The 144,179-nt window shown below is 37.9% G+C and overlaps 1 protein-coding gene across 1 annotated transcript; it reads right to left on the bottom strand.

Annotated features, from left to right (window-relative positions):
- Positions 1 to 92,505: 92,505 nt before the first annotated feature.
- LOC145011244 (uncharacterized) lies at positions 92,506 to 95,972 on the bottom strand. The gene is made up of 4 exons (XM_078969918.1): positions 93,520 to 95,972; positions 93,351 to 93,397; positions 93,026 to 93,236; positions 92,506 to 92,953 (listed from the first exon to the last, which is right to left on the bottom strand). Exons 1-4 carry the CDS (start codon positions 95,970 to 95,972, stop codon positions 92,506 to 92,508), a joined length of 3,159 nt encoding a protein of 1,052 aa, XP_078826044.1.
- Between the last annotated feature and the right edge of the window lie 48,207 nt (positions 95,973 to 144,179).

Below are 144,179 nucleotides of genomic sequence, written 5' to 3'. Positions count from 1 at the left end.
TTTAGTAGGGTCAGTTGTCTTGTTTGATAAGATCATTAATAAAGGTATGTGGTATTATAGGGAACCTGCAGATTAGCGGATCGAGTGCGAGTAGCTCGAAGGGTTTATAGCTTGCATACTACGAGGTGAGTCTTCTCAGTATACTTCACCCGTAAGGGTTTGACTGTGTGACCGGAAGGTTGTATGTGTTATATTTATGCTATGTCTAGGGAGGTAGATGCTTGGTATGTGATGTATGCTTATATGTGATGTATGCTTATACGGGCCGGAAGGCGTGAATTATGTGATAGAAAGAATGGTATGATGTATGACTTATGTGTTATGTGTGATATGCTATATGTGTTATGTTTATACTGTTATGGGCCGGAAGGCAAAATACTATGGGCTGGAAGGCAATGTAATACGGGCCGGAAGGCGATATGTTATGAGCCGGAAGGCGATTATGTTACGGGCCGGAAGGCAATGTTATGTGGACCGAAAGGTCCGGGCCGGAAGGCGTATGTGGGTAAGTCGTATACTGGGGAACTCACTAAGCATTTATGCTTACTAGTTGTGTTTATGTTTTTCAGGTACTAGCGATGACCGTGGGAAGGCGCCGGCGTGACACGTACACACTGCCATCGATGAAGATCTTGAGGATTTATTATTTATACGTTTGCAATAAACTTGGAATAAACTCTTTTGTCGAATAGTGATGTTTTATTTTAAATGAAAAATTATTGGAAAATTTGAGTTGTTACAATTGGTATCAGAGCCTTGGTTTGAGGGATTCGGGTGTACTTTCGGGTGCAACTGAACTCAGACCGGGGATTTGAGGAAAAACCTTTTTAAAATAATAAGGACACAACGTTTTATAAATGGTAAGGCGGTAAAACAAGGATGGAGCAGTGTGTACGATCAGCCAGCGCCCGAACGGTAAAGATCCCCAGAATACCTTACAATGTTATATTATGCACTGAATTATGAATTGTTATGCATGCTAGAAGACTAGGTATACATGATAGGACTAGAATGGCCTGTTTTGTGATGCCTTGTCTAGGGAGATTGCTTATATGGGATGTTTGGCAGCATACAAGTACATAGTGCATACTAGAGGTAGAGTACTCATTATTCGGGATTTGGGGAGGAAGACTTGGGATGAATACTGATACGGTGTGGTCGGTAGTATTGGGCCCGTACTACCGAAGACACCGGATCAGTGGAAGACCCAAGTAAGAATCCCTGGAAATTGGAGACTGAGTAGGGCGCGTATCGAGTACCATTGTACTTGGTGGAGTCTCTGATGATTTTATGTTGTATTTCAGAGACATCATGGTCATCACACGCAATGGGGCGAGTTCGAGCGGTGCGAGTGACGAGGAGATTCGTCAGATTATTCAGGAAGAGGTAGCTGCGGCGGTCCGGGCTGAGATCCCGGAGATGTTTGGGTCTATTAAGACCACGCTGATGGAGGAGTTTGAGGAGCGGTACGCCGCACTTACTGAAGCTGCAGTTGCTGCCGCTACCGCAGCTGTGGCTGCTGCTAGGCCGCAAGGGGGTGATTCATTACTATTCAGGGAATTCAGCAACACGAAACCCCCTGAGTTTGATGGGACGCAGGATCCGATTGCAGCTATGAGGTGGATCGCCGACGTCGAGGGGTGCTTCTATACTTGCTCATGCCCGGAGCACTTGAGGGTACGGTTCGCCTTGAACCAGCTCCGTCTGGGAGCGAAGGATTGGTGGAAGTTCGTGACGGCGAACTTCACTCAGGCAGAGATTTCAGCGGTGACATGGGAGAGGTTTACGGAGATGTTCAGGGACGAGTACGTTCCCCCGGTGGAGAGGGAGCGATTGATTCAGGAGTTCTTGACCCTTAAGCAGGGTACCGATTCCGTGGCAGTGATCACACGGAAGTTTCATGAGAGGGCAATGTTCTGCCCCGAGCTGGTATCTACGGAACAGTCGCGGATGAGCCGGTATTTGGGTGTTTTGAAGAGGGAGATCCGGGAGTTTGTGTCAAACTCCACCTATCGTACTTTCACTGAGCTTCAGGCGAACGCCAGGAAGCGCGAGATCGAGTTGGAGACTCAAGCGAGGGAGGAGGCTGAGTCTCGACAGGTGGATCGACGGCCGGCTCAGTCTCAGCTGGCAGCCAAGCGGACTAAGTTCGCTGATTCGAGGATGGGAGGTCCGAACGGTCGCACTTACGCGAAGTGCGGCAAGAGTCACGAGGGGGTGTGTCGAGCTGGTGGTTGCTACAAGTGTGGCAAGGAGGGACATATTGCCAGGGATTGCCCTAAGGGGTTTATGGTTTGCTTTCACTGCAACCAGACAGGCCATCGGAAGGCCGAGTGTTCGCAGCTTCGTCAGGGAGCTACACCTACTACCCGGACTACTGAGACCCGACCGGCGAAGGTCGAGGCCCCGAGGGCTCGCGGGAGAGCCTTTCAGCTGACTGCGGAGGAGGTCCGCGCTGCGCCCGATGTTGTGGCAGGTATGTTATCATTCACGTATTTACTTAAAGGTCGAAATGCTATGCTTATGTTAATGTATGTGTAGGTACTTTCCTTGTGAACTCTATGCCTGCTCTAGTGTTATTTGATTCGGGTGCGAGTAGATCGTTTGTATCGTTAGCTTTTAGTCAGCACATCAGCATTAGTCGTGAGCCGTTAAGTCGGCCTTTGAGCATTTCTATTGCGGCTGAGAGGGTGATTTGTGCTACGGAGGTTCTTCGGGGATGTGTGCTAGAGATTTTCGGAGTCGCGTTTCCGATTGACCTCATTCCTATTGCGATGGGGGATGTCTGTGTCATTGTAGGCATGGACTGGTTGAGCCGATTCAGCGCTGTTATCGACTGCGAGCGTCAGCTGGTGACTATACGAGACCCTAGTGGGGGAGTTCTTACGGTATACGGCGAGGGTACCCGTTCGGGATCAGCTTTTTGTTCGGCCGCTAGGGCGAGGCAATGCCTACAGCGGGGATGTAACGGTTTTGTGGCGTATGTGATGGATACGCGGGAGAATTCCGAGAGACCAAAGACACTGAAGGAGGTTCTAGTGGTGCGCGAGTTTCCAGATGTTTTTCCTGAGGATTTGCCGGGAGTACCTCCTGCGAGGCAAGTGGAGTTTGGTATCGATCTAGTTCCAGGGGCTGCGCCTATTGCGAAGGTGCCTTATCGTCTTGCACCTCCAGAGATGCAAGAATTGTCCTCTCAACTTCAAGAGTTGTTGGGGAAGGGATTTATTCGGCCGAGTAGCTCGCCGTGGGGAGCACCGATTCTGTTCGTCAAGAAGAAGGATGGTTCACACCGGATGTGTATCGATTACCGGGAGCTGAACAAGGTGACAGTCAAGAACCGCTATCCGTTACCGAGGATCGATGATCTATTCGATCAGTTGCAAGGGGCATCTTGGTTTTCCAAGATTGATTTGAGATCAGGGTACCATCAGGTAAGAGTGCGGGATGAGGACGTCCAGAAGACAGCCTTTAGGACGCGGTATGGGCATTACGAGTTCGTGGTGATGCCTTTTGGGCTCACCAATGCCCCAGCAGTGTTCATGGATCTCATGAACAGGGTATGCAGGCTGATGCTGGATCGGTCTGTGATTGTATTCATCGACGACATTCTGGTGTATTCGCGGTCTAGGGAGCAGCATGAGGGACATTTGAGGGAGGTCCTTGAGGTACTGAGGTCGGAGAAGCTATATGCAAAATTCTCCAAATGTGACTTTTGGTTACGGGAAGTTCAATTTCTGGGGCACGTTGTAAATCAGGCAGGGATATTGGTCGATCCGGCCAAGGTGGAAGCGGTGATGAGTTGGGAGGCACCGAAGTCACCTTCGGAGATCAGGAGTTTCCTGGGGTTGGCGGGGTATTATCGAAGGTTCATTAGGGACTTCTCCAAGATCGCGGTGCCGCTTACCAAATTGACCCGAAAGGGTGTTACATTTTCATGGGGACCCGAGCAGCAGACTTCCTTCGAGACACTTCGTCAGAGACTGTGCGAAGCACCAGTATTAGCTCTCCCGGAGGGGATGGAGGACTTTGTCGTATATTGCGACGCATCGATTTCAGGACTGGGTGTAGTGTTGATGCAGAGGGGCCATGTGATAGCCTATGCATCGAGGCAGCTGAAGCCTCACGAAGCGAGATATCCCACACATGACTTAGAGTTGGGGGCAGTAGTGTTCGCCCTCAAAATTTGGCGTCACTACCTGTACGGGGTTCGTTGTACCATATACACGGACCATAAGAGTTTGAAGTATTTGATGGATCAACCCAACCTAAACATGCGTCAGAGGAGATGGTTAGACGTGGTTAAGGATTATGACTGTGAGATCCTATATCACCCAGGCAAGGCTAATGTGGTAGCCGATGCATTGAGTCGTAGGGCGGAGAGCACTCCATTGCGGGACGTATGTTTGAGATTGACGGTGATGACTCCGGTATTAGATGCTATTCGTGGGGCACAGGCCGAGGTTGTGAAGTCTGGGATGCAGAAACAGGAGCAGGTCGTCGGATTGATTTCAGAGTTCGTTATGGATGGACGGAGACTTCTGACATTTCAGGGTCGGATCTGGGTACCATTCGTGGGCGGTACGCGTGTTACTTTGATGGAGGAGGCACACAGATCGAAATTCTCGATCCATCCCGGTGCTACGAAAATGTATTTGGATTTGAGAAAGGAGTACTGGTGGCCTTGCATGAAGAGAGACGTTGCCTGGTTCGTTGAGAGGTGTTTGACCTGCCGTAGGGTTAAGGCCGAGCATCAGAGACCGCACGGTAAGTTGCAACCCTTGGAGATTCCTGAGTGGAAGTGGGAACAGATCACGATGGATTTCATCACCAAATTGCTGAAAACTGCCAGGGGAGTCGATGCGATTTGGGTGATAGTGGATAGGCTAACAAAGAGTGCACACTTCCTTGCCATTAGCGAAAGTTCATCAGCAGAGAAGTTGGCAGAGTTATACGTGAGAGAGATAGTATCTCGGCATGGAGTGCCGACCTCGATTGTTTCGGACCGCGATGTACGTTTCACTTCCAGGTTCTGGAAGAAATTCCATGAGGAGTTGGGTACTAAACTGCATTTTAGTACCGCATACCATCCCCAGACCGACGGTCAGAGCGAGCGGACGATTCAGACATTGGAAGACATGCTTAGAGCGTGTGTGTTAGACTTCGGGGGTAGCTGGGATGCGCATCTGCCGTTGGCTAAATTTTCCTACAACAACAGCCATCATTCGAGCATTGGTATGCCACCTTTTGAGTTGTTGTATGGTAGGAGGTGTCGGACTCCCATTTGCTGGGGAGAAGTGGGACAGAGAGTGATGGGCAGTACAGAGATCGTACTTCAGACGACCGAACAGATTCAACGAGTGAGGCAGAGGTTATTGGCCGCCCAGAGTCGACAGAAGAGTTATGCGGACAGACGCCGGTCCGAGCTCGAATTCCAGGTCGGCGACTTCGTTTTCCTAAAGGTTTCTCCTTGGAAAGGGGTGATTCGGTTCAGGAAGAGGGGCAAATTGGGGCCCCGGTTCATAGGCCCATTCCGGGTAATTGCAAGGGTAGGTCGGGTAGCTTATCGGTTGGAGTTGCCAGCGGAGCTGAGTCAGATTCACAATACCTTTCACGTATCACAGTTGAGGAAGTGTATAGCCGATGAAGCGGCAGTGGTTCCGTTAGAAGATATTCAGGTGGATGCGAGCCTGAATTACGCCGAGAGACCAGTAGCTATCAGGGATCGGAAGATCAAGGTTCTACGGAACAAGGAGATACCTCTGGTGTTGGTTCAGTGGCAACATCGGAAGGGATCGGAGATGACTTGGGAGCCGGAAAGAGAAATTCGGGAGCAACATCCGGAGTTATTCGCAGAATGAGACTTCGAGGGCGAAGTCTAGTTCTAGTGGGGGAGAGTTGTAACAGCCCGGAGTTTCAGGTATTTCTTTAAATTATTTTTGGGGCACATTTAGGAGGGGACTCGGCGAGTTGGTGCATGACTCGCCGAGTAGGACCATGGTCTTGGTCATAGATACGCGACTGGACTCGACGAGTCCAATAGGGACTCGGCGAGTCGACGCTGTTCAGCTGAAACCCTAGCCGTTTTGATTCTGAATTGTATATAATGCCTTTAGGGCCGTCATGTCTCGTCTTTTGGCCGATTGAAGATACCTTAGGAGTCTGTGGGTATCTGGAGCAAAGGGTGAGGGCTAGTGGAAGCTTGAAGAGGTTGTAGACAAGGAGAGGCAAGGTGGTGATCAAAGGAGGTTCAAGGGGTCGAGTCCTGAAGGTTGGGGACACAGGGTACACGTTTCCAGGTAATCTTCGGATCATATTTGTAGTTTTTACGTTGTATGCGAATTTAGGGTTTAGGAAACCCATTTAAGGAATTGATAGATTATAGTGTTGTTACAAGTGTTTAAACCCCTGTAATAGTATATGTGAAAGTCCAAGAAGCCCCATATCTATATACTACGGAATCATGCGAGATACAGGAGGCAGCGAATTGACTGCATGGCGAGGACTCGCCGAGTCTAATGATCAGACTCGGCGAGTAGCTTGAAGATTTACTAGGACTCGCCGAGTTGTTCTTCAGACTCGGCGAGTAGCTTGAAGACCTACTGGAACCCGTCGAGTCGTTCTTTAGACTCGGCGAGTGGAGTCGGGGTGTCTAGACTCGCCGAGTTGCCCTTTGCACTCGACGAGTCCGGTCAAGTTGACCATTGACCTGTATGTAATTTAGTAGGGTCAGTTGTCTTGTTTGATAAGATCATTAATAAAGGTATGTGGTATTATAGGGAACCTGCAGATTAGCGGATCGAGTGCGAGTAGCTCGAAGGGTTTATAGCTTGCATACTACGAGGTGAGTCTTCTCAGTATACTTCACCCGTAAGGGTTTGACTGTGTGACCGGAAGGTTGTATGTGTTATATTTATGCTATGTCTAGGGAGGTAGATGCTTGGTATGTGATGTATGCTTATATGTGATGTATGCTTATACGGGCCGGAAGGCGTGAATTATGTGATAGAAAGAATGGTATGATGTATGACTTATGTGTTATGTGTGATATGCTATATGTGTTATGTTTATACTGTTATGGGCCGGAAGGCAAAATACTATGGGCCGGAAGGCAATGTAATACAGGTCGGAAGGCGATATGTTATGAGCCGGAAGGCGATTATGTTACGGGCCGGAAGGCAATGTTATGTGGACCGAAAGGTCCGGGCCGGAAGGCGTATGTGGGTAAGTCGTATACTGGGGAACTCACTAAGCATTTATGCTTACTAGTTGTGTTTATGTTTTTCAGGTACTAGCGATGACCGTGGGAAGGCGCCGGAGCGACACGTACACACTGCCATCGATGAAGATCTTGAGGATTTATTATTTATACATTTGCAATAAACTTGGAATAAACTCTTTTGTCGAATAGTGATGTTTTATTTTAAATGAAAAATTATTGGAAAATTTGAGTTGTTACAGTTACGCTGGTTGTACTCATAGGTTACGCAGGGCGTAACCTCACTGCTCAACAACATCACATAACGTCTTAATGGCTTAAGCTCTTGTGCCCAAAATTCAGATCCTTAGGCCAAATATGCCTAAGATCCATAAAGTCTTGCACTTTATCACCTGGGACATCCATAAAGCTCTTAATACAAAGTCTTAATCCATTAAGACCTACTTATCTCACACATGGAACAACCACAGCCCTTGGGACTTCGTTTTTTCTCACTCAAGACCTCTCCTAAGGTCTGAAAGGACAAATAATCTTGCATAACTCCAAACATGCAACAAGATGAGGACTTTTTGGACAAGAATAGTGTCAAAGCTTCACAATACATAGATCTACACAATATGAAAGTCAAGCAAGACTCTTTATACCTCAAATAGGATCCAAAGGATGATGTCTTTCCAGATCTATAAGCTCCAATCGTTCTTGTCCTTCTTTGACAACTTCTCCTTTCTTCTTCTAGCTTTTCTTTTGCTAAAATAAGCTTTCCAAGGCCAAACACACCCAACAATGGAGGAAATACAAATATCTAGGGTTTCTGGGGGTAAGAGAATGTCTATGGAGGCTGAGGAGGGAATCATTATGTTCCTTATATAGTGGTTGCCCTTAAAATTAGGGTTTAGGGATTATGAGAGTATGTTGGGCGTACTTCGACCATCACCCACGTTTCTTTCCCTCATTACGCTGGGCGTACGTCCAGCTTACGCTGGGCGTACCCAGCCAACTCAAGCACGCATGCATGGCATGCATGGGACCTTTTTCTCTAATTTTCCCCTAAGGAGCTATAACTGATATCACCTTCGAAACACCGCAACTCCTCAACTCTAAACCCGCTCTCGATAAACTTTACATTCACACGAGGGTGGAGAGAAGCCCTATGCTTCTATCAATATACACCAGTCTAAAACCTTCTCGGCTAAAACCCATTTCCCATAAAAGGAACAAAATTACTCTTCCTCTTAAATCTCAGGGACTCATAATTAAATATTTTAAGAACAGGGCGTTACAATTCTCCCCTACTTAAATTAGGCTTCATCCTCGAAGCCTGCGGCTACTCAACTCCCGAACTGCCCCCACAATGCACCACCTGGCATTCACCAGACCAGGTTCCTCAAGACATGACCATCGAAACCCGAAACCCAACTTTCCCTTCCTTGCTGACAGGATGACTCATGCTTCAGCTTTAGAGTAACTCTCACGAATTCTCCACCGCAATCTCATAACCACACTAAAATGGCCCTAGCATCCTCGGGTTAGGGAAACCCTATACACTAATGACACCTCCAAGCATCCTCCAGGAGGAATTTCCTGTTGGATAAGGTGTCTAAGTCCATAACTTATTTGGTATATACTTGACCCGACCGGCATAGTCCATTTGGGTTGCATTTCATCCAAACTATTTATGGATAATTTTATGAGATTTATACACATATTATTATTAATATATTATAAGTTATAATATATTAATGTGAAGTCATGTTGTTTAATTAGTCTTAGTCTTAAATTAATTATGAATTAATTTAGAGATTAAAAGGAAGACTAATTAGATTGTGGGCTATTGATTTTATATGTTGTGGGCTAACACCCATTTGTTAATGGGCTAGGCTTATATGGAAGTCCATGGATGATCCATGGAGCTTTTAACCCATGGATCCTTGGAAAAGGAAAGGTCATGGGTTATTAGGGTTTCACCCTAATCATGTACACTATATAAGCATGCTTATGTTGCATGAAATAGCCACTAGTGTGTGGCCGAAAATTGTAGTGTGTATACACTCTCTCAAAGTTTTCCAAGAGTTTGTGGTGATTTGTGATTCCATTTGAGGAATTCACACTATTGGTGCTTGGCTCTCAAAATCCTTAAGAATCAAACTCATCAAAAAGGTATGTAATCTCTTCTAACTCTTTTATGTTTAAAAGTACCCCATGCCATGTTAGATAGGTTATGAACCTTGGAAAATTATTATTTTGCATGTATTTAGACAAACATAAATCCAAGGTTTATTAGGGTTGCATGCACACTTAGGAAGTGTTAGATTGCTCAAAACCCAACAGTGGTATCAGAGCCTAGGCTTGCTTGTTTGATACTTGATGCGAAATAGTGAAAAAAGTCGAAATCTTTGTTGTCTGCATGATGGACTCGCCGAGTCCATGGGGGGACTCGACAAGTCCAAGGCAAAGTTCAACCTATTCGGCGAGTAGATTCGTGCACTCGGCGAGTAGAAGGTTCAGAATGCAGATTTTCGACTTTTGCTGCTGGAAATGGACTAGAAACATTACCCCAAACTGTTTTGATGTTTTAAAACTTATTTTGGTTGGTGTATTGGTTGTTCTAATCCATTTACGATAGCATATATCAAAATTTCATGCTTTGTATGTGTTCATATAATTTTGAAACATTGATAATCATGTTCATGTTCTTATGAATTTGGAAGATGATAGGAATTATTTGCTGAATTGTTTAAGATTAATTCTTGATCATTTATGTGTTTTAATGGAGTCCATAATTTGTCCTCAAGTTATGGATATCCAAAGGTCACATTTCTTTAACACACATTAAAAACACATAAGTTACATAAAATGAAGAGTCTTCATTTTATGAACCTTTAATTCATAAGTTATGAAATGAAAAGTTTTGAAGAGTTACAAAACTTGTCCTCAAGTTTTGGAATTTGGAAAAGTTTCACACACTTTAAAAAACTTTAATTCCAACACTTTGAATTTTAAAAGTTAAAATTCAACACTTATACTATTTATAACATTAATGGTTAATTATATATATATATGTATGTATAAGAACAAGTCGTTTACCGTTAGTAGGCCTCATTCACGAAGTCGGTCTGTAAGGTGGGTATAAGGTTGTTGCCTATAAAATGGCGACTTAATGGGTGTATACTCTCACCCACCGCTTGCTTGACTGGTGGAGGGTCGTTAGCCGAACGGGTAAGACAAAGACTTATAAATTCTCATTAAGTATGATGAATATTATAAAGTAACTAAACCTTTTATTTAACTCCCAATTTTAGTTACTTTAGGAAAAATGTGAACATGGTGCTAATCCATGGAATTCACACTTTGTACCTTACCAAGTCGTTGGTGGAGCGTGTGTGGTTAACAGACATACTAACTTGGACTAGTAAGGATCACGAAGGGTGACTTAATGTTTGTCATAGATCAATGGAGCGTGTGTGGTTAACCGGCATATTGATTAGGTGATAATATTAAGGGTACCAAGTGAATTTGCATGGTTATTCACACCTTGTTTTGTGATCCTCGGCATCCCATTCACAAAACTTGAAGGGCACAATCGAGATTGAAACATACCATTGAAAAGTTCAATGAATCTCAAAAGAATCTAGGAATTTCAAATCCAATTAAAACCTAATAAATCATATCGTTTTCGTGGTGGAAATTGGTGAATCGTCATTTACCTACCTTTCAAATATATTATTACTTAGATTACGGCATCCCTCTTCTAAGTATAATATATTGTGATTGGATCCTAGCCTTACTTTCTTCTTTCAGATGTCTTCCAACACTAATGCTTCGGGCTCTAACCCAACTGGTTCTTTCTCTCTCAAGAATCTTTGTGGGAGAGTCATCTTTGATGGTTCCAATGGACTGGATAAGGAACATCAGGATGGTAACTCGTTATGAGGACAAGGAATATGTCCTCGATAAGGAGTTAAAAGAGCTTGATGAGTCTACTGCTATTCCTGAGGAGATCACTGAATTCAGGACACATGAGAGAGATGCTACTAAGGTGGCATGTATCATGATGGCCACGATGACAGCCGAGCTCCAAAAGTCCTATGAGGAATTCTACCCTTTTCAGATGCACCAAGACCTGATGGAAAGGTACCATCAGTGTGCTCGTCAAGAGCGGTATGAAATAATCTCCTCAATAATAACAACCCGCATGAAGGACAGTGAATCCGTCACGGCCCACATGCAAAAGATGCAAAGGTATGTGGACTGTTTGCTGAAGCTGAATGTAAACTTCCCTGAGGAGTTGGCAATTAACATCATTTTGCACTCCTTACCTTCTTGTTATGACCATTTTCGTATGACATATCATATGAACAAGGAGGAAGTTACCCTTAGCAAGCTTCAAGGACTCTTGAAGACCGCTGAAACCGGTCTTAAGGGCAAGTCGGTTGTTACCTCTACTACTCCTACTCCTACATCTACCCTTGTTTTGGCTATCGGGCAAGGCAAAGAGAAAAAGAGGAAGCACCCTTCGAAGGGTACCAAGGGAAAGTCTCTTGAAGGCTCCTCATCAAGGACCAAGAGCGGTTCTGCCACTCCTTCTGCCATTCCCAAGGATGCTGATTGCTACTATTGCCAGGACAAGGGGCACTGGAAGCGAAACTGCTCTAAATACTTGCAGGATCTGAAGGATGGGAAAGTGAAACCCACCCACGCAGGTATTTACACAATATTGTCTAATAACTCACCATATTCTAACTCTTGGGTGCTTGATACAGGATGTGGTATTCACATATGTTCTGATTTGCAGGGCCTAAGAAAAAGTGAGGATGTGGAGCGCGGGAAGATAAACTTGATCATGGGGAATAGGAAGGCTTCACCTGTTTCCAAGATTGGAGTTTATACTTTGTTGCTGAATAATGGGTTAAAATTAGATTTGAATAAATGTGTGTACTCGTCTGAAATGGCGAGGAATATTATTTCCTTTCATGCTTTGTACAAACAAGGTTTTACCTTTTCGTTTGATAATGAATGTGGTGGTATTAATGCTTTCTTTAAAAATGTGTTTTATTTTAAAGCATTACCTTGTGATGGTGTGTATGAAACTTTGTCGATTGTAGACAACTTAGGAAATAATGTGTTGTATATTGATTCTTCTACCAGCCTAGATAAGGCATCATTGTGGCATTGTCGTCTTGGACATGTAAACAAGAAACGCATAGGCCAACTCCAAAAGAGTGGAGTCTTGGAATCATTCGACCTTAAATCGGATGATAGTTGTGAATCTTGTCTACTTGGAAAGATGACAAAATCACCCTTCTCTGGAACTTGTGAAAGGGGTGAGGGTTTGGTGGACCTAATACATACTGATGTATGTGGACCATTCAAAACCGCCACAAGGGATGCTAATCGGTATTATGTGACTTTTATTGATGATTTTAGTAGATATTGATATGTCTTCTTAATCAAACATAAGTCAGAAACCTTTGAAAGGTTTAAGGAATTCAAAAAGGAAGTAGAAAATCAATTGGGCAGGAACATTAAGATGCTTCGATCCGATCGAGGTGGTGAGTATCTTAGTACCGGGTTCCTTGACTATTTTATGGAGTGTGGGATTGTCTCACAATTGACTCCTCCCAGGACACCACAGCTAAATGGGGTAGCTGAGAGGCGTAATCGAACCTTGTTAGACATGGTTTGCTCCATGATCAGTCAAGTTTTCATATTACTACAGAAGGTGATACGTTCATCAGTGATAGTACATTGGTAAATTTGGATGAACCTAGCAGTGTTAAGGAAGCCATGGCAGGCCCGGAGTCTGCTAAATGGAAGGAGGCTATGGACAGCGAGATACAGTCCATGTATGACAATCAATTTTGGAACTTGGTTGACCATGTACCAGGCCGTAAAACAGTCGGGTGCAAATGGATCTTCAAGAAGAAGACCGACATGGAAGGAAAAGTGCATACTTATAAGGCTCGACTGGTTGCGAAGGGTTTTACTCAGACTCAGGGTATTGATTATGATGAAACCTTCTCGCCGGTAGCAAAGATTATGTCTATTAGGGCTATGCTAGCCATTGCTGCATTTCATGATTATGAAATATGGCAAATGGATGTCAAAACTGCCTTTCTTAATGGAAAGTTGGCTGAGGATGTGTACATGAATCAGCCAGAGGGCTTTGTCAGTGCAGAGTACCCTAATAGAGTGTGCAAGCTTGAGAAATCCATTTATGGATTAAAACAATCATCTCGTAGCTGGAATCTTTTCTTCGATGAGAAGGTCAAAGAGTTTGGCTTCTCGAGAAGTGAATATGAGTCTTGCGTGTATGTCAGAGCTAGTGGTAGTATAGTTAGGAAACGACATCCCAACCTTGCAGGAGGTTAAGTCCTCGCTTGGGAAGTGCTTTGCTATGAAGGACCTAGGGGAAGCTGCCTATATCCTAGGGATAAGGATATTAAGAGAAAGGAGTAAAAGACTAATTGAACTTAGTCAAAGTACCTACTTGGATAAGGTGTTGAAAAGGTTCGACATGCAGAATTCCAAGAAAGGAGATTTACCGATCCAAAGTAACACCAAGCTGAGTAAGACTCAGAGTCCGAGTACAGAGGCTGAGATAGCTGAGATGAGCCAATTACCGTATGCTTCCACTGTTGGCTCGATCATGTATGTTATGACTTGTACCCGCCCTGATATGGCCTTTGCTTTGAGCATGGTCAGTAGGTATCAGGGGAACCCTGGTAAAGCTCATTGGACTGCGGTAAAGAACATTCTCAAGTACCTGCGGAGGACTAAGGATTGGATCCTTACCCTTGGTGGGAGTGATGACTTGAGAGTATTAGGGTATAGTGATGCTAGTTTTCAGACTGATAGGGATAATTTTCACTCTCGGTCGGGCTGGGTCTTTACCTTAAATGGAGGGGCAATCTCTTGGAAGAGTTCCAAGCAGGAGACGGTGGTTGATTTGACTTGTGAATCAGAGTATATAGCAGTGAGTGAAGCAGCGAAGGAGGCGATATGGCTGAAGAACTTCATCGGAGACCTTGGAGTTGTGCCAGCTATTAAGGAGCCTATGGAAATTTTCTGTGACAACAATAGTGCGGTTGCTTTAGCTAAAGAACCGAGAGATCATGGGAGATCCCGACACATTGACAAAAAATATCACTTCATAAGACACAAGATAGAAGAAGGACTCCTCGTGGCAAAGAGGATATCGTCAGATGAGAACCCTGCGGATCCCCTTACAAAGGGACTGACAAGGGCTAAGCATTTTCAGCATGCGAGGCGCATCGGGCTGAGGGACGATATTAGCTTTACAGATTAGATAGATTCTCTGAAACTTGTAAAATGTAATCGACATTTGATGATAAATAAAATTGTGATTTATTTATGAGTAAGGAGTTGCTATCATTGTCAATTATTTACAATTGTTTCAACTTTGCATGTTTTGACTTCCAGAATAATTAATTTATTCAAACCTCCACAATCGGTCATACGTTGGAAGTAGGTATGAATCAAGATTGTCATGAATTGGGTTTGTAGATGGCTAAAGGTGTTTAGACATGGAAATGGTTGCTACAACGTTCATGAGTACTCATAAGTTATGAGTATTGGAATAAACCCACGCTCACTTGTATCACTTCATGGAATTTATCTCGAGTGATCGTGAGACGGTAACATCATATAAATCTTCAAACCTAGAGATATGACTTGTTACTTATGAGTTGGTTGTGCATTGATTGCACGTAAACGCATTGGTAACTTGATGTTATAAAACGTGCCTTTGTGTACAATTCAACAAGTAGTAGAACAAGCATATGAGTCGAAGTTTATCTGTTCCTTCTAGAGATAGAAGCAATATTTGGGCCCCTCGATGATTTTGTGTTGACCCATGTACCGGGCCCGGTCAGAACTAAATTGATGTGTTCAGTTGAGTTCTTTGTCAAACAAATCGAAAATCGAGAAACAACTGCCAGACAATAAGCAAGACATAGTTCCATGTGTTTGTCCGACTGATATCATGAGAACAGAGGATTGTATGATCACTTATCTTAAAATGGCGCTTCATAGTTCAACAGAGTTTTCGAGAGCTACGATTGTTGGTTGGTTCCTGAAGTAAATCGGAAAATACAGTTATTAGACTTATCCAAGTGGGAGTCTATTGGATAAGGTGTCTAAGTCCATAACTTATTTGGTATATACTTGACCCGACCGGCATGGTCCTTTTGGGTTGCATTTCATCGAAACTATTTATGCATAATTTTATGAGAGTTATACACATATTATTATTAATATATTATAAGTTATAATATATTAATGTGAAGTCATATTGTTTAATTAGTCTTAGTCTTAAATTAATTATAAATTAATTTAGAGATTAAAAGGAAGACTAATTAGATTGTGGGCTATTGATTTTATATGGTGTGGGCTAACACCCATTTGTTAATGGGCTAGGCTTATATGGAAGTCCATGGATGATCCATGGAGCTTTTAACCCATGGATCCTTGGAAAAGGAAAGGTCATGGGTTACTAGGGTTTCACCCTAATCATGTACACTATATAAGCATGCTTATGTTGCATGAAATAGCCACTAGTGTGTGTGTTTGTGTGTGGCCGAAAATTGTAGTGTGTATACACTCTCTCAAAGTTTTCCAAGAGTTTGTGGTGATTTGTGATTCCATTTGAGGCATTCACACTATTGGTGCTTGGCTCTCAAACTCCTTAAGAATCAAACTCATCAAAAAGGTATGTAATCTCTTCTAACTCTTTTATGTTTAAAAGTACCCCATGCCATGTTAGATAGGTTATGAACCTTGGAAAATTATTATTTTGCATGTATTTAGACAAACATAGATCCAAGGTTTATTAGGGTTGCATGCACACTTAGGAAGTGTTAGATTGCTCAAAACCCAACATTTCCAACACATAAATAAAAATCAAACTGGAAATACGAGATTCCATCCCTGCATTCCTTCCGAGCCTCAGCAACCATCCAACCCAGATGTGTTCCTAATCATAACTCTGCACTACTTCTTTCACTCCCGTGAACTTACCCTACCTCTCGGGGCTACATTCCCTTCCTTTCCCTTACCAAGGAAACCCACTTGGCTGCCTTGACACTTCCATAAGTGCCACGGTGCTCACTTAAACTACACCGTGCTATTATAGCGTAGCCGCTATCCTATGCACCAAACATATTGTGGATTCTCTCACGAAGACTCTCAAGTCCATGATCGACCTCCCATTACGATCAATACCCGGGGCCAGACCTTCCAACGCTAACATATCGCGACATACTCAATCCATTTCCTCGCATCGATCTAACGACACATGCAGAGTCTTCAGAATGACTGGACCGCCTTACCAGGCCTTCAGCCAAACTGGACCACTCTCAAAACCTTCAACAGACCTCAACCGCCCTCTAGGGCCTTCAGCCTGGCTGGACCGTTCTCCGAGCCTTCGGCCTGACTGGTACACCTTCCGGCCTTCAGTCTATCCAGACCGCTCAACTTGAAATCAACATTCTGAGTTACACCTTCGGGAAACTCCTCCCATGCTTACTGTTCTAGCCCTCTAGGGGTTCCGAACTCTACCTCCATCCTACATACTCAGTCCCGACCGATCCCAGGCTTTCCACAATCAATCACCCTTGGTCTGTATCCCGCCCCGCACACCTGCCACTTACTCATACCAACCTACGCTTTTGGCTGACCGAAACACTGCTGAGTCCCATGCAGCTAAACGACCTCTCATACTTATCAATATTCCGGGGGATTTTCCAATTCTCCCCCACTTAGAACACTGACTATCAACCACCGGTCGCCATCACCGACCTCCCTCAACAACCCTTCACGACACAAACACTTACACGCGAACTGATTTCCACTGACACAAGCCACCTTCACAATCACATATCAACGCTCATCATCCCAGGATCGAAAGAAAATCGATCAACTAACCACTCCTCAGACTGTAGATGCTACCCGATATTCAGACCAAACACCCGATTCCCACTATTAACCCTCATGAATGATAACCAACGAAATTCCCAACACTAAACCCATAACCATACCCTAACCTTCAAAAATCAAAGAATACAATACCGAAAACCACACAACGAGACTAGCAGATAAACAATACTCCACAATAATAATAAAATAATAAGACATCAAGAAGAAACATACCCACAGCTCCAGCCGACACTGCCCTGACCTCCTCCGCTGTAAGCTGGAAAGCACAAACCTGAGCCCTTGGGGGCTCCAATCCACCCTGACCTCCACTCGTGATCCTCAATGTGGCCGGTGCTGGAGCCTGCACCGGTCCCGCAACAAGCTGTGGACAGTTGACCCTCAAGTGCCCAACCTGATGATAATGATAAAAGATCCTCAAATCCCGACCTGGGACTGCCTGCCGACAATCCCTCGCATAGTGCCCCTCCTTTCCGCACTTGCAGCATGCACCACCGGACCTACAAACTCTGGTGTGACCCTTCCCTCACTTCCCACATGTGTGGTTGCTCTAATCTCCCAATCTAGAGTCGACGGTCTTAGACCGTTTCGGCGCCGGCTGCGACTACACCGGAGCTTGCCTCTGCTCTCGTAACTGCAACTCAATCTCCAACTCACGCCGCCTGGCGGCCTCCTGTAACTCTAACAAGGTCTCACACCTCAGCGTAGACACGAACTGTCTGATATCCCTCTTGAGCATACTCAGATATCGGGACATCTGAGCCTGCTCCGAAGCAAACTTGGGGCAAAACATCGCCCTCTCAGTGAACATCTTGGTGATCTCTGTCACCGACTCTGAATCGTGCTTCAGCTCAAGGAACTCCTGAGCCAATCTCTCCCTCTCAACCCACAGAACATAACGAGTGCTAAACATCTCTCGGAACTGAACCCATGAAACCGCAGCCCTCTGAGCATCCGAATATGACCCCGTGGTCAATTTCCACTAATCATTCGCCCCAAGCCTCAACAGGGTTAGAGCACACCTCACCCTCTGATCAATAGGGGATGAATATGTGAAGAAACACCCTTCCACATCTGACAACCATCTCATAGCAACAATCAGGTCCTGAACTCCATCAAAGGTAGGGGGCTTCATATTATCAAAGTCTCGATACTGGAAACCTCTACCAGCTCCTCCTCCTGCCGTTGCTACAGCCGCTTTAGCCGCCGCTTTATCCGTTTCTGTGAGAGCTGCATAGCGCTCATCAAAATACTCAAGCATGGCGGTCTTGATCGACCAAAACAGTTCTGGCAGCTCGGCCCGAAACAACGCAGCAACCTCATCATGCAGGATTTCACGAATCCTAGCATCCAACTCACCTGTGCTCATCTGACCAATAACCTCGGTGTTACTGACCCGCCCTGACCTCCCTCTCCTGCTCCCTCTCCTGACCCGGATCCGCTCCCAACATGCCTCGTGACCACCATACTAAAAAACACCACAAAATCTCAGATATTTCCCACTAACCCGAGAACCGACTCCCAACTCAACCCTAGAGGTCATGGTTTCCCTGATACGCGTATGGGTCCTGTGCTTTCAGTAGTACGAGCCCATACTACCTTCCACACCTACCCATATTTGTATGAAGTACTACCATAACACCCTAGTGACAAATATACACAACAAGCGCTCAATCCTCACTCCTAGAGGAACACTGGAAATCTCATACAAAGGGAAAACCTAGGCTAGCAGGCATCATAAAACATGCAACATTATCATGAAATCCTGAAGATCCCTAGCCTAGTACTAGCATGTTGTTCTATCAAAGCTCGAAAACAAATATCATGTATGGTATTTTGGGGTTACTTACTAGATCCGGTTGATCGTACCTCCGCATCCTCCTTTTACTTATTTTGAAAACCATTTTAAATTCTCTTTTAAAAACTCTCCTTGATTTGAGACTGGATTCACACAAATGTTCCTCCAATTCACTCAAACCAAGGCTCTAATACCAACTTGTAACGACCATAAATTTTCAATAAATTTTAACTTTTCAAAAACGACCCATTTTCATAATGTTATTACAAAAAGGTTCTCAATACAATTATTATCAGAGTCTTCGTAGAACCATAACATAAAACATAAACACGAGGAGCGGTACGATCACGCCTTTGCCTTGCCACGGTCTCCTGAAGAACCTGAAAAACATTAAACCACAACTGTAAGCCTGAAAGCTTAGTGAGATACCCCCAAAATGCCAACCACATATGCCATACACACATATCATGCAATATCATAACAAATCACAGAACAATGATGCATATCGGGTCTACTGTGTGACTAGTTTGCCGTATCGGGCCTTCAGTCCACCGGGTCCACCCTTCGAGTCTAGTCATGTCCCTTGAGTCTGCAGTGTGGTTGGTCCGCCCGCACTGGGCCTTCAACCCACCTAGTCCACTCTCTGAGTCTACAGTATGACTGGTCCGCCCGCATCGGGCCTTCAGTCGGCCTGGTCAACTCTCCAAGCCTCGGCACGTCTGGTCCGCCCTCGTGGGGCGTACAGCCAATCCGGATTGCTCGCTGGGCCTTCAGAATAAGCGGCCCGCCCTGGGTATGTTGGCCTACAGCATAAAGCAGGTCCCGCCTCAACCCAATCCCAGTCAAACAACCATGTGCACATAATCATACAATCATATAACAATTCACATTCAATCAAACCGATCTAGCAGATCACGTATCATGACATACTCTAAACAGGATACCGACCTAACAGGTCACTAGCATATACCATCCGAATAACCGGATGCAAACATAACAAGGCAACAACATAACAATGATACCTGGATTACAATCCGATAAAGGGTCGGCCTTGGTGCCTTAGACCCTGTTGATATAGTGAGGATTACTTACCTCACGATTGCCGAAACTCTGAACTAAAGAAGCAGATTCCCGAATCAACGACTCACCGAAAAATCCCAAACTAGCAATTATAATAAAATAATCATTAGTCCAAACATACATCCACTTATTGGCCCAAGGCCAGAGTCCAAATCTCTTACAAAGCCTAATATTGGCCCAATTTACTAAATTGGGCCCTCCTCACCAAATGGGCCTAGATCCAAGGTCCATAATAATAATTGGGCCCAAAATACTCTATCCATAATTTCAAGTTATGATCCATAAATCCAACAGCCCAATAACAGCCCAAACTATAAGGCCCAAATTGAAAATGCCACAGATGGGGTATGCTGGGCGTACCTTTGTTGGTACAGTGGGCGTACAACAATGCTCGCACATGTGATCGGGACACTGGCCCGTTATGTCACACCCTGCTAAAGCGGAAACACGAGGCGTGGCACTATAAAGGGTTTCATAGCAAAAGTTAAAAGACAACACCAACCATAGTATTAAAAATCATTACAAATTTACAATGGGTTTGAACAACTTTTACAAGAAATTACAATGAAAATAGAAATGCAACACATGCTAATGCTCCTAAAAGTGAAGTGTCCCTAAGTGCCACTTACTCGATAATTCCTGAAAAAGCATGTAAAACGAGCGTCAACTATAAAAATAGTTGGTGAGTACTCACAAATAAACAAAATAATCTTGGTTCCATGGGTTGAAATCGAAGTTTTGATAAAAGTTTCCAATAATACAAGTATATTGTTAAAATGAGTAAATAAGTTTGTAAAAGAAAAGTTCTTTGTCATCATGAGAGATAAAGTATATTTCCCGAATAAGATGCAACATTCTTATTCTCATGGAAGATAAAGTTCGTTACTCAAATGAGTAAACAAGTTTCATTGCTAAAATGAGCTGTCAATTTCGTTGCTACAAGGAGTAAACAATTTCATTGCTAAAACATGTATATAAGTTTCCACTAGTAAAAGTTCGTTGTTGTAATGAGAAATAGAGTTCATTGCTATAATGAGAAACAAAGTTAATTGCTATATTTGATAAATGAGTTTATTTCCATAATAAATAACAAGTTTATTGCTATAATGAGTAACGAGTTTGTATGTGTATGAGCAAACAATGAGTCTCAACCAAACCTATGACTGAAGCCCTATCAAGATCTATGCGTATCTTTCCATAGATGAATATGGTATCATGCACTCCAACAATAAGGAGAGTGATGAGTTGTCAATTCCTAATAGCGCTATCCATAATGACCATTGGCTCAAAGAGTTAATGGTTAGAGATAAGGGAAGGGCCTTAGTATGATAAGTTCTCATGTTCCGTGTTGCATAGACACACATAGAGAGACATAGCAATACAATAGCAATCATGTTTGATACAAATCAATTGAAAATACAACATGAAAATAATAGTTTTTCTGGACATGCTTTTCCACCCCAAAACATAAAACTGCAAATAAGGGAGTGCGTGAATACTCACACTATGCTATCTATAGCAACCAAGTTTATATGAGTTAAATAAATACAACGGATATAAATCTTTCATTAACATATTTGAAAGCTTTTTAACAACAACTTTGTTTATCAAGAATCTAAGCTTGAAGATCATGACATGCATGTTGTTTTGAAGATCATTCATGAGTTTGAAATGTTCAAAAATCGTTTTTGATAGAAAACTTTGGATGCATGTGGTGATTTTTACCCAAACCTTGTATAAAAGGCAATATGTTGATTTTGACTTAGGTTTTGGTCCTTGGATTTCACCATTAACAACATGCATGTTGTTTTTGGGTGAAATCCTACCACCATCATCATCAAAACCGTGATTTTGTGTGTGTGTATGTTTATGTGTTCATGATCTTTCATTAGAATGGTGTAGAAGAACAAAGAAATGCAAGAAAATCCATGAAAACTTGAAGGAAAATGAAAGGAAATCGTGTTCTACCTTAATGAACACCATTAGATGATGAAGATTTTGAGTATCTTGAGTGTTCTTGGACATGTTGGCTGTAAAATTTCGTGGTTCATAGTGGGAGGAAGAGAGAAAATGTGTGTAAGAGTGTGAGAGAGAAATGACAGAAAATGAGGGAAGATGGAGTGTGAGAGAGAAGAAGAATCATTTTGTGTTGAGAAGAGGAAAGGCATCTTAGGAGGAGGGAGTCCGACTTTGGAGTGGAGATTGGGTTTCCCTCTCCTAAATTTTATAAAAGTATAACTTTATTTTATAAAATGTCAAGTTTTTATAAAATATGCACCTTATTTTAATTTTCATTCACAAAACCTTGATTTTTTTTATTTTATTTATTTATTTATTTATTTTTTTGCATAGAAATAAGGTTAAATACTAATGACTTCAATTTTATTTTTCTTAAATGCATTCTCATAATTTTTATTATTAGAAGACCATATTATAAGTTTCATAATTATTTTTATAGAAATTTTTAAGGTTAAAGTTTTTAAATATGAGTTTTTAGGGCATTTAGGGTTTTTGAGAGTTCGTAAGTCTTTGGATATCAAAATTAATTAAATTTTGAGACTTCAAACTATTTTAGAGTTTCATAACTCTTATTTAAGTTAGAAATAATGTTTGTAATATTTTTTATCAGTTTATTGGCATTCTACGTAGTGATTCCGAGATTCAAGGGAAATTGAAGAATCAAGTATACTAGTCCTACTTTTCAACTTTTACTTAAGTTTCTATGAGACTCTGACCTAACTTTTACTTCTAGGTCAAGTACATGATGTGTGTATATGATTCATGAAATGGTGTTCAAGTCAAAGAGTGACCCCAATGTAGATATTCACTAAAGTTAAGTAGTAGTAAAATTCACATATCAATGTGAAATTTAAGTACACTATCCATTGATTCTAATTGTTTCCAAGTTTCTAGTAGGTTATAACTTAGCTTCTAGTTACTAAGTCTAGTACGTGTAGTGCCTACATGTGCAACTAAGTCTAGTCAAATCTAGAACCGACTCGAATTTTGACGGTTGTCACAGTCTCCCCCGGTTGAAAGAATTTCGTCCCGAAATTTAATTCGTGATGCATTCTATTAGAACTTAGCCGAATACAATTGTATAATTGGAGAGGTGGTGACTTGAAGATCTCTTTGATTATTTTGGGTTAATTCCTCAAGGGATGAGCCCAACATTTTAGCTATAATTAAATTAATGTTTCCCTAATTCGAGTTCTACAGTCTAGATTGCGAGAAATTAGGATCATGGAAATCATGATCCAACCATGGTGACCTAGTTGAAAAAGATCATCTAGTTAGATATTATCTTAATTAAGAGAGCGGTATAAGTTTTGCTGAATCACCAACGGCACTGAGCGTTAAATCCGCATTGATGCTTAAGTCGCATTCTAAATTAGCACTAAGTGTAAATTCGCCACCTAATAAAGAAGAGATTAGGAACAGTTTGTTCACTTCTGGGTTAGATATTACCTCTGTAAAAGATATATTTCAAAATAAGAAGGGGTAGCACGAATGAAAGGGAAGCGATCGAGGGTAAGTTCCTAAAAATACGTAGTAAGGGTAGGCAACGAAGCTTTGGTACATCTCAAATGTAAAGGCTATTTAAGTGTCGTCTACAAAATAAATTACGAAATGATTGAGGATCTCCGAGGCTATAATTACTACTACGATTACTCTTACAATAATAGAACTATATTCGAAGAGTATATATAGTTAGAGAGTCATTGTTTCTAATGAAGGCGGTGAAAGTTTATGATAAATTAAATCACATTGTGTAGATAGCATTTTAAGTGGTTAGAAGTGATAAAAATCTCACTGTTATCAAAATGTATGTTTAGAAATGATAATTAATCTCACTATTATCAAAATGTGTAGTAATTCCAAGACAATGAAGATACATGTGTGGCGATCAAATAAAGTAGTAAAATAATATAAAGATTAATTAAGGTTAAACGTTTAAGTCGTCATTAAAGGAATTTGTATGGAAATATTTGTATTAAACTTTTGAGAAATTGTCCAATTGTCTAAGTCAGGACAAATTCAAGTTTATGAGGAGTCAGATGACTTATGAAAACAAGTTTGAGAGTTTAGGAACTCACTGAAAATTGCATAGTAGAATACAATTTTAACAAAGGTGTAAAAATGTTAATCTTTGAAAATAGTACATTCATAGTTTAGTGTTTCTACAAAAACAATGATGTAGAGAATAGATAATCGTAAAATTCAAAAAAAGTTGATGTATTTAAAGAAAAGAAGAAACATAAGGAAATATATCCTTCACATATATTTTCCGGATATAGAAAAATTATAAGCATAAGAGTATTCATCTTGTGTATTACTTATAACGAAAAATACAATGAAACTTTCATTTTAAATCAAGTTTCCAAATTTATAATGAAAGAGAAAATGTAAATAAGGATTACTTGTTTATTGTAGATTTCAAAATAAAAACAAGATGTATATGGAAAAAAGCATAATTGAATATTACATAGTTAACTAAATCGAAATTATGACTCACAACTATACACGTATTAATCGCTCAAAACGAAATGGTAGACTTCTAGCCTATATGTGTACGAACATGGTACCAAGAGAAGCAAAATAGATAGTAACAAAGTTAGACAATGTATTATGTTAATATTATGGCGTGCGAGATCTAAAATCAGAAGGAGAGCGAGAAATAAAGTTTGGGGGAACGAAAAGGAAGGTAGCAGCGACAATGACTGTTATTGTTAAAATTATAAGAACAATAACTATAGGTAGATTTAAAACCAAGTTGAGATATATTTCAAACTTCAATATTTGATGTATATTGATGATTAAATAAACATATGGGAGTTTGAAAGTGTTTGCTACGGATTTCTAAAAATTCACGAGTTATCTATTAAGTTAAACTCCATTTGTGAAAAAGAATAAACACTAAAACTTGTAATTCAAAATCTGACAATGTTGACCTTTTTGATTGGAGTCCAATAATGATTAAAACAGATAAAGTAAAGACTTAACATATTTAGACGAATAATTGTGCATTGTCAAAAGTACGTTGCTGCAAGTTTAAAAGTGAACACTGAGTTTTGCAATGTTGTAAGTTTTATAAACACAAGTTATAAAACTAATTTGAAATAAAATAAACAAATAAGGTGTGTTTTGAAATGCAGGCATCAATGATGTCTTCTAAACACATTTGGATTGGAGAGTTGTAACACTACCATGTTAGGTTACTAGAAAACACATTTAAGTTTAGTACAATGCCTAAATGAGAAAGTAGTCAAAAGACTTAAAACAAAAGTGGTTTGAAGATCCGATGAAGCTTTTACACATAATATGAATTTTAATGTCATATGTTTCAGTTTTATAGCATAGGGTTTAAACACTTTTATAAAAGAAATTGTTTCTAAGTTTTTCGAAAACGTGCCAAAATGGTAAGCAAGGATTGAAATGGTTTATATTCCCTTAAAAGCACATCAATCCATTGAAATGGATTTGAAATGAAATTAAAATAGCAAGGTTAAAACAAATATTGGTTAAGTTGACTTTTGAAGAAAAGTGTTAAGTTAATGCAAGTTGTCAAAAGATATTTTTTTTAGCGAGAATATGGCTTTCATTGTTAGGAAAGATCTAATAAGTTGTATGAAAGGGTTATAAAATATTTTATCGATGATAAATAAAACCGATGAAATGAAATAACTTATTGATGGAAGATTAAGAAATAAGGAATAAGTATGTTAGTGTAGCTGATCGTACCTAAATACTAAGGCGAGTACAAGGCAAGTCTAAGGCGAGTACCGGTGTCTTTTCCCCAAGATAAAGAACAAGAGAAAAGAAATATTTGAAAAACGTTTTATGGTGTCAATGCAGTTTCACAGCCTTTTATAGAGGTCAAAGGGACATCCTATGTTAAGTTTTAAGCTCAAGGTGGAAACAATGTAGAGTTAAATCGTAGAGTATTAATAAGGTCTCACGTATGGGTAGCAATGGGTTAAACCTCTGTGTCTCCTCGGGAGTCGAATCTAGAATGTCCTCGAATGGTATCCAAGTGATTACTTAGTGGTGACTCATGAACCTCATTACGCGATGCTCCAATTAACATTCGTGTCGATATCGAAATGCTTTTTCCTAGCCGTAACTCTAGTACGAAGACGATGAAAAGGTATTGAGGAATAATTGGTATAGGTTTCGACTTATGATTATTACTAGTGTATATCTAGCTACTAACCTTACATCTAAAGTCAATAGCTATCAAGGAATACTCATTCTCAGTACTAAGTGCATTGCTCCTAAAGTGGCTAGTGATATAACCTAAGTGGTTAACCTAGCACTTGATAAGGGATAAGATTATTTCTAAATAAAGGCATTGTGGTAAAAGTGTACTTAGTTTCTAAGTGTACCTAGATGAATGCCTATAGTATGCAATGCCCGTACGCACACCGAAAAACTTTTTTTTTCAAAAGTTCAAGTAGAAAATCGTTTTGAACATAATTCTACTATAACTGTGTAACAACGTAAATTTTTTAAACAAATTTTTCATTTTTGCAAAATCAAAAACCATCGTTTAATATTCCAAATTCAAATCTGAACAATGTTATCATAAACAAATACATCCCATGATCATAAAAATAGTTTCTCCGACAATGTGTACAATCACACCGGCACCTTCCCACGGTCCTCGCTAGTACCTGACACATAACACAACAAGTGTAAGCATAAATGCTTAGTGAGTTCCCCAAAATACAACTTACGCACATACGCCTTTCGAGGCCCTGACCATTCGGTCCATGTGTCTCAGGGGACTTCCATCCCGACTAGGTAAACCTTCCGGTCCTACCTGCGTCAATCTTACGGTTCACATTACAACGCCTTCTGGCCCATAACATATACACCTTCCAACCCATAACATAATGCCTTCCGGCCCATATCAAGCATATCATACATGGCACATATAAACGATTAACTTATCACATACAATGCAAATAACCAATAACATATCCGACCTTCTGGTCACGCAATAAAACCCTTCCGGGTACAGTATGGTGAGAAAACTCACCTCGTGGAAAGTCTAAGATCTCGCGTACTTGCTATCTCCAAATCCCAACGACGACTCTTCCTCGCCTAATCATAAAAATATCATTTCAATAATTAAAGACTTCCACAACTAGACTTTACCCCTTATCATCATTCCTCAGAGGGTAAAAGACCATTTTACCCCTCCTTCACCCAAAGTCTTCATGTTGACCAAAACCCTAAAAGTCAACCCTTTTTAGTACGCAGGGTGTACTGCTTGATGTACACGGGGCGTACATCGCCAACCTAAGGATCGGGGTTTCCACCCAGTATGCTGCGCGTACTGGGAGTTATGCCCAGCGTAACCATCAGACTTCAACATACATCATTTCTGGTCTTAATCGGTTAAGCCATTACTCCAACTTCTAGATCCGACTCTGTTTACACGTCTATACCCATAAAGTCGAGACCTTTAAGCCTTGGCATGGTTGTAAAGGCTCCAACACTTCTTAACATCATTCTATTCCAACTCAAGGACCTAGATCTCATGCATGGTGCAACATTCAAGTCCACGATATCATTTTAATGAGTCTACAATTCCAATAGACCAGAAATATGATGGATCTAAGCTTATGGAGACCATTTGCACAAAAAGCCTCCACCTTTGGGACTAAAACCCTAGAAAATGGTACTTGAAGCATATAACATGAACCAAATGACAAGATCCGAACTTTTTACCTGATAATGAAGCTTCAACCCTTGCAAAGCTCAGATCCACCCTTGAACACCACTTCTAGCCTTCCCAATGAGCTCTTCTTCTCCTTTGCTACCTTGGAATGGCACCACCAAGCTTAGAATACTCACAAAATGGCCTAAGAACGAATGGCCACAGATTCCTTTTATAGCCCTCCAAATGAATTAGGGTTTTTAGGTTTGGACCGGTTACGCCCAGCGTAACCTTGGGTACGCCCAGCGTACCTGAGGGTGAACGCATCCAAATGAAGCGCACGAGTACGCGCAGCATACACCTTGTACGGACAACGTACTAGCCTAACATGAAATCCCTAAATGACAACATATCAAAAATGCAGGGCCAAATAGAAGGATACCTGGATTTTGAGCTATTACAAACTGTTTCAAGCCTTGCATTAAATTTCCTGAATTAAGCATAGTTGGCGAGGCTATACTTAATTAAAGTCCAATAATGCGTACTCGAATTAGTTATACAAGTAGTATGTTCAGTATTTAAAAAAAACGTTTAGAATTTTTTTTGGCTATAGTTGTGGTTTTCCAAAGTAAAACTGGTATTCTCTATAACCTTCGGCTCTGATACCATTTCCTGTTACACCCCGCTAAAGCGGAAACACGAGGCGTGGCAGTATAAAGGTTTTCATAGAAAAAGTTAAAAGACAACACCAACCATAGTATTAAAAATCATTACAAATTTACAATGGGTTTGAACAACTTTTACAAGAAATTACAATGAAAATAGAAATGTAACACATGCGAATGCTCCTAAAAGTGAAGTGTCCCTAAGTGCCACTTACTCGATAATTCCTGAAAAAACATGTAAAACGAGCGTCAACTATAAAAATAGTTGGTGAGTACTCACAAATAAACAAAATAATCTTGGTTCCATGGGTTGAAATCAAAGTTTTGATAAAAGTTTCCAATAATACAAGTATATTGTTAAAATGAGTAAATAAGTTTGTAAAAGCAAAGGTCTTTGTCATCATGAGAGATAAAGTATATTGCCCGAATAAGATGCAACATTCATATTCTCATGGAAGATAAAGTTCGTTACTCAAACGAGTAAACAAGTTTCATTGCTAAAATGAGCTGTCAATTTCGTTGCAACAAGGAGCAAAAAATTTCATTGCTAAAACATGTATATAAGTTTCCACTAGTAAAAGTTCGTTGTTGTAATGAGAAATAGAGTTCATTGCTATAATGAGAAACAAAGTTGATTGCTATATTTGATAAATGAGTTTATTGCCATAATAAATAACAAGTTTATTGTTATAATGAGTAACGAGTTTGTATGTGTATAAGCAAACAATGAGTCTCAACCACACCTATGACTGAAGCCCTATCAAGATCTATGCGTATCGTTCCATAGATGAATATGGTATCATGCACTCCAACAATAAGGCGAGTGAGGAGTTGTCAATTCCTAATATCATTGGCTCAAAGAGTTAACGGTTAGAGATAAGGGAAGGGCCTTAGTACGATAAGTTCTCATGTTTCGTGTTGCATAGACATACATAAAGAGACATAGCAATACAATAGCAATCATGTTTGATACAAATCAATTTAAATACAACATGAAAATAATAGTATTTATGGACATGCTTTTCCACCCCAAAACATAAAAACTGCAAATAAGGGAGTGCGTGAATACTCACAATATGCTAAATATAGCAACCAAGTCTATATGAGTTAAATAAATACGATGGACATAAATCTTTCATTAACATATTTGAAAGCTTTTTAACAACAACTTTGATCATCAAGCATCTAAGCTTGAAGATCATGACATGCATGTTGTTTTGAAGACCATTCATGAGTTTGAAATGTTCAAAAATCATTTTTGATAGAAAACTTTGGATGCATGTGGTGATTTTTACCCAAAACTTGTATAAAAGGGCATTATGTTGATTTTGACTTAGGTTTTGGTCCTTGGATTTCACCATTAACAACATGCATGTTGTTTTTGGGTGAAATCCTACCACCATCATCATCAAAACCGTGATCTTGTGTGTGTATGTTTATGTGTTCATGATCTTTCATTAGAATGGTGTAGAAGAACAAAGAAATGCAAGAAAATCCATGAAAAATTGAAGGAAAATGAAAGGAAATCGTGTTCTACCTTAATGAACACCATTAGATGATGAATATTTTGAGTATCTTGAGTGTTCTTGGACATGTTGGCTATAAAATTTCGTGGTTCATAGTGAGAGGAAGTGAGAAAGTGTGTGTGAGAGTGTGGGAGAGAAATGAGAGAAAATGAGGGAAGATGGAGTGTGAGAGAGAAGAAGAATCATTTTGTGTTGGGAAGAGGAGAGGCATCTTGGGAAGAGGGAGTCCGACTTTGGAGTGGAGAGAGGGTCTCCCTCTCTTAAATTTTATAAAATTATAACTTTATTTTATAAAAATATCAAGTTTTTATAAAATATGCACCTTACTTTAATTTTCATTCACAAAACCTGTTTTTTTTTTTTTTTTTTTTTTTTTTTTTTTTTTTTTTTTTTTTGCATAGAAATAAGGTTAAATACTAATAACTTAAATTTTATTTTTCTTAAATGCATTCTCATAATTTTTATTATTAGAAGATCATATTATAAGTTTCATAATTATTATTATAGAAATTTTTTAGGTTAAAGTTTATAAATATGAGTTTTTAGGGTATTTAGGGTTTTTGAGAGTTTGTAAATCTTTGGATATCAAAATTAATTAAATTTTGAGACTTCAAACTATTTTAGAGTTTCATAACTCTTATTCACGTTAGAAATAATGTTTGTAATATTTTTTTATCGGTTTATTGGCATTCTATGTAGTGATTCCGAGATTCAAGTGAAATTGAGGAATCAAGTATACTAGTCCCACTCTTCAACTTTGACTTAAGTTTCTATGAGACTCTGACCTAACTTTTACTTCTAGGTCAAGTACATGATGTGTGTATATGATTCATGAAATGGTGTTCAAGTCAAAGAGTGACCCTAATATAGATAGTCACTAAAGTTAAGTAGTAGTAAAATTCACATATCAATGTGAAATTTAAGTACACTATCCATTTATTCTAATTGTTTCCAAGTTTCTAGTAGGTTATAACTTAGCTTTTAGTTACTAAGTCTAGTACGTGTAGTGCCTATATGTGCAACTTAGTCTAGTTAAATCTAGAACCGACTCGAATTTTGACGGTTGTCACACGTTACGCTGGGCGTACTCATAGGTTACGCGGTACGTAACCTCACTGCTCAACAACATCACATAACGTCTTAATGGCTTAAGCTCTTAAGCCCAACTTCAGATCCTTAGGCCAAATATGCCTAAGATCCATAAAGTCTTGAACTTTATCACCTAGTACATCCATAAAGCTCTTAATCCAAAGTCTTAATCCATTAAGACCTACTTATCTCACACATGGAACAACCAGAACCCTTATGACTTCATTTTTCTCACTCAAGACCTCTCCTAAGGTCTGAAAGGACAAATAATCTTGACTAACTCGAAACATGCAACAAGATGAGGACTTTTGGGACAAGAATGGTGTCAAAGCTTCACAATACATAGATCTACACAATATGAAAGTCAAGCATCAAGCTTTATACCTCAAATAGGCTCCAAATGATGATGTCTTTCCAGATCTATAAGCTCCAATCGTTCCACTCCTACTTTGACAACTTCTCCTTTCTTCTTCTAGCTTTTCTTTTGCCAAAATAAGCTTTCCAAGGCCAAACACACCCAACAATGGAGGAAATACGGATATCTAGGGTTTTTGGGGGTAAGAGAGTGTCTATGGAGGCTGAGTAGGGAACCATTATGTTCCTTCTATAGTCGTTGCTTTTAAAATTAGGGTTTGGGGATTCTGAGAGTACGCTGGGCGTACTTCGACCATCACCCGCATTTATTTCCCTCACTACGATGGGCGTAGGTCCAGCTTACGTTGGTCGTACCCAGCTAACTCAAGCACGCATGTGACCTTTTTCTCTAATTTTCCACTAAGGAGCTATAATTGATATCACCTTCGAAACGCTGCAACTCTTCAAATCTAAACCCACTCTCGATAAACTTTACATTCACACGAGGGTGGCTAGAAGCCCTATGCTTCTATCAATATACACCATTCCAAAACGTTCTCGGCTAAAACCCATTTCCCATAAAAGGACCAAAAGTACTCTTCCTCTTAAATCTCAGAGACTCATAATTAAATATTTTAAGAACGGGGCGTTACATCACAACCCGAATGAAAGATGGCGAACCCATCACCAGCCACATGCAGAAAACGCAAAGGTATTTGGATAGATTGATGAAGTTGAATGTGAACTTCCCTGAGGAGTTAGCAATATATATTATTTTGCACTCCTTACCTTCGTGTTATGATCAATTCCGCATGACATACCACATTAATAAGGAGGAAGTTACACTTCACAAACTTCAGGGACTCCTAAAGACCGCAAGCTCAGGTCTTAAAGGTAAGTCGGTTGTGACCACTCCTAGTACTACTCCAAACTCAACACCTGTCCTGGTAATCGGGAAAGGTAGAGGGAAGAAGAGAAACAACCCTTCGAAGGGTACCAATGGTAAGACCCTTGATTGCTCCTCTTCTATAGGAACCAAGAAAGGTTTTGTTACACCTTCTTCTGATCCCAAAGAGGCCGAATGCTTCTACTACAACGAAAAGGCGCACTGGAAGCGTAACTGCCCAAAGTACCAGCAAGATTTGAAGGATGGGAAGGTTAAACCCAACCATGCAGGTATTTACACTATCTTATCTAATAATTCACTCTATTCTAACTCTTGGGTCCTTGATACCGGTTGCGGTATTCATATTTGTTCTGAATTGCAGGGACTAAGAAGAAGTGAGAATGTGGAGCATGGAAAGATAAACTTGATCATGGCGAATAGGAAAGTTTCACCTGTCACCAAGATTGGAGTTTATACTTTGTTGCTTAGTAGTGGATTTACTTTAGATTTGAATAAATGTTGTTATTCGCTAGAAATGGCAAGGAATGCTATTTCCTTTCATGCTTTGTATAAACAAGGTTTTCCCTTTCCTTTTGATAATAAAACTGGTGGAATAAATGCTTTCTTTAATAATGTATTTTATTTTAAAGCATTACCTTGTGATGGTGTGTATGAAGCTGTGTCTATTATAGATAACTTAGGAAATAATGTATTGTGTATTGATTCTACTAATAATAATAACTTGGATAAAGCGTCATTATGGCATTGTCGTCTTGGACATATAAGCAAGAAATGCATAGGCCAACTCCAAAAGGATGGAGTCTTGGAGTCATTTTACGTAAAGTTAGATGATAGTTGCGAATCACGCTTACTTGGAAAAATAACAAAGTCACCCTTCACTGGTTCTTATGAGAGGGGTGAAGGTTTGTTGGATCTTGTACACAGGGATGTGTGTGGACCCTTCAAACATGCCCCAAGGGATGCTAATCGTTATTATGTGACTTTTACGAATGATTATAGTAGATATGGATATGTCTACTTAATCAATCATAAGTCAGAGACTTTTGAAAGGTTTAAAGAGTTTAAAAAGGAAGTCGAGAATCAATTGGGCAGGAACATTAAGATGCTTCGATCCGATCATGGTGGTGAGTATCTTAGTACTGAGTTCCTCGACTATCTAAGGGAATGTGGGATTGTCTCACAATTGACACCTCCTAGGACACCACAGTTGAGTGGTGTAGCTAAGAGGCATAATCGAACCTTGTTGGATATGGTTTGTTCGATGATGAGTCGAGCTACGCTACCAATCTCATTTTGGGGGTATACCTTAGAGACTGCCACCCATATCCTTAATCTGGTTCCTACAAAGAAGGTTGCCAAAACACCTCACGAGATGTGGACTGGAAAAGTTCCTAGACTAGCCCACATCAAGGTTTGGGGTTGCGAGGCTTTCGTGAGACGCGAGACTCATGACAAGCTCGAACCTCGAAGCGAGAAGTGTATTTTCATCGGCTATCCACAAAAATTCTTTGGTTACCTCTTCTACAGACCTAGTGAGAATGTGGTCGTTGTAGCAAGGAAGGCTGTCTTGAGAGAGAGAGAGAGAGAGAGAGAGAGAGAGAGTTCATAAGCCAAGGAGACAGTGGGAGGCTAACTGACCTTGAAGAACTTCAAGAGTCAAGTGGTGAAGGAGCCTCTAACCCTAGCAGTCAACTTGAGGAGGAACCTCCTGTTGATCCAATTATACCTCTAGTTGTACCTCTGAGGCGTTCCACAAGGGTTAGGAATGTACCTGAGCATTACTATGGTTTCCATATTACTGCGAAAGGTGAGACACTTATTAGTGATGAAACACTAGTATGTTTGGATGAACCTAACAACTATGTGGAAGCCATGGCAGGCCCTGAGTCTGCTAAATGGAAAGAGGCAATGGATAGCGAGATATAATCCATGTATGACAATCAAGTTTGGAACTTGGTTGACAATGTGCCAGGTCGTAAGACAGTTGGCTGCAAATGGATCTTCAAGAAGAAGACCGACATGGATGGTAATGTACACACTTATAAGGCTCGACTGGTTGCAAAGGGCTTCTCTCAAACTCTTGGAGTGGATTATGATGAGACCTTCTCTCCAGTAGCCAAGATTAAGTCCATTAGGGTATTGTTAGCCATAGCTGCATTTCATGACTATGAAATATGGCAAATAGATGTCAAAACCGCTTTCCTTAATGGAAAGTTGGATCAGGATGTTTACATGAATCAGCCAGAGGGTTTTGTCAGCACAGAGTACCCTAATAGAGTGTGTAATCTTGAGAAATCCATCTATGGATTAAAGCAAGCACCTCGCAGATGGAATCTTTGCTTTTATGAGAAGGTCAAAGAGGTTGGCTTCTCTAGGAGTTAAGATGAATCTATATGTTAAGGCTAGTGGGAGTATAGTTAGCTTTTTGGTACTGTGTGTGGATGATATACTACTCATAGGAAATGACATCCCAACTCTGCAGGAAGTTAAGTCCTGGCTTGGGAAGTGTTTTGCTATGAAGGACCTAGGAGAAGTTGCCTATATTCTAGGGATAAGGATTTTGATAAACCGGAGTAAAAGACTAATTGGACATAGTCAAAGTTCCTACTTGGACAAGGTGTTGAAGAGATTCAGCATGCAAGATTCCAAGAAAGGAGAGTTACCCATACAGAGTAACACTAGACTGAGTAAGACTCAGAGCCCGAGTACTGAGGATGAGATAGCAGAAATGAGTCGGATACCCTATGCTTCGGCAGTAGGCTCGATCATGTATGCTATGACCTGTACTCGTCCTGATGTAGCCTTTGCTTTAAGCATGGTTATCAGGTATCAGGGAAATCCTGGTAAGGCTCACTGGACAGCGGTAAAGAACATTCTCTAGTACCTGCGGAGGACTAAGGACTGGGTCCTTACCCTTGGTGGGAGTGATGACTTCAGAGTTGTAGGGTATAGTGATGCTAGCTTCCAGACTGATTGGGATAATTTACGCTCTCACTCGGGCTGGGTCTTTACCTTAAATGGAGGAGCAATCTCTTGAAAAAGTTCCAAGCAGGAGATAGTGGCTAATTCAACTTGCGAATCAGAGTATATAGCAGCAAGCGAGACGGAAAAAGAGGCTATGTGGCTAAAGAACTTCATTGGAGACCTTGGAGTTGTACCAGCTATATCAAAGCCTATAGAGATTTTCTGTGATAGTGAAAGTGCAGTTGCCTTAGCAAAGGAACCAAGGGATCATGGGAGATCCAAACACGTCGACTGATCCCCTCACGAAGGGACTGGGTAGGGTTAAGCATCTTCAGCATGCTAGGAGCATAGGGCTGTAGGATGATATTAGTTTTTAGTAGTTAGATAATTTTTAAATTTGTAAAATGTAATTGACATTTGATGATGAATAAAAGTTGTGTTTATTTATGAGTAAAGTGTTACTATCGCTTGTCAATCGTTTACTATTATTTCTTTTGCATGTTTTGACTTCCTGAATATTTATGTTGCTTTACATATTATTCAAATTATCCACAGTCAGTCATATGTTGGAAGTAGATATGAAGTAAGACTGTCATGAGTCGGATGTAGAAGTCTAAGATGTTGGTCATGGCCTCAACACTCATGAGTGCTCATAAGTTCTGAGTATTGGATTCAACCCACGCTCACTGGTATCACTTCATGGAATTTATCTCGAGTGATCGCGAAACGGTAATATCATATAAGTCTTCAAACCTAGAGATACGACTTGTTAACTATGAGTTAGTTATGCATTGAATGTGCGCAAACACATTGGTAACTCGATGTTATAAAACGTGTGTTTGTGTGTAATTTAACAAGTAGTAGAACAAGCATATGAGTCGAAGTTTATCTGTTACTTTGTTGACTAGAAGCTGATATCTGGGCCCCTCGATGATTTTGTTTTGACCTATGTACCGGGCCCGGTTAGAACTAAGTTGATGTGTTCAATTAAGTTCTTTGTCAAACAAATCGGCAAATCGGGAAACAAACTGTTGGACAATAAGCAAGACTATGTTCCATGTGTTTGTCCGGCTGATATCTAGAACAGAGGATTATATGACCCCTCATCTGAAATGGCGTACCATCATCTTCTTAGTTCCGAGAAACCTTGAAAAGAGCTACGATTGTCGATCGGTTCCTGAAGTCATACTTGCAGTTATAGTTAGTAGACTTATCCAAGTGGGAGACTGTTAGATAAGGTGTCTAAGTCCATAACTATTTCTTGTATGTACTTGACCCAACCCGGCATGGTCCATTTGGGTTGCATGGAACCATGCAATTGGATAGACTAAAAGAGAGAAATAACACTTGTGGTTTATCAATATATTATAACTTCTAATATATTAATAATATTATTTAATTAGTTTGATCAAGAATTAATTTAGAATTAATTAAGTGATCAAAAGATAACTAATTAAATATATGGGTTGATTATGTAAATCATCCATATCTTGTATAGTCAGCTAAGAGGCTACATAGATAATCAAGTTGGGTTAAACCCATTGGATGGTCCATGGAGGGTCCATGGGAGTTACAAACCCATGGGTCATGGAAATGAAGAGTAATGACACATTATGGTTTACATGGTGTAACCCTAGATGTGTCAACACTATATAAGAGTCTCATACTCTCCCAAAATCGGTTAGAGACAAGAAACAAGAGGGCTAGAGCCGATTTTAGTGTGTTACACTTTCTCTCCAAGTTTACTCCATATCATTTGGTGTTGTGTGAAGCATTTGAGGCATCACACTTGGGGTGCTAGGCACACAAGGTTTCAAGGAACACCTACAACAACAAGGTATGTAGTTCTATCTATTATTCAAGTTAAATATGTTCCCCATGTATGCTAGATAGGATCATAGCCTTGGAAATCAACTTTGCATGATAATTAGACAAACATAGATCCAAGGTTATTAGGGTTGCATGTACACTTAGGAAGTGTTAGAATGCTCAAAACCCATCAGGCCTATACTACCTTACACACCTATCTGTAGTCGATTCAGAATTCATTCCAAGGTCCTAAGTTACTACACTAGACAACTCCTAGGCGTGCTAACAACCACATGCTCCTACGAGCTATAACTAACTTCCTAGGTACACTTCCTAGGATTATCCTCACCCCGCACCACCGATTGCTTTTGTGTATGCCTGTTGTACATAATACGGGGTCAAATAGATCATCGAATAACTGACTCTGCCCTAAGTCCACAACCAAACAAGGAACAGGAAGTGATGTTAAGTCAATCATTCTAAGGTTATTCAATCCTGACCATATACATCGAATCAACATACGAACAACAATCGCACAATCAAGTAACATATACAACTAGTCAACATACAACAGTAGCACAATCAAGTAACATATAGCAAGCAGTTTGCTATATTATAAAGGACCATAAGGTTATTTAATCCTGACCATATACAACTAATCAACATACACGAAACAATCGCACAATCAAGTAACGTATAGCAAGCAATTTCCTATATTATAAGGGATCATCAAAATCAGACACTTATATCCAACGGTCCCTATAAGAACCCTAGTTTCATGTTTTAGAAATCGTTACTCGATACCTGTTCGGCCGAATACTGAGTAGCGAGTACTCAAGAGTACTTGGGAGTACTCGGGAGTACTCGGGGAGTACTCGAATTCAGTAATTCATGTAGAAATATTTTTAGGGAACTTATATATGTCAAAATCATAAGTTAAAATCTTAAGTTGATTGAAATATATAACAAGATTAGATACATTTAAATACACAAAAACTGGAAAAAAAAAAAAAAAAAAAAAAAAAACACATAATTGACTCACTTCGTGAATACTTATTGAAAATTTAAGATATATATGTATTAATAATCACATGTGTGTTTTGAATAATAAATTGTTAAGTATATTATACATATTAATCACCGATTTGACTGGGTTTGATAACATAGCTCAGTTCAGTAAGGGGTCGATCGGGAGTACTCGAGATTCTGTAACTCACCTCAGTAAGGGGTAGAGTAGCGAGTACTCGGAGGATTAATCGACCAACTCGGCGAGTTTTATAACACTGCCTAAGTTATCCACTAGCATGCTATTCTAATAGTTCACTTATCAACAAAGTCAAAAACTCAACACATATAACCAATATGGGTATTTTGAAAACCACTCTCATGTTCAGGATCTGGCTGACTGTACACATCACATCTTCCTATAAAACCAAGGTTAAGACAAGGTACGTATTCCCGATCCCAAGCCAACAATCAAACAAGAACATGAAAAGAGACCGAGCCCATGTCCCTAACCCAACCCTTTTATTATAAATTCTTTTTAAAAAACGTTTATGTAAAAATTCATGGATCCTAGTTTGAGTACGGATTCACACAAGTGTTCCTCCAATTCGCTTAAACCAGGGCTCGCATACCAACTTGTAACATCCAATTTTCACAACCAAAATTTTTGAATTTATTAAAGTAAAACTTACCAATTATAAATCCATTATTAAGAAATCTGTTTATTCCAAAATAAATTTATTGAAAATCAGAGTATTATAAGAAACATGGAATTCTTAATGTCGCTGATGAGTGTGAATAGTCTCGCCCTCGCCTTCCCACGGTCACTGATAAAACCTAAAAAACATTAAAAAAAAAAAACTATGTAAGCACAAAGCTTAGTGGGTTTCCCCCAAAATATCCCACGGTCACCTCAACCCAACCGCTCTTCCCAAGCCTCCATGCCTATAACTTAATGCCAGCTTACACCGGGTATCTTGGCCTAAGACACAAAGTAGGACCGCCTCAACCCACTACTACCCTATGTCGATATATAAACAATGAAGGATCAAGTAAGCACGTAACATAGGAAAACATCAATCATATAGCTGACCACCGCATACTAGTCCCCTCACAACACACTGTCTCGCTACCAACTAACCTCCATGAAAGGCATAACCATAAGTAACTAGAAATCCTAGATCAAACAGATGATCCTACTCTAACCGCATACTAGTCCTCTCATAACACACTGTCCCGCTACCAGCTAACCTCCATGAAATGCATAATCATAAGTAACTAGCAATCCTATATCAAACAGATGATCCTACTCTAGAGCCATAACCAAACGAGGAACATACAACCCTTATGGCACTCCAGTAGATGATAATCAGTCCATTAGCACTCTAACCGACATACCATTACTACAACATCCTATCATATAAAGGATATATACACAAATCTAGCAGATCACTACAATACAACAACATCGTATATGACAGGATATAGATCTAACTGATAACTTGTAACACTCGGCTTTAGATTTGCCTTGTTGCTTGGGGTTGCTGCCCAATCATCAGTTATCATGGGGTTTAAGGCTTCAGGAAAAGAAGGATTTGGCCCGTTTCGGAGGTAGTTTACATGGTTTAAGTGATCCATGTATTTGGTTGTCTCTTCGGAAGCGAAGGGTATGAGTGTAATTGATATCTCGATCTTTTGATGGGTTTTGGATTTTGTATGTAAGGTTTCAAGGGTTGGGGGTATTGCTGCGAGCGTAGGGCTTCTCACCACCTTTTCGTGGATATAAGGTTCGTTAGAAATGGACCTAGGATAAGTGAGTTATGGCATTATGAAGTTATTGACATAATTCGCCATTGGATGGAAAAGCTTGAAAATCAGTCCCATGCATGCAAGGATGCATGTGTGTGTTTAGCTGGGTACGCCCAACGTATAAAGATGAATGGTCACTGGTAGTTCTTGAGTACGCCGGGCATACTAAGGGGTACGCGGGGTGTACTCCCTTCTGACCAAAACCTTAATTTCGGGGTTCCTACCCTATATAAGCAGCATTATACCACTCCTTAGGTCATTTTAAGTCAGCCACCACCGCTTCTTACATGCATAACACCCTAGATTGCCTTGGATGAAGCTTGGAGCTTGAAAGAAAACTTTTGGTGGTTTGTTCAAGAGGAGAAGGAGGTGAAAGACTCAAGCTCAGGAGAAGAGCTTGGAGATCCAGTGCTAACATCTCCATTTTGAGACTTTCAAGGTATAAAGTCTCTACCTTGGCTATTCATTTCATAGATCTACTTTGGGTTGGTTTTTGGCCATTTTAGTCCCTTTTTGCTTGGTCTTGGTGAGCTAGGGTCATTTTAGGGCTCAATCTTGTAGATCTAGACATTCTAAGGTTCATTTTCTCATAAAGGTGCAATCTTTATGGGATTTTGAGTTCAATCAGGAACTAAGACCATCCATTAAGCTCTTTTGAGCTCTAGGTCCCATTAAGCTATGTATGTTGGTAAAGTTGCAAACTTTACTTGAAAAGTCACTTTTAGGAGTCAGACTGGAGAATTGGAGCAAGGGCCAAAGTGATTAAGTGCTTACTGGAGAAGTTTGGAGTCTAGGGGAGTATGCTGAGCATACCCACCTAGTACGCGGCGCATACTAGCCCCCACAGGTGTACGCTTAGCGTACTAGATGAGTACGCAGGACATACTCGACCATGTTGGGCTTTCTTGGATTGTTGAATTTTTGGGCTTTGGACCTTGGATCAGGAGTTAGCTAGGATTTACCATTTAGTATTTCAGGCCTTTTTAGATATTAGGCCTTCTTGGGTTAGGTCCATGATGGATTTGGGCCTTATTGGGCCTTGTGGGCCATTTCAGGTTTGGGCTTTCTTATGGGCTTGTAAGTGCATGGATCTTTGTTGGAACATCTAAGGATGTATGTTTGGATTGAGAATAAGTTATTGGGCTTTAGGGTAAAGCCCATGTAAGGTTTTGGGCCTAATTTGGAAAAATTAGGCCATTAGTAGGCCTTTATGAATTTTGGAGTTTTGGGCTTGTTTGGTTTTAGGCTTGGGCCTTAGTTATGAATCTTGTTGGGCTAGGGGTAAAATTTTCATTTTACCCCAAGTATGGATTATGGATCATAGGTTGGGACCCAATTGCTAGTTGGATAATAATTTGTTATTGATAGCTCGAGGTGTTTCCAGGAAAGCAACTAAGTATTTCTTGCGATGAACTTTAGAAGTGTGAGATGAGTTACCTTCCCTGTATGAGTTAGTCGAAGGCACCAATTCAGGACATTGCGATGTTGTGGTCCTCTTTGGCCATGCTATGGCATCAAAAAAATAAGGCAGTCACGATTTTCGACTTTGCATTGCCGTGACCATGGGAAAATCATAATTTTCAGATTAAGAACTTAATCCTTTCAGATCGAAGCTCACACTTCTGGAACTACATCTTCATATTGATTTAATGGATAAATTTCCAACTTTATCCATTAGGAGATCACTATAATAAAAGATCTTAAGCCCTAAGTCCATACTCTTTAATATGAGCACAACTTAACCATGGGGTTAAAAATACTCAAGCTAAGACCTTTTTCTCACTAGCTCAGAATTTCATGACCGGATGAGCACCACATCATGCTCTAGATGAGCACCACATCATGCTCTATAGTTCCCCAAACCCCAAGAGCACCAAAGAATGGGACGTAAACATCCAAAAATGTGGTCAAACTTAGACACAAGAAGAACAAATGACAAGGTATCAAAGCTCACTCCTTGCTTCCTTGAACCAAAATAAACCACCTTCTTCCCCAAGTTTTCAACAAATAAAACAAAAAACATCAAGATAATGTCACTGTAATGCCCGTAGATTCGGGCTAGTCAATTTAGAGATGATGAGCATCAAAAAACATCAAGATAGTGTCGAGCGCGGCGAATTCGAATACAGTTTTGAAAATCTGAGATACAACGAGAATTTGCCGACGGGGTCTAAATGAAAGTTGTAGTATTCGTAAATACCAACGCGTGGATATAAATAATAAAGAAAACATAGCTCGTACGCGGAAGATACGGACGAAGCTTAGAGACTACTCGGCGATAAAATCTTTACAAATAAAGGATGAATCCTTCATATTTTTTTCATACCATAACCTCTCTTTCTCTCTATAACTTCTCTCTAGCCTCCTTAAACCCCTCCCAAGTCTAGGGAACCTCCATAGCACGAGAAGGAACCCCCGGAGCGCCCGAGAACTCCGAGAAGAAAATCTTTCAGCTTGGAAACGCTGCTTCAGCGAAGCCCGATTTTTTAATATAAACCCACTATAAGTGAGCTACGCCTACACTATTTCAAATATAGCTTTTATTTAAATATAGTAATGTTATTAGAGCCTTATAATAATTATTTGGGCTATTATTATGTGTTATATAAGTGGCATTATAATATCTTTTTAACCACTCGCAGTACGGAGAATCTGGCTTTTAGGGCCGCATAGGGTTGTTGGATTTCAGAAGTGTTATATGCCAAAATGGTCCTGCCCTCCGGTATTTTATGTTTGGCTCCTGTCTGTACATAGTGGTTGGAAAGTATTGTTTAAACGCTTATATAATAATAATAATAAGACTAGTAATTAGTCACCGTAAATATTAGACTAAAATCTAGTGGTAATAATATTAGGTTTCATCGAAGGAAATTATTTTAAAGTAAACGAAGCACTGCCTGAGTACTGATATGTGCATATTTAGTGTGTATTAAGTGTAGTTTATTATTCATATGTTAGCTAAATTGTTGCATATTATGGACAAAAGGTACTTAAAAGTGTTAAATTATGTTTTTCAGTCCAAAGATGAAGCTCGGAAGCGAAAGGGAGCAAGAGAAGCGGTTAAGAGCTCAAGAGTGGAACGAAGAAAGAAAACAACCAAAAAAGGCTTCTACTCGTCGATTTGTCTCTTGACTCGACGAGTCCGGTCGCGGATTCAGAAAGATAAGCATTCGGAAGTCAAGACAGTTATCAGGTTACGACTAATGTGAGAGGGACTCGACGAGTCACCATATGACTCGACGAGTCGGTATGCATATATAAAGATAACTCTATAATGCGAAAAAGAGAGAATTCTGGGAAGTTTCAGAAGTGTTTAGCTGCGAATAAGAAGCCAGAAGAACCCTAGAAGTCGACCAAAGAAGCTAGAATCCAATTCCGGGAGTAATTGAGGCGTAATTTCATCATTCTACTTAATTCTTTTGTTTTGTCAATATGATTAAGCAACTTGAACTTATTTGTTTGCTGTTATTCACCTTAGTTATGAACTAATTTCTTTATACTTCTGTTTGGGGATACAAAGTTGACAATATGGTTTGATTGATTGGTAGGATTAATTCTAAGTTGGTGATTAATTGTTATTTTAGCTTGCTAAAGAACCTTGTGTATGAATGATAATTTATTTTCTGTTAATAGGAAGATAGTTAATTAGCATGAACATCTATTAATTATCAACCTCATATGTTAAGTGACCACTATATCATATGTCTAGGATTAATGAATATGAAACTAGGATTAATAAGTAAATTGAGTAAATTCATGTGCAAGCTTGTAAGATGACTATTGAACAAGAGGTTAATTAAGAATAACAAATTAATTAAGTATTGCAAGTCTAACTTAACCCGAATAATTAATCTAGTAAATATAATTAAGTTAAGCAATTGGCCACTGTTTGAATTAGTTTATTTGCTAAGGATTAGGGTAGTGAACACAACTTAATCACTTGAATCGGTAACCAACGAAAGAATTAATCCATTGCACTATTACCTTAAAAGCAACCATAAAGTTAACCGAGTTGAACTAAACAGAAGTTTCTTTCCCATTATTGAATCTATTTAATTTGTTCTTTTCTAGCCTTTCATTAGTTTTGTTTAGTAAGTTTCTAGTCTTGTAAAACTAGAGAAAAACCCTTATTTGCTAAAGTAATTTAGATAGAATTAGTTTTAATTTAATTTGCCGTTCCCTGTGTTCGATACCCTGCTTATTTAGCTATACCACAATTGATAGGTTCACTGCCTTTTGTGTGTTATTTGATAATTAAAGTAGGATTAAAACTAAGTGAGTTTTACACACATCAAGTTTTTGGCGTCGTTGCCGGGGAACGGTTCTAAAATTAGCATTAAATTCTAATTCAATCGATCCTTTGTGTAAGATTCATCTTACGCAAAGTTAATTTCTGTTTCAATTTTTGTTTAAATTTTAATTAAAAAAAAAAAAAAAAAAAAAAAAAAAAAAAAAACACTGATTTTAACGTGAACTCGCCGAGTGCATTCGCCCCGACTCGGCGAGTCTGACGCTGAATCAGATTAAATTTTTGTTCTTTTTTACGCGTTCTGTTTTGTTTTAAGTTGCAGTTAGTTCATGACCCGAGGATCTGCTACGCCTCTAATTCCCCCTCTTGAAGATCCGGAAACCGCATTAAGAAGAAACAAGGGCAAAACCGTTGGAGAAACCACTTCTTCAAAGAACTCACCACTCAAAAACTTCAAATCCGTTTTTGGCAAGAAGAGGAGCAGCAAAGCAGGAGCATCCAGTGCGTCGTTGTCAACCGAAGATCCGATCCCGAAAGACACCGAATATGAGACCGAAGAAGAAAGCGAGCACACATCCGATTTTGAAGAAGACTTAGCCACCGCAATGGCTAATATTGACGAGATCCCCATGGGGGAGTGGAAGAAAAGGATGCGTGATGACACCGGCCCGGGACTTGTGCAACCCGCAATCCCCGCTACCGCTACGTTCGAACTAAAGGGCCATATTCTCACTCAACTCAAGGAGATACCATTTCACGGGAGAGATCATGAAGACGCCTATAAGCACTTAGATGAAGTAAATGACGTGGCGGATTACTTCAATGTACTTAATGTGCCCCGCGAGGTCCAGTTGCTACGCATGCTTCCTGTCACGTTCAAAGGAGCTGCAAAGGATTGGTTGAAGTCACTCCCTCCCGGATCAGTTACTACATGGGCCAAAATGAAAGAAGAGTTCATAGATCACTTCTGCCCACCTTCCAAGATAGCCAAGCTAAAGAAAGCCATTGCCAACTTCGAGCAACAACCCGGCGAATCCCTATATGAAGCTTGGGAAAGATACAAGAGCCTACTTCGAAATTGCCCCAACCACGATCTCAATAGCCAACAAGAGGTCTCTATCTTTTATGATGGAGTGAATGTCACCACGAGGCAACTACTCGATTCACAAGGCCCACTCACTCGAAAGACACCTCGAGAAATAAAGGAGTTAATTGAAGAATTCTCTAGGCACTCTAGAGAATACCACAACCCGAGGAATGAAGTGAGTCGCGGAGCAGTAAATTCGGTAAACGATGGTATGGCGGCGGTGATAGCGAAGCTCGATAGCCTAGACCGAAGAATGACGAAAATGGATCAAACGATCCATGCTATTAGAGTTGGATGTGAAAATTGTGGCGGTCCCCATCTTACCAAGGAATGTGATCGAGATGAGAATGGAAATAAGAAAGCTCAAGTATGCTACTCCAGCGGCGATAGATATGATGAAGACTGGAGGAAACCGAAGAAGGAATGGCTCCCATACGAAGAGTACAGAAAGGCTAAGGAAGAAAAATATAAGCAGGGGGAGAGGGGTTATTATCAAAAGGAAGAACCGGTGACGGACAAGAAGACGAACTTAGAAGACATACTTACAAAATTCATAAGCGCGTCCGAGAAAAGGCATAATGATCATGATGTGGCAATGCAAGAAACCAGAAACATGTTGAAGAATCAGCAAGCTTCTATTCTCAACATAGAGAAACAGCTGGGCCAACTTGCACATCAAGTAAACGAAAGAAGACCGGGCCAACTTCCGAGCGACACCCAACCCAATCCAAGGAACGAGAACGTGAGCGTTATAACTTCCAGCGGTGAAGAAGAATTGGCAGAAACACTAAGGGTTTCCAAAGGGAAGGCAGAAAAGGAAGAAGAACCAGAACGAGAAGAACTCGATCTGACTCGCCGAGTCACCAAAATGGACTCGACGAGTCCAGTCGGGAATGATAAAAAAGCTAGTTTTCTGAAGACATACAATCCTCCTTTGCCATACCCGTCCAGAGCCATTCCTTCAGAAAAAGTTCAAGCCTATAGAACCTTCATGGAGCATGTCAAAGCTTTACAAGTCAATATGTCATTCGTGGACACAATGCTCCAAACTCCCAAATACTTTAACTTGCTTAAGGGCCTGTTTGCTGCTCGGAAAGATCTTGCTGAAGTCGCAGAGATATTAATGAGTGAGCTGCCTGAGAAGAAGGGTGATCCGGGTAATATAGTAATTCCGTGCCAATTTGGCAATGATGTTTCTACACGAGCTTTGGCTGATTCAGGGGCAAGCATTAATTTGATGCCCTATTCATTCTTTAAGAAGCTGAATTTACCAGCACCAAAGCCGGTAAATATGAGAATCCATTTGGCAAATAAAACAATTATTCATCCACAAGGCATATGTGAAAATCTCCTTATCAAAGTAGACAAGTTTATTTTCCCAGTAGACTTCGTGGTGGTGGAGATGAAAGAAGACCCCGAAATACCAATTATTTTGGGAAGAACATTCTTAAACACCGCATATGCCCTAATTGACATATCCGAGTCTACTTTGACATTAAGAGTGGGTGATGAGTCGGTGATGTTTAAAGCTAATCCAGAGATCAAGCAAGAAGAAGAAAAGCGAGAAGAAATCTCATTTATCCAATTAGATGATGAGGTATTGCAAAGAGAGCTTGACATTTTATTAAAAGAAGACCCAAGTAAGTTCACGCTACACTCAGAAGAAGTTGCAGATGCTGACAAAGACTTGGAGGAGCTAGAAAAGCTACTGGAAGGAGCCGACTCAGACAACGATCCAGAATTGATGGAACCCAACCCAACTCGCCGAGTCGGCATAATGGACTCGACGAGTCCAGTCGATTTGGAGAAAAACTTGACCCAAGCTGATTTGTTTGTTGACAGTTCTTCACATACCCTGGATTCAGTTACTGTTAGTGATTCTTTGGAAGAACGATCGGCAGAAGAAGGAATGGAGGTCCAACACGCCAACGTGGCATGCCTTGATACGATGCCATTTGGAAAAGAGTCGAGCACAAAAGAGGATGAAGCCATAAATGGAAGCGGAGCGGAAGCCGATCACCAATTCACCACTAAACCTAGAGCACGGACCAATATGAAGTATGAAGTTATCAAATTTAAAGAAAAGGAGGTTCAAAAATTGGTGAAAAAGCATGGGTTGAAAAAGAAGAAGAGGAAAAGAGAGGCCCAACCAGCTGAGGATGATACAGCGAAAAAGAGAAGAGACGAATTGAAAAGGGCTTACAAGAAAAAGATTCACACCTACAAGACTAAGTATAAACCGCAAAAAGTACGGCGCACATTCCCGATGCTTGAAGGCGACAAAACATAATTGGGAAGGAGTCTAGCTAATGACTCCTCAAAAAGAAGCGCTTGGCGGGAGGCAACCCGTCGTTAGAGTTTGCTTTCTTTTACTCTTTAGTTTTTTTTCATTTATTGTTTTTGTTTTGTGTTTCAATGTTAATCTTCAAAATCATCGAACTTGTCTGCTTAAGGGAGCACCTAGCTTAAGAGTGGGGTGAGAATATTTTGAATAAATAACAAAATTTCAAAAATTAGAAATGTTTTACAAACGACTCGCCGAGTCTGACCCTGACTCGACGAGTACATACTGATCTCAGAAAAAAATTTAACTGCTCGCTGGGACTCGCCGAGTCTGACCCTGACTCGACGAGTCGAGCTTATTTACAGAAAAAAAATAAACATTTTCGAAATTACTTTTACATCTAATAGGGTTTTAACCCTAAAAGTTCAGTTTTCACACTACACTCGCCGGGTACAATCCTCTCTCAAGCATTCAAGACTTCTTCAACCTTTCTTCCAAATCTTCAAGAATTAAACTAAAAAGGTAACAACTTTCTTCTTGTTTTCTAGATAGAGAGTGATTATAAGGCCATCTACACTTGCAATTTCATGAAAAAAACCCGTTTTTGAAATAGTGACTAAATTCTAGGTTTTTGATTTTATCATGAATCTTGTTGTTTTGAATGTTTATTATGGCCTTGTTACTTAGTAGGACGTCCCTGAACAAAACCCTTGTAAGAATTTAGAGATTACATGGTTCAATCTTGTGAGACCCATCGACTGACTCGTACAGGTCCCGCGACTCGCCGAGTCGGGCATGGACTCAACGAGTCCAGTCGAGATGCAGAAACAGTTCGGTTTGTTAACATTCTGTGTTTTCTGGTTATGGTTTATATGTTTTGCAGGAATCATGTTTAGAAGAGGACAATCTTCAAGGGGTAGCCAAGAGGAATTTCCATGGTTAAACTTCCCGCAAATCGAGTCCGCTTCAACAATGCGGAAGTGGAAAAAGAAGCTTGCCGATATTAAAAAGAAGGAGGTCTATGTCCCGAACAGAATAGATTGGGAATGGTTGCAAATGGTGCGATATGAAGAGGAATTAGCTCCATACCTTTTAAAGGAGTTTCAACATGACGGCGAGTCAATGATATGTGATGGATGGAGCCGGGTCTTCCGCATGCAAGAGCCGGTGTATTTGGAGCTTTGCTTGGAGTTCTTTTCCACGGTATCTTTTACCGGTGGAGTGGATTTGTATCATCCGGCAAGTTTTACATTTTGTCTTGGGGGCGAATATCATCAATGCTCGGTGGTGGATCTTGCTTGCCGGCTAGGGATTTATGATCAACCGTTGGTTTCTACGAACCTCTTTCGGGCCTTTTTGGCAACCACTCACATGGTGTTTCCCGATGGGGTTACTAGCACGGGTTGGTGGCACACTATTGGGAATAAAGTTTATATCCCGAAGTCCGCGCAGGAAGGGAGCATCCGATCCCCGACCCACCGCCTCATTCACCGCCTTATTTCCTCCACCATCAACCAGAGGAAGGACGATGACAAGGTTTCCAACCTTGATGTTTTCTACCTTTGGAGCATTATCACACCAGGCGTCTTTTGCAACATCCCGTGGTGCATTGCTTCATACCTCTCAGCGGGTGCGGTCAAAGATCGCAAAACATCGCGCATCAATGGAGGCATGTTTGTCACCCGATTGGCTAATTCATTCGGGTTGATGAACCGTGGTGCTTGGAACCTCATGACTTTGATCCCGACACCCCCATTTAATCCCATTCTTTTCCGCAGGGCCCGAATTATTGAAGACTATGGTGGTGGCCATTATGCCATCCCAAATGATGACCCGGTTGTAGGTCCCGAAGCACCGGGAAGGAGGGTGCGATCGCGAAGGGAAAGGGATATGGAGGATGAGCCGCCAGTGATTCCGGTAGAGACTGAAGATGTACCAATGGATTGGTACAATATAGAGATGAGGCGGATGCAAGACCAAATGGCGCGGGGGCTAAATTTTAGCAATCAATCCCACATACGACTTTTTGACCACTTCAATATTCCACATATTGATGGTGGGAATTATCCATACATTCCATCGTGGGACGAGAGGATTAGTGCACGCCATAGCGGAGCGGGAGGAAGTGGAGCTAACGACGATGATGAGGAGGATGAAGATTAATTTTTGTGTTTTTGTGATTAAACAATTTGCATTTTTATTTTGTTTTATTTTTGGTGTGTATGCTTTAAGATATTATTTTGTTTAATAGTTGTTTGCTTTAGTTATTTTCAGGATTGCGTTTTGATTGCTTAGGATGAGGTAAAGAATAGATGTTTTTACGTGTGAGAGCGAGTCAAGGAAGCGAGTTTTTAACGTCAAAGTGTCAAGTCCGGTCTTAGGAGTGTGAGCGATTGAGTCTGCATGTGAGGAAGCGTTAATGAAGTTGTTAGAGACTCAAACAGTTGCCACATACCTAGATTTTACATTCAGGTGCCAACTCGTCGAGTGCACTAAGCTGACTCGACGAGTCGCTTTGTATTTCTAGATATTTTGAGAATGCGCGCTGCTACTCGGCGAGTCCATCATCAGACTCGACGAGTTGATATATTTTTGAGCCGAACGACTGCTGCTTTGATGCTACTACTTATACCACTTGCATCCTTCCACTTCCATATCCATTCTTGAAGATCTTACGCCGATTTTCGCATATTTAGAGCGACCCACACGATACATGGATGAGATTGTTCCCATGTATGAAGTTTATTGAAGATGGAGCTTAAATGAGAGTGATCAACCTATCCACTGCTATCCCAGGGGAGTTTGTTCCAATTCCCTCTTTATTTTTATGTTTCTATGCATAGTATGCAATGAGGGCATTGCATCACACAAGTGTGGGGTAGGGGGTTGGTTACATAATAGTCAATTTTAAAAAATTTTGCATACCAAAAGGATTATTTAGGATCTAATTTAGGAAATTTTGGTAAGAAAATAGGAGTCCATGTTAGAATTGTGTTAATAATTGCATGAAAACCCAAATGTTTAGTTGAGCCTATATACGTTCTAGTGCATTTATGGCTTCCTTATTTCAGTGAAATCATGAGACAAAAACACGACCTTGCTCAGCCTGAGGGATGCAATATGTTTAGCAGCCTAAACCTGAAATGTATCCAGGAAGATTTTTATCATTAGCCAATAAAGGTTGAGATTGAGCGCCCCTGCTTAAGCATGTAGGGATTTGAGTGAAAAAAGTGAGGTACATGTAAAAAAAGAGAGAATTACAAGAAAAATTTTGAAGAATTTTTGGAGCATCAAAGTTAAGTATGAAATTAGAAGATCGAAAATTCCGAAGAAATTCAAAAGGTTGAAGATACCAAAAATCAAACAACAAGGTGGTGAATTCAAAGAAATTAAAGATTAAATGTCAAAGAAGTGAAGAATTCCAAAGAGCTCCATAGTGGTATCATAAATTGTAATTTTCTAGATTATGTATGCTTGGGTTGCTCAACCAAAAATACCTTGAGGGTAAAGAGGTTTTCTGAGGATGGATTCGGAGGGTTGCATAAAATGAGCATAGTTCGGGGTGAGTGGGCGAATGTTTATGAGGATTGTGAGTATTTGAAGTATGGGGGGTTTTTAGGAATTTTAGACACAAATGCATGCGTTGCGGTCTTGGCATAATGGCTGGGTTGGATTGGAGTTATTATATGTGATTCTAATGTGTTAAAATTCAGTTTTGCTTGAGGGCAAGCAAAAGACAAGTGTGGGGTATTTTGATATGTGCATATTTAGTGTGTATTAAGTGTAGTTTATTATTCATATGTTAGCTAAATTGTTGCATATTATGGACAAAAGGTACTTAAAAGTGTTAAATTATGTTTTTCAGTCCAAAGATGAAGCTCGGAAGCGAAAGGGAGCAAGAGAAGCGGTTAAGAGCTCAAGAGTGGAACGAAGAAAGAAAACAACCAAAAAAGGCTTCTACTCGTCGAGTTGTCTCTTGACTCGACGAGTCCGGTCGCAGATTCAGAAAGATAAGCATTCGGAAGTCAAGACAGTTATCAGGTTACGACTAATGTGAGAGGGACTCGACGAGTCACCATATGACTCGACGAGTCGGTATGCATATATAAAGATAACTCTATAATGCGAAAAAGAGAGAATTCTGGGAAGTTTCAGAAGTGTTTAGCTGCGAATAAGAAGCCAGAAGAACCCTAGAAGTCGACCAAAGAAGCTAGAATCCAATTCCGGGAGTAATTGAGGCGTAATTTCATCATTCTACTTAGTTCTTTTGTTTTGTCAATATGATTAAGCAACTTGAACTTATTTGTTTGCTGTTATTCACCTTAGTTATGAACTAATTTCTTTATACTTCTGTTTGGGGATACAAAGTTGACAATATGGTTTGATTGATTGGTAGGATTAATTCTAAGTTGGTGATTAATTGTTATTTTAGCTTGCTAAAGAACCTTGTGTATGAATGATAATTTATTTTCTGTTAATAGGAAGATAGTTAATTAGCATGAACATCTATTAATTATCAACCTCATATGTTAAGTGACCACTATATCATATGTCTAGGATTAATGAATATGAAACTAGGATTAATAAGTAAATTGAGTAAATTCATGTGCAAGCTTGTAAGATGACTATTGAACAAGAGGTTAATTAAGAATAACAAATTAATTAAGTATTGCAAGTCTAACTTAACCCGAATAATTAATCTAGTAAATATAATTAAGTTAAGCAATTGGCCACTGTTTGAATTAGTTTATTTGCTAAGGATTAGGGTAGTGAACACAACTTAATCACTTGAATCGGTAACCAACGAAAGAATTAATCCATTGCACTATTACCTTAAAAGCAACCATAAAGTTAACCGAGTTGAACTAAACAGAAGTTTCTTTCCCATTATTGAATCTATTTAATTTGTTCTTTTCTAGCCTTTCATTAGTTTTGTTTAGTAAGTTTCTAGTCTTGTAAAACTAGAGAAAAACCCTTATTTGCTAAAGTAATTTAGATAGAATTAATTTTTAATTTAATTTGCCGTTCCCTGTGTTCGATACCCTGCTTATTTAGCTATACCACAATTGATAGGTTCACTGCCTTTTGTGTGTTATTGGATAATTAAAGTAGGATTAAAACTAAGTGAGTTTTACACACATCAAGTACCGAGTCACCACCTTATCAACTGAGTGCATAGTTACTTTCATCTTACACATAAATATGAAGTATTTTATATAAACTACGTGCTATGTGTGTATATTATCTGAATACTTGCTGTCTGTGCTGGGTGAAAGATTTTCATACATGTTTTTTACTATTTAAACTCTACACGTATTTTATATCTATAAAATGTGTGGGGGTAAAACATGGGTAGATGAAATAGTTTATGTGTGACAAAAATAAAATGATGAAGAGGTGTGAAACAACCCAAAATATGACCCAAAAATTTTTGTTTGAATAATACTAAAAACCATAACATCGAATGCCATGAAATAAAACTCATAAATCAATATCTCAAACCATAATAAAGTATAGTGATAAAAACTATATCAAACTGTGTCAAGTCATATCTAGGAAAAACTTAACCAACTCCCAGGATAAAAACTAAAGTTGTGGTGTGTGCAATGCCATCATCCCGAGCCCTTCCCCTTGCTTGCAGAAGTACCTGAAACCACAACTGAAACTGTAAGCACAAAGCTTAGCGAGCTTCCCAAGATTGCAACATACCGTACAGTCATATAAACACATATTGGGCCTCGCCCACTGCATCGGACCGAAGTCCGGGAACTGCGTTGGACCGAAGTCCGGAAACTAACCAGTGCCTTTCCCTTTGCATCAGATCGATGTCCGGAAACTGCATCGGACCGAAGTCTGGAAATGTCTGGGACCTTGTCCCTTGCATCGGAGCGAAGTCCGGAACTAATTGCATCGGATCGAAATCTGCAACTGACTGGGACCTTGTCCCCTACATCGGATCGAAATCCGGAAACTGAATGAGCATAACATAGCATAGTATAAACATATCAACTATCATAAACACATATATTGCACTACATCGGACCAAATTCCGGAACACATAACATAAAAACTTGCTTGAATCACGAAGACATCAAGCACAATGAACTACTGCATCAGATCAAAGTCTGGAACTACTACTAAATAGATGGGCCGACATTGTGGCCATAGACCCGTTCCTACTGGGAGGAAAACTCACCTCGTAATGTTGGCTGCTGAGATGCTAACTCTAACGCATGCTGGCTGCTGCTCCAGAATTGTCCGACTACAAATCCCACAAAACATTAGGTCAGGTACTGATAACTGAACTGAGGGTATAAAACCCATTTTACCCCTGATTAAGGTCAAAGTCCCTAGTCAAGGTCAACAGTCCATGTTGACCTTAACTCGCCGAGTACCATGAAACTTCTTCCCACTCGCTGAGTCACCGGGGTAACTCGTCGAGTTCTTACGATTTACGATCGAACCCTTAAGACTACTCACCGGGTTAACTTCTAATAACACAAAGCATACACATGCATTTATAACTTGGGGAAAACTCATCCGACTCACTGAGTTGTTCTTCAACTCGTAGATTTTATGGCAATCTTCATTGGACTTGCCGGGTTGATCATCCAACTCGTCGAGTCTACAACTATCTTCATAGGACTCGCCGAGTCAACCTTGCAACTCGCCGAGTTCATGCTATCCTCATTTTCAACAGACTTGATTTGAGTCATGCAGCAGTTCCAAATTAGAGATCCAAGCTTCTACGACATGCTTATCACATAAAGTTGCAAACTTTACGTGCATGCATGGCTATAAGACTCCAAATGCTTATTGTAAGTTCTTCAAGGAGTTTCATGCTCAAAAGGGACCTCAATCATGACCAAGACTGTAACTTTATGCTTCTAGAATCCACGAAGAGTCCATATCTGAAGTTACAACTTCAGATTCAGTCCTTAGCTCAAGTCATTAACTTAACATTCCACAAAAGAAAGACTAGAACTCAACCAATAGAAGAGATCCACAAGGAAATGGCGATTTAGTTACCTCAAGAAGATGACAACTAAGATAAGTGCTAATAACCACACTCCACTTGCTCCAATCCCCTTCTCCTCCAAGCCTTTTCCCTCCAAAGATCCTCTTTTCAAGCATCACTACACAAAGGGCACACACACACGGATTAGGGTCTCACAGGGGCTCTCTAGAAGTGTAAAGAGGCACAAAGGGGGCTGAGGCTCCTTTAAATAGGGTGTAAAACCCTGAAAATTAGGGTTTAATCTACCAACACCTACTTGCCGAGTCCTAATATGTACTCGTCGAGTAGGTCACTTATCACCCGATCCCACCCTACTACTACTCGACGAGTAGGGCGACAAACTCATCGAGTAGGCCTTAACCCAAGAAATCATATTTAAACCATACCTGAGAATCAGGGCATTACAACTCTACCCCACTTATTTTAGACTTCATCCTCGAAGTCTGCTGCAGATGAGTCTGAAAACAATTCGGGATAGCTCTCTCTCATCTCTTCTTCAGTCTCCCATGTCCACTCTGAACCCTTTCGGTGTTGCCGCTAAACCTTCACTAACTGAACCACCTTGTTCCTTAAGGTCGTCATCTTCCGATATAAGATCGTAACTGGTCTCTCAATATAATTTAAGCTGCTATCAACCTGAATATCCTCCAAGGGTACAACTGCTGACTCTTCCACCAAACACTTTCACAACTGAGAAACATGGAAAGTGTTGTGGATATGGCTAAGCTCTGTCGGAAGATCCAACCGATAAGCAACCCGACCCACCCGGGCCCAAACCCTAAAAGGACCAATGAACCTAGGACCCAACTTGCCCCTCTTCCGGAACCTAGTAATACCCTTCCAGGGTGACACCTTCAGGAGGACCATATTGCCCCCTGGAACTCTAAGTCTGAATGCCTTCTGTTGGTGTAACTCTTCTTCCGACTCTGTGCAGTCTCCTGTCCACTATGAACCTGCTGAATCAACTATGTCGTCTTAAAGCACCACTTCGGTGCTCTCGATGACTTGCTGACCGACCTCTCCCCAGCAAATCAGGGTTCTGCACTTCCTCCCATAGAGCATCTCGATGGGAGGGCGTTCAATACTCGCATGGTAACTATTGTTAAATGAGAATTCCGCTAACGGAAGATACATATACCAACTACCACTGCAATCTAGGACACATTCCCGGAGTATATCCTCGAGAGTCTGAATCGTCCTCTCGCTCTGACCATCCGTCTGAGGGTGGAAAGCGGTGTTGATATGGAGACGAGTACCCATCTCATCGTGAAACCGCTTCCAGAATCTAGAAGTAAAATGGATGTCTCGGTCTGACACTATTGATACAGGCACTCCATTCCATGCCACCACCTCTCACACATAAATATCGGCTAACTTCTCAGCCGATATGCTCTCCTGGATCGGTATAAATGAGCACTCTTCATCAATCGATCCACAATAACCCAAATCGAATCCACTCAACGTGCGGTCCTAGGAAGCTTAGTGATAAAATCCATGGTGATATCCTCCCATTTCTACATTTGGAATATCTAATGACTGCATCTTGTTGTGGGGCCTCTGGTGCTCTGCCATAACCTTCCTGCAGGTTAGGAATCTCTCCACATACCAGGCGACATCCCGCTTCATGTAGAGCCACCAATAACCGGGTCGAAGATCTCTATACATCTTTGTCGCCCATGGGTGGATGGAAAATCGAGACTTATGGGCCTCGTCCATCAGCACCTGCCGTACTCCGCCCCAGTACGGTACCCAAACTCTCCCATGAAGGGTCAACAATCCCCGGCTATCATAATCAAAAGAAGCTACTCAGCCCACGATCCTTTCACACATCTGCCTCTCCTCCTTGAGACCCTCAACCTGTGCCTCCCTGATCCGCTCCAACAGCGGGGTAATCACTGTCATCCTCAAGCATATATCCCTGATCGGGATCACTGCTGTCGTGCGGCTCAAGGCTTCGGCCACTATGTTGGCCTTCCCCGGGTGATAAAGGATCTCACAATCGTAATCCTTCACCACATCTAACCACCGTTGCTGCCTCATCTTAAGATTTGGCTGGTCCATGAGGTATTCAAGATTCTTGTGATACGTGTAGATGGTACAAAGGATCCCATAGAGGTAATGTCTCCCAATCTTGAGGGCGAACAGCACTGCCCCTAACTCCAAATCGTGCATCGCATAGTTAGCCTCGTGAGGCTTCAACTATTTGGAGGTGTAAGCTATCACATGCCCCTTCTGCATCAACACCGCCCCCATACCTGGGATCGAGGCATCACAGTAGACTACAAAATCATCCACTCCCTCTAGCATCGTAAGAACCGGTGACTCGCACAATCGCTGTCTGAGGTTCTCAAATGCCACCTGTTGCTCAGCCCCCAAACAAAACACCACCGACTTCTTGGTCATTCGGGTGAGTGGTACTGCTATCTTGGAGAAATCCTAGATGATTCTCCTATAGTACCCTGTCAAACCTAGGAAGCTCCGAATCTATGATGGAGACTTCGGGACCTCCCACTGCATCACGGCCTCTATCTTGGCCGGATCTACCAGTATACCCTTTTGGTTGATGAGGTGCCCAAGGAACTGCACCTCGCACAACAAGAACTCACACTTGGAGAACTTCTTAAAATATTTCTCCCTTCTCAAGACCTCTAGCACCTCCCTCAGGCACTCCTCGTGCTGCTCCTGAGTCTTGGAATAAACGAAGATGTCATCGATGAATACAATCATAGAACAATCCAACATCATCCTGCACACGCAGTTAATGATGTCCATAGACGTGGCTGGAGCGTTGGTGAGCCCAAACGACATCACCACAAACTCACAATGACCATAACGGGTCCTAAAAGCCGTCTTCAAAACATCCTGTACCGCCCGGGTTTCATGGCTAAGCATTTTTGTCAATGTAATAGTCTAGGTCAACTCTTGTAACTCTTTTTGAAGTAATAAAGATGAAATATTTGAGTATTATGTGAATTATGTGTATTTATGTGCTTATTATTTAATTATAAATGTATAATTAACAAAGAATAAAAATAAGCGTCAAAATTAAAGTGTGGGATAAGCTCGATATCTCTACATAAAGTTGTAGTGGTCGAAACAAAGATTCCAAGGATATAAAGAACACCGAAATCTGAGTTATAACGAAGAAGTTATGACCCGTCGAAGTTTCGCGACAAAATCGGCACGATACCAAGAAGAAGAGGGTGTGCTACGAGTGCCGTGAGGAAGGGAATATTGCTAAGGATTGCCCAGAGAAGAAAGATGCGGGAAGGCCCAACATACCACCAAAACCGAAGGCGAGAGCCTTCCAGATGACGCTCGAGGGTGTAAAGGAGGCAGCAGACGTCGCTTCAGGTACCTTTCTTGTAAATGGTTTGCCTGCAAATATACTATTTGATTCCAAAGCCAACTACTCTTTTGTGTAGCATAAATTTGGTGGGAAATTAGCATTGCCTGTAGAAAAACTTGATAATGCCCTGATTGTAGAAGTTGCCAGTGGCAAATTCGTACCTGTTAGTAATCGTATTAGGAACATCATCATTGACCTAAACGGAAACGAATTTCATGAAGAACTGTTACCCATAGAGTTAAACGGTTTCGACATCATTTTGGGTATGGATTGGCTTAGCGCCAACGATGCCAAGATATTATGCCGAAACAAGATAGTTAGGATAAACCAACCCGGAAAGGAATCATTTATGGTGTACGGGGACAAATGTAGAGTTAATTCTGGAATCATCTCCCTGATGAAAGCTAGGAAATGTTTATCCAAAGGATGTGCATCATACTTAGCATTCATAATCGATGCTAAGAAAGAAAAGAAAGAGGTGTAGAATATACCGGCTGTATGTGATTATCCGGAAGTCTTTCCCGAAGATCTTCCCGGATTACCACCTGATAGGCAAGTGGACTTTCGTATAGACTTCTTACCAGGAACGACATCGATAGCAAAAGCACCTTACCGATTAGCACCGACGGAGATGAAGGAGCTTATGATGCAACTTCAGGAGCTGTTGGATAATGGTTTCATTCGACCTAGTTCATCACCCTGGGGATCTTCGGTGTTATTCGTAAAGAAGAAGGACGGAAGCATGAGAATGTGTATAGACTACCGAGAGCTGAACAAGGCAATGGTGAAGAACAAGTATCCATTACCGAGGATTGACGACCTATTCGATCAACTGCAAGGTTCGAGCTACTTCTCAAGGATCGATCTTAGGTCGGGATATCATCAGCTGAAGGTGAGGGAACAGGATATTGAGAAGACTGCCTTCAGAACTCGATATGAACACTACGAGTTCTTGGTTATGTCATTTGGACTAACCAATGCTCCTGTAGCATTCATGGATTTGATGAACAGGGTTTGTAAATCATTCCTTGATAAATCTGTGATAGTGTTCATCGACGACATTCTGATCTACTGGAAAAGCCAAGAGGAGCATGGAAAGCTACGGGAAGTGTTGGAAGTGTTAAGGAAGGAGAAGCTTTAGGCTAAGTTCTCCAAATGTGATTTTTGGATCCGAGAAGTCCATTTCTTGGGTCATGTGGTTAACCAGAAGGGAATAATGGTTGACCCAGAAAAAATCGAAGTTGTAATGAAGTGGGAACGTCCAAAGAGTCCCACGGAGATTCGAAGCTTTCTACGATTAGCCGGATATTATCGACGGTTTATCCAAGGCTTTTCTTCGATAGCTGCTCCATTAACAGCTTTGACTCATAAAGGAGCTACGTATACGTGGAGTGAGAAGCACGATGAGGCATTCGAGAAACTAAAGAAGAAGTTTTGTGAAGCATCGATACTTTCTCTACCCGATGGAGTCGAAGATTTCGCGGTTTGTATTGATGCATCTGGAGTCGGGTTGGGTTGTATTCTGACCCAAAGAGAAAAGGTGATAGCATACGCATCTCGACAATTGAAAGAGCACGAAAAGAACTACCCCACTCATGATCTGGACTTGGCAGCGATAGTATTTGCCTTAAAAATATGGAGATATTACCTTTACAGCACGAAGTGCAAGCTCTTCAATGATCATAAGAGTCTCCAATATCTATTTAATCAGAAGGAGTTGAACATGAGGCAACGACACTAGCTAGAACTTCTCAAGGACTACGACTGTGAGATACTTTACCACCCAAGTAAAGCAAATATTGTTGCCGATGCTCTCAGTCGGAAAGTCAATCTTGAAAGGAAAAGGCCAAGATCGTTAAGAATTGAAGTCGTCTCGACGATTGTGGAAAGTATCAGGAAAGCTCAAGAAGAAGCCTTAGAGAAGAATGACTGAAAGGAAGAACGTTTGGGAAGAACGTTAGTGTTTGGTACAAACAGTCGAGGACTGAAGGTATTCCAAGATCGAATTTGGGTACCTAAGACGGGAGGAATAAGAGATCTTCTAATGGAAGAAGCACATAAGACCATGTACTCAATTCATCCCGGTAGCACTAAAATGTATAGGGACCTAAAACCCTACTACTGGTGGCCGACGACGAAGCTTGATGTTGCGAAGTATGTGGCCGAGTGCGTAACATGTGTGAGGGTTAAGGCACAACATCAGAAACCGTATGGGAGTTTAGAACCTTTACCTATACCCATGGGTAAATGGGAAGACATCACCATGGATTTTGTGACTAAAGTGGCCAGAACGAAGAACGGACACGACATGATTTGGGTAGTCGTGGATTGTTTCACCAACAGTGCACACTTCATAGTATCCAACGAGAAGTGGTCTATGGATAAGCTCACAAATGCTTACATGAAGGAAATTGTAAGACTTCACAATGTCCCTCTTACAATTGTATCTGATCGTGATAGTCGTTTCACGTCGAGGTTTTGGAGGAGTCTGCAAGAGGAATTGGGTACGAAATTATGTTTGAGTACTGCTTACCATCCGCAAACCGATGGTTAGAGCGAAAGAACGATTCAGACCTTGGAAGATATGCTGAGAGCATGTACCCTCGAATTCCAAGGGAATTGGGACGAGCACTTACCTCTGGTAGAATTCTCCTACAACAACAGTTTCCACACGAGCATCAAGATGGCACCTTATCAAGCCTTATATGGACAGAAGTGTCGTACGCCGTCTTGTTGGCTTGAAGCCGGAGAAAAGCAGTTTATGCGCCCCGAGATAGTCCATGAGACTGCTGAGAAGTTGAAGGTTATTAGGGAAAGAATGTTAGCGGCCCAGGATCGTCAGAAGAGCTATGCTGACAAGAAACGACGACCAATAACCTTCGAAGTTGGGGATTCTGTTTTAGTTAAAGTCTCACCGTGGAAGGGACTTATACGATTTGGGAAACGAGGAAAGTTGAGTCCATGGTTTATTGGACCATTCAAAGTTCTTCAGAAGATTTGGAACCAAGCTTACAAGCTGGAATTGCCCGAAGAACTCAGTGGTATTCATAACACCTTCCATATGTGTTATTTGAGGAAATTCACAGGAGATGTTCCCGACATAATTCCAATCTCGGAGTTAAGGATGTATGAGAACAAAAGGCTGATCGAAGAGCCCGAGGCAATTGTTGACCGTAAGACTAAGAAGTTACGATGCAAGATGTTCGACTTAGTGCTAGTCCGATGGAAACATTTGAATGGGCCGAATCCAACTTGGGAAACAGAGGATGACATGATGAGTCGCTATCCACATTTGTTTGCTGATGCATGATTCCGAGACGGAATCATCCTAAGGGGGAGAGAATTGTAACGCCCGGGTTTCAGGGCTAAGAATTTTTGTCAAGGTAATAGTCTAGGTCAACTCTTGTAACTCTTTTTGAAGTAATAAAGATGAAATATTTGAGTATTATGTGAATTATGTGTATTTATGTGCTTATTATTTAATTATAAATGTATAATTAACAAAGAATAAAAATAAGCGTCAAAATTAAAGTGTGGGATAAGCTCGATATCTCTACATAAAGTTGTAGTGGTCGAAACAAGGATTCCGAGGATATAAACACCGAAATCTGAGTTATAACGAAGAAGTTATGACCCGTCGAAGTTTCGCGACAAAATCGGCACGATACCGAGAAGCGTAAATAACGAATTTACGATAGAGCGAGATTTAGCCTTAGAGATCTAAATGAAATTCGTAGAATATATTACACTAAGAACGTCGATAAAAAGAACGCCCAAATCTGACTTCGTATGAAGAAGTTATGATATTTCGAAGTTTCAAGTTAACAGTGTACAATCAGAAATTCAAATATTAGATCGACCGGTTTTTAGCCGACACGACCTAAACGAGAATCGAAGATCTCGTTAAAAGTAGCGTAACGAGAAAAAGATGGGCGAAAACGGATGTCGGATGAAGAAGTTATGAGAATTTAACGGACCAATCCTGTCCCGGTCTGTTAATAATATAAAATTTAAAATCCAGCCAAAAAAGCCGACAGAGTCTATATGAAACTTGTAGAGTACGTTCCCGCCTTCACGTGGATATAAAAAACGTCGAAAACGGAGCTCGTATGTGAAAGTTACGAATTTTTAAAGTTGAGTGTGCAAATTGCGAAATCTGATGCGAGATGGATGATGTGGCCGCATCTGGGCCGTCGCTTGTTGACCAAGGCTTCGCTTCTGATCAGCGGCACATCGCCTCACCCTATGCCCCGCGTATGAGATCCAGTATGCCAAGCGTACCTTTGGGTCTTATCCATCCGGAATGCGAGACAGCTGGCTGCGAGCTGGCATCCGTACCCGAGACTACGCCCAACGTAGCCTCGGTACGCCCATCGTTCGAGAGGCTTCGCACCCTATAAATAGATGCGAACTCCTCCAGATTTTTCACACCATTTCTCATTCTCTCTCTAAAATCTTTCTCTCTCTAGGGTTTTGAATCCTCCATAAAGTCTAGGTGAACCCCTAGCACCCTAAGGAAGCCCCGAGGCTCCTGGAATCCCGAGAAAAAGGAGTTTTTCGGTTTCAAAACGCTGCTCCAATTAAGTTCCGATTTTTGATAGAATTCGCTGTAAGTGTGCTACGCTTACGCAATTTTTAATATAGCTTTCAAATAATTATGGGAATGTTATTAGGTCCTTAAAATAATTATTTGGGCTATTATTATGAGTTATATTGAGTGTTATTAACGCTTATATAATAATAATAATAATAATAATAATAGCAGACAATTAATTTGTCGCGGTTATCACTAGACTAAACCCTAGTGGTATCGATACTAGGTTTTATCAAAGGAAAATCGTTGTGAGAGTATTGAAGCACTGTCCGAGTGCTGATTCACCACCTTCTCAAGTGAGTGCATAATACTTTCAGCTTACACATAGATATGAAGTATTTTATATATTAATTACGTGCTATGTGTGCATATTATCTGAATAGTTGCTATTTATGCTGGATGAACGTTTTATACATGTTTTCAATGATTTAAAATGTATATGTATTTTATATCTACAAAATGTGTTAGGTAAAACATGGGTAGATGTAATAGTTGCTGTGTGACAAAATAAAATAATGAGATGCCTCGTTATAGATGTTATTGATGATCCTGTCATCTAGCGGAGTATAGATGACGACCACGGACTATTCTAGACAGTCCAGTGGAACATTAGCAGCCTCGCAACCTGTAGGTGTTTATTCGAACTCTGTGTTTATTTGAACTGTGTGCTCACCAGACGTACTCCATCCCCCACATGCTTGCCTTTAGGACATTTATTGCTGAGGAATCCCCTCAGCAGTAGTGTCCGTCCTGATGATGATCCTTAGGATAGGTCCCTTATGATAGATGCTTAGGGACGTAATGTGAGGATAACGGGAATGGGTAATCGGGTTTGGTTAATTTAATGAAGTTAATAAACTTATTTATTGTGGGTTGAAAACCCTATGTGCTCACCAGGCTCCCAAGCCTAACCCACTCAGTTTTACGTATTACAGGTAGTGGAGCTTGAGCATAGATATGATGTTTGGATGAGGGATTATGGATATAAGCCTATAGATATGAAATAATGTAGTAAGGGTTATATTGTACTGTTTATGCTTTTGATCTGTATGAACATGACATCCCGAGTCTTTTAATGAAATACATTTCTATGGAAATGCTTTTGATAAATCTTTATCATATTTTGTTTTGGGACAAACTCCGCAACACTTTTATTTAAAATGTTACTCTGATTTTTAAACAATGCATAAACGAACCGGTCTTTTATGGCCGTGATTTTGGGGATGTCATAGTTGGTATCAGAGCATTAGTTTAAGCGAACTAGGAACTTGTAGGATTTCTAGACTTAAACTTAGAATGCTAAGCGATGATTGTGAGGTGTGAGCACTAGCTTATTTTAGGAATTATGCCTAAAATGCTTTTATGTGCTAAATGCTTTGCGCCTGATATGCTGTTAATTGTTCGGATCTATGGTCTGTTGCCGACCGGATCTGGAAACCTTATGTGTTTAGGATTCTAAACGTACGACTACGATATTAGAAGAAGCATGTAAACGTTTCGGAGAGATAAGGATGGTTTGAACATCAGTGCTAAATCAAGATCTAAATTCACCTTATTCGGTGTATAGATCAAGATGGCAAGGACCCGTAGCGGAAACGTGAATGCAAATGGGAACAGAAACCAACCCCCAGTAATTGAACAAATACCAGTTGTGGTAGCCGCTGTTGAGCCAATAACAATGGCCGGAGTGCAAGCGATGATCCAGGCGATGTTGGATCGTCAAATGGAGGAAACCGTACTCTTGCTCCAACAAAATCGAGAGGAAGCAACTATTCAGATCGAACAGCCCGAGTGGAACGAAGGGCAGACTGAGGAGGGAAACTACAGTGGGACTGTTGGTCAAGCCAACCCACCAATAGTTCAACAAAACAACCAGGGTGACGAATTCGAGAGGAATGGATGCAAGTACAAGGATTTTCTGACTTGCAAGCCATCGACTTTCACGGGAAAGGAAGATCCAATCAGGGTCATGGACTAGATCTTGGATGTGGAGTTAGCTTTCATGACGTGCGGTTGCAGAGGAAAGCTACAGACCACGTTTGCAGTGCGTCAGTTTCGAGGAGGCTTTGTACGTTGGTGGAATACCTTGGGAAAGACTTTAAGCCCCAACAAACCCCTGCAACTGACATGGGCAGAATTTCTGGTGCAATTCAAACGAAAGTAATGCTCAGCTCAATACATGCTCGAGTTAGAGAACCAGTTTCTAACCCTGAAGAAGGGAAGCATGTTAATCGATGAATACACGAGCAACTTCACAGAAAAGATGGAGTTTAACTTGCGCCTGGTTCCGGATGAGCTGACGAAAATTGATAAGTACGCAAAGGGACTTCCATGGGAGTACGCGGTGCCAGTGCGTCAGGCACTTACTCTAGAGGCAGCTATCTGGGCTGCCAAGTTTGTGGAGGACATTGTAACAACCCGAAGTTTTCCATCGTCGAAAACCCATTCTACTCGTAAAAATCCGCCGTTTGTCAATCCGTTTCGTTTTTGTTTTGGGTTAAATTATTTAAATTTATATGTTTATAATAATCCAATGAGTGTCCAAACCCTTTAGGAACTCATGAAATTAGCCCAAAAATGTTTATTTCAAAAAAGTTAGAAACGTCCCCGTCGGGTTACGAAAACTTAATCGGGTGCGACCTAAAGCCCCGTTTAATGCCGGTATCGGGTAGAATTCCTCCTGTTGGATTAATGTCTAAGTCCATAACTATAATTGGTAAGACTTGACCCGACCCGGCATGGTCCATTTGGGTTGCATGGCATCATGCACTTGGATAGACTATAATGAGAGAAATAAGACACTTATGGTTATTAATATATTATAAGTTCTAGTATATTAATAATAAGAATAATAAGATTATTTAATTAGTATTGATCAAGAATTAATCTAGGATTAATTAAGTGATCAAAAGAAGACTAATTAAATATATGGATTGATTGTGCAAATCATCCATACTTATATAGTGGGCTAATGCTCCATGGATTATCTAGTTGGGCCAAAACCCATATGATGCTCCATGGATGCTCCATGGTGTATTTGAACCCATGGATCCAAGGAAATGGAAAGTCATGATAATTAGGGTTTGCCCTAATTGTAACACTATATATAGATATTATTCTTGACAAAAATCGGCCACTAGTATTATTCTAGAGAGGGCTAGCCGATTTTATGAAGTCTAGAATCCTTTCAAGTTATTCTAAGTGTATTTGGTGTTGTGTGAACCATTTGAGGTGTCACACTTGGGGCACTAGGCACTCAAGCTTCATGAAGACATTCTACATCAAAGAGGTATGTATTCTATCTTGTTATATTGATAGTTTTGTATGCTAGATTAGGATAATACCTTGGATATTCATATTTGCATGTATAATAGAGAAAACATAGATCGAAGGTATTTAGGGTTGCATGTACACTTAGGAGTGTTAGAATGCTCAAAACCCAACAGTGGTATCAGAGCCTAGGCTTGTTTTCTTGCTATACCTACAATAGAAGCTGAAAAATCGAGTTTTGATGCTGTCAGCCCAGCTGACTCGCCGAGTCCATGAAGGGACTCGACGAGTCCAAGGCAAAATGCATCCAACTTGCCGAGTTGTGTTCATGCACTCGATGAGTTGGACCCCAGACAGCATATTTTCGAGGTTTTTGGCTAGAAATGGACTAGGAACATTACCCTAAGTTGTTTTTGAACTTATAAACTTGTTTTTTAATGTGGTAATGTTCATGCTAATCCATTTTTCAAAGATAATTGTCAATAGATTCATGTTTTGTATTAGTTTAAAGGTTAGACTAATTACATGAAAAAGTTTGATTTGAATTATCTTGTTCTTATGAGTTTCTTAGATTAATAGAAAAGTTGAATGAAATAGTTGGTTTCAATCCATTTTAATCTAAGAGTTGAGTATTAAATGTGTTAGTGTAACTTATCCTCAAGTTACATGAAGAGTCACATTAAAGACTCATAAAACTCATAAAATTGGCAAAGGTTACAAAAATGAAGAGTCTAGTTCTAGTTAATTGGAGTTATGACTCCATAATTTGTCCTCAAGTTATGGAGGACCAAGAGTCTCTTCATTAAATAAAATAAAAAAAAATAATGTAACCTTAATTAATTTCATAAGTTATAAAATAAAGAAAAAGTTAATTCTTTATTAGTTTAAAGTCTTCCATAATTTGTCCTCAAGTTATGGAACTTGAAGAGTTTTTGGATTAAAACTAATTTAAACATATAAGTTATGGAATTAATTAGTTTTGAATAGTTTCAAAACTTGCCCTCAAGTTTTGGAATTTGTAAACTTTTCTCTTATGAATACTTTAATTCCAAGTTAGCCCTTAGAATTTTAAAAGTTAAATTCAACCCTTATACTTTATAATATTATAAGTTAATAATATATATGTGTATAAGAGTAAAGTCGGTCTTACCGCTAGTACGCCTCATTCACGAAGCCGGTCTATAAGGTGGGTATAAGGCTGTTGCCTATAAAATGGCAACTTAATGGGTGTCTACTCTCACCCACCGCTTGCTTGACTGGTGGAGGGTCGTTAGCCGAACGGGTTTGACATGACTATAATTCTCCCTTCATTAAAAGTATTAATGATAAATACTAAGTAACTAAACTCTTATAAATACCCAATCTTAGTTACTTAGGAAAAATGTGAAGAAAGTGCTAATCCATGAAATTACACTTTGCACTTTGTTTAAGTCGGTTAGTGGAGCGTGTGTGGTTAACCGGCAAACTAACTCGTATTTAACAAGGTAGGCAAAGGGTAACTTAATGTTTATCATAGTATCGATGGAGCGTGTGTGGTTAACCGGCACATCGATTGAGGGATAAACACTTAAGGGTACCAAGTAATTTGCATGGTTACTTCACACCTTGTTTTGTGATCCTCGGCATCCCAGTCACAAAACCTGAAGGGCACACTCGAGATTGAAACATGCCATTGAACAGTTCAATGAATCTCAAAAGATCTAGGAATTTCAAATCTAATTAAAACCTAATAATACATTTCGTTTATCTTGGTGGAAATTGGTGAATCGTCATTCACCTACCTTCAAATTGTTTTATAGCTTGGATTACGGCATACCTCTTCTAAGTTATAAAATAGTCTGTTGGGTCCTAGCCTTAATATTTCATATTGGGTGTCATATTAAGGACTTTAAATCAACTATCTTGAATATCTCCCAAAACATGTCTGGTTTAGACATTTATGATCTTCCCAAATCTCTTGAAACAAGCTTTCCTAAATGAAGATGATGTCCCATGGATATCATACTTCTCTCTCCTCCGCCAATTATTCTCCCGAACCCACAAGTTCTTGAAAAATTTAAGGTCACTCGAACCCTATTGGCAAGACAAGGTCTAGGTGTGATCACATCTTGGAGATGTAGTCACATATTGACAAGACGGGAGAGTTGGGTGTCAATGTTTTGAGAAAGTTGGTGGTTCAATCACTTTCTAAGTCACATAGTGAGTTCCTTTGGGACACCTATGAAATAGACTATGACAAGACCCTTAATGATCTTATCTATTGTTAAGATCAACTTCCTGAAACTTTATGGACATTGACAATGGTGACACTAGAAATACAGAAAAAGCATTCTGTTCCCAATGGAAAGGGATCGGCCATAGTCAACTCGGTTGAACAAATGGTAAAGAGAAAAGTTAAGTCTGTGATAGTCCCGTGTACCATTATCAAAGGGTTCATATGTTTATATTTCCAAAGAAAGGGTCATTATTTGCGAAGCAGCCAAATTTACCTAAGGGTGTTAAAGTCAATAAGGTTGACTCTACTTCAGGTAAAGTCCACTACTCTAACTCTGTTAAGTTTCTATTATGAGATTCTTGATGCACGATGTGACTGGGTCACATGGTAATGTTTTAAGAATCAAAGAAAAGTAAAGGAACTTAAAGAAAGAATATGCTGAATCTGATCGCATAGATGGATTTCTATCGCGTAGTTTGAAAATCGGATTCTTGAGCTACTTCTTAGGAGTTATGAGATATTGCTAAGGAATAGATAACAACAAGATTTTATATGGATTGTAAGGATAAGTTTTTCCGCATAGTTTTAAAATAAAAAGAAAATTTTGATTTTATTTATTTTAAAAATATCCTTACAATGGCATTTGAGGAAAAAATTGTTGCTTATATGATTCCATTAATAGCAAGAGTGGAAATATGAAATTGATTCCTTCATTTTTGGTAATGTCTAAATTTACCAAATAAGGAAAGATTCTCATCATCCAAAGTCTCAATTGGACCGGGACTTGGAATCATGCAAGTTGTATAGCATGATGAATGAGAACTTTTCAAGTATTGGAAAAATTAAGACTAATTACTTATTCACATGGATGTGTGAGTCAAGTAATGGACTAAGGGATCGAGTACATAGTCATGTGCACTAATTAAGTCCACCACAAAAGATATAAGGCTATTCGTCATATTTTACTAGAGTTCAGTAAATATGATTATACTTACAAGCTTAAGTGTAACTCTGAGACAATGGAAAAGGTTCCAATGCATAGCAGAGCGGATAAGAAGAATCAAATTAGGCAGAAGGATAAAAGTTTCTCAAATCTGAAAAGATGGGAGAGTACTTTAGTATTAGTTTTGTGATCATCTTAATGATTAAGAAACCATATCAAAATTAGTTCTCTAAGGAAGTCTTAGTGCATTCTTATGACTAAGAAGAAGGGATCTTGAATTGTTGAAATGGTTAAATCAAGAAGATGAGTCATACTTCGTTCCAATACAAGTCTTAGAGTCATACTCCAAGATTGTAATTTGAGTGACATGTCTTAAAGAAGGTTTAAAACACTTGACAAATGTAAGAGTAAAAGTTTTCTACTCTTGTACATTTGAAATTGATAAGTTGTGATGTTTTGGATAAAACAAAGACCAACTTAGGCCAATTGTGTCAAGTGATTGTCTTGATTAGAATCCACACTATCTCTTGGATGTTTGACAAGGGAGTCTTATAGGTCAAGAGGACAGTGGGAGTCTTAAAGGTCTTGAAAGTCTCAAGAACTAATCAAGAATAAAACCTAAAGTTCTTCACTAGTACACGACTTAAGGTTTATAACCTATCGTGTTGACATATTCTGTGCCCATTCCAGTTAGAGTTGGCTTTGCATATGAGTTCTTAGAGTTCTCAATGTGTTGCACAACAACTTGGAAGCTATGGTAGGCCCTTGAGCTACCAGGTGGCAAGAAATTAAGATTGAGTTCAGTCCATATGAGTTTGGATTTGTCATTATCCTTGTCTTGTGACTATGGTTTTGACAATTCATATGGATAAGAACACATACACCATTAAATCTAAGTGTCATAAAGTTTCTCTCCGATTCATGAAAATGATGGTGAGGAAACACTTTCACTAAGTAGATTTTAGTTAGATAGCAATTGTGATATTTGCATTCTCAAAGTCGTTAGTGGAGCGTGTGTGGTTTACCGGCACACTAACTTGGACTTGTGAGAAGTGGCAAAAAGGTCTAACCATTATGATTACGACATCCCTCTTCATAATTGTTTAGACACACATGTGAGCTATCTAAGAGAGGTGTATGATATTGATAAAGTCTTATCAAGGAAATCTAGTATCAGAAATCTGAACTTTGGTAAGAAAGTCAATATAGTATTGATTTCTAGAAGTCCAGCTGATTTTTGAGAACATGTCAAAGCTAGTGGGAGCATAAGTGTTATGCTAATAATCATCATGTTAGTGGGAGCATGAAAATTATGATAAAGATTGCAAGTTAGCAATGTTAATTATAGAAAACAAAAGGTTTCAATTGGGAAAAAGTTGTTTTGTTATAATTAAGGGAGAGGAAATTATACTTCATCTCAAATCTATAAGCTTAGATCGTGAGGTTTTAATCATTTAGTCAAGAATATATATGAATTTCATGTTGGAATGGCTCAACATAAGGAAATTCTGTATATGGGTCCATTATTTGCGTTCTAAAATTCAATTATGATTACGGCATCCCTTTTTCATAATCTGAATTATGAGAACTTGGCAAATAGAAATGGAAATGTTATAGCAAAAGACTGGTTTAGTCTTTATGTGAGACATCATGAATTGTGTCCCATATGCTTCGGATATAGGATCGATTACATGTGCTATATTTATCCTTTCTAAAAGTTTCCAAATGCCTAGGGCATTAAGAAGGGAAAAGGTTTAGAACTGGATATGACTAAAAGGATTAAACAATTGTCGAGGACAATCTAAGGTTTACCAAAGATTGGTTGCTCAAGGACAGTTGGAAGTATAGTGATAATTCTGGAAGGACCATATTGACATAATCTGTAAGGAGGCAACTCTTGTTCAGAAGTGATAGTCGAAATGGAATCTGGAAATGTTTCAAAGTTAGAATTTTCAATCTGTGTAAGATTAAGGAAACTTAATGCAAGAAGGATGGTTCCAAGGAGTTGATCTCCTTTGGAATGCGTTGTAATGATTGTTGCCAAGTCTTTGTGAATTTGTGCATAATCGTTACAAGAGGATCAATGCATATAAGTTTAGAATCTAACAAATTTCAGTAAATGGCATGAATTTGGAATTCTTGCATTTGCAGTAAGGATTTGGGAGTGTGAAAAGAGAATCATTGAAAATTATGTTCAATTGATCTAGTTCACAAAGTAAAGATCATAGACAAACATAGTATGCATACTTGGTGTATGGCATGACTAGTGTTTAGAAAACATAGTGTACATGCTTGGAGCATGGGACAACTATTGTTTTAAATTCAAGAATATAGTTGATAGCTGAAACAGTATACAATGAATAATGTGTAATCATATGGTGATAAATAAAAGGTGTTTTATTTATATTCATAAGTTCTGAGACCATATTGGATTCAATTATTATTGTGTTTCACTTTGCATGTTTTGACTTCCCGAATAAACTAGGTTATTCTTCCGGAATGACTAAGTTATTCAAACCATCCACAGTCGGTCATATGTTGGAAGTAGATATGAATTAAGAGTGTCATGGGTTGGCTTGTAGAGGTCTAAGATGTTGGACAAAGGGCTACAACACTCATGAGTGCTCATAAGTTCTGAGTATTGGATTCAACCCGCGCTCATTGGAATTACTTCATGGGTTTTATCATGAGTGATCATGAGATGATAATATCTTATATTCTTCAAACCTAGAGATATGAGTTGTTACTATGAGTTGGTTGTACATTGATTGCACGAAACGCATTGGTCACTCGATGTTATAAAACGTGCCTTTGTGTATGATTCAACAAGTAGTAGAACAAGCCATATGAGTTGAAGTTTATCCATTCCTTTTACCTTCGGGATAAAAGCGATATCTGTGGGCCCCTCGATGATTTGATGATGACAAATGGAAGTGCTCGGCCGGGCCAGGACTGATTTGATTTGTTCAATTAGTCAGTCGTCATAAATCGGAAATCGGGAAACAACAAATGGACAGAGAGAATGATTATAATCCATGTCTCAGTCTATATGATATCTAGAATGGAGGAATATATGATCCCTTATCTAATGGACAAGTCATTGACAAGATCAGAGTTCATCTACAAGGTCAGAGTTCGACAAAAGCTTTTGAGAGCTACAATTGCCAGTTGGTTCCTGAAGTCATATGCAATAATAGTTTTAGACTTATCCAAGTGGGAGACTGTTGGATTAATGTCTAAGTCCATAACTATAATTGGTAAGACTTGACCCGACCCGGCATGGTCCATTTGGGTTGCATGGCATCATGCACTTGGATAGACTATAATGAGAGAAATAAGACACTTATGGTTATTAATATATTATAAGTTCTAGTATATTAATAATAAGAATAATAAGATTATTTAATTAGTATTGATCAAGAATTAATCTAGTATTAATTAAGTGATCAAAAGAAGACTAATTAAATATATGGATTGATTGTGCAAATCATCCATACTTATATAGTGGGCTAATGCTCCATGGATTATCTAGTTGGGCCAAAACCCATATGATGCTCCATGGTGTATTTGAACCCATGGATCCAAGGAAATGGAAAGTCATGACAATTAGGGTTTACCCTAATTGTAACACTATATATAGATATTATTCTTGACAAAAATCGGCCACTAGTATTATTCTAGAGAAGGCTAGCCGATTTTATGAAGTGTAGAATCCTTTCAAGTTATTCCAAGTGTATTTGGTGTTGTGTGAACCATTTGAGGTGTCACACTTGGGGCACTAGGCACTCAAGCTTCATGAAGACATTCTACATCAAAGAGGTATGTATTCTATCTTGTTATATTGATAGTTTTGTATGCTAGATTAGGATAATACCTTGGATATTCATATTTGCATGTATAATAGAGAAAACATAGATCGAAGGTATTTAGGGTTGCATGTACACTTAGGAGTGTTAGAATGCTCAAAACCCAACACCTCCATGTCCAAGTTTTAGGACCTATTTAAACGTGTTTAAACATCCATTTGAAGCTTTTGCTTCCTCTCTCTACTCTCTCTCTAACCTCTCTCCTAAATCCAAGTTTAAGGGTCCAAATCATCTATTTAAGGCTCCAAATCTTTGAGGTACCTTCCCTAACTTGTTATGCAAACTCTCTAGCCTTCATATTCGAGTTTAAACCATGGATTAGGACCATTATCATGAGTTTACAGCCCTAGAACATCCCTAGGCCGTAAACCCATCTAAATGGGGGTTTTGGAGCAATAAAACCCTTCCAAACCACAATTGGACTTTAGATATGGCTAGATGACTTTATGGAATGAACCTAGAATGCATTAAACCATATTTTAGAGCCTTGTATATGAGTTTACGGCCCTGGATGGTATTTAGGCCGTAAACCCATAATTAAAGGGTTTTAAGCCCTTAAACCCTTCCATGACTCAAACTAGACCTGGATATGACTTTTAGAAATTTGGTAATGGACTTAGAACACTTCAAACATGAATTTCGAGGAATTTGTATGAGTTTACAGCCAAGGCATGTGCTTGGGCTGTAAACTCCTCAAACGTGGGTGTAAACTCATTTCCAATGTGTTAGTAAGCCATCCAACACCACCAAAGGCCTTAGAATAAATCATAAATCCAACCAAAAATAGTTTTGGGGCCTTAAACTCAACCAAACCCATCATTTGAGAGTTTACGGCCATAGCATGTGTCCCATGGCTGTAAACTCCTAAAAGTGTGTCAATTGGTGCCCCAAATTCATTTCAAGGCTTGTAGGGATTTTTAGAGTCACATGTCATTGATTAAGGACCAAAAACATTAAGGATTCTATGTATGGGAGAGTTTACGGCTGTAAACTCCAGTTTTACAGCTGTAAACTCCAATAAATGGTCCCTATGTGAAGTTAATCCATTCTAAGGCCTTAGATTTAATCCTTGCAAATTTTCCCTAGTCATATGAAGCCATTTAACAACCAAAAACACCCCACCATAAGTTTACGGCTGTAAACTCATGGGGAATGGGTGTTATGGGCCAAAAACTCTTATATGAGTTTACTCTTGGGGATTAAACTCAAATTCCAAGTCCCTAGTGCCATTACACGTCTGTAGATGTCACCCGGGTCCTTCCAAACACTTGCAATGGGGTGTTTCCGCGACCAAAAGTGTTTGTCCCTAATAATTAAGTAATCTACATCCTAATTAGATACAAATGTGTATCTTTTCATTATACATAGGAATCTCATATGTTTGCAAGCCCTGAACCAACGTTTAGCATCCGAAATCGTCACATTTCTCGTCCGGTGAGTTCATACCCCTACCCTTTTTCAATGGTTTTTCAATGTTTTCAGGGGGGAATACAAGAAAACTACAAATGTTTTCAATACATAACATTGATGTATTTCAAATAATATCTGGCAAACTATAAATACCTTTACCCCTTATGTATTATGCTGAGCATAAGGGATGATTTATCAACTACAACTATATGAATTTCAGTTAAGGAAATAACCAAACAAATCAAATTATTATGGGAATAATTTGGGGTTCTTTAGTTCTTGTTTCATCACGTTCCGATATGTATACAAAGTTATTAGATAAACTATGTCCGGTTCAGTTTATCTTCGTTTCATTTTGAGTGTATTGCCAAATGATTTCATTGTATATAGTTGTATTAACTGTATTATGTTTTATAATCTTTTGTATGTTTGATATCATATGAGAACCCTGCGAATAGTTTAGTAATAGCTTGTGAGTCCGTCACTACCCTTTTTGGATGATCAGTAAATCCTCCCCGGAAGTGTAACTAGAGTCTCCTGGAGGGAGAGCGAGGAATTCGTGAATAGATCTATTCGGGACTGACAATCCCACACCTTAACTGCTAGCTACAGTTAGGCGGGCACACCTGGGGTGACAAATTTCTGGATATCATTCGACGTCTGACAAGCATCAAGGAGGTCTCTTTGTTGTATCAGCATGGTTACCCGACTCACAATATGTATTAATATAAGTTTATTCACAGTATTGCTTTGGGGTTTGGTTTAGACTTTGTTTCAATTCCATATCTACTTTCTATCTATAGTTCCCATATCTAGTACAGGATGGTATTCCCGTGATTTTCAGTCTATTGATCTTATATCTAATGTGGGATGGTAGTCCCAGTGTCTTTAACTTATATCTATTACGGGATAATAATCCCATGATAACAAAGAGGTAGAGGCACTCCTCGGGTTCCATGCATTGGCTCCCTATGTCCACCTCTTATTCCTTACTAGAACAAGCATTGGATTTCTTCGGGTACCTATATATGATTCTTTGCTCTTGTAGACGTATTGAATTTCTGCTCCGCCTTACTTCTGATTCTGACTCTGAGTGTCATCACTTCATGGTGGATGACTGGAATCTCGCAAGTTTAGGCAAATTTCCCACCGATGTCCCTAAAAGGTATAGGCACATGGTGGTTTCAATAGTCTCGTCCTTGTTCATTTGTTTCCTAATTGGAAATCTTCTCAATGAACCTCTTTTGGGTCTAAATCGACTCTTCTGCCGATCACTGAAGTGGATAGGGTTTTATAAAGGGTTTCGCGCGAGAATGGAAATGTCTGAAGAATCCTAAGAGATTATTAAAACATTTCACTGGGTGATCCATATCGAGTCCTGCTACAATTTCACAGTGTACACAAATCATATATAACTTAGATCCAATAGGCCTTCGAATATGTGATACTACTCTATATCCACATCCAAACAAGGAAAAGGAAGTAGAGCGAAACCACACATTCTTAGCCTATGAGATCCTTACTATATATAATCTTGGAAGGATACACTTTGTAATCATAGGTCTATCAATAAGGATCTCTTTTAGTTTTTCACACAAGGTTATTTATGGTTCCTAAAATACTCCTATAGTATTTTAATTACTTTCTTGATTCTTATTTTCTGAACATGCTTATGGGTTTATTGTGAATATCTTGGTATTATAAAACACTCCTATAGTATTTTAAACTTTATGTTTGGCTCTAGCATTCCTATTTGGTAAGTTTTAGACTTGTTGCCACACCACCATCACTCCTAAGCACACGTTAAGCGCATCTCGAATAAATATAGTTGATCAGGTTATATTTATTCCAGCTTACGATTACATAATTGCCCAGGTTTGATGGTAGTGGTCAACATCAAAAGACTTTTATTCTAATTCTTCTTGTGATACTTTGTTCCGGTGTTAGGTTCTGGATGTTCTTATACTTTTGTAAAATATGGTTATATTTTAAAGTATAATTCTTGGTCAGAGTGTTTTATCCCAATGTATTTATGGGTTGTATATCTTTTATGATTAGATATATTGAGCTTACTATAAACAATTCTCTGATACCAATCTGTCACACCCCAAAGTCAGAACGGCGGAAATGTTCTGGGGTGGAGGGCGTCATGTCAAGTATCACAACATATGCAGTATAGTAATCAAAGTACAAAAATCATTGCATTAATAGTAATAATTTTACATAGGTTAGATTTAACAATAACATCAAAGTAGAGATAGGAAATAACATAAGCTGCAGCTTGGTACTAGGCTGACATCGCAAAAGCTCCCGGAGTGTACTTGTCTTTTTATAACCAGAGAATAAAAGTTATTTTGAAAGCGAGTATCAGTATTTTAATGTTGGTGAGTTCATAAGTATTTAATGGCATTGATATAAATACATGTTTTCCTTCAAAATAATCACATAAAAGATGGTGGTTTACAATTTACAGATTATTAGCATCCTTTCCAGAAAATCCTATATTTTCTAATAGAAGTAGTCTTCTACCAAGACTCAATTGTTTTATATTCAAGGAGTAATTTCCCCCAAAAATACTATCATTATCGAAATGTAGTTTATACTTTAAAGAATATGTGAGAAGATTACAAGCAAAAGTAGTAGGGAAAATTATATTTTACCTCAACAGGAACACTACTGGCTAAAAGTAAATAAAACATAGACTCCAGGTGGTATGGAATGAACCATACGCCTCACAAAGTCTAAAGGAATGAAGTACAGACTCCAGACGGTATTAAATGAACAATACACCTCGAAGAGCCTAAAATAATGGAATACAGACTCCAGGAAGTATTAAGGGAACAATACGCCTCAGAGAGTCTAAAAGAATGGAATACATACTCCAGGAAGTATTAAGGGAACAATACACCTCGGAGAGTCTAAAATAATGGAATACAGACTCCAGGAAGTATTAAGGGAACAATACACCTCGGAGAGTCTAAAAGAATGGAATACGGACTCCAGGAAGTATTAAGGGAATAATACGCCTCGGAGAGTCTAAAATAGCCTTTAATCTTATGTGGATTAGTTTAACGGTTTAAAGTGTGGCCTAGTATATAACTAGAAGAATACATCATGATGGTTTCATATATAGAAAATACCATGATAATACTTATTACCTTAAAGCCATGAATCATAAGGTAAATGTAAAGATACTCGTAACCATACTGATTGACGATTGAATACTTGACAACTCCCTGGTGTCGGAATGAATGTGACATTTTTCACCTCATGGCTTAGTCGTTCAGGACTGTAGCTAGCAGTCATGATGTGGGAGTGTCTGTCCCGTATAGATCTATACACACAATGCCCGCTCTCCCTCCAGGAGACTCTGGTTACCAGCTTGTCAATTGTGGAATCCACGTCATGAGGATGTATCTCGTGTTTTGATTTCTATAAACCTTTCTTTTTATTAAAAGTATATGTTTTAGAATATAGATATAACTAAGTTCTCCTTCATGAATGTTAGGGTTGGTTTCTAAACTATACCTATTATAGTTTACTTGAGAGGTTATCTAGATGCATTTGCTACCCAAAGGTGATGAATTAACTAACATAACTTTTATGACTATTTATGTATACATGATATATAACTAATATTGAAACAACCTTCGGACGGATAGCCGGTACCCTAAATCCACATCCAAACAAGGAAAAGGAATTAAAACGAGCTAGCCTTCCTAAGTCCTTCAAACATTACTTATATAACTATACATATATAGGCATGCATTTGACAATATAAAACTATAAAAGAATTTTTGGTAAAACCTTCGAAAAAAGATTTATTAAACTAAAAAGGGATTTTTATACTTTAAAAGAGATTTGAAAACAAGATTTGCAAACCTTTAACTGGATAAAGCAGTTTAACATGCAAAAATCTATTTGCTAGCCAGTTATTAATCCCATGTGATTGATATAATAACTTACTAGTTCAACTTGTATCCCCCCCCCTCCCTCATAAAAGAATTTATAATCATTCAAAAAGGTTGATTAAGGGGTATGAACTCACCTGACGTGGGTGATTCGGATGAACGGATGGTATATGATGCTAAGTGTCAAGTGAGGACTTGCGCACACACAAGAATCCTATTTAACATATAATGATACATTTAAGTATCTAATTAGTCACTTAATAACTAATTATGAAAGTAAAGACGTCCTAATGCATGAAAACTCTTTGCTCCAAGGGCTAGGAGTGCTAAGGGTTGCATATGAAGAGAGTATGGCCTCAGTTTGGAGTTTGCTCACCATATGGTAACACCATATGGGCTTACGGTTTTGGGACCATTTCTCCCATGAGTTTATGACCATAAACTCATGGCAATGGTACCATTGGGTGTTCAAAGGTCTTAAACCACTCAAGGAATTAAGCTAGACTCAAATCAAGGGCTAGGGAAGTGACTAGGGCTCAAGATGGACTCTTGGCGGACTTTACAGTTGTAAAAACATGAGTTTACTATAGTAAACTCATGTTTGCCCACCCATTTCATGTTTTGGTGTTTCTAGGTTAAGCATGCAAGGTTCTAGTCACTTATACAAGCCATAGGGGGTGTAAGGGGCACAATATCACCCCTTTATAGAGTTTACGGCCAAAGGAACAATTCCTTATGAGTTTACAGCTATAAACTCTATATGGACATGTTTTCTTTGATTTTTAAGGCCCTTAGTTCAATGGTGGTTGGTCCTAGGTTAAGTCATGGGCACAAGGAAGGAAGAAAAGGCATCATTGCACCCTTAAAGGGAGTTTACGGCCCAAGAACATGCCTTAGCTGTAAACTCTCTTCCAACCCTTGTTTCTTGATGTTTCTAATGCCTAAACATGTTAAAGCTAGTGTACAACGAGTTAGTACAAGAGTACTTATGATCTAGGGGCTCGACTTGTCGGTTATGGCCAAGAACACTAGTGTATGTTCTTGGTGTTCTTGATGAAACTTGAAGATCTATGAAAACATCAATTTCATGGATGAAAACATGTAAGATCAGTGGTTTAATTAAGAAATCAACTAGTTAAGACAAGAAGCTTACGAGTTTTGAAGATCGGGATGATAGTTGAGAGGATTTGAAGGAAAATCAGCCAAGGAAGTGGAGGAATGAACAAATAGCCAACAATCCTCCATATAAGGGGGGAGTTTATGGCCCACATGGAGTTTATGGCCGTAAACTCCTATGTGGTGGCCGTGAACTCTAGGTCAATGTGATTCAGGCCTGTTCGTTGTACTATAGCTTCAACATATATACCCCAATACTTATTCCTTAAGTGTATTGTGCTCAGAACGCTCGAACATACTTTAAATTGTACTAAATGATAGAAGGAATAAGTCTAACAATAATCTGGGTTGATTGGCTGAGCTTTCAAGGCAATAGGAAATTCAGGGTTTTCACATCCGCCAAGGAGACTCTTGTTCATAGGGTTAGACTTCCCTTGGTACTTACGTAAGTACTTGAAGATGTGTCTCATAAATTGGTTCCCTCAATGAATTCATGAATAATACAATGAAAAACCCTTTTTGTTAATGACATGTAACTTTGTAAAAGTAGTTCGTTCGTTCCATCAACTATACTTAATATAGTTTATAAGTTTGTTTCCGTGTTAAAGTATGTGCTTCTAAAATAGTTGTGTCTTAATATGTTTTGTAAATTGGTTGTAAGTCTAGTAGTCATAATGTTTTCCCAGTTTAGTAAGTTTCACGTTCAATTGCATGTTAACGGTAAGAGAATATTATAAGCAAAATTATATTTTTAAACACAAGATTAATTGTGTTTTACTTGTATCCCCCCTAAAAACATTGAAAAAGCTTGGAAAATATGGGGGTATGAACTCACCTCGAATGTGTGCACTCGGTTGAGTTGCGAAGTGCTAACAGTGATCCTTGGATTAGAATACGTGACAGGAGTCGTATCCGAATAATAATTATCCCCGATGTCATATTTAAATTAATAAGATATTAATTTAAATAATAAATTAAATAATGTTGTAATTAATCATTAAAGTGTTAGACAATACTTTAATTATGTAAGAAAGACTTACAATAATTATTTGGAATTAATTGGATTGTTGAAATGGGTTCACGGTTGAACAAAATGGGTTTACGGTTAAATCAAGGAGTTCACGGTTGGATCTTGAGGACTTATGATGATTTGAAGATTGCTTGAAGATTTGAAGGTGGTTAGAATGTTCTTGATGAAACCTCGGTAAAAGTTATGAAGCTTTGAAGGTTCACGTATGATAGTTGAGAGAATTTTTGGGAGTGTTTACGGATGGAAAATAAAGGTGTTTTCGCCAAAACACTTATATATAGTAGGTGTTCACGGTTCATAACGGGCCATGAAATTGGGTTTTCGGATCATTAATGAGTTTTCGCCCCAAATGGGCCATGGGATGGTGTTTTCGGATGAAGGCAAACGGTAAACACAATTTTTGAATTAAATTTCCAATCCGTAAACTCTTTTTCTTTAATTAGTTTGGACCGTGAACTACTTTGGCATTAATTCCCTAGGTCATAAACTCCATTTTGAATTGATTGAATTGGGTGAAAACTCATTTAATGATCATATTTATGTTTTAAACCGTTAGTCTTTTAACTTATGCTTATTTATAACACCCTATTTTAGCTTAGGTTTCAATCCAAACCACTTTGTTAGCTTTTCAAAACAAGCCCTTAAGGCTATAGATGATAAAATGCAACAAGAATTGCAATGCAGTTTCACTTGAACATGGTTAGGGTTTAGGCTTTACTTGATCTAAAAATTTTAAGTTGTGACATATGATTTGTATGGTGTTGGTATTTTAAAGGGAACTCACTAAGCTTTGGGCTTACAGTTTTGGATTTTGTTTTAGGTACTTCAAATGATCACGAGAAGGTGAAGGCTTGATCGTGCACCTCTTCGCATTTTATGATTTTGATTTCTAGGATACTCTGATATGATACTATTTTGAAAACATTTTTGTAATAAATAATGGTTTTTGAATGTTTGAAAAGGTTTTAAATTTTCATGAATATTATGGATGTTACAAAAAGACACTCAAGCCATTGACATTCATGCACGAAAATTGTAGCTTCCATGAAATGGAAATAGGTTGAGTGTTGGTCTTTATTCTTGCACACCATGCTTGTAAGAGGACGCCATTCCTTTCATTTATGACTAGCTTTGAGTTAGTACACATGGGAAAATATAAAGAAGAGTAAGTGACAAAAACTAGCTAGTTTTTTTCATTCCCTTCCTCTTTTTTGGGCTACCAAAACTGTGAGCATGATGCTCTCTTCCACTCTCATCTCTTGCCTTGTGAAGTGTGGAGTTCGATTGTTCACAAATTAGTTCTCCTTAAGGCTTATTTGGTATAAGTCTTAATGGCTTAACAATAAATTAATAAAATTAAATACTAGCATCTTTGTGTGCCTTGATCTTGATGGTGGATACATTATAGAGAAGATAAAGCTTTTTGTCATTTTCTATCTTCATCAACTCCCCAATTCTAAGTGGAATCAAAGTATTCAAAGGTTATAGTTCTTAACATCCTATGGTTACCATATCTTTCTAGTTCATTTAACTGGATCCTCTTATAGGTTTGTATCAATCGGATACACTTCAAGTATAATTAATAAAGAACAAACTAACTAAACCAAATAAAGAACAAAAAAACTAAAGAACACAAATTAATCACAAAGACGTCTTTCACCAAGAAAGGGGTTGTACTCACCAAGAGAACAAAGGTCATAATGACAGTTACCAAGACATTACATTAGGGTTTCACCCTAATGTTGAATATATACTACACTATACTAGTATATCCCTTCAATCAAGGTATTGTATCTAATCTATAATAATAACTGATCCTTATCACCAAGATATTAGATCTTCTATCTATTCTATATAGACAAACCTTCAAAAATGGTCCCTGTGGTTTTCAAAAATATCAAGTTTAGTCCCTAAGTTCAAAAAACCTCACAGATGGTCCCTGTGGTTTCAAAACTTTTAACATTTGGTCCTTCCGGCTCACTCCGTTAACAATTAGCTATTAAGTAAGGAGCATTTTTATCATTTCACTACCAGGGACCATTTATGAGGTTTTGTATTACTTTTTTTTAAATAAATAAATAAATAAATAAAATGTAATATTCAAGGGGTCCCACCTACCCTCTCTCTCTCTCTCTCTCTCCATTCTTCTTCTTTATCCAGAAAAAATTCCCCTGCTTCCCTTTTATCTGATCACAATTTTTTCAGATCTAATCTAACTCCAATCTTCATCTTCATTGAAACAACCATCGTAACTATTGGGGGTTTTCTTTGCTCATTTTTTAAAGAGTCAAAACTAGTTAATATCACGTCTACCGGATCGGAATGACAGATTCCTTCTTCCCAAAAAAACCAAAACCAACTAGCAACAACGCTAGGTCGAGATTGAGAAAAATGGTGAGGTATCAAGTCCATGGTGGCAGATCGTCGGAAAAGAGGATTTGGGTTCAGCTGTTTCAAAATGATCAAATTCACACGATTGTAATGAGAATCATCTTTTTCCAAGATCAAATCTAGAAAAGATTGTGAATTCGTAAAAGATGAACATTCATCTGAAATCTTATTACCATGGTGAACCAACGCAAGAAGAAAAAACAAGAAAACTTGACACATTACTCGGAATAAATTCAAAGGCGAACATGAATTCGAAGGCAACAACACATCATAGTGTGCAAACGACCATTGACTAGATTTATTGGGTTCACCGGGGCCCGAGCTCGTCTTCCTTGTTATCGAATCAAAAGCAAACACTAGAATCGTATGCAGAATGGTCAAACCTCAATGTGATGGACCATGGTGAAAAGTGATACCATAGCCTTCACCTTCAATCATCTTCTAATGGTCTTCGAACCCCTCAAGCTTCTATTAGGTTCGATGATCAACCAGCTACTGTTCATGGTTATCAGATCAAGTCTTACATGAATCAAATGGAGTCATTAACCCCAAAATCACCATCATTTGGCTCTTTAGCAAATTATAAAGTTCTATATTCTTTAATGAAAGGCCTGCAAAACCAAACCCTGTGAGTGAACCAAACAAGGGAATGATATTGGAAGCTCTAAGACATCCTTAAACACGTGGAAGAGAATAAGAAAACGTAGAAAATGAAGCGTATGTAGAGAAAGAGAATTTGTTGAAGGTCATTTTGAGACAGGCATCAGAGTTGCAGTTCTTTGCTTGCAGACAATAGGGAACCAGGGGGGTTCTGGAGGAAGAAGAAGAATGGGGAAGAAGAGAGAAAGGGGAGGAGACGAACTAAGAGAGAGAGAGAGAGAAGGGGGGAACCCTTGCATATTAAAATTTATTTATTTATTTATTTAAAAAAAGTAATACAAAACCTCATAAACGGTCCCTGGGTAGTGGAATGACAAAAATGCCCCTTACTTAACGGCTATTTGCTAACGGAGTGAGCTGGAAGGACTAAATCTTAAAAGATTTGAAACCACAGGGACCATCTGTGAGGTTTTTTGAACTTAGGGACTAAACTTGATATTCTTGAAAACCACAGGGACCATTTTTGAAGTTTTGTCTTCTATATATATATATATATATATATATATATATATATATATATATATATATATATATATATATATATATATTCGTATAATTGGCTAATATACAAGGATTTCATAAGATCATTAACTAGAAGCTGACATCGATTAGGCCTGGAGGCGTTGGCGCTGATGTTGATGTTGGCGCTTACGCTGGTGGTCAGCGTATACAGTTTTTGACTAATCAGATCATAAGGTGTGACCTTACAATCTTCATTCTCTAATGTTGTCAAAAATAATCTTCTTCCGAGGAGTCATTGTGACATCCCCAGATTCGCGGTCATTTTAAAAATTTTATTTATGCTTATTTGAAAATCAGAGTATTCATTTTAAAGAACAATATTGCGGAATTTGTTCCCAGAAAAACATGATAAATATATTATCAAAGCATTTCCGAAGAAATGTATTTTGTTTATATAAAAACTGTGGGATGTCATCGTCAATACATAAACATAAACAGACATTACATTCATTTACACTAGTGATTTATCAACATCAATTGATGTTTCTCCATGTTTATTTTAAAACCAGTATTCCTTAACAAAACCTAACTTGTAAAAGTGATGTTTAACAGTATTAGGTTCTCTATATAGTATATAACGACATTTGATGCATGGAAATTTGATTCTATTTTCGTCCATGAACCTTTGTTGACTGGTAGCAAAATCTATGAAATTTGTCACTCCTTGTACGAAAACAGACAACACACAACCATGATTATCTTTTCTTTCATTCATCCATGTTCTATTGGTATTGTTCATGATGTTAAATCTGTAAAAGATATATTTAAATAACCCAATATTATGTTCATTAATATGGCTTCGAGTTAATAGGTGGATTTGAAGTAAATATATGTGTACAATACACAAATGGAAAAGTTACCTTTACTATAAATCGTTTCACAAAAATAATGACTAATTGATGAACCAATCTTCAAAGTTTTGTCGTTTGTATGGATAAATCACTTTGATGATTTGATAATGCCGTAAAATATTTGTTGAATGCGTTAATTGAATTTGAGAATTGCAAACCATAGTTTCAAAGAAATATTGTATGATGGAACCTTTGACAACCCTTGATTTCGATGTGGTGGATAGATACTAGGTTAAAGCTTTTGGTTGATATTATCTAATTTTTGAACAAAAATATATATTTTGTGCTTTATTAACAAATTTAACACTCCTTTGTATACCAAGCTGTAACATACACATTTTGAAATCATGTTTTGTAATGAATAATATTAGGAAATATTATGTGATATTGAGTATTGAGTTCTAACAGATAGTTTTTACTGGAATTGAAGTAAAACTATGTTTAGAATCACTCGGAAAATATTGGAAGTCTTATTGGATTTCAATCAAAAGTAAAATATCAAAATTTAATGAATATATAAAATTTGAAATAAGTAAAATTTTATTGTTGAAATTTGTAAAGAATCTCATTAGAAACATTTAGGCGAAAACCTCATCGAAATTCGAGCTATAACAAAGAAGTTATGACTCCTTGATGTTTCGCGACAGAACCGGCATGACGCCGAATGACATAAAAAGTGAGTTTTAGACAAACTACTTTGTAGCCCTTATAATCTAAATGAAAGTCGAAGTGTTCGTTAAACCAAGAATTTTCATGAAAAGAATGTCCTAATCTGACTTCGTATGAGGAAGTTATGATTTTTCTAAATTTCGGATTCATAGTAGACAGCTAAAAACTAGAAATCAAGATCGAGTGATTTTTAGCCGATGCAACCTAAACGAGAATTGAAGGTCTCATCAATAGTAGTTTAATGGTAAAAAGACATACGAAAATGGACATCGGATAAAGAATTTATGAAATTTTAACGGACTTTTTTTTATCCCGGCCCGTTAAAAATATAACATTAAAAATAAAATCAAAATTAGCCGACGGAGTCTAAACGAAAGTTGTAGAGCATAATTTCGCCTATGCGTGCATATAAATAATGTCAAATACAAAGTTCATATGCAAAAGATATGAATTTTACAAGTTTTTGGCACAAATATCAAGGCTAGTCCGAGGAGGTACGCCCCGCGTAAAAAGTTACGCCCATCGTTCGCATACAAGGCCTCGGATCAACCACATCCTTCTCTTTTCACATGATTTATGCTCATTTAAAAAATGGGACAGATTCAATGTAACATACACGTTTTGAAATCATGTTTTGTAATGAATAAAATTGTGAAATATTATGTAAAATTGAGTGTTGAGTTCTAACAGATGGTTTTTACTAGAAATGAAGTAAAACTATGTTTAGAATCACTCAGAAAATATTTGAAGTCTTATGAGATTCCAATTAAAAGCCAGATAGTGAAATTTAGCGAAAATATGAAATTTTAAATAAGTAAAATTTTATTATTTGATGTTGCAGAGAATCTCGTTAGAAATTTGTAGGCAAAAACCTCGTCAAAATCCGAGTTATAACGAATAAGTTATGACCAACCAAAGATCCGCGACAAAACCGGCACGACGCCGAATGATGTAAAAAGTAAGTTTTTGATAAACTACTTTTTAGCCTTATTAATCTAAATGAAAGTCGTAGTATTCGTTAAACCGAGAAATTTGATAAAAAGAACGCCAAAATCTGACTTCGTATGAGGAAGTTATGATTTTTCGAAGTTTCAACTTAGTAGTAGACAGCTAAAAACTCGAATTTTAGATCGAGCGATATTTTACTGATATATCCTAAACGAGAATCGAATGTCTCGTCATATGTAGTACAACGGTAAAAAGTCTGACGAAAACGGATGTCGGATAAAGAAGTTATAAATTTTTAACGGATTTTCCTGTCCCAGTCTGTTAAAAATAATAATATTAAAAATATAGTAAAAACTAGCCGACGAAAGTTGTAGAGCGTAATTTTAGCTACGCGTGCATATAAAGAACGTCAAAAACGGAGCTCGTATGCGAAAGTTATGGATTTTAGAAGTTCGGGGCCCGAAAATCGAAAATTTTCGCATGAATAGTGTCCGGACACGTCACTTGCACGAAGCAGCAGTGTCACCGGAGACGTGACCGATTCGAGAAGCTTTACATGTCGCAAGCTGAGTGGACCGAGGTGCGAGCCAATCCGGATCCGACGCGCACTTCGCATCGCCTTCACCACCGAGCTGCTTCACTGCTTGCTTCCGAGACCGACGTGTGTTCTTCCCAGATTCACCGAAGCCGAGGTCCAGCAGGAGCGAGACACACCTCGCCTACCAGCCTCACAGCCGAACCTCGCATCCGAGCCTCCCCTCTCGCGCCACCTGCTTCGTTCAGCTGCTACCACCGAGCCCTTCGCTGCTTAAGCCAGCTCCGAACCTCAGCCCTATATAAAGAGGACCTGCGAGATCTTTCGACTAACTTTGGAAATTTGCCACTTTTAGCCGCTCTTTCCATGTTTTCTTCATATTGATTTCACTGAAGCCCCGAAATCAATTTTATTACCCGAAACACGTCCCGAGACCCCCAAGAAGCCCAGAAATTTTATCTTTTCGGTTTTGAATCCCTACCTTCGTAGAGCCCGATTTTCAATCAAGCTCCCGGTTTTCAACATAGAAAGATATATTTAAAGCCAAAGTGCTGTCCAAATTACTATTTTAACCCCCGGTTAACTTAAGATGAGTTCAATATATAGGGACAATTGTATGTTATGTGTTATATGTGCTATGTGCTTTTCAATATTATCATTTTGAGTTATTTTCTCGTGTTATTCACTATGTTTATAGCATTGTAATACCTTTGACCATGTGATCGGTGAAAGGACTTAGATTCACATTGGTACTGGTACGTAGCCTCTTTCCATGTTGAGCATGTCTCTGTAAGAGAATGACTTCTATTCTATGGCATTAACAAATGGTTAGACAGGACTATAAGCTTGAAATCTAACAAGAGGTTAATCAGAAATTGCATGTCATCTATGCCATTTGGGCCAAAGCTTTATTGATGTATATCAAGAATTGAAAAGAATATCTTTGAATAATGTCTTTGATTGATATAAACGTTTGTCACATGATCTCACATACATCTTGTTGTTCCTTTTTGCTTTGCCACATTGAAGTATATATATATATATATATATATATATATATATATATATATATATATATATATATATATATGGCATAACATTATAGTGTATCTATTTTTGAACTCACTAAGCGTCACCACTTACCCTATCAATGTTTAACAATTGCAGGTGATAAATAACTAGTATGTTTACATACTATTGAAAGATTTAGAACAGTTTGTAATAGTACTTTTGTACTACTTTTTTATGTTTGTATAAATTACAATCTCCTGGATAGTTATGTAATATATATAACACTTTCTAATAGAAGGTTTGTATCCAATAGTTTGTAAATCCTTTATATCAATGTAAAATATTGCTTTTATGAATATACATATAGCATGTTTTGGAGTAATGATAATGTGAAATATGAAAGTTTGGGGCTTTCCAAAATACGAAAGTTGGGGTCTTTCATTCAAAAAAAAAAAAATGTTGGAATAGAAAAAAAAAAAAAAAAACATCGATATGTAAGTGGTAAGGTGAAGCGTCCCTCGTTCAAAGATTTTAAGAGTAGTGGGGCTACAGAGTTTTCTGGTGTCCTTAATCCTATAATTGTTCTAACTTGGATTCAGAACACCGAGAAAGTATTTCCTGTTTCTCATGTGGATGATGAAGACAAGGCTATCTACGCTTCTGCAATACTCATTAGAGAAGCTTTAGTCTGGTGAGAAGCAACATATGAAGCTCTCGATGGATGTGACCAGTAGAACTTATCATGGGAGTTGTTCAAGACACGTGTGCTACAGAAGTATTGTCCTCTAGATATGAGGAGAAGATTGGAGAAGGAATTCCTCGAGCTTAAACAAGGAGGAATGACTATAAAAGAGTATGAAACTCAATTTAATGAAAGAGCAAGGTTTGCTATGAAGTATTTTCCAACTGAAGACGAGAAAATTCAGTTATTCATGGAGGGACTACGACACGAAATCCATGATTTTGTTGTCAACCCGGATGTTCTGTCATTCGATAAAGCCATTGAGTATGCTCGAAGGCGTGAGCATGACTTAGAAATACATGGTGCCACTCTTACTATTCCAAAGCATCCACGTACTAAAAGAACTACTCCTACTTCCACTATTCCACCAGCTCAATCTATTCAAACTGATCCAAGCAAGCAAGCACAATCTCAGAGTGCTTTTCGTGGCCGTGGTAGGTCACAATCTTTTTCTATTCAATCGTCGTCATGTCGCGTTTGTGGAAGGAATCATCCAGGTCAATGCAAAATAGACAAGGAATCCATAGTCTGTTATGGGTGTGGAGAAACAGGTCATATCAAGCCAGATTGACCAAGGAAGGATGTGACTTGTTATGCATGTAGTATTACTGGCTACAAGAAACATTTTTGCCCTACTCTTACCAGCCAAGTGACGGGAAGTCAAGCTTCTGTTCAACAACCAGCGAGAAGTCAAGTCCCTGTCCAACAACCGAAGAGTACTCCAGCTAAAAAGGAGGAGGTGCCAAAAGCTAAGAGTCGTGCATTCCAGAATACCGCAAAGGAAGCACGTGAGGACCCAAAGGTCGTGACGGGTACATTTCTTGTCAACTCTAGACGTGCTCACATCCTATTTTATTCTTGCGCCTCGGATTCTTTCGTATCTTATGAATTTGCGCATTCTTTGCAAACTATTTACTATGCACTCGCGCAACCATTTCACATAGATACTGCAGGAAGTATATCATTACTTGCTAATAAAATTTATAGGGATTGTGTCATAGAAATTGAAGGCTATAATTTTCTTGCTAACCTAATCCCCATCTCCTTGCCCAATTTCGATATTATTCTCGGCATGGATTGGTTGTCAAAGAACCATGAAGAACTCTTATGTTACGAAAAGATGGTGCGCATTCCTATTGAATGGGAAGATCCTATTCATGTCTATGGTGAACAAAGAATCTTAAAATAATTTCTTTCCTCAAAGCTCGTAAATTCATATTGAAAGGTTGTCCTATCTATCTGGCCTATATAGTTGACATCTCAAGAAAGGAGAATAAAACTGTAAATTATATTCCCATTGTTAACGAATATCCCGATGTTTTTCCCAATGATCTACCTGGACTTCCTCCAGACAGACAAGTAGAATTCCGAATTGATCTTGTGCCCGGTGCTCCTCCGATTGCAAAGACTCCTTATCGTCTTGCACCAGCCGAGATGAAAGAAATGATGATCCAACTGCAGGAATTACTTGACAAAGGCTTTATTCGACCGAGTACCTCTCCCTGGGGTGCTCAAGTATTGTTTGTCAAGAAGAAGGATGGATCGATGCGAATGTGCATTGATTATCGTAAGGCGCCGGTAAAAGTCCCAAAAATCGTCAATACTGATAATAGTGGCGACGCGTCGCCGGTAATGAGTCGCCGCTACTGCCTCGTCGCTATTGATCAGTTTGTCGCCACTAATGATAATAGTCGCCGCTATTAGTATGTCGCCGCTAATGAGTAGTGTCGCCGCTAATAATGTTGTCGCCGGGAATGACATTTGTCGCCGGTAAAAGTGTCGCCGGCAAAAGTGTCGCCGGTAATGAGCTCTGTCGCCGGTAAAAGTGTCGCCGGTAATTTGTTTTCAATTTTTTTTTAAATAATGATTTTCGTTGCCGGTGATAATATCGCAGGTAAAAGTGTTGCCGGTGATAATATCGCAGGTAAAAGTGTCGCCAGTAATAACAATATTCGATTAAATATCAAAACCAATAGTGTCGACGCTAATTACAAAACAAACATCCTATTAAATATCAAACATAATAGTGTCAAACAAACATCCTATTACAAACAAACATCCAAAATACAATTAAATATCAAAAGTCATACTATCCGAGTAGCAAAACAACAAAATTTTTACAATCTACTAAGTAGCAAAACGAGACAACATATGCAAATAAAACCCATTCTTACATACCCTCATCGCCGTTCCCATCGTTTCCTTGATTATTTTGGGATTGAAAAAACGAAGAAAGCTCATCCCTACATGTCGGGTCGGCGAGCATTGCACGAACATTTTCCAACTACATAATTAATAACAATATATATAAACTTATAAGTTAGATCGTCAAACATAAACAAAAACTATCAAAATACATTGTTATTTTTAAAGTAAGATAGAAAACCAAAGTACATTGCTATATTTTGAACTTGGGACAAAAACCAAATTACCAAACTTTTTAGCAAATAACCACCACAAAACCAAAAACTACCAAATCAACATGCATTTTACGATGCTAAAGTAGATTTCTATTTTACCTGTGATGGTTGTGATGGTGGTTGTGATGGTTGCGAAGGCTGTGGAATCGTCGGGAGACCAAAAGGTTTGCGGCCAATGCCTCTAATGTGGCCACGTCGCTCTCCTAATACTTTCTCGAACGTAGCTCTTTCTTGAGTTGGCGTAAACTCACTTTCACCTTGAGTTGGTTCTAGCAGCTCTTCAACTAACCGACTCTGTAACTCCCAAAAGTGAGTAACAATTAAGTATAAATAAACATTTAAATATATGATAAAATTATAATTAAATACTTACATATTGTTGTTCCGATTCAGCAGTAACAAATACACCATTCTTATCGGTATGAGCTTTGCGAAATGTTTCCACTCTCTTAAGGTTCTGTTTAAGTTTAAAAATTAGATTATATTTTAAATAAATAATTACATGTATCGTACGGTACCTTCTTATAGCAAGAACTGCTATACGAGCTCGAACCCCCACGATTCACAATTGTTTGCTTTTCACGGATTTTTTTGTTCCTTTCTGAAGCAATTTTGTGTTCGTCAGTTTGAAAATACTCAACTGTCTTCTCCCAGTTATCAACAAGCATACCATCCAGAGGATTTGCCAATGCTCTCGGGATATCTTCATACCCTCCGACCATCTTGAAATATTCTTTTGCATCGGCTTTACGCTCTCGAAAACCTCTTAACAAGGCTGCTTGAAAACTCTCTGTCAATAAAGTAGCTTGTGCATCCTGGTACATTTGATTGAGATCAAACTTTGTCTACAATAAAAAAAAAGTTAACCAAGTAAGAAACAATTATAGTTAAACCTATAAAATATATTTAAATAAATAATTACCGCTAAATGTTGTAATACAGTGTCCTTTATATCAGGGGAAACTCTTTTCCAACTCCATTTGTCGAAAGGGACCATCTGCCACATTGTTTTCCCAACTTCTCGGGAAAACATGTCTCCCGCCTCTCCTACGGGATTAAATGTGATATCCCTATCAAATTGCATGGCTATTGATTTCCCCTGGTTCTGCAAGATTGCTTTTTCAAGCTTTATATTTTTTGCTTTTCCTCGAGCTTTCCTTCGGGCACGTCCCTCAACTACAAATGTAATTAAAAATTATTAGAAACGACATTTAATTTATGATAATTGAACAAAAATAGTAAATAAAAAGTCATGATAAGACTTACCGTCCTGCTCGTGCTGGCCAGGACCTCTACCACCTGGGAAAGGTGGGTCCTCAGCTCCGTCTCCCCCATGTCCACGATCCATGACAGCAGCCATGGTAAACATAAACAACAGCCACACTCTCATCATTTCCTAAAAAATTATAAGATATACAAATACAATTTTTATTATAGACACACATTACATAGAAATAAACATTTAGATAGGAATAAACATTTAGATAGGAATAAACATTTCCATTTAAACTAGAAATCCAAATACAGTTCATATTACAAACACATATTACAAATACATATTACATAAGAACTATTCTAATCAGAATCTTCCTCATATCCTTCAGTGTCTTCTTCGGTATCATAGTCAGAATTGGTGTCATCGTAATCAGTATCACAATCAGAAACATCATTGACTCTACCAGTTGGCGGAGGAACTTCAGATGCACTTTCTACATCAACAATGACTCTAGGAATGTTTTGAAAGTACATGCTGAAATCGATAAAAAGTTGAGCATCGGATGAAGAGATATTTTGAAGTACATCGACATCGTCTACATTTTCGTGTGAGACATTGTCAACATTTTGAACAAGGTCATCGTTCGATGGTAGATCCCAAATACTTCGATGATTAACATGCTCGACAACACACCGATGGTTATTGTTTGGCTCTCTGATGTAGAACACTTGTTTGGCTTGTGACGCATATATGAGTTGATCATCTTTGTATGCTTCGCGTCGTGTGTCGATAGTGGTGAAACTATCACTAGAAATAACTCATGTTCAAGTATCAAACCACTTGCAATGAAATAGTACAGTTGAATAATCATGTGTATACCTCAACTCTATAATCTCTTCTAACTGGCCATAATACTTCTCGCCTTTCTTACCCACCGCTAAAACCCCAGAGATTTGTGTTGTACGTTGTGTGTCACGACTAAGTACCATAAACCTAACACCATTGACTATGCATGCGGTGTAAGAATAGGCATTCATTTGCGGGCCCATTGCAAGAACCGACAACTCTTCGTGGAATTCTGGAGATTTTTCTATTTTCATTTGATGAACCTAACAATTATAAATTAATATGTATTATGTATTCGTTAGATCAATGAAAAAAATTTGTTTATTAATTTATATTACCTTTTCACGAAACCAATTACGAAATTCTCTCTTTTCATCACTTTGGGGATGCTTAGATTTGAATTTCCTATGTTGATGACCAAAAGATATAGATTAAAAAGATAAAATAAAAAATTAAAAATGAAAGTTAAAGATAAGATTAATTACTTGATATACTATCTGACTTCTTCACAGCTATTCAATACAAACCATTCCATGTTATGCATTTCCGTTAAATTAAGAGTTTTGATTTGAGTTGTGCTGGTCGGTCGACATTTAGACTCAAACATCCAAAACTTTGTTTTTTCAATGACAACATCTACATTTATTTCCGGACGATTCTTTACATCTCGAAGGTACATTGAACAAAATGATAAAGCTTCTTCAGCAACATAACCCTCAGCTATAGAACCTTCTGGCTTCACCTTGTTTCTGACATAGTTTTTTAGTTTTTTCATATATCTCTCAAATGGAAACATCCATCTCATACAAACCGGGCCTCCAGCAATTGCTTCATCAGGTAAATGCAAAAGTAAATGAACCATAATGTCAAAAAACGCTGGAGGATAAATCAATTCTAACTTGCACAAGATTGCAATAATGTCTACTTTTGCTTTCCTCATATCCTCCACCTTCAATGTTCTGGAACAAAGTTGCTTGAAAAACGTACAAAGGTCTACAATAGGTGTATAAGTATCTTTGTCTAACAACCCTCTTACTCCAATCGGTATCAAACGTTGAATAAGAATGTGGTGGTCATGCGATTTCAACCCAATAATGTTAGTATTGGTATCGTTCACTTTCTTACTAATGTTAGAACCAAACCCATCCGGTAGCTTAACCTCTTTTATAAATTGACAAAAGAGTTGTCGACTAGATTTCGTGAAAGAGTATCTTGCCTGGGGTCTATGAAACTTGTCACCATTTTTTTGCAACCATTCATTTCTCCGAATGTTTAGAATTCTCAAGTCCTCTCGTGCATTTGATGTGTCTTTGCTTTTATCGTTCATTAGGAGAGTACCTAACAAACTCTCGTCCACATTTTTCTGGACATGCATGACACCTATGTTGTGTTTCAACTGTAGAGAAGACCAATACTCGAGTTCGAAGAAAATGCTTCGTTTCGACCAGTTCAACTCATAATCTTGCCGCTTTGGCTCCCCGCCTCCATGCTCAGGATGTTTACCCGGTTTACGAGTTAGTAGACGACCTAGTTGCTCTTGTATGTCATCATTATTAAAGTGTCTCGGAGCGGGTCTTGTCTCTTCCATCCCATTAAAGTCCAACCTCTTTCTTAACGGATCATTAGCATCTAGGAAACAACGATGACCAATATATACGACTTTGTTTGTTGCACGGTACGAAGGAGTGTCTTCATTGCAAGTAGCACATGCTCTATACCCTTGCCCACTCCAACCCGATAAACTACTACGAGCTGGCCAATCGTTTATTGTCCACAACAACATAGCTCTCATCGTGAAGAATGTGTTTGTCGCCGCATCTTTAATACGTACGCCTGAGTTCCACAAATGTTTAAGCTCTTCCACCAACGGTCTAAGGAAAACATCCATATCCTTACCTGGAGCTTTCGGTCCTGGAATCAACAAAGTCAACATGAATGATGACTCTTTCATACAAAGCCAGGGTGGCAGATTGTATGTGGTGAGTATGACCAGCCATGTGCTATGTGGATTACACATGTTTCCAAATGGATTGAAACCGTCAGCTGAAAGACCTAGGCGTACGTTACGGGGTTCACTCGAGAAGTCGGGGTATTTTTTATCAAAATCTTGCCAATGTTCCCCATCAACAGGATGAATCATCACACCATCTTCTGAACGTCTGGTACTATGCCAAATCATATTTTTGGCAGTGTGCCTCGAACAATATAAACGTCGTAGTCTAGGGGTCACAGGAAAGTACCGTAACACCTTATGAGGTACTTTCTTACCCTTGGTGTTTTTATCGATCCATCGGCTCTCTTTACAAACGGGACAAACTTGCAATGAATCATGTTCTTTCCAAAAGAGACAACAATCATTTTTACACACATGTATCGACTCATACCCCAGGCCAATAGACTTTAGTTTCTTTTTGGCTAGATAATGTGAAAGGGGAACCTTGTTGCCTTTGGGAAATGCTAATTGCAAGAGCTCAAGGAGTTGATCAAATGAACTATCAGTCCATTTGTTGTTTACCTTGATATGCATTAACTTTGCTAGAAACTCAAGGGAAGAAAAGATGCAACCAGTATACAATTGAGTTTCCATTTCTTCCAACAACTGTGCAAAATCATCATCCACACCGCTACCCCTTGTATTCGAGGTTCCGTCATCGAGGTTGGTATCATTTTCTCTCGACTCCCACATCACATCGTCGATTAAATCGGCCATTTCGTTACTTGGCAAGACGACGGGAGGAATAAAAGATTCACCATGATAGATCCAAATTTTGTACGCCTTACTGAAACCATTTATAAATATATGGCGTTCAACTACAGTCGGGTACTTGAAGTAACGGTTATCACATTTTTCACACGCACATCTGATTTTACCATTACTATCAAGGTGCAACTTCGACTTCTCAATAAAAGCTTTGAGTCCTGCTTGGAACTCGGGATGGTTTCGATATGGATTAGTAGTCCAGCTTTTATCAATAGACATGATGTTGCTGAAACATAATTTTGAGTTTAGAGTTTAGTATACAGAATTAGCATTGTTTTTTTTCAATCCACATTTTTTTACATCTAAAATAATACAAAAATTAAGTAATAAAGAAATGAAAAAAATAAATTAAAAATTTTTATTTATGCATTTTTTTAATTAATTTTAATTAAAATTACTTGTAAGTTAGCTTGGGTAAAAACTAGAAGCTTTCTAGTTTTTGTATATAAGTTTTTAAACAATTTTATAGTTTTTTTGTGTTTTTTTTTTCAATTTATAAAAATAATGTTTTTTTTTTCAATTATAGCATCCTACTTATAAGAAAACCACATACTTTTACATACGTATTATGTTGTTGTGTTGTTTTTTTTACCGTCGAGATTAAAATGTATATAAGTTTTTAAAGAATTTTATAATTTTTTTTGTGTTTTTTTTTCCAATTATAAGTTAACTATATAACTTATTGGTTAATTAATTTGGAGTTAGCTTGGGTAAAAACTAGAAGCTTTCTAGTTTTTGTATATAAGTTTTTAAATAATTTTATAGTTTTTTTTTGTGTTTGTTTTTTCAATTTATAAAAATAATGTATTTTTTTTTTCAATTATAGCATCCTACTTATAAGAAAACCACATACTTTTACTTACGTATTATGTTGTTGTGTTGTTTTTTTTTACCGTCGAGATTAAAATGTATATAAGTTTTTAAAGAATTTTATAATTTTTTTTGTGTTTTTTTTCCAATTATAAGTTAACTATATAACTTATTGGTTAATTAATTTGGAGTTAGCTTGGGTAAAAGCTAGAAGCTTTCTAGTTTTTGTATATAAGTTTTTAAACAATTTTATAGTTTTTTTTTTGTGTTTTTTTTTCAATTTATAAAAATAATGTATTTTTATTTTTTTTTCAATTATAGCATCCTACTTATAAGAAAACCACATAGTTTTACATACGTATTATGTTGTTGTGTTGTTTTTTTTACCGTCGAGATTAAAATGTATATAAGTTTTTAAAGAATTTTATAATTTTTTTTGTGTTTTTTTTCCAATTATAAGTTAACTATATAACTTATTGGTTAATTAATTTGGAGTTAGCTTGGGTAAAAACTAGAAGCTTTCTAGTTTTTGTATATAAGTTTTTAAACAATTTTATAGTTTTTTTTGTGTTCTTTTTTCAAATTATAAAAATAATGTATTTTTTTTTTTATTTCAATTATAGCATCCTACTTATACCAAAACCACATAGTTTTACATAATACATAAGAAGGTGAAATTCACATACTTTTACATACATATACCACATATACACCAAATACAAATACACACAAAATAACATCCTATTTAAACCAAATACACATAATTTCACATATATACATAATAACATCCTATTTATACCAAATACAAAAGTTTCACAATCATATATCACATTTACAACAAACATACATACATTCACATACACACAATAACATTCTACTTATAACAAATACATATAATTTCTACTAATATACCACATATACATCAAACACACATACATTGGAATAAATATACCAAATTCACATATATTCAAACAAATACAAAATATACAATCCAATTTTCACATATGACAATTATCACATAATTTCACATATAAATACAACTTGAAGCTATACAACTAATTGCAATTAAATAACCACAAACAAAAAATTGAATAACTTGCTTCTAATCCAAAACAATACCACCAAAAACAAGAATATGAACAATTTATTATCATTCAATCACTACATAAAGCTACAAATCGAAATTCATACAAAATAAAAATGAAATCATCAAAAAAAACTTACATTTGTTCAAGAAATGGAGGTACCTAGAAATTGATCCCAAAGCTTTAACCACTTGCTTGGAACAATGCTTCTAATCCAAAACAACACCACCAAAAATAAAGAATATGAGCAATTTATTATCATTCAATCACTACATAAAGCTACAAATCGAAATTCATACAACATAAAAATGAAATCATCAAAATAAAACTTACCTTTCTTCAAGAAATGGAGGTAGAAATTGATCCCAAAGCTTTAACCACACCTAGAGACACTTGCTTGGAACAATGAGGGGAGAAATTTGCTTGAAAGAAGCAGATTGAAGAAGAAATCAGCGATATGGTGAAGGAAATTGGAAGCAAAAAAGAAAGGAATATGAAGAAGGGAGGTTATCTGCGTGCGTTTTTTTTTATCTGTGATGACCAATAGCGGCGACACCTTTAGCGGCGACGCTAGGGGCAATACCGGCGACAATCAGTAATAGCGGCGACAAACTGGAGGGAAGGGTACCGTGTCATTTTTAGCAGACTATTAGCGGCGACTTTTTTGGAGTTTTAGCGGCGACATCTGTGTCGCCGGTATTAGGTTAGACCAGATAAGGCACCCCACCCGTTGGATTGGATATCTCATCGAACGGTTGAGATGCAATAGAGGGGGAAAGTGCGGATTCGGGTGACAACCCTTTAGCGGAGACACTATTAGCGGCAACAAGGGGCTTTACCGGCGACTCAAGCTAGAGTCGCCGGTAAAGCCCCTTGTCGCCGCTAATAGTGTCGCCGCTAAAGGGTATATTTCTTGTAGTGATAGTTTCAAAGAAATATTGTATGATGGAACCTTTGACAACCCTTGATTTCGATGTGGTGGATAGATACTAGGTTAAAGCTTTTGGTTGATATTATCTAATTTTTGAACAAAAATATATATTTTGTGCTTTATTAACAAATTTAACACTCCTTTGTATACCAAGCTGTAACATACACATTTTGAAATCATGTTTTGTAATGAATAATATTAGGAAATATTATGTGATATTGAGTATTGAGTTCTAACAGATAATTTTTACTGGAATTGAAGTAAAACTATGTTTAGAATCACTCGGAAAATATTAGAAGTCTTATTGGATTTCAATCAAAAGTAAAATATCAAAATTTAATGAATATATAAAATTTGAAATAAGTAAAATTTTATTGTTGAAATTTGTAAAGAACCTCGTTAGAAACATTTAGGCGAAAACCTCATCGAAATTCGAGCTATAACAAAGAAGTTATGACTCCTTGATGTTTCGCGACAGAACCGGCATGACGCCGAATGACATAAAAAGTGAGTTTTAGACAAACTACTTTGTAGCCCTTATAATCTAAATGAAAGTCGTAGTGTTCGTTAATCCAAGAATTTTCATGAAAAGAATGTCCTAATCTGACTTCGTATGAGGAAGTTATGATTTTTCTAAATTTCGGATTCATAGTAGACAGCTAAAAACTCGAAATCAAGATCGAGTGATTTTTAGCCGACGGAACCTAAACGAGAATTGAAGGTCTCATCAATACTAGTTTAATGGTAAAAAGACATACGAAAATGGACATCGGATAAAGAAGTTATGAAATTTTAACGGACTTTTTTTATCCCGGCCTGTTAAAAATATAACATTAAAAATAAAGTCAAAATTAGCCGACGGAGTCTAAACGAAAGTTGTAGAGCATAATTTCACCTATGCGTGCATATAAATAATGTCAAATACAAAGTTCATATGCAAAAGATATGAATTTTACAAGTTTTTGGCACAAATATCGAGGCTAGTCCGAGGAGGTACGCCCCGCGTAAAAAGTTACGCCCATCGTTCGCATACAAGGCCTCGGATCAACCACATCCTTCTCTTTTCACACGATTTATGCTCATTTAAAAAATGGGACAGATTCAATGTAACATACATGTTTTGAAATCATGTTTTGTAATGAATAAAATTGTGAAATATTATGTAAAATTGAGTGTTGAGTTCTAACAGATGGTTTTTACTAGAAATGAAGTAAAACTATGTTTAGAATCACTCAGAAAATATTTGAAGTCTTATGAGATTCCAATTAAAAGCCAAATAGTGAAATTTAGCGAAAATATGAAATTTTAAATAAGTAAAATTTTATTATTTGATGTTGCAGAGAATCTCGTTAGAAATTTGTAGGCAAAAACCTCGTCAAAATCCGAGTTATAACGAATAAGTTATGACCAACTAAAGATCCGCGACAAAACCGGCACGACGCCGAATGATGTAAAAAGTAAGTTTTTGATAAACTACTTTTTAGCCTTATTAATTTAAATGAAAGTCGTAGTATTCGTTAAACCGAGAAATTTGATAAAAATAACGCCAAAATCTGACTTCGTATGAGGAAGTTATGATTTTTCGAAGTTTCAACTTAGTAGTAGACAGCTAAAAACTCGAATTTTAGATCGAGCGATATTTTACCGATACATCCTAAACGAGAATCGAATGTCTCGTCATATGTAGTACAACGGTAAAAAGTCTGACGAAAACGGATGTCGGATAAAGAAGTTATAAATTTTTAACGGATTTTCCTGTCCCAGTCTGTTAAAAATAATAATATTAAAAATAAAGTAAAAACTAGCCGACGAAAGTTGTAGAGCGTAATTTTAGCTACGCGTGCATATAAAGAACGTCAAAAACGAAGCTCGTATGCGAAAGTTATGGATTTTAGAAGTTCGGGGCCCGAAAATCGAAAAATTTCGCATGAATAGTGTCCGGACACGTCACTTGCACGAAGCAGCAGTGTCACCGGAGACGTGACCGATCCGAGAAGCTTCACGTGTCGCAAGCTGAGTGGACCGAGGTGCGAGCCAATCCAGATCCGACGCGCGCTTCGCATCGCCTTCGCCACCGAGCTGCTTCATTGCTTGCTTCCGAGACCGACGTGTGTTCTTCCCTGATTCACCAAAGCCGAGGTCCAGCAGGAGCGAGACACACCTCGCCTACCAGCCTCGCAGCCGAACCTCGCATCCGAGCCTCCCCTCTCGCGCCACCTGCTTCGTTCAGCTGCTACCACCGAGCCCTTCGCTGCTTAAGCCAGCTCCGAACCTCAGCCCTATATAAAGAGGACCTGCGAGATCTTTCGACTAACTTTGGAAATTTGCCACTTTTAGCCGCTCTTTCCATATTTTCTTCATCTTGACTTTCACTGAAGCCCCGAAATCAATTTTATTACCCGAAACACGTCCCGAGACCCCCAAGAAGCCCAGAAATTTTATCTTTTCGGTTTTGAAGCCCTACCTTCGTAGAGCCCGATTTTCAATCAAGCTCCCGGTTTTCAACATAGAAAGATATATTTAAAGCCAAAGTGCTGTCCAAATTACTATTTTAACCCCCGGTTAACTTAAGGTGAGTTCAATATATAGGGACAATTGTATGTTATGTGTTATATGTGCTATGTGCTTTTCAATATTATCATTTTGAGTTATTTTCTCGTGTTATTCACTATGTTTATAGCAATTGTAATACCTTTGACCATGTGATCAGTGAAAGGACTTAGATTCACATTGGTACTGGTACGTAGCCTCTTTCCATGTAGAGCATGTCTCTGTAAGAGAATGACTTCTATTCTATGGCATTGGCAAATGGTTAGACAGGACTATAAGCCTGAAATCTAACAAGAGGTTAATCAGAAATTGCATGTCATCTATGCCATTTGGGCCAAAGCTTTATTGATGTATATCAAGAATTGAAAAGAATATCTTTGAATAATGTCTTTGATTGATATAAACGTTTGTCACATGATCTCACATACATCTTGTTGTTCCTCTTTGCTTTGCCACATTGAAGTGTGTGTGTGTGTGTGTATATATATATATATATATATATATATATGGCATAACATTATATTGTATCTATTTTTGAACTCACTAAGCGTCACCACTTACCCTATCAATGTTTAACAATTGCAGGTGATAAATAACTAGTATGTTTACATACTATTGAAAGATGTAGAACAGTTTGTAATAGTACTTTTGTACTACTTTTTTATGTTTGTATAAATTACAATATCCTGGATAGTTATGTAATATATATAACACTTTGTAATAGAAGGTTTGTATCCAATAGTTTGTAAATCCTTGATATCAATGTAAAATATTGCTTTTATGAATATACATATAGCATGTTTTGGAGTAATGATAATGTGAAATATGAAAGTTTGGGGCTTTCCAAAATACGAAAGTTGGGGTCTTTCATTCAAAAAAAAAAAAATGTTGGAATAGAAAAAAAAAAAAAACATCGATATGTAAGTGGTAAGGTGAAGCGTCCCTCGTTCAAAGATTTTAAGAGTAGTGGGGCTACAGAGTTTTCTGGTGTCCTTAATCCTATAATTGTTCTAACTTGGATTCAGAACACCGAGAAAGTATTTCGTGTTTCTCATGTGGATGATGAAGACAAGGCTATCTACGCTTCTGCAATACTCATTAGAGAAGCTTTAGTCTGGTGAGAAGCAACATATGAAGCTCTCGATGGATGTGACCAGTAGAACTTATCATGGGAGTTGTTCAAGACACGTGTGCTACAAAAGTATTGTCCTCTAGATATGAGGAGAAGATTGGAGAAGGAATTCCTCGAGCTTAAACAAGGAGGAATGACTATAAAAGAGTATGAAACTCAATTTAATGAAAGAGCAAGGTTTGCTATGAAGTATATTCCAACTGAAGACGAGAAAATTCAGTTATTCATGGAGGGACTACGACACGAAATCCATGATTTTGTTGTCAACCCGGATGTTCTGTCATTCGATAAAGCCATTGAGTATGCTCGAAGGCGTGAGCATGACTTAGAAATACATGGTGACACTCTTACTATTCCAAAGCATCCACGTACTGAAAGAACTACTCCTACTTCCACTATTCCACCAGCTCAATCTATTCAAACTGATCCAAGCAAGCAAGCACAATCTCAGAGTGCTTTTCGTGGCCGTGGTAGGTCACAATCTTTTTCTATTCAATCGTCGTCATGTCGCGTTTGTGGAAGGAATCATCCAGGTCAATGCAAAATAGACAAGGAATCCATTGTCTGTTATGGGTGTGGAGAAACAGGTCATATCAAGCCAGCTTGACCAAGGAAGGATGTGACTTGTTATGAATGTGGTATTACTGGCTACAAGAAACATTTTTGCCCTACTCTTACCAGCCAAGTGACGGGAAGTCAAGCTTCTGTTCAACAACCAGCGAGAAGTCAAGTCCCTGTCCAACAACCGAAGAGTACTCCAGCTAAAAAGGAGGAGGTGCCAAAAGCTAAGAGTCGTGCATTCCAGAATACCGCAAAGGAAGCACGTGAGGACCCAAATGTCGTGACGGGTACATTTCTTGTCAACTCTAGACGTGCTCACATCCTATTTGATTATGGCGCCTTGGATTCTTTCGTATCTTATGAATTTGCGCATTCTTTTCAAACTATTTACTATGCACTCGCGCAACCATTTCACGTAGATACTGCAGGAAGTATATCATTACTTGCTGATAAAATTTATAGGGATTGTGTCATAGAAATTGAAGGCTATAATTTTCTTGCTAACCTAATCCCCATCTCCTTGCCCAATTTCGATATTATTCTCGGCATGGATTGGTTGTCAAAGAACCATGAAGAACTCTTATGTTACGAAAAGATGGTGCGCATTCCTATTGAATGGGAAGATCCTATTCATGTCTATGGTGAACAAAGAATCTTAAAATAATTTCTTTCCTCAAAGCTCGTAAATTCATATTGAAAGGTTGTCCTATCTATCTGGCCTATACAGTTGACATCTCAAGAAAGGAGAATAAAACTGTAAATTATATTCCCATTGTTAACGAATATCCCGATGTTTTCCCCAATGATCTACCTGGACTTGCTCCAGACAGACAAGTAGAATTCCAAATTGACCTTGTGCCCGGTGCTGCTCCGATTGCAAAGACTCCTTATCGTCTTGCACCAGCCGAGATGAAAGAAATGATGATCCAACTGCAGGAATTACTTGACAAAGGCTTTATTCGACCAAGTACCTCTCCCTGGGGTGCTCAAGTATTGTTTGTCAAGAAGAAGGATGGATCGATGCGAATGTGCATTGATTATCGTAAGTTGAATAAGGTGACTATCAAGAACAAGTACCCACTACCTCGCATCGATGATTTATTCGATTAACTTTAGGGTGTTAGCTATTTCTCAAAAATTGATTTGAGATCTGGCTATCATCATTTGAAAGTACAAGAGCAACATGTACCGAAGACCGCTTTCTGAACTCGTTATGGGCATTTCGAATTCCTTGTCATGCCATTCGGTTTGACAAATGCTCCTGCCGTATTCATGGATATGATGAATCGACTGTGCCGCCCAATGCTCAATAAGTCTGTCATCATATTCATTGACGATATTCTAATCTATTCCAAGTCTGAAGACGGTCATGCCATTCATATTCGTGAAATCCTAGAACTTCTTCGAAAGGAGAAACTTTATGCTAAATTGTCGAAATGTGAATTTTGGCTCCGTCAAGTTCAATTTCTCGGCCATATTATTTCTAGTAATGGTGTATCTGTAGATCCCATCAAAATCGAAGCCATTCAAAATTGGGAAGTGCCTCGTAATGCTTCCAAAATTCGAAGTTTCTTAGGTCTCGCCGGATATTACCGGAGATTCATTAAATACTTTTCTCGTATAGCCGTACCTCTCACAAGTCTTACACTGAAGGAAGTGAAGTTCGAATGGGGTGAAGCTCAAGAAAAAGCTTTCTCAACTCTAAAAGATCTTTTGACTCATGCTCCCATCTTATCACTTCCAAAAGGTGATAACGATTTCTCCGTATATAGTGATGCTTCAAGATTGGGACTCTGTTGTGTATTGATGCAGCGTGGTAAAGTCATAGCCTATGCCTCAAGACAACTGAAAGATCATGAAAAGAATTATCCCACCCATGATCTTGAACTCGGTGCAGTAGTATTTGCCATAAAACTTTGGAGACATTACCTTTTTGGTACGAAATGCCAATTATTTACCGTCCACAAGAGTCTCAAGTATATATTCAGTCAGCAAACAGTGAATATGAGACAACAACGAACCATGGAGCTGATCAAAGACTATGATTGCGAAATCCTGTACCATCCTAGAAAGGCTAATGTGGTTGCAGATGCACTTAGCAGGAAAGTTTATCGTAATAGTATGTTTTATACTATTACTCACACTATGGTGAAGTTCACCATTCTTGATGAACTAGAGAAGTGGCAATTTGAAGCTTTAAAGCCAGAAAATGTAAAGAACGAAGGAATGGTACATTATGCCGATGTTTTACTTGATGATCCATGAGGATTAAAGTGTTTAAGAATCGGCTATGGATTCCAAAGATTGGTGGATTAAGACAGAAGATTTTAGATGAAGCTCATAAGTCTAAGCTATCAATACATCCTGGTACAAATACAATGTACTATGATGTAAAAGTTGATTATTGGTGGCCTGGATTAAAGAGAGACATTGGAAGATATGTACAGGAATGCTTAGTATGCTTACAAGTCAAAACAGAACACCAAAAGCCTTATGGAACTCCAGAAAGCCTTAGTGTTCCTGTATGGAAGTGGGAAGAGTTGTCCATGGATTTTATTACCAAATTGCCAAAGACTGCTAGACAGCATGATAGTATTTGGGTAATCGTCGACCGTCTGACTAAGAGTGCACATTTTCTCGCCATGCGTGAAACAGTTCCAATGGAGAAATACGCATAAGTATACTTGGATGAAATTGTTTCAAGACATAGTGTGCCACTAAAGATCATTTTCGATCGTGATACTCGCTTCATTTCTCACTTTTGGGCAAGTATGCAACGTGAATTGGGATCTCGAGTTGCTCTCAGCACCGCTTATCATCCTCAGACAGATGGTCAGACAGAGAGAACAATCCATACAGCAGAAGATATGCTTCGTGGATGTGTTTTGGAGTTCGGTGGTAACTGGGATAAATACTTACCGCTTGTCGAATTTTTGTATAATAACAGTTACCACACTTCAATCAAAATGCCACCATATAAAGCATTAGATGGTCGCAAATGTTGTAAGCCATTATGTTGGCGTGAAGTAGGACAGAAGATCCTTGGAGGCCCTGAAATGATTCAAGACATCACCGACAAGATTCAAATCGTACGAGAAAGAATGAAAGCAGCCCAAGATCGACGGAAGTCCTATACAGAAAAGAGAAGACGACCTATAGAATTTCAAGTTGGTGATTTCGTGATGCTGAAGGTATCCCCATGGAAAAGCCTTATGCGATTTGGGAAGAAAGGAAAGTTGAGTCCTAGATTTGTCGGTCCTTTCAAAATCATCCAGAGAATTGGAAAGCAAGATTACCGCTTAGAATTGCCTAAAGATTTGGCGGGTATTCATGATGTGTTCCATGTAAGTTATCTGCGCAAATGCTTGAGCATCTACGATGAGACAGTTCCATTATCCGAAGTGAAATTGGATAATATGTTAAGATATGTAGAAGAGCCTGAAGAAATCGTGAATGAAAGAAAAACTAAGCTACGCAATAAAAAAGTAGAATTGGTGCTTTTCAAGTGGAAACACCATCGTGGCCCAAACTATACTTGGGAAAATAAGAATGAGATAAAAACAAAATATCCCCATTTATTTTAATCGATGTAATTTCGGGGACGAAATCCTCAAAAGGAGGAGGTATTTGTAACATACACGTTTTGAAATCATGTTTTGTAATGAATAAAATTGTGAAATATTATGTAAAATTGCGTGTTGAGTTCTAACAGATGGTTATTACTAGATATGAAGTAAAACTATGTTTACAATCATTCAAAAAATATTGGAAGTCTTATGAGATTCCAATTAAAAGCCAAATAGTGAAATTTAACGAAAATATGAAATTTTAAATAAGTAAAATTTTATTATTTGATGTTGCAGAGAATCTCGTTAGAAATTTGAAGGCGAAAACCTCGTCAAAATCCAAGTTATAACGAAGAAGTTATGACTAACCGAAGATCCGCGACAAAACCGGCACGGCGCTGAATGACGTTAAAAGTGAGTTTTTGATAAACTACTTTTTAGCCTTAGTAATCTAAATGAAAGTAGTAGTATTCGTTAAACCGAGAAATTCGATAAAAAGAACGCCAAAATCTAACTTTGTATGAGGAAGTTATGGTTTTTCGAAGTTTCAACTTAGCAGTAGACAGCTAAAAACTCGAATTTTAGATCGAGCGATATTTTACCGATACATCCTAAACGAGAATCGAAGGTCTCGTCATATGTAGTACAACGGTAAAAAGTCTGATGAAAACGGATGTCAGATGAAGATGTTATGAATTTTTAACGGATTTTCCTGTCCCGGTCTGTTAAAAATGATAATATTAAAAATAAATTCAAAATTAGCCGACAACATCTAAACGAAAGTTGTAGAGCGTAATTTTAGCTACGCGTTCATATAAAGAACGTCAAAAACGGAGATCGTATGCGAAAGTTATGGATTTTAGAAGTTTGTGACCCGAAAATCGAAAAAATTCGCATGAATAGTGTCCGGACACGTCACTCGCACGAAGCAGCAGTGTCACCAGAGACGTGGCTGTTCCGAGAAGCTTCACGTGTCGCAAGCTGAGTGGACCGAGGTGCGAGCCAATCCGGATCCGACGCGCGCTTCGAATCGCCTTCGCCACCGAGCTGCTTTGCTGCTTGCTTCCGAGAACGACGCGTGTTCTTCCCTGATTCGCCGAAGCCGAGGTCCAGCAGGAGCGAGACACGCCTCGCCTACCAGCCTTGCAGCCGAACCTCGCATCTGAGCCTCGCCTCTCGTGCCACCTGCTTCGCTCCGCTACTGCCACCGAGCCCTTCGCTGCTTAAGCCAGCTCCGAAGCTCGGTCCTATATATACAGAGGACCTGCGAGATCTTCCGACTAACTTTGGAAATTTGCCACTTTTAGCCCCACTTTCCATATTTTCTTCATATTGACTTTCCCCAAAGCCCCGAAATCAATTTTAGCACCCGAAACACGTCCCGAGACCCCCGAGAAGCCCAAAAATTTTATCTTTTCGGTTTTGAAGCCCTACCTTCATAGAGCCCGGTTTTCAATCAAGCTCCCCGGTTTTCAACATAGAAAGACATATTTAAAGCCGAAGTGCTGTCCAAATTACTATTTTAACCCCCGGTTAACTTAAGGTGAGTTCAATATATAGGAACAATTGTATGTTATGTGCTATATATGCTATGTGCTTTTCAGTATTATCATTTTGAGTTATTTTCTCGTGTTATTCGCTATGTTTATATCAATTGTAATACCTTTGCCATGATATCAATGAAAGGACTTAGATTCACATTGGTACTGGTACGTAGCCTCTGGCCATGTAGATCATGTCTTCGTAAGAGAATGAATTCTATTCTATGGCATTGGCAAATGGTTAAACAGGACTATAAGCCTGAAATCTAAAAAGAGGTTAATCAGAAATTGCATGTCATCTATGCCATTTGGGCCAAAACTTTATTGATGTATATCAAGAATTGAAAAGAATATCTTTGAATAATGTCTTTGATTGATATGAACGCTTGTCACCGGATCTCACATACATCTTGTTGTTCCTCTTTGCTTTGCCACATTGAAGTATATATATATGGCATAACATTATATTATATCTATTTTTGAACTCACTAAGCATCACCGCTTACCCTATCAATGTTTAACAATTGTAGGTGATAAATAACTAGTATGTTTACATGCTATTGAAAGATGTAGAATAGTTTGTAATAGTACTTTTGTACTACTTTTTTATGTTTGTATAAATTACAATATCCTGGGTAGTTATGTAATATATATAACACTTTGTAATAGAAGGTTTGTATCCAATAGTTTGTAAATCATTTATATCAATGTAAAATATTGCTTTTATGAATATACATACAGCATGTTTTGGAGTAATGATAATGTGAAATATGAAAGTTTGGGTCTTTCAAAAATACGAAAGTTGGGGTCTTTCATTCAAAAATATAAAAAAATGTTGGAATAGAAAAAAACGCAACATCGATATTCTTTCTTTTGAGGCATGTATCCGATTTAATATCTAACAAAAACATTTGTTTGTACAATCAAAAATGAATTACAAACCCCAAATTACATTTTGGAAAATAAAATCAAATAATTTCGACTTCATATAAGTGACTTATGCACATTTTAAAAAATGGGGGAAAAAATGTCAAACGGGTTCTAGTTTTTAGAACCAGGACCGGTTTTCATAAAAATGGAGAACCGTGAACCAGACCTTACTACCAATTCTGGTTCCAGTTTCGATCCAGTTCTGGTTCGGTTCCGGTTCCAGCGGTTCTAATACTCATCCCTAAGCATGAAATTATAACCAACTAGCACATCGACCCATGACCCATATGTCATCATGGGTTATTACCTTGACATTATAACTACCTACAACATTGACCCATGGTCCATATGTGATCCATATGTATTACCATGACACTATAACCAACTACCACATTAACCCATAACCCATATGTGGTCCATGGGTATTACCATGACACTAGCTATAAGCAACTACTACATCGACCCATGACCCATATGTGATTCAAGTGTATTACAATGACATTATAACCAACTACCACGTCGACCCATGACACATATGTCATCCATGGGTATTACCATGACACTATAACCAACTACCACATCAACCCATGACCCATATGTCATCCATGGGTATTACCATGACATTATAACCAACTACTGCATCAACCCATGACCCATATGTCATCCATGGGTATTACCATGACATTATAACCACCTACCACATTGACCCATGACCCATATGTTATCATGGGTATTACCATGACATTATAATCAACTAACATATTGATCCATGACCCATATGATCCATGAGTATTACCATGACACTATAACCAACTACCATATTGACCCATGACACATATGTCATCCATTAGTATTACCATGACACTAGCTATAAGCAACTACCACATCGACCCATGACCCATATGTGATCCATGGGTATTTCCATGATATTCTAACCGACTACCAAATCGACCCATGATCCATATGTTATCCATGGGTATTGCCATTTATAACCAACTATCACATCAACCCAAGACCCATATGTCATTCATAGGTATTACCATGACATTATAACCAACTACCACATCAACCCACGACTCATTTGTCATCCATGGGTATTACCATGACATTATAATCAACTACCATCTTGACCCATGACCCATATATGATCCATAAGTATAACCATGACACTATAACCAATTATTACATTGACCCATGATCCATATGTGATCCATGCGTATTACCATGACACTAGCTATAGGCAACAACCACATTGACCCATGGCCCTCATCTGATCCATGGGTATTACCATGACACAATAACCAACTACCACATCGACCCATGACCCATATGTGATCCATGGGTATTACCATGACACTATAACCAACTACCACATCGACCCATGACGCATATGTCATCCATAGGTATTACCATGACATTATAACCAACTAACACATCGACCCATGACCCATATGTGATCTATGGGTACTACCATGACATTATAACCAACTAACACATCGAACCATGACCCATATGTGATCCATGGGTATAACCATGACATTATAACCAACAACCACATTGACCCATGACCCATATGTGATCCATGGGTATTACCATGACATTATAACCAACTACGACACTGACCCATGACCCATATGTGATACATGGGTATTAGCATGAAACTAGCTATAACCAACTACCACATTGACTCATGAACCATATGTGATCCATGGGTATTACCATGACACTAGCTATAAGAAACTACCACATCGACCCATCACCCATATGTCATATATGCATGGGTATTACCATGAAATTATAACCAAATACCACATTGACCTATGACCCATATGTCATCCATGGGTATTACCACAACACTATAACCAACTACCACATTTACCGATGATCCATATGCCTTTTATATATAAGTTTTTTTTCAAACATAGCAACATAAAGATGTATATTTTATTATTGTTTTATTTCTCGTTTATAATTTTAAATTAAAATTATGGTATTAAAACCTCGTTACTCTTTGTTTTTTTCTTAATGCTATATACCTTTTCTATCTTGGTGGAACTACTTTAAGATTTTTGAATTACTAAATATTTAGCTCTAATTTGTACAATTTGAATTTTTCATTAGTGGAGCCTAAAAAAATTTCGCAATTCCCTTCCCTCTAACCTACACACATTAATGTTACATATTAGAGTAAGTTAACTTATTAGAAATAGGGGTTTACATTTTTTGTAATCATCTACGGTGGCTAGTTGATCAAAATCTACATTTATTCATTATATTTATGCACTGAATTTGGCGATATAGGTTGTCACTCATCTAAAATTTATATATATTTAATTTACTATTGTCGTGATCGTTGTTTCTTGTTCTCTTATCATCTTCATATATATTATCATCTTAAATTACAACCACATTGGTTTCACTTTCATACTCTATGATTGCTGCACTTTATTTCATGTTAACGAAGTAGGCAATATTATTCAAAAGTTGTATTCAACATGCATGCGTAGTAATGCCTTCATCTATAATTTATTGTTAGTGTATGATTGTTCTCCGCTCATCAATAGTTTATCATCTTTAATAAATTGGTATTGACTATAGTTTTTTGTTTATTTTTAATCAAGAAATTTGTCAAACTTGAAACAAAAAGGAGAATCAGGTGTGAAGCCATCTAAATTCATTGCACCTCAGGTTTTGAATCGCAACAGGACTTCAACAACAAAATTCTTAAGAAGACAATTATAAGATGAATCTAATGCTCTAAATTTTGAACAAAATTTTTATTTTTTTTAAAACCACATAAAAACACAATTTCACATTTCTCAAATCTCAAATGTACAAGTTGTTTAAAACACAAGACAACAATACATTTGATAATATCATTGGATCCTCAAAACATAATCTGAAGTTGGTGTATACAATCATGTTGGTGCCTTCCCATGATACTGAGAGGTACCTAAAACACATTTCACACAACACTGTAAGCACGAAGCTTAGTAAGTTCCCCAAAATACCACATACACAAATAATAAGACTCTCATGACTATAGCTCGGCATCGACCCTCCAGTCATTCGTCTCGGTGAGGAACCTCCGGTCTCACTGCTTGGTGTGGACCCTCTAGTCATGTGTCTCAGTGAAGACCCTCTAATCTCACAGCTCGGGTTGGACCCTCTAGTCCCGTATCTCAGTGAATCCCCTTTGGTCTCACAGGTCGGTTTGGTCCCTCCGATCCTAAATCAGTAAGGCACAGAATAATATAACATATATCACAAAGACAAAATCCATAATATCAGATAACTCAATATAAGCACATAGGACCCTCCGGTCGATAACTCAATTAAGACCCTTCGGTCACACAATATTACCGCTCAGGTAAGTATAGTGAGAAGACTCACCTCGTAAGTAAAGTAGATATGTCTCGTACTCAAACTGTAGGTCTAGAATCTGCCTACATATATCACAATCACCTCTAATTAGCAATGTATCAATAACTTTAAACTACTAGGAAAACTCCTTTGCTAAATCTCCAAAAAGGGTGAAGAACCATTTTACCTCTCCTTGATCTCCAACGTTCACATTTTAGTTAACCCTAAAAGTCCACAAGATTCAACACTCAAGTCAACAATCCATGTTGACTCAACTCGCCGAGTCCTTCTGTTCTTATGAAAAATCGGGAAAACTTGGGTCAGCTCATCAAGTTGTCTCACCAACTCATCGAGTCAACACAATGTCCAGAAGACTGGAAGATAACAGCTACTCGTCAAGTTATCCCAATAACTCTTCGAGTTCACTCTAAATCCACAGATGGTTACAACCCTATCAACTCGTCTAGTTGGATGTGCAACTCGTCGAGTTCTCTAGCCATGATTCAGTCGATTCTAGTGCTCCAAACTCCAGATATAACCTCCTAGCATGGAGTTACCACGTAAAGTTGCTAACTTTACAATCATGTAAGACCTCACAAGGATAAAATACCCAAGATTATGCTAAATAAGGGGTTTAGGACATGAAGAAAGGTCAAAGCTTCATAAAGCTTGAGACTTTATGTACATGAGGGCTTAGACGAGTCTAGATCTGCAACTACTCCCCATGGACAAGCTCAACCCGACAATGGCCTTCATTTTGCACCAAAATACCCATAAACTCACACAAAAAGATATCAAAGAAATGGAAATCCTAGGTAATGAATTTTTACCTCCAAAACAGATGCTACAATTGTATGAATGTTGGATCTAAAGAACCCTTCTTGTTCCAAGCTCTTCACTCTTCAAGCTTCCTCCAAGAATACATACGTTTGGCTTCACACACTCAAAATATGGGCTAGCTCACTAGGGTTTCTCTTTGGACGTGATAGGGTGATGAGGGAGGCGGGGTAAAAGAGTAAAGTCCTTTAAATAAGGTGCAAACCCGAATAATTAGGGTTTTCTCTAAACAGCCTCAAGACGTCGAGTCCAGCTCTCCAACTCGACGAGTAGGCTTCATAAATTGCGCATCTAGATCAACTCATACATGATGAGTTAAGCCAACCAACTCATCAAGTAGACCCTTCAAATTGCACAAAATCCTCAAGTCCCACATCCAGGAATTGGGGTGTTACAATGAAGAAGTCGACTTCTCTAAATCATCAACCACATCCAAGGCACCTATAACATCTAGCACCAAAAGCCCTAAACCTAAATTATTAATACTAACGATCACTACCACTTACTCAGCTTCACTTACAACATCCACACCATCCTCAGCAAATACATCGAAACCTTCAGTAACTAGACCATCGATAACAATTTCAACACCTACAGCTACAACCAAAACCTCAGCACCAACATCATCGAAACCATCCTCAACACCGACATCGACTACCATATCATCAACACCTATATCTACTACCATAACCTCAAAACCTTCATTGACACTACCATCCTCAACAACTATAGTAACTACCACATCCCACTTACATAAAGGAACTACATATCCTCAACCTATACATCTATCCCAACACCTACCCCAAAATCTACCCCATCACTCACACAACCAGTCGTGAATGGATCTATTGTGGAAAATGTAGAAGGTGAAAACATTTCCTCTGAAAATTGTGGACCAGAAGCAAGTTTAACTGTTCATGTTTGGCAAAAAAAAATGTGAGTTACCAATCATATCTTACAACTTTTTTCTATTTATAACCTTTTGCTTTATACATACATATTAATTCAGAACTAAAACAATCACATGATTATTTATAGGCTCATGCCACCAGGACCTAGTGCACACATTATTAGTCGGTCCTTTTTACAAAGAGCGGATCCAGAAGGCTACACTTGGGGAAAAGTAAGCAAAGAAATGCACGAATTATATTGGGAGGAGTTCCAGGTAGTTAACTATCTGTGATAAATTGTTATTTGGTAAACATTTACATTTAAACTTATGTTTATATTGTTAATGTGTAGAAAAATTGTTGTTAGGGTGAAATAATAGACTCACTGGTGAGACAAGCTTGGACAAGTGAAATGGTACAAAGTTATGGCAAATATCTCTACAACAGACGGAGCCTACAAAGAAGCCCACATGCATTTAAACCAACTCATATTTGACAAGAAGTCTAGAACTACTGGCAAGCAAAATGGGATACAGATGAATAAAGGCTAAAATCCGTGCAGAACAAGAAAAATAGGCGTAATGGTGTGGCTGATGGAATAGCACAACCAACCCATAACTGTGGATCCAAAAATCATTTGAAGATAGCTTCTAACTTGGTAATTTTTTTTAATGGTACATCAATGTTTATATTTTGTGTGTATGTTTTACATTTTATGGTATTTATGCAGAAGAGGAAATTAGGACATGATCCACCCCATAGTGAATTGTTCCTGTATACACACACGGAAAATCACGATGGATTCACTTTTACAAATAAAAAAAAATAGACAAATTCATGTAATATTCATTTTAGTGCAATTAAACTTTTATATCGTAGCTAGTCCTTAATGTCATTCATAACTTTGATATATTTTAATTTAAAATATTATTATTTAGTAGGCGGCGTATATAGAAAAATAGGAAGATCTGGAAGATGAAAATTGCTAAATTTGAGGATGACAAAATATTTTATGATGTTGTTGGTAGGCATGACAAAAAAAAAAGACTTTATGGATTAGGCTCTTTTGTAAAGGCATTTACCATGATTAATAGTAAAACGGATGTATCTTACATTCCGAAAAAAAATGATGAAATGGAAGAATTAAGGGAACTTGTTGCTAAACAAAAAAGAGCAAAACAAAGAGCTTAAATAAATAATGAAGACCTAAGAAGACCAATACAACACAAGAGTCAAGCAACTTGATAAACAACTTAAATCAGCAAATTATCTTATTATTATTATTAGAGAACAACAAAACTAATAGGGATTTTCCATGTAATAAATAATTATTGTATTATTTTATGATAAAATGTTATTTATTTTTTTGTTATTTTTGTTTTTCATATATTATTACAAAATAATTTGGATTTAATTTATAAATCGATTATTCATCCGTCCCTATGGAATCTTTGCTATGGAATCTGCTATATAATATATACCATGGAAATTGCTAGGGATTCATGAACATGACATTTGCTAGGAAATCATCACCAAAGAATTTGCTAGGCATACTAGCAGTTTCGTGAATGAGACATACTAGCAGTTCGACTAACTTGTCTTATATATATAGCAAATATTAAACATTTAATTATACATATAGCATAAGGTGTATTTTAAACATTTCAAAATACTAGGTTTAATTATTAAATTTCGAAAGTTAAAGCCTTTAATTTAATTTTAAAATTAAACAACATGATTTAATAATTATCTTAATTAAACATTTAATTAATTTATTAAATCACATAAGGATTAGCCAATTAAATTAATTAAGATAATTTAACCTAATCCACTCCCCTAAATTTCGAAAATCATGGGAGGGATTCTTCAAATTTTATAATTATCTAGTTAATCAAATAAGGAGATAATTACCAAAAATAAGAAACCCTACCAAAACCCTAATTTTTGAAAATGAAAAATCTTGAGGAGGAATGCAAGTATTTCGATCCTTGTCATATTTCAAAAATCTGGAGGGTTAAGGAAACCCTAATTTCGAAACTTGAAGGACAAGGGAAAGGGTTAAAACACTTTCCAAAATTTCAAAACCTAGGGTTAAGAAACCCTAAGTCCAAAAGGGTTTAGTTTCCATAAACCCTAATTAATTAAATTTAAACAATTGCAATCAAATTCAATAGAAAACAAGCCAATGATCTGATACCACTGATGGGTTTTGAGCATAACATATAAAAGCCTATGTGTGCATGCAACCCTAATTCTTGGATCTATATTTTCTCTAAATGAACATACAACTATTGAACATCAAATGGAAAACCCTAGGTGGTCTATATTATTTTAGAAAAAAAATCATAACTATGGTTAGTAAACATACCTTTGATTGTTATGCAGCAATGACAATGAAAATCCAAGTCGTCTTGAACCTTGACCAAGTGTCACAAGTGTCACGCCTCTAGTAGATCACACCCAAAATAAGCAAGAGAATGAGAGAAGAGAGAGGAGAGGGAGCTTGAGATTTTTGGATATCCTTATAGGGGTTTCTAGGTCACCGAAAATAGCAAGGGTTCAGGCTCTTTATATAGTGCGGCAGCTTAGAGCCAAAGCTAGGGTTTTAGGAGGAAACCCTAATTCCTTAGCTTAAGGACCAAGCAACACAAGAATCCCTATCCAAGACCCCTTGGATGAAAATTCTAGGGCCCCCCTAAAAGTTTTCTTCCAAGCCTTTCTAGGGAGGTTCTAGAGCCTCTTTCCTCAACTATCAATAAATTGTCAAATAGCCTCTGTACTTTTTATTAATTCTTTTAATCCCAAAATTAATTCCAATTAATTTTTGATTAAATATTAATTAAATAATATGATTTCTAATTAAAATATTATTTTCATAATACATTAAGAAATCATTTGTTTCAATTTATTATTCAAATAATGATTTAAACCTCTCTCTCTCTCTCTCTCTCTCTCTCTCTCTAAAAGTCATCCTGTCTACTTGCTAGTTATGAGGGCAACCCAAAAGGACTGTGCTACCATCAATTCAAGTATATAACAATTATATTATGGACTTAGACAGCTAATCCAACATTATTTACATGTTGTGTTCATACTTTACACATCGACTTAATGTTTATTGATTTCATAACTCATCAGACTATCTTGTGACCACACATAACTCTACCTTATTCAATCAACATATGGATAGGTCCAAGAATGCATCTCTCTGAACGAATCCTCGATACTTCCTTGTTCTCTCTAATCTACTCCCAGATCTACTTATGGTAATAACCATCGTTCTAAATGTAAATTAATACTTTTATTAACATGTTTTTATTTATTTGGCATTAATTTACTTTCACATATCACTCACCAACTCTTCAGGCCCCTTTGTGATTCTTGTAGACGCAAATATATATCATCTGCTTTCGATAGGATAAGCCCATATTATCTTCTAAACACACACAAACACACACAAACACACGCACACACACACACACACACACACACACAGATATATATATATATATATATATATATATATATATATATATATATATATATATATATATATATATATATATATATATATATATATATATATATATATATATATATATGGAGATCACATAAGGCTTCTCAAGTTATTGGGTGAGTCAGATATTACTTGCTTATATGTTTCATTAGGGTTGTTAGATTATCCTAAGAATACACACTAAATGTTCTCATTGATTCACATTATCGTCCTATTGGAAAATGTATCGTGCATGGACAATCATTCATAGTTTGAATCAGATACTATTTCAAAACATTAATCCTACCCTGAGCAACAATCAAATAAGAACATGCAATAAGGCAAAATTTTCTAAGCCTTGTGATCCTAATTATGCGCAGTCATGGCATTCATGCTACAAGCTGCTTAAATGGATCTAACTTAACACTACAAATAAACATTGGTTTTTTTTTCTACATACAATAGGCATATAGACCACATGAAGGCACACAACACATAAGGAAATCATCCTTATTTAAACATTTCATTATCATCAACAATACATAATTGTTAAATTCCTAGTATGCTTCATCACATAAGCACACAAGGCATCTACTCTTATTCAGATAGTTCTCGCATGCTTAATGTAACAACCAAAAATTTCAACATAATTTAAACTTTTCAAAACAATCCATTTTAATAACATTATTACAAAAAGGTATTCAGAGCATTATTTATCAGAGTAATCCTAGATCCATTTCATAAAACATAAACGCGAGGAACGGTACGATCACGCCTTTGCCTTGCCACAGTCTCCTGAAGAACCTGAAAAAAACATTAAACCACAACTGTAAGCCCGAAATCTTAGTGAGATACCCCCAAAATACCAACCACATATACGCCTTTCCAGGCCACGACCTTCCGGTCCAAAACATATTGCCTTCCGACCCATAACGTATCGCCTTCCGGCCCATAACGTATTGCCTTCCGACCCATAACATATTGCCTTCCGGCCCTTAACATATTGCCTTCCGGCCCGTAATATAAAAGCATACATAACATAACAGAACATAGAACAGCCATGCATATCGGGTCAAACTCCAGTCTAAACAACCCTGAGCACATAACATTCAATCATATAACAGTTCGCAGTCAACAAATCGATCAAGCAGATCACATAACATATCATTACCCTAACCAGGATACCGACCTAGCCGATCACGAGCATATATCACCCTACATCTCAGTCAAAATACTACTTACACACATACGCCATTCCAGGCCATGACCTTCCGGTCTACATAACGTAGAATGCCTTCCGGCCCATATCAAGCAATACCATAACAAACAACTACCCGGATTTCCATCCGGTAAAGGGTCGGCCTTGGTGCCGTAGACCCTATCGATATAGTGAAGATAACTCACCTTGCGAATGCCGATACTCTAAATGGAAGAAGCAGACCCTCGAATCACCAACTCACTGCTAATCCCGAACTAACCATCATCACAAAAATAAACATAAGGTCAATCATACTTCCACTTATCGGGCCAAGACCAAAGTCCCAATTTCACACAAAGTCCAACATTAGCCCAATTTACCAAATTGGGCCCACCTCATCAAATGGGCCTAGATCCAATATCCATAATATTAATTGGGCCCAAAATACTCTATTCATAATTTCCAGACTTGGCCCAAACACCAATAGCCCACAAATGACCCAACACAAAAGCCCAAAAGAAGGTCCACAGGAGGAGTACGTTGGGCGTACTCTCCTTGGTACGCGGGGCGTACAGCATTGACTCGCAAAGGAAAATCGGGGTACTGCCCGCTACGTGGGGTATACTACCAAGTTATGCGGGGCGTAACTTCGCTACTCAATAAGTCCTTACAACCACTTAATGGCTTAAGCCCTTAAGCCCAAACTACAGATCCATAGGCCAAATATGATTAGAAATCATAAAGTCTGAGACTTCATTACTTAGGACGTCCTTAAGCTCTTAATCCAAGGTCTTAATCCATTAAGACCCCTATAACTCATACATGGAATAACTACAGCCCTTGGGACCTCATTTTTATCACTCAAGACCTCTCCAAAGGTCTAAAAGGACAGATAATCTTGATCAAATCGAACTATGCAACAAGATGAAGACTTTTGGGACAAGAATGATAACAAAGCTTCAAAATACATAGATCTATGCAATATGAAGGTCAAGCAAGAAGCTTTATACCTTAAACCAGCTCCAAAGGGTGGCATTTCTTCATATCCACAAGCTCCACACGTTCTTCTTCTTATTTGACAACTTCCCTTTTCTCCTTCAAGCCTTTCTTTTGCCAACACAAGCTTTTCAAGATCAAACACACCTAAATATGGAGGGAATACGAGATTAGGGTTTTTCTGAGGTTGAAGATGAGCATAAGGGGACTGAGGGGTGAACCATCATGTTCCTTATATAGTGGCTGGCCCTAAAAATAGGGTTTGGGGTTCCTGAGAGTACACGGGGCGTACTCACCCGGCCAACTCGCATCCATTCGACCCATTACGCTGGGCGTACCCAGCCACCTTTCAAAACACAAAAGCATGCATGCATGGGACCATTTCCTTCTTATTCCACAAAGAACTATAAACAATGATCAACTTCGAGGCACCGCAACTCCTCTAATCTAAACCCACTCTCAATTAACTTACATTCATACGAGGGTGATGAGAAGCCCAACACTTCTAACATATACACTCGTCCGAGCCCTTCTCAGATGAAACTCATTTCTCGAAAAGGACCAGAATTACCTTTCTCTTAAACTTTAGGGACTCATAAATAAACACTTAAAGAACGGGGTGTTACAATTCTCCCCCACTTAAATTAGGCTTCGCCCTCGAAGCCTGCGACAACTCTACTCCGAAACCATCTCTGTAATGCTCCGCCTGGCACCCACCGGACCAGGCTACCCAAGACTCGACCCAACGAAGTCCGAACCCAACCTTACCTTTCCTGCCGACCGAAAGAGACGAGCTTCAGCCCTAGAGCAACTCCTACGAGTTGTCCATCGCAATCTAATAACCACACCAACTGGCTCTAGTGTTCTCGGGTTAGGAAAACCCCGATACACTGATGACACTTCCAAACACCCTTCCGGATGCATTTTCACCATATAAACAAATCTACCTGGAATTCTGAAATTTCCAACATCCCCAGGAGGTATCACCACAACATGCATAACTCCTTGATCAGAATCAAGATAGGAGTCCCAGACTCCATACCGGCATCTATCCTGAGACTCTTGGCCTTACACCCGCGGAATCCCTCCCGCGTCCCTAGCAGACATCCCATCATGATGTCATTCCATACCACCACTGCAACCATGCTGCTCAATGACCACCGTCGGACCACTCCGATCATAACTCTACATTGCCGCCTTCATTTCCGTGAATTTACTCTCACTCTCGGAGCTACACTCCTCTCTCTCTTTCCTTTCCAAGGAAATCCACTTGGCTGCCTTGTCACCACGACAAGTGGCACAATGCTTACCTAACGTTGCACCACCCCGATATAGCATAACCGCTGTCCATGCAACACACATGCTCTGAATCTGCTCGCAGGGACTCTCGAGTCCATGCACCATCTCCATTAAACAAGATCAAAACCCGGGGCCAGACCTTCAAATGCTAACACATCACAACACACCCAACCCATTTCCTCGAACCGATCTGATAATACCTATAGAGTCTTCAGCATGGCTGGGCCACCTCACCAGGTTTTCAGTCAATCTAGGCCACTCTCAAAATCTTCAGCCAATCTTGGCCGCCCTCCAAGGCCTTCAGTCTGGCTGGACCGTCCCCCAAGCCTTCGTTCGGACTGGTACGCCTTCCAGCCTTCAGTCTATCCGGACCGCTCAACTAGCACTCATCATTCCGAGTTATCTCTCCGGGAAATCCTCCCCCGCATACTGTTCTAGCCGCTCAGGGGTTCCGAACTCTATCTCTATTATATATACTCGATCCCAGCCTGATCCCAGGTTCTACACAATCAATGCCATAGGTCTGTAATCCGCCCCGTACGCCTGCTACTCACCTATTCCAGCCTACTCTCGGCTGAAAGAATACCGCCGAAACCCAAGCAGCTAAACATCCTCTCAATTCTATCGATCACCCGGAGAATTTCCAATTCTCCCCCACTTAGGGAACTGACTATCAACCACCAGCCGCTATCACTGGCCTCCCAAAGTAACCTTGCACAAAACCCGATGCTTACACGCAGACTGGTTCCCACTAGCACTAGTAACCTTCGCAAAACACATTTCCACATTGATCAATCCATTCAAAAGGGAACCCAATCTTCAATTATCCACTCCTCAGACTGCAGATGCAACCCGACAATCAAACCAACGCCGCATCTCCATTAATAACTCTCACGAATGATAACCAACGATAGCACGAAACACCAAACTATAACCATACCAAACCTTCAGGAAACAGCGGATACCAAAACGAGAACCCAAAACACAATCCATAACCGTACCAAACCCTCAAGGAACAACGGGTACCAGAACGAAAACAATCCAACGAGACTAGGAAATAGATGATACTCCACAATAATCATAAGACAACAAGAAAGAAACATACCCGCAGTTGTATCCGGCACTGCTCTAACCTCCTTTGCTGCAAGCTAAAAAGCATGACCCTAAGCCCCTGGGGGCTCCGCTCCACTCTGACCTCCACCCGTGATCCTCAACGTGGCCGATGCTGGAGCCTGCACCGGTCCTGCAGCAAGCTGTGGACAGTTGACCCTCAAGTGTCCAACCTGATGACAATGATAACATATCCTCAAATCCCGAACCAGCACTGACTTCCGACAACACCTCGCATAGTACCCCTCCTTTCCTCACTTGCGCCATACACCGCCGGACCGACAAACTCCGGCCTGAGCCCTCCCACACTTACCACAAACGTGGCTGCCCTGATCTCCCATCCTGGAATCAACGGTCTTAGACCGTTTCGTCGCCGACTGCGACTGAACCGGAGCTTGCCTCATCTCACGCAACTGCAACTCAATCTCTAACTCACGCTGCCTGGCGGCCTCCTGCAACTCCAACAAGGTCTCGCACCTCTGCGCGGACACAAACTGTCTGATGTCCCCCTTTAGCATACTCAAATATCGGGACATTTGAGCCTGCTACGAAGCGAACTCAGGGTAAAACATCACCCTCTCAGTAACATCCTGGTGATTTCCGTCACCGACTCCGTATCCTGCTTCAGTTCCAGGAACTCCTGAGCCAACTTCTCCCCTCAACCTGCGGAACATAACGAGTGCTGAACATCTCTCTGAATTGATCCCATGAAATCGCAGCCCTCTGCGCATCTAAGTATGACCCCGTGGTCAATCTCCACCAATCCTTTGCCCCGAGCCTTAACAGGTTCAGAGCACACCTCACCCTCTGATCAGGTAGGCATGAACACGTGAAGAAACACCCCTCCACGTCTGATAACCATCTCATAGCAACGATCGGATCCTGAACCCCATCAAAGGTGGGAGGTTTCGCATTATCGAAATCCCGATAATAAAAACCTCTACTAGCTCCTCCCCCTGCCGCTGCTACAGCCGCTGTAGCCGCCGCCGTGGCCGTCTCCGTGAGAGCCACATAGCGCTCAACAAAATACTCCACCCTAGCGGTCCTGATCGACCCAAACAGTTCCGGCAGCTCGGCCTGGAACAATGCAGCAACCTCATCATGCAGGATCTCACGAATCCTCACATCCAACTCGTGCGTACTCATCTGACCGATAACCTCGGGCGGTACTGACCCGTCCGCAACTTCTTCTCCTGCACCTAATCCTGACCCGGATCCACTCCCAGTATGCCTCGAAATCTCCATACTGAAAATAAACCATGAAACCTCTGACACTTCCCACTATCCCGGGAACCAACTCTCAACCCAACCCTAGAGGTCATGGTTTCCCTGATACACGTATGGGTCCTGTGCTTTCAGTAGTACGGGCCCATACTACCTTCCACACCTACCCATATTTGTATGAAGTACTTCCACAACACCCTAGTGAAAACATACATAACCACGCTCTACCCTCGCTAAAAGAGGAACACTGAAAATCTCAAGCAAAGGAAGACCCTATGCTAGCAGGCATCACATAACAGGCAACATTATCATGAAATCCTGAAGATCCCTAGCCTATCACTAGCATGTTGTTCTATCAAGCTCCATAAGACAAATATCATGCAAGGTATTTTGGGGTTACTTACTGGCTCCGGCTGATCGTACCTCCGCGTCCTCCTTTTACTTAATTTGAAAACCATTTTAATTTCTCTTTTTAAAACCCTCCTCGATTTGAGACTGGAGTCACACGAGTGTTCCTCCAATTCACTCAAACCAAGGCTCTGATACCAACTTGTTGTTGGATTAATGTCTAAGTCCATAACTATATTTGATATGTACTTGACCCGACCCGGCATGGTCCATTTGGGTTGCACTTCACCGACACAATTTATATGGATAATCTTTTGAGAATAGTATGTTTATGGTTAATATTAATATATTATAAGTTCTAATATATTAATATGGAATCATATTATTTAATTAGTATTGATCAAGAGTTAATTTATAATTAATTAAGTGATCAAAAGGAACTAATTAAATATGGACTCTTATATATATATGGAATGGGCCAAGTTCATTTAGGTTGGGCTAAGCTTTCATAAATAGTCCATGAAGTGTTTAACCCATGGATCCTAGGAAATGAAAGGTCATGGGTATTAGGGTTTAACCCTAATCCCCCACACTATATAAAGATGTCCTTGGTTGGTGAAATTGGCACTAGTGTGGTACATTAAAAAGGGCTAGCCAATTTCACTAGAGACAACGAAGTATCCATATTCTCAAAAGTCTTCGAAGGTGTTTTGGTTATTTGTGATTCCACTTGAGGCTTCCAGACTATTGGGGCTAAGCTCTTAAAGCTTGAAGACATAAAGCTACATCAAAAGGTATGTCATCTAACTAGTACTTTGTAGTATGAGATCTTCATAATATGCTAGTTAGGATTAAAGCCTTGGAAAGTTCTTATTTGCATGTATAATAGAGAAAACATAGATCCAAGGTTTATAGGGTTGCATGTACACCATAGGAGTGTTAGAATGCTCATAACCCAATAGTGGTATCAGAGCCTAGGCTTGTTTTCTTCTTATACTTGCAAAAACTGCTTAAAAATTGAAATTGTTGCTGTCTAATCATCAGACTCGGCGAGTCCATGCCTAAAAAGTGATCAAATCGATCCAACTCGCCGAGTTGGTTCATGCACTCGACGAGTTGGACCCCCAGACAACATATTATCGAGGTTTTTGGCTAGAAATGGACTAGGAACATTACCCTAAGTTGTTTTGAACTTATAAACTTGTTTATTGAAGAGGTAATGTTCATGCTAATCCAATTTCAAAGATAATTGTCAATAGATTCATGTTTTGTATTAGTTTAAAAGTTAGACTAATTACATGAAAAAGTTTGATTTGAATTATCTTGTTCTTATGAGTTGCTTGGATTAATAGAAAAGTTGAGTGAAATAGTTGTTTTCAGTCCAAATTAATCTAAGAGTTGATTCTAAAATGTGTTTTTGTAACTTGTCCTCAAGTTATATGAAGAGTCACATTTAAGTTTCATAAAACTCATAAAAGTTGGCAAAGGTTACAAAATGAAGAGTCTAGTTCTAATTAAATGGAGTTCTGACTCCATAATTTGTCCTCAAGTTATGGAGGACCAAGAGTCTCTTCATTAAATAATAAATAAATAAAAAGTGTAACCTTAATTAATTCCATAAGTTATAAAATAAAGAAAAGTTAATTCTTTTATTAGTTTAAAGTCTTCCATAACTTGTCCTCAAGTTTTGGAACTTGAAGAGTTTTTGGATTAAAACTACTTTAAATACATAAGTTATGGAATTAATTAGTTTTGAATAGTTTCAAAACTTGCCCTCAAGTTTTGGAATTTGAAACGTTTTCCTTATGAATACTTTAGTTCCAAGTTAGCCCTTAGAATTTTAAAGAGTTAAAATTCAACCCTTATACTTTATAATATTATAAGTTAATAATATATATATATATATATATATATATATATATATATATATATATATAAGAGTAAAGTCAGTCTTACCGCTAGTACGCCTCATTCACGAAGCCGGTCTATAAGGTGGGTATAAGATTGTTGCCTATAAAATGGCAACTTAATGGGTGTCCACTCTCACCCACCGCTTTCGTGACTGGTGGAGGGTCGTTAGTCGAACGGGTTTAACAGGACTATAATTCTCCCTTCATTAAAAGTATTAATGATAAATACAAAGTAACTAAACTCTTAATAATTCTCAATCTTAGTTACTTAGGAAAATGTGAATAAGGTGCTAATCCATGAAATTACACTTTACACTTTGTCTAAGTCATTAGTGGAGCGTGTGTGGTTAACCAGCACACTAACTCGTATTTAACAAGGTAGGCAAAGGGTAGCTTAATGTTTATCATAGTATCGATGGAGCGTGTGTGGTTTACCGGCACATCGATTGAGGGTAAACACTTAAGGGTACCAAGTAATTTGCATGGTTACTTCACACCTTGTTTTGTGATCCTCGGCATCCCAGTCACAAAGCCTGAAGGGCACACTCGAGATTGAAACATGCCATTGAACGGTTCAATGAATCTCAAGGATCTAGGAGTTTCAAATCCAATTAAAACCTAATAATACATTTCGTTTATCTTCGTGGAAATTGGTGAATAGTCATTCACCTACCTTCAAATATTTTATAGCTTGGATTACGGCATCCCTCTTCTAAGTTATAAAATAGGTTGTTGGGTCCTAGCCTTAATATTTCATATTGGGTGTATATTAAGGACTTAAGATCAACTATCTTGAGTATCTCCCAAAACATGTCTGGTTTAGACATTTATGATCTTCCCAAATCTATTGAAACAAGCTTTCCTAATGAAGATGATGTCCCATGGATATCATACTTCTTTCTCCTCCTCCAATTATTCTCCCTAACCCACAAGTTCTTGATAAGTTTAAGGTCACTCAAGCCCTATTGGCAAGGCAAGGTCTAGGTGTGATCACATCTTGGAGATGTAGTCACATATTGACAAGTCGGGAGAGTTGGGTGTCAAAGTCTTGAGAAAGTTGGTGGTTCAACTACTTTCTAAGTCACATAGTGAGTTCTTTTGGAACACCTATGAAATAGACTATGACAAGACCCTTAATGATCTTATCTATGGATTTTGTGACCAAATTACCCAAGACGTCAGATGGACTAGACACCATATGGGTAGTAGTCGACCGACTGACGAAATCCGTTCATTTCCTACCGATAAAAGAATCCTATAAGATGGAGAAACTGACACGATTATACATTCGAGAAATCGTGAGACTCCATGGAGTACCAGTGTCTATTATCTCGGATAGAGACAGTAGATTCACTTCACGTTTTTCGTAATCACTTCAGAAAGCACTTGGAACCCATCTCGACATGAGCACCGCTTATCACCCACAAACGGATGGTCAAAGCGAACGAACCATTCAGACACTCGAAGACATGCTCCGCGCATGTGTGATAGGCTTTGGGAAGTCTTGGGACACCCACTTGCCCTTAGTGGAGTTCTCTTATAACAACAGTTACCATTCGAGCATCAAAGTCGCTCCTTTCGAAGCACTATATGGACGTAAGTGTAAATACCCATTGTGTTGGGCTGAGGTGGGTGACACCCAGCTAATAAAAGCTCTCGCATTGGACAAGGCATTAACGGGACCGGAAATCATTCGTGAAACCACGGAAAAGATAGTTTATATCAGAGCCCGACTACAAGCATCGCGCGACCGACAAAAGAGCTACGCCGATAAACGGCGACAGCCCTTAGAGTTTCAGGTCGGAGATCGAGTATTGTTAAAAGTTTCACCGTGGAAAGGAGTCATCAGTTTTGGAAAATGGGGAAAACTGAACCCACGATACATTGGACCTTTCGAAATCGTTGCCTGAATAGGTCCAGTGGCGTACAAACTGCAGCTACCCGCGGAGCTAAACAGCGTACCCCCCGTGTTCCATGTCTCCAATCTTAAGAAGTGCCTATCATATGAAACAATCGTCATTCCTCTCGACGAGATTGAGATCAACGAGAATCTCCTGTTCATTGAGGAACCAGTCGAAATCATGGACAAGGAGGTGAAGCGTACTAAGCAAAGTCGCATCCCGATCGTGAAAGTATGGTGGAACGCGAAACGTGGGCCAGAATTCACATGGGAACGCGAGGACCAAATGAAGCAAAAGTACCCTCACCTATTCTAGCATTCTCAAATCTAGCTTTCAAAAGAATTTCGGGAAGAAATTCCCTCTAACGGGGGGATGATGTCACAATCAGGAATTTTGTGCCTTCTAACTACAACACTTAAGTCAAATTATGAATCAAAAACATAAGAGCATGTATGATGCTTACTTTATGACAAAAAAAGTTTCAATCAAACACCCCATGCAACACAAGTAGTCGTTAAACAATTGGAAATCCTAAAAGCTCTTGTTTAAGTCCATTTTTGGACTAGGACTTCTTTATTGGGCCCAAAGGACCAATAAGCTTCCAATTTGGTTATCTTGGGCTTACAACTCTTAAATGGGCTCTAATTGGACCCATTTCCATTTAATTCAATATTTTGGGCCATATTGGGCCTAGAATGAAATAAAAACACCTTAATGGACCTCATTCGGCCATAATTAACGTAATGAGCCCTAATGGACCACAAGAATCATATATGTATTTAATTGGGCCGTGAATTACCCTAAAAGGGCCAAGGGGGCGAAAACCATTAAGTTGGACTCCATATTATGGACTTAAACATAAAAAGCCCAAATCTCCATCTCTCTTCTCTAACTCTCGGCCCAAACTACAAACCCAAGAGGAAAGGGTTGACTTTACTTGCCACCTCATTTTTTTTATGGGGGATATCTAAGCTTTTGCACTTCAAACATCCATGCAATCTCACCCTCCCATGCAAGCACTTCTCTTTTCTCTCTCTCTCTCTCATTCTTGGCCGATTCCAAACACACACACACACACATTTCACTCACTTTTCTCTCAAGCAAACTTCCTCATACCCCCTCAATAATTTCGAGATCTAAGAAGGATTCAAGGGGAATTCTTACACAAATTCTTCATCAAAGGTAAGATAAAGTTTCGATCTATGATATAAGTTCTTTGTTTTATCAAAATCACCTTCTAATCCATGTAAAAATCATGATCACTCTCTTAGAGATCCTTTAAGTTCGAGATCTTCCAAGGAGGGGTACTAAGGCCGAATCCTCTTCCCATTTTCTTCCAAAAACCGAAACCACACCCAAAGGTGAGCTTCATACCCCTATTTTTCTGTTTTATAAGTTTTTGTGGGGGAGAATACAAGCAAATGTGTAAGATCTATGAGTTCATGTATGTCTTGTGTGATTTTATGCATGTATGTATGGTTTTTATGTGTTATGTGATGATTATACTAGCTAAAAATACCTAAAAACTGAGATATACAACATGAAGAATGAAATAAACATAGCTTATACCATTCTACACTAATCAGGTCAATAAAAATGATTTATTTAGTTAGGATGAACATTTTTGAGCACAAAACCCATTTTGAGGCCCAAAATGTCAAAAATACAAAACTAAGGGGCCCAAAACGACAAAACATAATTTCCGGAGGTTGAAACAAGTCCAAACAGTCTTTATGATAATTTTTCTGAATAAAACCACTTTGGAGGGGCTTAAAATGTAAATTTTAAACCTAATGGGCTAAAAATGGGCTTTTCAGCCCAATAAGCCCCAATTTGCGAAAATTCGGAAAATAGAGGTGCTGAACTGCACATTTATGAAAAACAGGGGAATACTAGTGTAATAAAACTATTTCAAGGATCTAAAATGTTTTCAAATTAAAAAGGGACTAAAAATGTAAACATTTTTCCTTTTTGGGCCAAAATTGTAAAAGTTGCGAAGATGGGGGTTTCAACCGAGAAAATGTCATTTTGAGGGACCTAATCTATTTTTCAAGTAAATTGGTGCTAAAAATGTCTTTCCAATAAGTTTTGATACTAATGTATCAAGAATAATAGTTTAAGGACTAAACCAGAAATTCTTTAATACACAAAGGGTTAAAAGTGTAAATTATATCCCAAGAAGGGCTTAAGTAGATAAACTCACATTCTTAAACCAATATATCCCTTAAAATAAAAGTACGAGTACTACGTCTACCGGCGAAATGTGATAATAAATACACCCTCAATACCAAAAAGCGTTACCAAACAAGTCGATTCGGTCTCGAATCAATAATGAATCAAAAATCAATATACTACGGTACTACAATACACACGCGGTAATATGCGAGAAGTCAATACACATTCTTTGGGCTCAAAAGTTTCAAATCGTGCTTGTTGGGCCTAGCTAACCTAATGACATGATCTTTAGGCCCGAAGGGAACACACTTACATGTTATTGGGTCTTATATGACCTAATTCCTTGTAAAAGGACTTTTAATAGCCTTATTGTGTTGTTGGGCCCCAAGGGTCCTTTGGTACTGCTAGCAAAGTCGAGAAGTCAAATGCGAGTCGGACCTAGTGCCTTTCGCATTCACGATAGCCTTGAACGACCTATGGAAATAACGGGGGCTTCACACCCTCTTTTCTCCTCGGTCGTGGGGCTATGAGAAGTCAGGGTGGTTGGATTAAGTGAGTAGTACGGACGACGCCTAAGGGATCGTTTGTAAAGTTGTAAACTAGTCATCTTCATTAATGCGTGCTTATAACGACTCACAACCCATAATTAATCCAATGTCACCTGGATATATAGAATACAACGTCGTATTGGAATAATACTAACTAAGCCACGTAAATTGATGTATTAGGAAAACATCGGGTTTTCCTAGGGAATTCAACACTTTCACCTATGTGATGCATACAAAGTCGAACAATTATTCACACTTACGAAAATCAACAAGCATACTTACGGATCTTCACACTTTTTCTTACTTATAATAATCTTTTTAGAAAATATCGGATTTTCTGGTGTTTTTCAAAATAACACAAATCATTACTTTTCAAATGTTACTTATGAACTCACCAACATTTCATATGTTGACGTTTTTCCAAAATACTTGTATTCTCAGGTAACAGGTAAATCGAAGAAAATGTATCCAGTGATATCATGATGTTTTGTTTAATTAATATCGAACGGTTTATGTTTTGAAAATGTAATGTTGTAAAACAATGTACTGAATGTAAACACTGATGGTTGTAATATTTCAATGCATGGTGATGAATGATGTTATGATTCATGTATATTCATTGTGATGGTATTCAATTAAGTCACACTAGCCCTCAGACGTTTCCACCGTCTGGTTCGAGGGTGAGACATTTTTTCTATAGGTTTTTCTAATACAATGTTTTAAACTTTGCTTATATATATATATATATATATATATATATATATATATATATATATATATATATATATATATATATATATATATATATATATTAAACTTTTTTTTTATACTTTTATATAATTTTAATACAGATGTTATTCAACCAAATACTTTATAAATGTTTTAAAATTTTCTTACAAGTTTTTAACTTTATTTTTCACATTTTCATATATTTTTTATAACGTTCGTATAGTTATTTCTAAACTATTTTTTACAACATTTTTAAAGTATTTCACAAATTTTGTATGACAATATAATACTTTTTTATAACACTTTAAAATATTTTTGTTAAGTACTAGTTTAAAACGTTGTATTAAATAAAATTAGAGGTTTATAAACTTCTAATTAAAAAGTTGTAATAATTTTAAAACATTTACATTATATAGATTTTTTTGTTTATTATTTGCTACGTAATTTGTTTTAAAGATCTTCTATACTTATTGTTATATATTTAATTTATTTAATATTATTGTTAGATACTATTTAATTTAAAAATATTCTATATGCTTAAAAACAATATATATATATATATATATATATATATATATATATATATATATATATATATATATATATATATATATAAAAGAAGCTAGATAAAATATTTCACAAAATAAAAACATATATATTCATTAAAAATTAAAGTTTGGAAGTGAACAATATTTAATTAATATTTAGGATATTATGAATATTATAAAAAAAATGTTTGAAAAAAAAAATACTAACAATTATGAAAAATAAAATCGTTATTAAAAGTGGGGAAAATAACTTATCATGATAATTAGCTTTTTGTTTTGTTCACATTTGGACAATTTTATTTTTTATACATATTTGACCATTTAACTTGTTAAATGTGTTCACGTATTACCATTGCAAGCTGTTATAACCGGTGACAATGATATATATATATATATATATATATATATATATATATATATATATATATATATATATATATGCTTAGGTTATTCTATTCTAACTAATTATTGTGCAGATATCGTATACTATGAGAATTACTAAGAGAATAAGTTGTTTAGCAATGCGAATACGTTCAACCTTACAAAAATATCATCATTTTCATGCATTCTCGCTAATTATTATTTATTTATTTTCTCACACATCGTTTCCACTCATTTTCATTCTGACAACATTCTGAAAAAAATAAGAATAACAATAATAAATGTATAATGACCTTATAAACGATTTAATTAGTGATAATTTGTCTTAATAACAATAGTTATGTAAGATTAAACTTATTTATATTATCAAACAACATATTTTCTTTATCATTCTAATAGCATACGATATCCGTAAAATAATTAGTTAGAATATTTGAATCTCTCTCTCTCTCTCTCTCTCTCTCTCTCTATATATATATATATATATATATATATATATATATATATATATATATATATATATATATATATATATATATATATATATATATATATATGTTCAGGTTCATTTGAAACCATTCTAATTTTGTGAGATCGTGAGACCAAATCTAAAAATAATTTTAAAATGCAAAATAAATAGAAAAATCCAAAAATTCTTTTTTTAAATATTATTTTCGGAACTTGAATTAACTAAAAAAAATATAAAAAAAATAAAAAAAATTCCGTTTTTTTTTTTAAAAATACGTGAAATATTCTAAATAGAATATTACACTGACATATTCTAAAAAATAATTTTAAAATGCAAAATAAATAGAAAAATCTAAAAATTCTTTTTGTAAATATTATTTTCGAAACTTGAATTAACTAAAAAAAATAAAAAAAAATTATATTTTTTTTTAAAATACGTGAAATATTCTAAATACAATATTACACTGTACATATTCTAAAAATAATTTTAAAATGCAAAATAAATGGAAAAATCAAAAAATTCTTTTTTTAAATATTATTTTCGGAACATGAATTAACTAAAAAAAAATAAAAAAATAAAAATAAAAAAATGCGTCTCACGGTCTCACAAAATATAGGTGGTCTAAAATGAACCTAACCCTATATATATATATATATATATATATATATATATATATATATATATATATATATATATATATATATATATATGTATGTATGTATATATATATATATATATGTATATATATATATATATATATGTATATATATATATATATATATATATATATATATATATATATATATATATATATATATATATATATATAGGGTTAGGTTAATGTGAAACGGCCTAATTTTGTGAGACTGTGAGACACATTTTTTTATTTTTTTTATTTTTTATTTTATTTTTTTTAATTTTTTTTAGTTAATTCAAGTTCCGAAAATAATATTTAAAAAAAGAATTTTTTGATTTTTCCATTTATTTTGCATTTTTAAAATTATTTTTTGAATATGTATAGTGTAATATTTTATTTAGAATATTTCATGTGTTTTTTAAAAAAAATAGAATTTTTTTTTAGTTAATTCAAGTTCCAAAAATAATATTTAAAAAAATAATTTTTATATTTTTCCATTTATTTTGCATTTTAAAATTATTTTTTAGAATATGTCAGTGTAATACTCTTTTTAGAATATTTCACGTATTTTTCAAAAAAAAAAACGGGAATTTTTTTTATTTTTTTTTTATTTTTTTTAGTTAATTCAAGTTCCGTAAATAATATTAATTTTTTTTTTTTTTGGATTTTTCTATTTATTTTGAATTTTAAAATTATTTTTAGATTTGGTCTTACGATCTTACAAAATTAGAATGATGTCAAACGAACCTGAATATATATATATATATATATATATATATATATATATATATATATATATATATATATATATATATATATATATATATATATATAAAACTTTGATGAATCATTTTTCCTATTAAAATAAATTAAATAAATCAATATAATGTTATTAATTAATCTTTCTGCAACTGTTCATTCTGTAATAGACGGATGGATAGCTTTTTTAAAGGAAAAGTAGAAGACAAATACGATTCCAGTTTAGATGGGTGGAGTGTCGTTTTTACTTGAACTCTTGTCGGTCCAGAATGTGTACAGATCGAGCCACGTGTCTATTTTGGTTAGTCCTGCATTTTGCCCTACAACTTCAATGTGCCCTTGGCTGCCCATGTGTTGTTTGTCTTCTCCGCATTTTCACTCTTTATTCTTTAATTTAACTAACCCACCTTTCTTTTAATTTAAGAAATAAAAGACATCTGACATTGGTCACATTACCTTTATTTATAAATACTGATATATCTTTTCGAGTAAATATATTTTTTGTGCCTAGGTTTTAACTAATATCTATTTCCTAGTTTATTAATAATCATTACAATTATTTAATAGCATTACCGTATTCTATAAAATTTTATGTAGGTTTTTGTGTACAAGCATCAAGACTACTTAAATTCTTGATCTTAGTTGAGTAATTGAGTTATCTTAAATTGTTTTTGTTAGTTGGATAGATTTTAGATTAATAGTACATCAATTATTTAAAATATAAAATAATAGAGGCCAATACATATCGGCGGAAGGCAAATACATATCGACGAAAGGGAATCGGACAACAAGCTACGCCGCTAGCCTTTTCTGGATGACAAAAATCAATTCTTTTGAAAACAACATCCACAGATCTAGGAAATATAACATTTGAATGCATGACCCGTTGAACTATGTTGAGGAGCTCCATCGCTTTTGGTACGAGAAAACAAAATGTATCAAATGCAAATGGTACAAACACATGTTGAATTTCTATACATATCTTCTCGTGCTTTGCCGCTTTGCATGCAACAACTTTCAAAACGGCATGCTCTGCTGTAAAACATTCGTTCCTCAACTGACGAGAGGAGAGAACTCAGTAAGATCCACACAAGTCATATCCATCCAAAGACCAAAATGTCAGCCGGTCTGAGTGTCGATCTTCCATCTTGTGGGTCTGTCAAAAAGTTCACTATTGCTTCTTTCTTCACGGAAATACCAGCACACTGACAAGCATCAAAAAGAACATCCCTAACCACATCATGTGGATACTTGAAACCAGAGAGCTCTCTACAATGAAACGCATGTTCCCCAAAAGTGTCCGAACATGTCTTGCGACAAACTGGACGTATCTCGTCAATTGGGAATAAATGAATCATGAGGCGGTAACGAAGGATGGTTCGGTACTCCACATGAGACATATGTTGGTTGAGGCCATCAATAGGGATAGTTAGTAGAAAATCTTGTGCATGAGGTGCTCGAAGACACTTAAAAATTGTTTTCTGTCTAAAAGTCATATCGAAGTTGACTTCCATATCTTTGATGATTTTGCTAAAAAGGGCACACACCAATGGTTTTTGTGATTTGGGGGGAGGGTATCCTTATTAGTGAAACCGCTACAGCTGAATCTCGGAATCGTATCGCGAAGACGAGTCAAAACACATAAGTAATCAGAGTTCATACCACATATGTCACTGTCACGTAAGATGTGGTCTTGTAATGTTCAAGATTGGACCCTCGAGACTACAAATGTGTAGGAGGAAACCTCGTATGCTGAGTACAAACTCAAACCAGTGAAACAAATAGATAAGGAAGTCAGACGCCCTGGATATCTCCAAAAAAGGGCCCTCCACATACCATCATATCATCGACAAACCTGTACAATCATTTGTCAAAGAACAAAGTTGCATCTTCTATGTGCACCGGTTGGCATGTCATTAAACCAAATAAAAGTTTTACAATGCCCATACATAATCGAAGCAAAATGAACTCACTCTGGGATCATATAGTTGGATAGATAAAATAAGTCTATGTACTTGTTTTTTAATTGGTTCCATATTTAAAAGAATAATATTTGGATAAAGGTGCACGTGACAATCATATAAAAAGCGAAGTTTACGAAAAAAGTTCTCTAATACTTTGATACATAATATGACCGTCGTGTGTGTTATTTTATTTGTGGTTTGTTAAATATGTGTCTTAAGAATAAATGTACGCTATATTTTTCCTTCTTTTTTCTGATAAAGGAATGTTAATATGCATTCAATGTGTGCCATATCTATTATGATTTATGGTCCAGTTTTTGGCAAACAAAGTTTTTGCCGGATTCAATTAGTGAATATATTTTGTAAATGGAATCCTTAAAAGAATTGATTATGACTTAACATGTACTATTAAGTTTTTAATAAAATAAAATTTGACATTAATTATATCCGTTTTCTAATAAAATGGATTTTTGACAGCAATAATGTAATCATTGTTAGAAACTATAAGTAGTAAACCATGTGATTCGACGGAATATTTATGTATATATAATATGCAAAACGTAATTACAATGTGAATTATATCTAAGAGTGCACATTAGATTTATGAAAACAAAAACGTAAAAACATTATATGCTTTTCTACTTCATTTGCGTGGAAATAAATATCTGGAAAATATATATATATATATATATATATATATATATATATATATATATATATATATATATATATATATATATATATATATATATATATATATATATATATATATAGGGTTAGATTCATTTGAGACTACTTATATTTTGTGAGACCGTGAGACGCATTTGTTTATTTATTTTTAATTTTTTTTTTAGTTAATTCATGTTCCGAAAATAATATTTAAAAAAAGAATTTTTTGATTTTTCCATTTATTTTACATTTTAAAATTATTTTTAGAATATGTAAAGTGTAATATTCTATTTAGAATATTTCACGTATTTTTCAAAAAAAATAGAATTTTTATTTTTTATTTTTTTTAATTAATTCAAGTTCCGAAAATAATATTTAAAAAAAGAATTTTTAGATTTTTCCATTTATTTTGCATTTTAAAATTATTTTTTAGAATATGTCAGTGAAATATTCTATTTAGAATATTTCACGTATTTTTCAAAAAAAAAAAACGGAATTTTTTTTATTTTTTTTATATTTTTTTAATATTTTTTTTAGTTAATTCAAGTTCCGAAAATAACATTTAAAAAAAGAATTTTTGGATTTTTCCATTTATTTTTCATTTTAAAATTATTTTTAGATTTGGTCTCACAAAATTAGAATGGTCTCAAATGAACCTGAACCTCTATATATATATATATATATATATATATATATATATATATATATATATATATATATATATATATATATATATATATTGTAAAAACGAATAAACCTTAAAAAAAACATGCATAAAAACGAAAATTGAAAACTAAATAAGTAATAAAAAATGCATAAAATACAAGTTGGAAAAATTTGTAAAAAAACTAAAAATTGGGCAAAAGTTTTATAAAAAAGGAATTGTTTTGTAATAAAATAAAAGATTGGCTAAAATGTTAAAACATAAAAGTTGGATGGGGAGTTTGATCAGGATACGGGCAGGCGAGTGGGCTATTCGGATCAAGAATTTGCCACATGCATAGAAAACAATGGAAAGAAAGAAAACAATGGAAAGTAAATGTATGATTCCTATTAGGTTGAGAGGAATCGAATCTACACTTCTTGAATCGCAGGCATCTAACACCCGTTTACTACTTTTGCTAAATAATCATTTGTCTAGGAGTATCAAGGTGTTTCTTTTCAAGAGGTTAAGGGTTCAAATCACACCATGAATAAAATATAAAGATTAAGAGTAGGATTTAGAGGGTTTATATGTTAGCCGTTCCAAAAAGAAAATGATTCTTATAAATATTATCTAACATTACTAAAATATCAAAAATGAAAAGTTGGATGGACAGGAGTTGGAATAGGATGTAGGCAAGCATGTGGGCTAACCCGGATCCAATATATCTGACATGCGTACATAACAATGAGAAGAAAGAGTATGATTCCTCTTAGGCTGAGATGAATCCAACTTTGAACCTCTTTAATCACAAACACATGATATCCTCATCTTTCAACTAGATATCATTTATTTTTAGAGAACGCCATAGAATTCTTAAAAACATTACCTAAAATTATTAAAAAATTCTAACTTGTTATAGTTATATAACTAAGGGCCTAAAACATAGGTTTAGTAACCAATGAATCTTTCTATATTAGAGATCGTGTATGGTCAATTTTACGCATTGATATTTCTTCTTTATGATGAATGGGCTATTGAGACATTCAATTTTAGATAAATAGTGAGTAACACTTATGCTGTGTTTGGCGCGCCACAGCTAGTTGACAAACTAGTTTATTTTTCAAGTTTTTTTTATGTTGTCGTATTTGGTAAGTCAAAAAATAGCTTATACACTAGCTTTTTGAAAAGCTAGTTAGACTAACTTTCTAGGAGCTTTTTAAAAATTTTCCAAATACACTCCTTAATTAATTATAGAAACACATACTCTTACAGATTTCTGTGATCTTTGATATGATCAAGGAGAGCATTTTAGAGATTTGTGATGAAAGACTTAGTGCATTCTGCACTGAGATAACAGTCATAATAGGGGCGCATACGTTGATGTTTCAGGAATTTAGAGCTTGGGAAACTCCATATTATCATGGGGGTTAAGGACCCCATTGCTAGCAGCAGATGGTTGGAAGGAGTCGCCAACGCGTTTCGTACCAATCGTTGCACGAGAGGGACATGGACCTCCTGAAGGTGTTACCCTGGAAGGGTGTCATCCGGTTTCGGAAGCGGGGTGAGTTGGGCCCCAGGTATATCGGCCCCTTCAGAGACATTGCCCGGGTGTGCAAGGTAGCGTATCGACTGAATCTTCTTGTAGAGCTCAGCCAGATCCACATCACTTTCCATGTTTCCCAGCTACGTAAGTGCTTGGTGGATGACACATCAGTCGTGCCCTTAGAGGATATTCAGGTAGATGACAACCTGAATTACATTAAGAGACCGATGGCGATTTTGGATCGCAAGACAGAGGAGCTAAGAAAAAAGATGGTTGAGCTAGTAAAGGTGCAGTGGCAGCACCATAAGAGTTCGGATTGGACATGGGAGCCCAATGAGGAGATGACTGAGCATTACCTGGAGTTGTTTCCAGATGCAGCAGACTTCAAGGACGAATTCTAAGACAAGAAGGACTCCATGAGTTGGTGGCCCTAACTCGTCGAGTAAAGAGCAAAGTATGTGTGGGGTTTGAGTTATCTACTCGGCGAGTCGAGATCCCCGACTCGACGAATAGCCCGGCCAAGGTGAAACCCTAACTTCAGGGTTTTGCACCTTATTTAAGCATCTTAGTCCCCACCCCTTGGCCTAATTTACAACCTCGTTGTCCTAAACCCTAATCCACGAAACCCTAGAACATTTTGGGAGTGTGTGAGCCATCCTTGAGTGTTTTGTGTGTTCTTGAAGCCTAGAAGAAGAAGAAGGAGCTTTAAGGTTCAAGGAGAAGCTTATAGATCCAGGGATTTCGTTCCATTCTCATCACTTTCTAGTAATCAAGCTCTTAACTTGCCTTATAGTTCCTTAGATCACTTTATGGTCACTTTTATGGCGGGGGGGGGGGGGGGGGGCGTCTAAGAAGTATGATTTATGAGTCATGGATGTCCTAAGTTGATTATACTTTCAGATATGGAGTCATTAAGGGTTGTAAAGGCATAAACGTGCAAACTTTATGCCATTTGAGTCCCATGCAAACCCTAAGGATGTTGTTATGGCCTTTTAAACCACAAAGGGGCCATGCATGGAAGCAAGCTTGAGACTTTCATGGTTAACTAGTATCTAGGCCCTAGATCTAGGTTTTTATGCTTTGGTTTGAGATACTAAGGCTTTTTGGACAAGATTTATGTCCTAAAGGAATTAGGGTTTTAGCTAAACCCTTCAAGAAGGGCTATCGACGGGTAAAGTCGGAAACTTTATCCTTAGAAAGGTCATTTCCAATGAGCAAGCAAAGTTTGGGCTTTAGATCTAGAGAACAAGGGCTTAATATGTTAAGATGGCCAAACAGACAGAAGGACTCGTTAAGTCTATGAGGGAACTCGACGAGTTGGGTCGTGTTGTCCCAGTCCAGTTTATGGTAGAACTCGACGAGTTTGTAGAGGGACTCGACGGGTTGATTCGCCAAGTTGCGACTATGAGCAGCTCGTTAGGACTCGACGAGTCAATGGAATAACTCGATGAGTTGAGTCGCAATTTCTGAGTTAAAAGAGCTCGACGGGTTGAAAGGTTGACTCGGCGAGTTGGTCAACTCAGAATGTTGACTTTGACCAGAGCATTGACTTTGAATAAGGGTAAAATGGTCATTTTACCCTTAGATGGATTTTTAGTTTTCTGACTAAGTATTATTGTATAGAGTTAGCCGGGGAGTCGTGGGAGTAGCTAACAGAGATTCCTCACACACAAGTTCATCATCCAGTTTGAGAGGTGACTTTTCCTTCAGTAGGAATGGGTCGAAGGCACCAATTTCGGCCCGCTTATGTTTGTTAGCATATGCCAGACTTCGGTTTGATGTCGGGGCTAGCCCGATGTAAAGTATATATTTCAGACTTCGGTCCGATGTCGGGGCGGTCCCGAGAAGTATTTATGTATGCTTGATGCCTTTGTGATTCATGTATGTTATGTGTTATGTGTTCCGGGCTTAGGTCCGATGTCGGGGCAAGTCCGATGTATGTTAGATTATATGTTATGTGTTCTGGGCTTCGGACGATGTCGGGGCAAGCCCGTTGTATGTTATATGTTTATGTTATGTGTTTATGATATATGATATGCAGTGTGTATGCCGAGGCAAGCTCGATGCTGGGCGAAGCCCGATGCCAGACGTGGTCTGATATCGGGGTGAGCCTGATGTCGGATAGGAGTCCGGTGTTAGATAAGCCGATGTCCGGTTTGTTCCGATGCAGTTGGGCGGAGTCCTAAAGTTATGTTATTTGTTATATGTTATATGTATGGTATGTGATAGTTTGCGGGAGCTCACTAAGCTTCGTGCTTATAGATTTTAGTTTTGGTTTCAGGTACTTCTGCTACCAAAGGGAAGGGCTCCGGATGATTGCATGGCACACACCATAGTTTTATATCCTGGGATATTTTACTCTGATATTTGAGATGATATTTTGATATTTTGACAGTTGATGTGATGTTTTGGAGATACATGTTTTATGATGTTTACATGATGTTGTTATTTTTGGTTTATTTAATGAATTAAAAACAAAAATTTTGGACCATATTTTTGGGACGTTTCAAGTTTGTATCAGAGCCTTGGTTTGAGGGATTTAGGCACAATTTCGGGTATATCTGAATTCAAACTAAGGAATTGGTATGGAAATTCTTTTAAAGAAAACCATGTTTATAAAAGGATTTTGAGAAAAGAAAAGAGTTTTAGTAAAAGCAAAAAGAGTTTTGAAAAGGATAAAAGGTTGTGGTGCATGCAACCATCCGAGCTCAAGTAAGTACTCCCAAATTACCCATACAAGTTATGTTATGATATGCTTATCAGCTTTATGAGAACTGCATGCTAGATTATGACTAAGGATCTCGGAAGGATGCCTTATGTGCCTATTATATGTGTATCAGCTTTATGAGAACTGCATGCTAGTATAAAGTAGTCAGTATGATGGCATGATTAGAATATGCTTGATTATGTGTACTCAATGCTCGAATGCTGCTTGCTTTGTGCTTTTAGGAGTTCTAGTTTCCTTTTACTAACTAGTAAATGAATATGTTAAATTACATATTGCAAGGACTAAATAATTTCAGATGGTTAGGGTTAGCCTTATTTCGCAGCTCTTGTTTTGGTCTAACCGTTGTAGGGTAGAACCTCTCATTCTAAGAATTATCTAGTCCTAGTGATATGTAAAAGTATTCGCGAGCTAGTTAGGGGAAGATAGTAGGGACATCTTATGCAGCTGATGGCGGAGAGTAGGATAGTGATTATCCTAGGGAAAGCCTAGGATGAGAGTAGCGCATGAAGCATTAGTAGTAAAATGGACTTGGTGAAGTCAAGGCAGTTCTTTAGGAAAGTACAGATAGATGTGGAAGGTAGTATGGGCCCGTACTACTGAAAACAGAGGATTTGTACTCGAGTCAAGGAAGGTTGAGATGAATCCAAGGAACTTGTAGTCTATGTGATCCCTCGAAAATTGATTAGTATTCTATTATTTTTATGATGTGTTTTTCAGAATGGAAATTTTACGCAACAAACTAGTCGACAGTTCAGGCGCTGGTGAGGGATCAGGCTGTCACACCCCGCTAAAGCGGAAACGCAAGGTATGACAGCGATAACGGTTTCAATGCAAAAGATAAAGATACATCACCATAGCAGTATTTAAAAGTTTACAACCCATAGCTTCAAAAGAAACAAAATACAAGTTTTTCAAAATAACATTGTTCAAAATATAGCTTCATAATAGCTTCAACACGATGCAGCATGCTCTATGATGATGAATCTTTACATCCACTTACTAATTACTTCCTGAAAAAGCATGTAAAACGAGCGTCAACTATGAAAATAGTTGGTGAGTATCACAAGTTTATAAAAATCGAGCGTACAATAAGGCTTTTCGTAAATACAAGTACATTGCTTCAATGATAAACAAGTTGATTGCTATTAATGAATACAAGTTTATTGCTATAACGAGAAACGAGTTTGTATATGTATGAGCAAACAATGAGTCTCAACCAAACCTATCACTGAAGCCCTATCGAGATCTATGCTTATCGTTCCATAGATGAATATGGTATCATGCACTCCAGCGATTCGGGCGAGTGAGGAGTTGTCAATTCCTAATAGCGCTATCCATAACGACCATTAGCTCAAAGAGTTAATGGTTAGAGATAAGGGAAGGGCCTTAGTACGATAAGTTCTCATGTTCCGTGTTGCATAGACATACATAAAGAAACATAGCAATACAATAGCAATCATGTTTGATACAATTCAATTTAAATACAACATGCAAATAGTAGTTTTTCTGGACATGCTTTTCCACCCCAAAACATAAAAACCGAAAATAGGGGAGTGCGTGAATACTCACGATGTTTTGTGTAGACACAAGCGGTACTTCGGGATGCACCAACGTCTTACTACCGGGATCCTACGACATCAAACACACGCACTAGTGAGTTTCCATGTCGATATCTAATGCTAATATACTAAACTCTACATATAGGGAAATGCCAATTTATGTTTTAGTATTGGATTTTATATCAATTAGTTACACTTTTTCTGAAGTAATGAAATTCTATATATCGGGCGATTAATTACAACCTTGGAATATAAACTTTCCAAATTTTTAAGTCCTTATTACAACATAAATTCACGAAAATAGCATTCGAGGAATAAAAATTCTCAAACTTTTTATTTAACTGTTATTACACAATACTAAGCTGGGAAAATTATAAAAATGGATTTCCAAGCTGTTTAATTATATTTTATGATTTTTGCGCATTTATTTCAATAAAAATTGAAATAAATAGAAAACAGTTTCTAAAATTACCCAAACTTTTTATTTAATTGTTATTATACATAAATAGGCTGGAAAAAATATAAAAGATATTTTTCAGTGGGTATTTCTATTTTTCCTTGCTTTATTCCTTTAAATAGTCATTAATTAAAGAAATAATATTAAACAGTTAAAATAAATCACCATAAATTTTTGTAACATCATTTACAGTATAAATATCCTGGGAAAAATATCAAAAGTGGTTTTCATAATGTATAAACTGGTTTTGGGTATTTATGTATATTTAAGTGTATTTTAGTGAAATTAACTTTAGAAAATAAGAGAAAAATAGTTTACAGTAGAGAAAAATATTCAAAATTTTTATGTAACCTCCTACTCTATAACATTATATCCTGGTAAATTTTCATGAATTTTGGATAAACAGAACTATTTCTCTCATTTTTAGACCATTATAATTACCAAAAATTGGGAAAAATAGTAAAACATGATGGAAAATCTTGAAATTATTTTCTGGAGTCACCCATCACAGGTAAGGTATGCGAAAATTATTAGATACAATTTTCACATCCTATAAAGTGGTTTTGTAATTTATCATGTCCTAAATAAAAGAAAATTAGAAATCATATGAAACAGTAACAAAAATTGCTGAAATTTGGTGAGGGGTCATTATTCCCCATAAGGATCATCCATGAATTTATTTAGGATTTATTGACCTCTGGAAGTATTTTATATGATTTATGCCCTTGGTTTTAGCAATAATTCTAATAAATCAAAGAAATAACAAAAGCTCTTGAAATTTTCCAGATTATCTCATGCATGCAAGGGCTTTCAAAAGTAAAAATGTAAAAAATGTATTCAGAAGAGAAATGAGGGTAATGATTCCAAACAATTTAAGAAAAGTTGCATGCAATAATGCATGAAGTGTAAATGTGGCTGAAGTTCATGAATTTGTGT

The sequence above is a fragment of the Lactuca saligna genome, chromosome 1, assembly GCF_052625555.1.
Source record: "Lactuca saligna cultivar CGN05327 chromosome 1, ASM5262555v1, whole genome shotgun sequence".
Lineage (NCBI taxonomy): Eukaryota > Viridiplantae > Streptophyta > Magnoliopsida > Asterales > Asteraceae > Lactuca > Lactuca saligna.
Note: the sequence above shows the minus strand (reverse complement) of the source record. Positions and strands in the feature narration are given on the sequence as shown.

Excerpts from the sequence above, each read along its gene's own strand:
- LOC145011244 (XM_078969918.1), bottom strand. The coding sequence starts at position 95,972 with ATGTCTATTGATAAAAGCTGGACTACTAATCCATATCGAAACCATCCC. Across the intron at positions 93,398-93,519 it reads GAAATGCATAACATGGAATG|GAAATTCAAATCTAAGCATC; the intron begins GTTTGTATTGAA and ends TCATCAACATAG. Across the intron at positions 93,237-93,350 it reads TGATGAAAAGAGAGAATTTC|AAAAATCTCCAGAATTCCAC; the intron begins GTAATTGGTTTC and ends AAATGAAAATAG.